The following is a 133,037-nucleotide window of genomic DNA, read 5'->3' as shown; positions in this document are numbered from 1 at the left end:
GGGCCCCGGCCGTGAGCGCCGCGTCCGTCCGCCTTGCCGGCTGCCAGCCCCGGTGGAGCGGCCGGAGCCCGGCGGATGCTGCCGGTCCCCGGGGCTGCGGCCGGCCCGGCCCGTGTGAGCAGAGCGGAGCCGGCGGGAGGCGCGGTGCCGGCCGGTCCCCCCGTCCCCAACCTGCCGGGGCTGCTCGGGTGACCCCTCCCTCCGCCGGCAACAACTTTTCCAGTAAAACCACCGCAGAAATCCCGGCTTCCCGACAGGCCCGCCCCTCGGCCGCCGGGGGGGCGCGGGCCGCCCTTAACCCTTCCCGTCCCGGCCCCGCTGCTCCCGGGGCTCCCCGCGCTGCCCCGGCCGGTGGCTCCGAGCCCGGGGCCGGCCGCCCCGCGGAGCCGCGCAGGGGGCTCTGGCCGCCCGCCCCGGGTCAGCGGTGCCCGCGCTCCCCGGGGGACGGGGGGGGGGACGGGTCCCGGGGGGCGGCAGGGTGGCAGCGCTAGAGCGGCCTGACCCGGTGTGCACGGGGGAAGCGGGTGGGAGAGGGTGACACGGACCCCGGCCCGGGGGGCCTTTGTGCCCGCGTCCTGCCCAGGCGTCATCGTCCGGACCCCTGAGCTCGCCGTGCCAGCGGCACAGCGGGTTTTCCTTCTCGAGGTGCCACTGGCATGGAGGGAGCAGGAGCTCGACCCCACCGTGGGGCAGAAGGAGCATCCCAAGGGCCGAGGAGCTGGAGAACTGTTTGGGAAAAAGGCCCCTCTGCAAGGGGGACCCCAGCACAGCAGTACCCTGAGGGCTGCGTGGCAGAGGGGCAGCTGGGGAGTTGCATCCCCAGGTGGGACGGGGTCCTGCCTGTCCCGGGCCAAGCAGGGGTGATGGGCTGCATGGGGCTGGGTGGTGCTGGGAGCTGGCTCGTGGGACACGCTGAGCCCCGAGCCCCTGCTCACGGCAGGCACCCATGGCTGGGCCTGGCCGCGGCTCGAAGGTGTGACCCTGGGCGGGGGTGTGGAGGGCAGCAGGGCTGCTCGACGATGATTGACGGGGAGAGGAGACCACTGCAGGTGGCTGGCGAGGAGGGAGCAAACCGCTGCCGTGTTCTTGGTGGACGGGACGCAGCAGCTTCAGCTGCACGTGGGCAGATTGGGGTTAGACCCACGGGATGTGCCCTGTGGTAAGGAGAGGTGCAGAGGGCCGGGTAGGTCCCCTCGCTCCTGAGCCCCGGTGCTGGGAGCAGCTCTTGGGGCACCCTGGGAGAGCACTGCTGCCAGTGCTGGCTCTGGGCTGGGTGGCTGTGCCGGCTCAGCAGCCCTTCCCCAGAGCTCTGTGGGGCCGCTTCTGCCAGGTGGGCAGAGCTGGGCCTGGCCAGGCACTGGGAGCTGGGGGTCTGTGCTGGGAGCTGTGCTGGGCCATCCCCGGCCGTGCCCTGCCTGCCGCCAGCCCTGGCCCCACGCTGGCTGCTGCACTGGCCGAGCCAGGGCTGAGGTAAGTGCTGTAATTGTTTTCTCTGTGGCCTGAGATGAATAATTGAGAGGTCTTTGAGGAGAATTAATTAGCCCATTTATTGGCAGTAAATGCTTTTCTCCAGATGATGAAATAGATTCTGAGCCACACGTGGGGCAGGAGGATGCAGGTCGCTGAGGCTGCTCCAGAGCTTGCCGGTGCCAGGTCCGTAGGCCAGCCATGCCGGTGCTCCATGCCCACCACAGGTCAGGCATGTTGCCGCTGGCTCCCACAGCTTCCCGGCAGCCCCACGTGCCCGGAGCTCCCTGCACCCACGGCCAGTGCTTTGTGCAGGGAGTGCAGTGTGGGTGGGAGCAGGGGGCACCGAGGGGCAGGCAGGATCTTGCCCCAGCCCCACACAGAAGCTCCTTCCATGCTGCTGTGCTCAGGGTGGACTGGCAAATCCCTCTGGGCCATCCCTGGCCAACCCTGGCAGAGCTCTGCCCCACGGCACGGCATGTCATGGCACAGGGGGGCTGGCTGGTGGCCCTGGGCAAAGGGGCAGGAGTGAGCCACAAGGCCCCTCGGCTGCCCGAAGCTGTCAGCTGAGCAGTGCTGCCTTTTGGAGCCAGCCCTCGGTCACCCATTGCTGGCACCCCTGTGTCACCATGTCCCCACCAGTTACTAGTGCCACTGTGCTGGTGCAAGGAGGGCAGACTCCAGTGCTGCAGCGTGGGACCCCTCTGCCCCCCCCACCATGCCCCCATGGCTTCCCACTCCCTCCCAGCTCACAGCCCATCCTGGGAGCTCCTTCTCCGTGCAGACCCTGCTGTGTCCCCTTGCATCTCCTTCCTCACAGCTGCCGAGGCAGTGCCAGCTTGGGGCTTGTGGCCTGCACCTCCTCCTCCTCCTCCCCTGGGCATGAGGGGAAGGGCCCTGCATGGCCAGAAATGCTTAAACAAGGATTTCCTTGTTGCTGCACGAGCTGTTTGCCTTGCTCCCAGGCCAGCCGTTAATGAGGTTTGGCAGGAGGCACTGGCAGCCCCAGCCATCGGATTTCTATAAATCAACCTGGTGCTAATGCGTGGGGCTTGCTGCGATGGAGCTGCTCAGCGTCGGGATGCGGGACCACAGCCTGCAGGCTCACCAGCGCTGGGCACAGCGGAGGGGTGGCCGAGTGGGGGCCGGGGTTGCTCTGCGACACCGAGGCATGAATGTCCCCTCAGTTTCGGGGCGGCTGGACGAGCCGCTCCCAGATTCAGGGGTAGGCTGGGCTCAGCAGCCGCAGCCCCGTGGGGGCTATGGGAGCCCCTCGCGGGGGGAGTCACCAGCGGCCCCTGAGTGCAGAGCATCCTGGCAGGGTGAAGAGCGGCGCTGGCCGAGGGGGCCGAGGGGGCCGAGGGAGCCGAGGGGGCTGTGGCTGCTTCCCAGCAGGCAGCTCGGAGAGGCCCCTCCAGCTGTTTGTTTCCAGGAACAGCAGAAAGTGCAAAGCAAAATAAAGCAACTTCCCACAGCTGAGGTCCTGCCATGTCCCGATCCCTCCCCACACCCCCCATCTCCCTTCCCACCGACCCAGAGAGGCTGTCGTTGGGTGCCCAGCGCGGCTTCACTCCGCTGCCTGCCCTGCCTTGGGGTGGGGGCCGTGGCTGTGCCCCCTGCACCGGACATGCTGCACCCCCCGGGCAGCCTCAGGCATGCAAAGCAGGGCAGGCAAATTACCCAGCCCTCCGGGAAGCCTTGCTGCAGCAGTGGCTGGTGGCTACCGCAGGGGCAGGGCGGTGGCCCATGTCGGGAACTTCGCCGTGGTGGCAGGGCCTGCATGTGGGCCTGTTGCACCGACGCTGCCTGCAGCAGATATGCCCGGCGGCCGCGGGCACAGGGAGGCTGTGAGTCCTGCAACCCCCACGTAGCACTGGGCCACCCTGCCTGGAGTGGCCATCCCTTCCCCACTGGGGACAATGGCCGTGCAGGGCTGTGCCCATCTGGGAGCCTCGCTGGGGTGCCCCTGAGCGGGGCACGGAGGAGATTCACGTCGAGAAGGGCCTCCCGGGAACGAGCTCTCATGCGTTTTGCTCCTGGCAGCTCTGTGTCCGGGAAAGGAGGTGCCGGGAAGCGGGACCTGTTATCTCCAGCTTCCTGCAGTGATGCTCTCGCCTCACCAGCACGGGCCGCAGCAGCTGGGCTCTTTGCTCTCCTGACCCGTGGGACGGTTTGTTTGGGGAACCGGCACAGCCCGTCCCCGCCACAGAGCGGCTGCTGCGGCTGCAGCCGGGGCTGGGGCTCACTTTCACTCGCAGGGGCTCCTGCCGGCTTCATCTGCCCGGTGGGTTTGTCTGAGCCCCCTCACCTCTCCCGTGCACAGGCCACCATGTCCCCCTGCTCCAGCCCCCAGAGCTGGCCCCGGCGTGCCGGCAGAGCCCCAGGGTGGTGGGCTGATTGGGCAGCAGAGGCTTTGAGTGATGGAGGGGGCTGCAGGGCTGGGCCCAGCTTTGCCCTGGCTGCAGGGATCGGTGGTGCTGAGGCTCTGGGGGGGCTGTCATGGGGGGACATGGGATGAGCCTGTGCAGGTGGGGGCTGCAGTGGGATGCTGGAGAAAGTGAGGCCACGCTGTGCGCATGGCTGGAGCATATGCCGGGTCCTGGCAGGCTGGTCTGGGTGTGGGGCAGGGGCAGCCCCCATTTCGGCAGCCCCCTTTACTTCAAAGCTGCCGTGCGGCTGGCCTGGGGAAGAGCCGCCGGTCTCAAAGGAGATGTTTCAGTTCCTGCTCTGAGTGTGCTTCCCCCCTTATCAAGAAACCCCTCTGCTCTCACTCTGAAAGAGACTTTCTGCAGCGTGTGGAAACCGAGAGAAACGTCAGCCCCTGCACGGCCTTGCCACCAGCTGGGCTCCTGTGGGGTCACCACTGGCTGCTGGGAAAGCCCTGGCCCCCGGCCCCCTCCCTGCCTCCCCTCCAGCCGTAGCCTGGCCCTGGGGCTGCAGCAGCCCATGCCGGGGCAGCCCCCAGGCCAGTGGTGTCTCCCCAGGCCAGCAGTGTCCCCCTGCAGTTACCCCACAACGGGATGGCACCAGGACGGTGGTGGGGGCAGCGGATGGGTGTCTGCCAGATGGTGCCACTCTGTCCGTGGCCACACACCTCTGCCAGCATCCCCTGCTCTGCTCCCCTTGGCCTGGGGGCTGCCAGCACTAGTAGGGTGGGACGTGCCCGGTCGGGGCAGAGGGCAGACACTGCTGCTGGGACGTGCGCCCGCTGCAGCTGGGACCCACCACTTCCCCTCTGCTGGCACCTGCTCGTGGCTGCGAGCGCAGCTGGGGGCTCGGAACCACAGCCGACTGCCACGGCGACAGCCCGCCAGCAGCCGCGGCACATGGTGCCGAGCATGGGCAGCACTGGCAAGCTCACGGCCTCGCAGGGACCCGCTCACGGCTGGGGCAGCCATGCGGGGCACCGGGGTGATCTGCAGCTCTGTGAGCGGGGGCACCTGCGCCACGCTGGGAAGCCAGGCTCGTCCTGGCCCCCTCGCCAGCTCTGGCGGCTCCCAGGGCCCCGCTCCTCGCCGTGGGCAGGGACGCTCCCCACCGGGGTACCTGCGCCTGCACCCCTTGGCAGCTGCAGCGGCTGCGAGGTGTGATGCCGAGGCTGGGAACGGGAACCCCGGTGGGAGGTTGTGCAAGAAAGAGGGACCTGCACGGCCGGGAGGGCACCAGCCACAGCGATGGCCGTGTCGAAATTCCACGCTCTTACAGAAAAGCCCCTGGGCAGAATTCCTGACAGGGGTGATTCATCCCCCGCTGGAAGCGATGACTTTGCCTCTCCAGTAAACCCTCTTCAGGCCAGCGGATGAGAGGGGCAGCGAGTGCCACTGTGCCCTCGCCACCACCAGCACCCGCCGTGGGGTGACAGGGCTGCCCCAAGCCCGCGGGCAGCACTGGGGGTGCTGGGCGAGCCGAGGAGGGCCAGGGGTGGCGGGGGGCTGACAGCAGTGGAGAGGTGGACACCGAGCGCAGAACTGACCCCCCAGCTCCCATCCTGGCGGGGGCCTCCCCTGCTCCGGCTGCCCCCCAAACCCGGCACAGGCCCGTGCCGCAGCCAGGTGCTTTGGAGGGACCGTCCCCCGCCGGCGGGGGCACGCGGGACGGCCCTTTCCAGGAAGCGCGCGAGGGCAGCCAGGCTGCGGAGTTCCCGACAGCAGCTCTGGTTTTAATAACAGCAAATCAATGGATGCCCGATTCCGGCCAGAGCAAACTCCTGCGCTTCCTTCCCCAGCCTCCCCAGCCGGTGGCTTCCCTGCGGGGCAGAAATGACCGGGATGGGAGCCCCGACCCTGGTGATGGCCCGTGCGCTCCCCGGTGCTGATGGCCCACGCCGGCCTGCTTTGCCTCGCTCCGGCACGCTGCCCGCGCCCGGCCCTGCCCGGCTCGGCTCGGCTGCACCGCATGGGGAGGGGACGGGAGGGGAGGTCGGGGGTCCAGCCCCGCGCTGTGCCCACCCGTGCAGGTGCTGCCTGCGGGGCTGCTCCGTGGCTGGGCATTCCCAGCTGCTCCCGGCCGCTTGCCTCCCCCAGCCCCGCGCCGTGATTCAGCCTCCCTTCCCCGCGGGGCTTGCACAAACCTCCCTGCTCTCTTTGTGCTTGTTTTGAGAACAGATTAGTCATGGCTCTTAGCTGGCTTCCAGCAAACTGCACAACAGCACCATGGAAAAACGAGAACAGCAAAGTGATGACTCAGCAGGGCTCACGCTCTGGTCCCTTGGGTGCCAACTGTCCCCTGCTCCCGCATGGCCCCGGGCACCGGTGGGGACCACCCGGCGGATGCAGCAGCTGGGCCAGGGCGGGCAATGCAGGGAAAGAGATCCGGGGGGCAGTGCCTGCCTGGAAGCAGCGAAGGGCGAGCAGGGGCTGGGGTGGTGCTGGCTGGGTGGGACGCCGGGTCCCCGGGGATCTAAGGGGTGACAAGCCCTCGAGTGCAGCCTCCGCCCTATCCCTGAGCCCCCTCCTGCACCTGGAGAGTGGGGGCTGCCCTCCAGCCTGCCAGCGCCTCGCTGCCCCAAGCCCTTGCCACAGCTCTGGCAGCTGGAGCGTCCTGCTGCTGGCAGCTCCGGCTCAGCACCCTGGCAAGGCTGCCCGGGCGCAGGGGCTGCTGCGGTGCAGGGAGGCTGCTGGGCCCTCGCTGAGCGGCAGCTCTGCTCCCCGGAGCCGCAGGACTGGGGATCCCCGGTCTTTTGGGCTCAGCAGGCATATGCGGGCACCGGGGCCCTCCTGGCCAGCACCTGCACGCCAGGGCTGTGCCGGTGACAGGAACTCCTGGGGTGGGCCCTTACCGTACCTCGCACCTTGCCCTGCAGCCCTTTATCGCCCTGCCTTGGCCGGCTGCCCGGTGGCACGGCGCGCTGCCAAGTCTCTGTGCCAGGTGATCCCATGGCGCTGGACACCAGCCGGCGTCGGCTGCCAAGGACGAACAATGTAATTGCTGGAATTACAGTAAAGTGCCCGCTCCCATTCCCACTCGTTAAATGCTGAGATGGGGCCCTTGGGTCCTTCTAGGGAACATCTGCTCCAGCTGTGCCCTCTGCCGCGCCCCATCCTCGCCCAGCGTGGTGCCGCCTCCGCCCATTGCCCCCAGCCCGGCCAGTGCAAGCTGGAGCTGCTCTCTGCCAATGGACCCCACGAGCCGTGGGACAGGCACAGCCCACCAGGCTCGTGGGGACATTTGGGCTCCCCGGCATCGAGCGCTGGTGGGGAGAGGGCATGGGGGCAGGGCCGGACTGGGAGCAACAGCACCAGCCCCACAGAGGCAGGGTCCCACATCCAGGCGGCCTGTCCCCAGCCGTGTGTGCGGCATTGCCGCCGCCTGCTCCTGCGCTGAAGCCAGGGCTGATGCGAGGCCAAGGGATGCTCCAGGGCTGGGGTTTGGCACTGGGCTGCTCTGCCAGGGTCATCCAAGGACTCTGCACGGTGCTGGGCAAACACACCCAAGGCAGCTGGCAGCCTGCAGCCTGGAGCACCCACGGGGACCTCCCGTGACGTGCCGTCGGAGTGCCTGTGCCCCGTGGTGACCACAGCAGCAGCAGGCGCCTCGCCACTCGCTGCAAATGCAGGTGCAAGAGCAGCGTGGGCCCGGGATGGGGTTGCTGGCTGGGGAGCAGGAGAGGGCAGACCCCGGGAGAGCGCAGTATGAGGTCTGCCTGTGTGCCAGCACCCTCAACCCACCTCGGGCACAGCCCTCCCGAGGACAGTGCAGGCAGCAGTTGGCTGCGGGACCCTCCAGCCCCAGTGCAGGGGCAGGGCTGGGGCTGCAGGATGTGGCCCACCACCGTCCGCCCTCCCAGCTCTGCTGATGCTGGGCTGCTGCTCCCCCCGCCTTGGCCATGTCCCCAGCCCTGGGACGGGGCGGGGGGGCCTGTGGCTGCCATTGCCACAGCAACGTGGCTTTGTTTGAAACCTTCCTCTGAAATGTCAAGACTTTCTTCGGGCTCCAGCTGCCTCTGCCGGGATGAAAACTTCCTCCCGGGCTGTGGAGACGCGCTGGGGGTTTTTCCACTCTGCACGTCCGCCTCTGCCCGGGCAGCCGGAGCTCTGCCCTGTGCCACGGCCAGTGGTCGTAGGGTGCAGGAGCGAGCCCCAGGCAGGCGCTGGCGAGGGCAGGGGCAGGCAGGGGCTGCGGGGCAGTGGGAGAGGCTGCTCCCTTGTAGGGTCCCGTTGGCGTCTCTCCAAGCTCGGGGTGATGCTGGCTGGCAGGGAGAGGTGGTGGATGTGGCTGCCGGGCGGGGGGGCTGAGGCAGCGCTGCCCCGTGGAGCTGCTGATGGAAGGAGTGAGGAATCCGCAGCTGCTGGCTCCCTCGGAGCTGGCTGCGGGTCTGGCTGGAGAAGCAGCAACAGAGAGGGGTTTCCATGGGGATGTACACAGGCCTCTGGGCTCATCTGCATCCCGAAATACAACCTGGCCTGGGCACTGGGCACAAGGGTCCTGCTGCCGCTCCGTGCTCCCCACCTGCTCGCAGCCCTGCCTGGGCTGGGAAGAGCCGGCGTCCAAGCCGGGCACACGATGAAGGGGCTCGGGGCAGCCCCTGCAGCTCCGCCAGCTGCCAAGGCTCTGCCTCCCCTGCACCAGCAACAGGGTGGGTTGTGGCCGGCTGAGCCCCTGCTGGGGCCAGGGACCTTGTGCCACACCACAGGGACAGGCTGTGTGTGCCTGCCCGGGGCAGGGGGGCAAGACCAGGGGATTCCATGGGACCAGAGGGCCCCAGGGACATCGAGCTGCAGGGCTGCGCAGCCCCACTCCTCCTCCAGCGCAGGAGCTGTCACCCGTCCCAAGCCTGCAGCCAGGGCAGCCCCAGGCTGTGCCGCAGAGCCCGAGCTCGCGCTTCCCGGCAGTGTGCCGCGCAGCAGATGTCTCGGTCCCTGTTCCCAGCCGTCCCCGTGGCCCTGGCCCGCAGAGGAATTGCTATGCAAGGGGCAGGTGGTGCCATTTACAGTAAGTCCCCGGCTGCTGCACAGCCCCTTCCTGCATCCTACTGGGAAACGCGGCAGTGGACGTGGGAACGTCCTGGCGCTGCAGAGCCGAGGCAGGAGGAAATGCACGAGGAGTGTGCCGCCAGGTCGGGGTGTTCACGGCAAGCTCCCTGCCTGGCTCTGCCGCTCGCTGCCGCTGTCCTCGGGGTGACCGCCGAGTCCTGGGTGCAAGGACAGGAGAGGCTGATGGGTGACCGGCCCCTTGGGTGACAGCCCAGACAGTCCAGGGGGACACGCGGGCTGTGAATCTTGCCCGGCCTCACGGCTGGCCTGTCCCATGGGGTCTGTCGGCTGGGCTGGCATGGGGCTGGTGCCTGCACCGCAGCCTGCCCTGCCTGCGCATCCCACATGGAGGGAGCTGGTGTGGCCCAGGAGCAGAGACAAGAGCAGAAAGTTCCCCTCCTGGCACGGCCACTGCTCCTTCGAGGGGATGGGGCTGCTGTCCGCACACTCTGCAGGCCGCTGGTCCCAGTGTGGGGCTGGGGTGCCTTCGTGGGTCTGTCCTGCTCCCCAGGGATGGCCTCTGGCTGTGCCCAGCCAGGCTTTGCCGCACACCTGGAGTACCTGCAGCAGAGCCGCGGTGCCCAGCCAAGCCCCCCCGGCTGCCGCGCTGCCTGCCCCACCGGGGGCTGTCTGCCTTCTGCAATCGCAGGCTGCAGTTGTTTCCTGGTTTGGGGTTTGCAGATGCTGGTATGCACCAGAGCAGGTTTCCTGCACCCCCTGACCCCGCAGGGTTCGCCATCCCGGCGGACACTTCCTTCTCATGCCAGTAACAAGCTGGCAGCGTGGTGGGAAGCACCGGTGGCTGCTCGGGGAGGCCAGGCTGGGGCAAGGCTGGGGGTTCCAGGGACAGCCACCTGTCCCTGCCCAACCACCTTCCTGTGCCCCAGCACCATGGTGGGCTCTTGAGTGGCCTTGTTTGCTCCTGCCCTGCTCTGCATGGCCACCGTCGCAGCGTGGAGGTGGTGGTGGCACTGGGGACAGGCTGGGCTTACAGCTGCAGTCAGTTCTGCACATTTTCAGCCCGTGGCTCTCACACTGCCCGGCGAGGTGTGTGAGCCAGAAGCTTCTGCACCCAGGAGGCAGCTGGGAATGGCCGGGACCCACAGCCCAGTGCTACAGGCTGGCCTGGTGGGACGGCTGGTCAGTGCAGGGGGCTGCAGCTGCCTAAAAGCGCCCAGGGCAGGGCAGGGCCAGCGCTGGTTTGCCCAGCCTGGCTGTGCCAGGTTTGGGTTGTTCAGGCAGAGCAGAGCTGCTGACCAGCCTGTCCCGTCCCGTCCTGTCCCTGCTGGTGCTGGCTCAGCCCCAGCACAGAGAAACGCCCGCGGGTGGCTTCAGCCTCCAGCTGTGTGCCACCCATCCTGCGTGGGGAGGACGGCTCCTGGGGCTGCTGCCTGGCAGGGTGCTATGCCGGCACCGGTGCCTGTGCCAGTGCCTGGTCCATCCCAGGGCTGGTGCAGCACAGCAAGGAGACCGAGTGCCCTGCTGGTTTGCCCAGCTTGGCTCACCGTGGCCACCTCCGAACTCGCTGTAGCTGGTCCTCCGGCTGCCCCGAGTCCCTCTCTGGGGATGCCAGCCGGTTGCCAGGGTGCTCCTGGCCAGGCAGAAGGGAGCCAGGGCCTCACGGTGAGCAGGGCTGCGGCATCCCCTGCTCAGCCCCGGCTCGGCGGGCAGCCTTGCTGCACCCGCCTGGTGCACAGCCCTGGGAGACACAGCGTGGGGGGACCTGCAGGACCGTGGTGTCCCAGCCCCGCTCTTGGCCCCCTGCACTTGTGCCCCATTTCCCATCCAGCTCCCGGCGTCACCACGCAGCAACAGGGTCTAATCACGGCCGAGAACGCCTTCCCCATCCAGGAAGCCTCCGCGGGAGTGAGCTCAGCCGGCCCCGGCCCCGGCTGCGGGGCAGAGGGGAACTGGCTGCCCATGACACACTCAATCAGCCCCGCTTACGAAACACGGGTCCAAGTCCGCTCGGCTTTGCTGGAGAAGGCAAGAGGTTTGTGAAACCTTCGGCAGGGATTTGCCCGCCGGCCGCTGCGTCACCGCTGCCGCGAGGTTGGGTTTATTCCAAGAAACCCACAGGGCTGGTGGAGCTTCCCGGACTCTCTACTCAGCGGCGGGTTGCAGCACCGCCACGGCCTCAGCAGGAGGGAAGAGGCCCTCGAACAGCAGCACAGGAGCCCGGGGCCCTTCTGGGAAGCGGCGACGCTAGGGCTGGGGAGCGCTGGGGTCCGGCCGGGGGTATTGGGCAGCAGGGCCCTCCCCGGACGGTGGCTTCCTGGCTCTGCCCTGCTGTGGGGTGCTGCGAACCCCCTCGCTCTGCTGCGGGGGGCTGGGGGTGTTCAGGCCCCTCAGTGCCCCGGTTCCCCATCCCCTGCTGTGCCTTGTCCTGCCCAAGAGCTGCGACACCCCATGTCCCTCCCTGGGTGCTGCAGGTGCCACGGGGCAGAGCAGCCCCCGGCCGGTGGGGAGCGCCGCCCCCGCAGTGCTGCTCCCACCCCGTTCCTTGGTGCGGGGCCGGGAGTCACTGGTGCTGCTGGGAGCCCTGACGTCGGGGATGTGCCTCGGCAGGGCCTGGCGGGCGGCCACCCGGGCGCATGGACATTCCTGACATAGCTCCGGCGGGTGCCCAGGCAGGCTGCACGGCGTTTCCTGGCAGCCCACGTGCCACGGCCCCAAGAGCGGCACCAAAATAGTCGCTGGGACCGTGCCGTGCCCATGGCCCGAGCGGGCACGTTCGCCGCCCCTCTGCTCCGGGGCGATTCCTGAGGGAAGCCTTTCCCCAGCTGCTGGGGTTCCCCGGGCGGGAGCACGGTGCGTGATGCCCGGCACAGTGCTCACGGTGTGGGGCTGGGGGGTGCTGTGAGGGCCATGCGGGTGCTGGGGGGGGCGTGCAGGTGCTGGGGGGGCTGTGAAGCAGAGGGTGCCTGGGCACAGCCTGATCCTCACTGCTGGGGGCTCTGCGGGGGGCTGGCTCCCTCCCAGGAGTTTCCCCCACGTTCCCCCTGGATCGTGCTCCCCTCCAGCCAGCAGAGCCGTGGGTTCATTGCCAGGGCTGGCTCATGCCCTCGCGGGAGGCCCCCGGGGGAAACCCTCTCCCTCCTCCTCCTCCTCCCGTATGCTTCTCCAGGCATCTGCTCTGAGCCAGGCTGGGGTCTGGCGGGTGGGGGTCTGCACAAGACAGCCCCCGTGGGTCGGGGATGGAGGTTTTAACTCCGTGCCGTGCGGGTGAGCAGGACCTCGACCTCCTGCTTAGACCCCCCTCCCCGAGCCCGCTGTGCTCGCAGCACAAGCACCACAAACCCTTTTCTAACCCCGCGCCTCTCTGTGCCCTGTTCCCGCAGCTCTTCACCCCATCACACACCGCCTCCACCTCCCCCTCCCGAAACTGGGCTGGGGGCAGGACGGACTGGGTGCAGGGCGCCACAGAGTGGGACTGTGCCATGGGCCAGCCTTGGCCACCAGCTCGGCTCCTCTGTGCCCAGGGTGATGGGCCATGTCCCACGGTCCGGGGACAGTTTGCGGCCCCACCATGTGCCAGGAGCGAGTCCTGTCCCCACAGAGCCTCGTGGCTCGGCCCGGCCGGTGGAGCAAGGTCGTGGGGCTCCCACAGACCTAAGCGCTGGGGCAGCGCTTGCGTCTGCCGGGCTGTGAGTCACCGCGGTGGGATCACCCCGGCACCGAGAGCGGCTCTGGGAAGCCGGCGCTTACGCGGTGTAAATACCATCCCTGGTGTAAACACCACCCCGGATCGCAGCGGGGGCAGTGGCCGGGGAGGGACATGCGTCATGCTGGGAGGCCTGAGCAGCCTTGGGGGTGCAAGGGAGAAAACAAACCAGATGTGAGGTTTTTCATTAAAAAATAGTGCTCTTTATTATAAATTATGGAAACACTTCCTTTCTGAATATAAATATAAATATGTGCAAAGTTTCATCTGAGTTTTGTTTTGGTTGAATTTTCAAGCATGGTTTTGCTCAGCCCTCGAGGCTGGAGGTGAAGATGGAATCTTTATAAAAGACAGTGATTCACGTTGGCCTGTAAACATCCCTTTGGTTAAAAAAAAAAAAAAAAAAGCCAGAAAAACCCAACCGCTTCTCCGGGAGGATGCAGGAAAGCACTTGCGAGACGACGCGCTCCAGGGGATCCTCCTGCTATGTTCCTGCAGGAATCGGTGCCCCCGTGGAGCAGCGTGGCCAGGGTCTGCAGGCAGCGGCTGGGCAGAGGTGGGGCACAATGCTCAGCAGTAACAGTCCAGCAGCAGCACCGGATCCTGGGGTGCTCCTTGCGGACACAGTCATGCAGGACTCTCAGCGGTGTCAGGACACTCTGTTTCCCCTCCGGCTTTGCAGCACATCTCCGGGACCATTATCACGCGGCGTCGCCAAACCATGTGCAGTAACCCAGACCACGGGGCAGGGAGAATATTAAGGCTTAGTCCCCTGGAAAATGGCAACGAGGGGAAAAAGGCAGCGACCTCCATGTCTGGGGCCTGGTGTGAAAGGAGCTTCCACCCACAAGGAGGCAGCAAGAGGTAAAGTACAGTACGGGCAAAAAACACTTTCCCCTTAAAACCGAGGAAAAGCGATCAGGCACTAGCTGGACTCCAGCACTTTCCGTTCTCTGGTGGCAGAAGGGGGCTCTCGCCAGGACACCCCCAGGTGTGGTCTCGCCGCGGAAGCAGGGATGCAGCTGCCAGGGTGCACGTCCCCCTGTGCCACACGTGCCGTCCTGGCTGCTTGAGCCCCTAGAGGCTTTGCCAGCAGGTTCTCCCCAACCACAACGGGGAGGCCTCCGTGCTGGGCGCACTGTAACATCCACAGTCTGACTGGAGCAGTCTCCTTCCCCATGGAGAGGGGATGTCGCGCTTCCTCGGGGGGTCCCCCCAGCACCAAGGGCACCAGGCTGTGCTGGCCACAGCCCCGAGCCCACGGCAGGTCGCCCCAGTCCCCCTCCTCTCCTTCCCAGAGGGAGAGGCTCGGCGTGCCCTGCGAGTCCCCGCGCCGGTGGGGTGTTGTGCCTGTCCCCTGCTCTTGTGCTTGTAGCATGTAACCTCGCTCCGCCAGCCCCTTAGAGGGGGGCATCGTACTGGTCCAGGAACTCCTTGATGGGAGCCGGCAGCTGAGTCATCTTCTCGTAGGAGTCCAGGTGCCCATTGACGGTCTTGCGGCAGAGGTGCTGCAGGGTGGAGACGCTGGAGGAGAGCGGGCGGCTCAGCACCAGGGGGATCTTCTCGCCACCCGAGTAGATGTAGTAGGTGCGCTTGGGGTGCAGGGCCCCCCCCGGCTGCTCGGGGACGGCGCAGGGCGCGGGCGGCATGTAGTGATGCACCAGTTTGAGCACGCAGTCGAAGCGGGGCACGGGCTGGCTGCTGCGGGGGTCGCTCTGCAGGGAGAAGCTCCCGCCCTCGCACTGGATGCGCAGGTTCTTGGTGCCCGACTCCGTTTTGACGCTGAGGGTGAAGAAGTGCCGCTGGTCCGAGCTGTCCCTGATGAGGAAGGTGCCGGCCGGCTCGGCGCTCAGCAGCAGGTTGGCCTCGCCACCCGTCACCGTGCTCCAGTAGAAGCCGCTCTCCTGCAGCTTGCGCACGGTGTTCACCACCAGCTGGTACTCGCTCTTGGAGCTGAACGTCTTGAGGCGCAGGCTGGTGTCGAGGGGGCGGCTCATCCCGGCGGCGGGGAACTTGCTGTGGGTGACCATGGCGCAGGGAGCCAGCTTTGCGCGCTCGGGGGCTGCTGCCGGGAGCAGCCGCTGCTACACCATCACCTGCGGCACAGACGGCGGTCAGCCCCGGCGTCCCCGGTGCCCGGCTCTCCCTTCCCGGGAGCCCCGGCGCCCCCAGTCCCCGGCCATCGCCCTCCCCCGCGGGGCACCGGCGCCGCCGGTCCCCATCTATCTCGCTCCCCGGCGATCACCGGCATTCCCAGCCCCCGGCTATCGCCCTCCCGGGGCACCGGCATCCCCGGCTATCCCTCTCTCCGGGGAGCACCGGCATCCCCAGTCCCCGGCTATCCTCTCGCCGCGGGGCGCCGGCTCCGCTGGCTCCCCGGCTACCTCCCCACCGGGGGGGCACGGGCATGCCCGGTGCCGGGCTATCCCTCCCCGCGGGACGCGCCGTTCCCCGCCTCCGCCTCCCCCTCCCGGGGTCCCGTCCGGTCCGGTCCCGTCCCGCCGCGGGCAGCGCCGTACCTGGGGCGCGGGTACCGGGGCCGGTCTCGACAGCGGCGGCGGGGCCGGTGCGCAGCGGCGGGCGGCGGCGGAGCTGCCGGGGCCGCCCGGGGAGGCCTCTTATAGCGGGCGCAGAGCCCGCCCTCGGGTTCCTGGAACTGCGCGGCTTCTTGTAACGCTCCCCGGCGCCCTCCCGCCGCCCCGCCCGGCCCGGCCCGCCTCGGCGCGCCGCCAGCCACCGCCGGCCCATTCCGGGCAGCGCGGCCGCCCCCTCCCGCTCCCCTTCACGCTCTTTCCTTCTAAGAAGAGGAGAGTCCCGGCCGGCCCCGGCCGCGGCCCCCCCCCCCCGCCCTCCCCTCCCTCCCCTCCCCGCCGGGAGAGCCGGGGCCGGCCGGGCCGGGCTGCCCCGAGCCGGGCGGCGGGGGCTACGGCAGCCCCGGGACCCCCCCCGGGCAAAGCGGCTGCAGCCCCCCCCCGCCGGGCCGCGGGACCCCCGCACCGGGGTGGGAGTCCTGCCCGCGGGGCGGCTCCCGGGGCGGGCGATAGCTGGGGACCGGGGGTGCCGGTACTCCGGGAGGGCACTGCGAAGCCCCCTCGCTTCTGCTGGGGGCAGGGGGGCCCCGGGCCCCGCGCAGGCAGGGGCGGTTTGGGCCGGGCTGGCGGGGTACACCGGAGAGGGGGCAGCCGCCAGCAGTGGGGCAGCGGATCCAGCATCCCCACGTTGCCGGCCTTTGTTTCGAGTACAACGTGCCAGGCTGCCACCGGCCTCGGCCACGCTTCCCGGGGCTGTGGGGAAGAAAATCCTCCTCGGTCTGCACGTCTGGGGACATTAAGGGGCGAATCCTCTCCCAAGGCCATGCCTGGGGGCTCGCAGGAGTTGGCCGGGTCAGCAGCAGCTCGGCCACCCCCCTTGCAGCCCCGCTCCCCGGCAGCCATGGCCCACGAGGGGCGTGAGGGATGGTGGCGGCGGCGGCTCCGACGGTGCCTGTGGCCGTCGGCTGGGGACAGCGCTGGCTCCAGGAGCCCTGGAATGCTCTGTGTGGTTGGTGCTTTGGCACCCAGCGTGGCAGAGGGCAGGGCCCGCGGCGCCCGTCTGCGGGCTGGTGGGGAGGCCGAGAAACCGGGGCCCTCCTTCCTCTGGCTGGGTGCCCCCTCGGGCGGGCCCGGCGCGGCTCCGTCCCGAAGGGATTTCCTCATCCCTTTGCCCTGGCTGGGATCTGGCAGCCGGTGCCCTGGGAGAGGACGGTGCCCGGCCTGGCAGAGTGGGCGGCGAGCGGAGCCGAGGGAGGACGGGGCCCCCTGTCCCCACCTGATTTCTCTGCATTTTCGTTTGGCCATTGTCAGTTTCGACTTCGAAAACAAACCAGACTTTGTCAGTGGATTTTATTTTAAATAGTTTAATTTGCCCTGGAGGAGCTGCCGCGGCCGCCGCTGCCTCTGCCAGTCAGGAATAAACACCCGAGGAGCAGTTCTGGGAAGTGAGGCTGCGGTGAACCAGCCGAGCTGCAACGCAACCGAGCGCTGGAGCGCTGCCTGCGGCGGGCGGGGCGGAACGCGGGGGGAGGGCCGGGGCGGGGAGGGGGGCGGGCGGCTCCGCCCGGGGGCCGCACCGGGACGGGTTTCCCGCAGCCGGGGCCGGGCCGCAGAAACGCGGCTCTGCCGGGCACCGCGGCGGGTTTCCCCCCCTTTCCCTCCCCGCCCCGCCCGGTGTGGGAAGCCACGGGGACGCAGCGGGAACAGGCGCTCCCCTCCGCGGCCGTACACCCAGCCCGTCCCCGGGGTCGAGGGGGTGCCAGGGCGGGCACGGGGGGCGGCAAACGGCGATTGCGCCGCGGGAAGGAGCCCGGGGCCGGGTTGGGAAGCGAGAAGGGCTCTGGGGGATCGGGGTCCTGAACCTGCCGGGACAGGGAGCAAGTTCCCGGGGCTCGGGCTGCGCCTTCCCGAGCCTAAAGCCGTCCTGCGGGGCCGTGAGCCGGACAGCGAGCCCCTCCCGAGCCCTCCCCCGCCGGCAGCGGCGTTCGCGTTTGGAGCGGCCTCGCCACGCCGCCACCGCGGGGGCCGGCAGCCGCTCCCGGCCGGGCTGAACGGCGGCGAACGGCCGCCGCCGGCGGCCTGTGCGCTGCAGGGTCCGGGCCGGGGTCCCCCGGCAGCAGCGGGCTCGGGCAGGGCTGGCGCGGCGGGGCGGGCCGAGGCCCGGCCTCCTGGGAGGTGCCGGCCCGGAAGCGGAAGCGCGGGGCGGGCGCGTCGCCATGGCAGCGGCCGGAAGCGGAAGGCGCGCGGGGCTGATGGCGGCGGCGGGGGGCGCGGCGCTGTGGCGGCGGCTCTCGGCCTGGCTGCCCCGGGGCCGCCTGGGGCTGGCCGCCCTGCTCGGCCGCCTCTCCGACCGCCTGTCCCGCGGTCGCGACCGCCGCGCCCGCAGGTAAGGAGCCGCGCCGAGGCGGGCCGGCGGCCGGGTCGCCTCCCCCAGGCCGCGGCGGGCGGGAGCCCTTGGCCGCCTCCGGGGACGGTCTGGTGTTGCCCGGGAAGGCCCGGGTGGGAAGCGCGCTGCCCCCTCGCTCACTGCTTCTCGTTTCTGGGCGTGGCGCTGCCCGGGGGGTTTCTGCTCCGTGTGCGCCCGACCGGACCCGTCGGAAACGCTCCCGAGGTGCGGGAAGTGGCGGCCCTGCCGGTAAGGGCCCCCTCGGCCTCCCCCGGGCTGGGCGGTTCCGCAGAAGTGGTTGTTGTTTTCCGCAATGAATCAGCTGTTGAAAAGGCGGGTTAGGGTTGGGCTTAGGTTTAGGCTTAGAGCCGGTTCTGCTGCTTCAGCCTTAGTGTCTCATCTCGAGCCTTAATGTGTTGTTCCTTAATGTCTCGAGTCTTAAAGTCTTGAGATTTAAAGTCTCACGCCTTAAGGTCCAAGCCTTACTGCCTCGAGCCTTAATAGCTCGTTCCTTAATGTCATGAGCCTTGATGTCTCGAGCCTTAGTGTCTCCTCCTGAGTCTTATTGTCTCGTCTCGAGCCTTATTCCCTCAGGCTTTAACATCTTGAGCCTTAATGTGCCACAAGTGCTGGGCAGCCTCTGGAGTGGCACTGGCCAGGGAGGGTGGAGGCGTTTGGCACAACAGGGGTTGGCCGTGGAAGGGGAGATCCCCTCCGCTCCCCGCCAGAACAGTTCTAAGGCCTGTCGGTGCTGGGGCTATATCTGGCACGAAAGCAATGAGTGGGGAAGAGGGCCGCCCTTTCCAGTAGCCGTCACTGTTATGCCGGGGTAGGTGAATGGTTGAACCGCGCGCCAGGAGTGTTTTCACCCTCGATTTAACCAGATCGGAGCAGGCTGGGAAGGAGCGGGCCTTCAGTCCTCGTCCTGACCTCTCCCTTGGGCAGCTGCGCGGCGAGCAGGATCCAGGAGCTGACCCCTGAGAGTCGCCCAGGCTCTCCCTTTTCTCTGTCTCCTTCCCCAGGGAGTGACAGGGATGGGGAAGGCGCGGCTGCGGGAGGCAGAGCTGCCTTTCTCATGCCAGACCAGCTGTGTGCCCTGCTAAAGGAAATGTGCAGCCCCAGACCGTGGCTCCTCCTGTCCGTCTCTCCGAAGCCGCACTCCCCTGAACAGCTTCTCCTCTCCTGATTTGTTCCGCTGTGCCGCTGCCTTCGTTCTGCTGCTGCCTCTGCTTGTGTGGGGCTGTGCTCAGGAGCACAATTCGTGCTTGAAAACAAAACGTTAAAACCGGAGACGATCGTCCTTCTGCAGAGCCATGTCCCGAGCTCAGAGGTGACCAGAGAACTTCCAAGGAGTCCTTAATAAAGGGTCTTTTCCCCCCGCCTTTGGGCATCCCCTTGCACTGTGCTTGGTGAGGGACTGCTGGAAGGTCTGTTTCGGTTTGGTTGGTGCGGTGCCTGACACGATCTTCTGCACGAGCTGAGCTGCTGTTTGTAAGGGTGGCGTCTCGTGTCACGGCATGTCCTCGTCCTCCCTCTTCTTTCCCCCCTGGACAGCAGGTGGGCTGCAGTCCTCCCCGTTGTCTCAGAGCCCTGTGTTAGCCCGTGTTCTGCTCTGTGTTCCTCGTTAAGCCAAGGAAATTCTTCTCAAACTTCTGCTTTGGTTTCATCAGTGCTTTTTAGTGTAGATGAATGATGAGCCTGAGCCCTGGAAGGAGACAGCTGCATTCAAAGATCACTGATTTGTCAGTCCCCCCGTGCGGTGATGTATGTGTGGGTGAAAGGACGGCGCCGCATCCTGCAGTTTCGCTTCACCTCTGGTTCTGCAGATGAGGTTTTACAGTGAATAAGTGTTTCGTCTCCTTCATGAGCTTGTGTACCAAAACCACAATTTTTAAAAATAGAACACACGAAAAAAATCCCTTGTTTCTGTTTAGGGTCAACTTTTTATTCAGAAAAGATTTGAGGTGGTTCCTTTTAGTTCTGTTTTCTCTTTCCGGTTAACTTGATGATCTGGAGTACATGGGAAGGGCTCCCCCCCGCCCCCTTTTCTGTTTCTCTGAAAGCCGGGTTGTCAAAGTATGGAATTTTGGTGATTTCTTCACAATGTTACGCGGTTTCTGACTGTTCTGTGCGCGCAGTTGAGAGGATTACATAGTACTTGGGGTGTCGCTTGAGCTATTTTCGGTCACGGGTGGGTAGAAGCTGCTGTTTCGGTAGGTGGTTGCTGTGCCATTGTTAATGTGGCTGGAGCGAAATATGGATTTTTTTGAGAATTATAAAAGCCTGAGGTTCTCAACACTCAATAAAATCTAAAATTTCAGGATTGAATTAAAAGATCAAACAGTGTAGATACACTAAATGGTGTGGGCAGCAGAAAATCCAGAGCATAGAATTGGTGGGTATCGACACGTGCGGAGAGCTGATCCGAAGGGTCACGCCAAGTTGTGCTGGCGGTGCGGATCGGTTTTACTCCCTGAGCAGCACAGGAGAGGGCTGCCTGAGGAGTGTCCCGGCGATCCCTCGCCCCGCCGCCCGCCCACCTGCAGTTCAACGCGCAGTTTTCATTCTCTTTGCCAGAAAATGGCTTCCTGGAATCCCGTTTCTGGGAAGTGGCTTCTTGGCCACTGTACTGGCTTCTGGAAGTATAGTTGGCCAGGACTGACCAATGGAATAGGAAGGACAATATTTATCTCCTCTTGCTGATTAATTGTTGTCATAAAATGCATAAAATTTGCCACTGTTCCCTCAGTGGGAATAATTCCAGAGAATGTAGTTTGTGATCTGCAGGGCTAGGTTATTGCTAGGTTCTATAAAGACTGAGCAGAATGTGCTTGGAAAACAGTATTTCTTGTATTTCTTTTCTGCTTTGATTTTTTTTTTTTTTTTTTTTCCCCAAACATCTTCTATGGAAAGTTTCTCATGTTTTTAACAGCCCGGTTGGTAGTCTGTCTGACTTCTGGGTGTTAAGTCTGAGCCTGGTCCACATGATCTGTTGGAAACCACCATCCTGGGAATTCTTGCACAAATTGACTCAGATTTCTGGTGCGATGAATAGTCAGTGACAAACTAGTGGATTTTCCAGGAAACACAACTGCAAACTGGTTTCTGCGTAAGGGTGTTCGGAAACCTTGCGAAGATCCAGTGTGTTATCATGAAGCAAAAGGGTGAAATCATCTTCCTGGAATCTGCGGTCATTTGGGCTTTGGATTGTGGTGAAACCTGAAAGTTTCTGGTAACAAATTCTGGTAAAGGTCGTAATCAAATTGTTTCTTGGTCTGTGGTGGTGGCAGAATGCAGCAGGACGGGTCACAAGATGGTGGCTGCCGGCTGGCCCGAGGGACCTGGTGTTCCCCTGGGATGAGACCAGCCTCCGCGGCTCTGTCCTGATGGCCAGCCTGGCTCCCCGAGCGGGGCCTGCGGGCCAGAACGTTTCCTGTCAGGTTCGGGGGTGTAGTTCAGTCCCTTGCTCGTCGATTCCTGGATCTCATGGGAGCTGCTGCTGCTAATTGTGCTGAAATGTGGTTTTGTCATGTGGACAGACTCCTGCCAGGGGTTAGCATATGACTTGATGAATTTGCATGTGTGAAGCCTCCAGAGAAGAAAGGATGCCGTTTGCTTCTTGTCACCCCCCCCAGCATGACTGTTAGCAGTCGTTCAGTTTCTTCCCCAAGTGACTTCAAAGGAATTACATTTGTCTGAAAATTCTTTTTAGAGAACGAGCTTCCTGCTGTTTCCCTTGCAGCTACTTTGAAGTTCGTAAGAGAAGTCCTGATCTTCTTTCAGTGCCTGTGCAGAACACGAGTGGCGTTGTTGGAGAGGGCTGCCTCGTGTCTCTCAGTTGTGGTTCTTGGCTCGTACCTGTCGAAACACCCTCGATCCTTTGGCACGCCGTTCTGATGCTGTGGTGTCATTGCTTTGGCCAGGACTTGCGCTCGGGCACTTTGCGTGTTGTAGGCTTTTTTCTGGATAAGTTTGAGGGGTTCAGGCATTTTTCTGAGCAGGAACTTTTAGGGTGGCATGACTTCTACGGTGTCTTCACCTGAAATAGAAGTGACTGATCTTTAGCCCAGCTGAGGACTAAGCTGGACACGAAAGTGGCTGCTGGCTGTGGCAAAGCCGATGCGTGTGTGATAAAGGCGCTTCAGAAGCGGCTGGTCACCGGTCCAGCTGGTACTGCAGCGGCACTGCCAGACATCTGACCCGTGGGTCTTTGGGAGAGTTCGCATCCTCAGTTTCTTCAGCTTCCAGCCTTTCCTCCCCTGTGTTCCTGTTCTGATGAAAGAGTTGCTTCCCCTCATCTCCCCTGCCAGCTCGGGTCAGGACCTGATGATGTTAAGATCTGTTCTCCCACCTTTTGCCTGTGTTTTTCTGTTTCTAGAGTTGGCTTTGGTGACTCAGCTGGGATTACGGAAGGGGAAAGGTGTTCTTGCTGTTGCGGATCCTCACAGCCTGCTGACCCCGGCTACAGCCCGTTCTTTACCTGCTTGGAGGCCGTTTGGGGGAAGCAAAGGCTCCACCGTAAAGAGCTTCTCTGTCTTTCTTTTCACAGGTCGTCATGGCTTCTTCTAGCCCCGTTGCTCACCCCTCCTGTCCCTGTGGTCACAGCCCCGCCTTGTTCGCTCTGTCCAGAAGGAGCACACAGGTTCCAGTGGATCAGGAATCTGGTGCCAGAGTTTGGGATCTCCAGCTCGCATGTCAAGGTACTTTCGTCCCCAGCTGAATTCTACGAACTGCTGAAGGTGAGTTGTGGCTTCTGAGTTGCGGGAATGGTTTTTGGCAGCTGGGAGCTGCAGCAGTTGTGGAGAATCATAGAGGTTGTTAGGAAGGAGTATCTGCAAGTTACTAGTCCAGCCTTCTACTTGAAACAGGTGGTTGTCAACGCTAGATCAGGTCAGGCAGACTTTGTCTAGCTGAGTCCTGAGGACGGCTGAGTGTGGAGGCTCTGCCTCTGGGTGAGCACTTCCAGTGCTGCACCATCTTAGCACTTTGCAGGTTTTTCCCTGGTGTCAGACCTGAGCTTTGCAGAGCTGTTTGTGGCTGCTGCTCGGCTGTAACTCCCAAGAAGAGTTGGCTCCGTCACCTTTGAAGTGATGAAACAGTCGCAGGCTGCCGTCAGCTCAGCCCTCCAGCCTCCTCCTTGCCCTACGAAGCCGGCGCAGCTCCCTCAGTCCCTGCCAGAGGCCTCTCAGGTCGCTGCAGTGCGAATCCTGCGATACTGCTTTAGCCTCTTGGCTGCGGAGGAGGGCTGGGGCGAGAGTTTCTTTGTTCAGCTCAGTCGCTCGAGTCTTTGCAACGCGTGTCTGAAGCGAGTTCTCCAAGGCGAGGGGGGCAGCGCTGGGGTTTGGCTGAAGTGATTCTCCTCGAGGAAACCACAGCTCTTCTGTGGTCTGGAGCGTTCGCTCCTGGTGATCGCAGAGACTGAGGACGAAACTGAACTTGTTTTCTGCTGCTCCCAGGTGCAGATCAAAACAGCCAAGCAGCGAGTGGTGATGGCTTCACTGTACCTGGGAACGGGGCTCCTGGAACAGGAGCTGGTGAGTGTGGGAAGGGTTTGGGAGGGGGAGGGAGTGAACGCAGAAAGAAAATGGCTGCCTTTGCGCAAAGCGTCCTGATCCTGCAGGTGCAAGAGGTTCCTGTGAGGTGTTTGTCCTTAAAGCTTCCATCCCGGGATTCACTTCACATGTGTGTTCTCTCCCTGAGAGCCTTCTTGTGGTTCCTGGCTGCGTTTGTGTGCTTGTGTGTGGAGGCCAGGGGAGGAATTTGGAAGGGAGGCGCGTGGAGTTTCTGTTCTAGGCCCAGTACAGAGCCTTGGAATTACTGAACTTCTTCACGGGATAATGATCCTGGGCCTTTCAGACTGTCAGGGGTTGCTGGCGTAGTGTTCAAAGGGTTTTTGCAGAACTGTGGGATCATGGGTAATTCTTTTTCTGGCATTTTTCTTGATTAAAACATAGTTAAAGTTGTACGTCTGTAGTGCTGTGTTTTGTCCTCCAGTACGCTACGCAGATGCAGCGTTAGCTCTGCATTTAAGGCAGAGGTCAGTTTGGCTCCGTGTTGTTTACCTCTTCTGTTTCCTGTTCTTCCCTCTGGAAACAAAAGCGTTACCCCCGACCTTTAGGGCGAAGCCTGACCTTGGGCAGTTTCTTCTGTTAGAATGCGAATTCCACAGCAGAGTCAAGGTGGACGAGTCCTGCGCAGGGTTTTCTGCCTGCCTGGGCGTGTAGACAAGGTTTGAGCCTGCGTGTGATAAACAGCCTTGTAGTTAAGGAACGAGACGCCTCTGCGTCCTTTGTGAACTCCCACCGAGTTGTCTCTTTGGTGATGCAAATCTGTGATTTGGGAACGATGTTGGGACTTTTTCTGCTAATATTAATTGCTCTTCAGGGGCTTGAAGAATGTGTGTGTGTAAAATCGGTGCCCTTTCATGTTTTGCTTTAGGCTGACAGAGTGGGATGCCAGTCTGACACGCGGAGTCTAAAGGAGCAGTGTTTTGCATAAGTAGGAAGACTCGTACTAGGGTGTGGAAGCTTTCATGCCCACCAGCCTCCTGGCTGCAGAGCACTTTCCTTGTAAAACTTTATTTGCTTTCTGTAATGAGTAGAGAAACCTCTCTCTGCAGGTGGATTGCTTAGAAGAAACACTGGAGAAATCGCTGCAAGCAAAAGGATCGTCTAACCTCAGAGTTTCCATTCTCCTTGACTACACCAGGGGATCTCGGGGTAGATATCGCGATGCTTTGCTTTCTTCAAAGGCTTATTGTACAGTCAGGCTGGATAAACTGTTTTTTCAGAGCGAGGATGTCTTGATCAATTGGACCTACTTGCTTAAATCATATATACCTTTCAAAACTGGCCTTTTGTATACCAGTAACTACTTATTCCCAGCAAATCTTCAAGCTGAGCACCTTTTCTTCTGAAAATAGGTGGTAGGTGTGGGAAGGGCCCAACTCCGCTCTGCGCAACTCGTGCGTTCTTGCTTAGTTCACTTGTCAGTGCGTTTGCCCTTACCCATCACGCACTCTTGTGTTTTCATTTTTCAAGGAAAGTGGGAATTGTTGGAAGTAGCAGTACACTTCATCAGAAACCTTTGTGGTGGCTCTTTGTAGCATGTGTTACTAGTGCTGGGTGTGGCTTGATTAAGAAGGGTGAAAGGTGTCAGACCTGCCTGGTGACCGTTTCCACAGCCCATTCATTACTAGAACTCGCAGTTCTGCACATTGATTTCAGTACTGACTAGTGACATAAAGAGATTTCAAAAAAATTCCAAAAGAAAAAAAAAAAAAAAGAGGAGAACATGTTCAGTGCCGGCAGAGGAGATGAGTGCTCGTTGGGTGACCAGCTTCGAGCTGCAGAGCTGTGGTGCCGTGCCGCGGTGTATCCCATCTGGTGCCATCCAGTCTGTGAGACGCCCCTTGTCCCCCAGGCAGGAAGAATTCTCGAACAATGCTGATTCCGTTGCTGCAGCGATTTCCCGAGCAAGTCCGCGTGTCCCTCTTCCACACCCCAAACCTGCGTGGGCTTCTCAGGCTCCTGATTCCAGAGCGTTTTAATGAGACCATTGGACTGCAGCACATCAAGGTCTATCTCTTTGATGATAATGTGATCCTGAGCGGGTGAGTCCTTGTGCGGTTCGTTCAGCTGAGGTTTTGAGGTGAGGTGTGCCTGCTGCCAGCGCTGTCTGACTGCTTTGTGTGCATCTGGTCTTGCCGTAGCAGTTGTATCAATGCTGCTCTGAGATGGAAGAGCGACCACAGCTCTTCCACTTGAGATTCTTGTATGAAAGAGTCTTTCTCAAAGGAAAAAAGAAAGCTTTCTCGAGATTCGGAAGGAAATGCCCAATTTGTACTTTAGTGCAGTTGTACACAGAGTGAGATCTGTAACCTGGGCCGTGCTGTTGAGGGTCGTACACCTGTGCTCGGTTCTGGGACTCAACTTTTCCTTTTCTCTCCTAGAGCAAACCTGAGTGATTTGTACTTCACCAATCGTCAGGACCGCTATGTTCTCCTGCAGGACTCCTCTGAGATTGCAGACTTCTTCACGGAGCTAGTGGATGCGATTGGAGATGTGTCTCTGCAATTACAGCAGGATGATACGGTCCAGATGATGGAGGGGATGGTACACCCGTACCAAGGTAGGAGGGAGCTGTCTTGTCTGGTTGGACGGTACGACCCAGCAGAGGGGAGTGACAGCCAGGGTCTGAGAGTGACTTGAACTCCATCCATTTGTGAATTGCTGAGTGTCTGACCGTCGTTGACAGGCTGTGGGGTGTCCCATTTCTGTGCCATCCATTATTAAAATCAAGATTTCTAGAGCTTTGAGGCTGGATCTGTCAGTGTTCCTAGCACAGTGGCTGTCACCAGCTAATTTGGCAGAGTGTGCAAAGGCTGGAGGTTCCTCTGTGACTGTCTCATTGCTTCTTCGTAATTCTGCTGCTTATGACCTCAAGCAAGAACTTAAATTCCTTGAGGTTCTTTCTGGTTTTGATATTAATGTCTATAATTCTAGATGTTCTGTGTGTACATATTCTGAAAGTTTCATGAACATAGTGCTGGTGTTGGTAATTAATATTTTGTAGTCAAGTCTGTTCTGGGAATCAAATGAATATTGGATTAGGAGGACAGAGACCAAGCGTTGAAGTGGGCAGGGGAGGGCATCTATCTGTAAGGCTGATTGCAACATAAGTTTTTGCCCTGGCCATGTGCGCTGCCATGTGATGTATGTGCAGACTCGGGGCGGTAGTTTATTTTATATGTTCCAGTTCATTCTTGGTCACCATTTTAGCTTTGTGCTGTTTTTTTCATTTCTCAGTGGATTTTTCCAGCTGCTTCTAGTCAAGTTTCTTACTCCTTTTAAAGCTGAGTATTTTTCTTCTGTAACGTGGCTTTGCTGACCCCCAGACATCTGCTTTTGAGACTTGGGGAAGAAAGTTGTGGGGTCTTTGCGTTAGCTCCGTTTTGTTCTCATGTTGGTGTCCTGTCAGTAGTTCTTCCTGCGACCTAGTAGGTGGTGTGTAGCCCTGTACGTGCAGGCCTCAGACAGGATCTGTTGTGGTTTTCCTGCAGGAGACAAGATGGCTTACTGTGAGATAGCAAATCGAAGAGTCATGGAGGTGATCAACTCTGCCAGGACACGACAGGAACTCCTTCACGCAAAGACTTTCCACAGCAGCCAGAAAGGCAGCTCCTTGTTACCCCAGCAAGGCTCTCGAGCATCTGGGGGTCTGAAACCAGAACCCGACACCTGGATCTATCCCTTAATCCAAATGAAACCTTTTGGGATTCAGATAGACGAGATGGTCACAGAGACGCTGCTGACAGAGGCTGAACGGGATGCCAGGATATACCTTACCACTGGCTACTTCAACCTGACCCAAGCTTACATGGACCTCATCCTGGGCACCAGGGCTGAGTATCGGATTCTCCTGGCCTCACCGGAAGTGAATGGGTTTTTTGGTGCCAAAGGGGTGGCAGGTGCCATCCCTGCTGCCTATGTTTACATTGAACACCAGTTTTACAGTGAGGTCTGCTACCTTCACCAGCAGGAGAGGGTCCAGCTGCAGGAGTACTCCAGGGCTGGGTGGACTTTCCATGCCAAAGGTAAGACGTCCATTTCCCAGGAGGACTTGTTCAGAAGGCGTTTGAGACTTACCCCAATTTGGGTTGTGCAGCTAGTGAGGGGGTGGCTGGGCGCCAAGTCTCCCAGGTACCCCTCCAAGGTTCAAGCATCTTGCTTGCATAAACCTGGGAGGTTTGGATCCCTCAGGGACAGCTGTGCCAAGCTCTATCTTGCCTCTCGGTTTCTGATATTCCAGTGTAGTCCCAGAGGTTGTACAGCATTGTCCCTGTGGCGACAGTAAGGCACTGTCTTGATGTGAAACTCGATGTGAAAGAAAAGGAAGTGTCTGGACGTGTTTACGACCGCGGCAGCAGTTGTGATGCTGTTTCTCGTGTCCCTTTTGCCAGTTTCGGCAGCGAGAAGCCGTGACTGTCTCAGGGACCCCCGGGTGGGATCCGCAGCAGAAGCGGGAAGGGAGCTCCTGAGGGGTGGCTCCCCAGTGGTCCTGGACGCTGCGTCCTCTTGGCAGCAGGTCTTCGTAGGGATGATGCAGGTGTTGAGGAATTTGTACCAGCTTCTGTTTACGGCAAACAGGAAAGTGCGGCGTAGTGAATAGCTGCACCAGTGTGCCTTCTGGGAGCTGGAGGCAGCTGGAGGGGAAGTTGCTGAGAAACAAATATTGCTTAATAAATGTAGTTAATAACAAACCCAAATAATTAATACTGCCATCATAGTCTTCTGTAGAAGACCCCACATTCTTTCTTGCTTGACAGATTGTGTACAACTTTCACAGGCTCGGTGCCACCTTGACCAAAGCACGAGTGTTTTCCCCTGACTGGTTGTGTCTCTAAATTTTCCTTCCAGAAAGTGCAGTGCTTGACTCTTATGTTCTCCTACTTTATACACACTAGTAAGTATTTGATTGCTCAGTAGCAGATTTTAATCATGCAAATAGCTTAGGAAGTCTACCTAATTGAGGATTTTTTTTTTTTTTTTTGAGAAGTCTAATGCATGGGACACTTCATCGAGGTTCTTACAGCCTTCCCACGTGGAAGTGCACCAGTGGAACACCTCGCAAAATGACTTGGTCTCACGGTCAGGCACGGCCTTTGGTTGAGCTGAAACATCTTTGCCCTGTTCCACAGCATCTTCTGTTCCTCTTATCTTCTGCCAGCAGAGCTCTGTGCCATGTCACTGTGTCACTTCCTGCGATGGCTCACGGTCCCCCAGGACACCTCGCTTACTGTAAGCAGTACCCAGCCTGGCACTGATTAACATGCAGGTTTCCCCAGCGGCTTTGCAGCCTGCTGAGGCGCATTTCCATTGTCAGCAGCACGTGTGTGACTGGAGCGTGGAAGGATGCGGCCCTGCGGCTTGGCCTGGGCCTGTTCTGGAGCGTTCCTGTTGTTTGTTACGGAGAGGAGCTGTTGATGCTGCAGGAATGCCTCTGTCTGCCCTGCTTCCCGTGGGGCTGCACGAAGGGAGGGTCAGAGGTGGTGGGGAGAGAAAGCTGCTGAGTGGGCCTTCTCTTGGCTGAGGAGAACAGACAAGTGTTACTGGGCTGCCTCTGCGTTGAAACTACAAACCTTTCTAAGGAGTGCGGTGCCTCTCCTGCAGTGAGATCAGTAGCTGCAGTGCAGTGAAACGCTCGTCTCTGTCCAGGGCAGCCTGAGGGAGATGCCCGCCTGCCTGCCTGGGAAGCCCTGTGTGGTCTGTCTGCCTGGAAGCACGTGCCCAAGCGAGCTGTGGTTCGCAGGTTCCCCCTCTTGCTGGGCACTGCTGACTCTGAGTGGGATTTTGTGGCTTGGCACAGATTGAGCTGGGAAGGCACGGGCTGCTTTTCCAAGCTGCCAAAGTGCACATGGCAGTTGATCCCTTTCTGGGCCAGCCGTGCCTCCTCAAGGAGGTGCTTTGGGCTCCGTCTGTTGTATGGTGTTCTCTTGGAGAGTCGGGTACTAGACTCAGGAAGTTCAGCAGCTCCTCTGCTTGGCAGGAGTCGGAGATGTTTGCTGCCTTGTTTCCGTTTCCTTTCGGAGTGCTGGAAGGATCAGCTTGTAGCTCCCTTCTCTGGCACGCTCTGCCCTTTGGCACACGTTTGATTCACCCAGCTTCCTTCTGCAGGAGTCACGCAGTGTGTGTGAGAGAGGACAGGGCAGAAAAGGGAAAAGGAGGAAACTGTGGAGATGGATGAAGGGCAGTTGCTCATGGAGTTGGGCTCCTGGAAGAGGACCTGAGGTCCCCAGCAGTAAATCGTGCCCATTAATTCTTCCTTTTTGGGCTGAGATGAAAGACACCCTTTTGTCTCCTGTAGGATCAGCTGATTTACACCAAATGCTGCAACAGCTGTTTTGTAAACCCTTCCAGCTCCTCTTAAAACATTTTGTATCCTTGTGCACAGCTTCCCGCGGCCTGTGTTCCCACCAGGGTTACGGCTGCCCTTCGGTTCGTTCAGCACCAGTGCAGTTGCTGGCGTGCCCTGTGAGTGGGCAGCGCAGACCTTCTCAGCGAGAGAGGCTGCTCCTACCTGCAGCAGCGCACATCTGCCCCGCTTCTCCCGCGTCTGTGCATGCGGGGTGGTGGCAGGGGTACATCTGGTAGGATTGGGGTCCCTTCTGTGCAAGCGTCGGGTGGCAGAGTACTGAGCAGGTGCTGTTTGCTGCGAGATAAACCTGCATTAGGGCTGTCGAGTGGTGGCTGGGAAGCTGCGCTGCCTCTTTCTGGAAAGGTGAGTCACTGTTTGAGCAGCTCCTGCCAGGTGGCCGTAAAGCCAGAGACACCATAAAGGCTTTGGGGCTGCCGTGTGACAGCTTGGAAAGAGTGAGGAAGCGCATTCCTGGTAGCTGCTGCCTGGGCAGAGCTCTGGCCTGCTGTCGGGAGCCTCGTGCCGTGGCACCACCCGCCCCGTGGCAGCCGTCCTGTTTGGTGGCAGAACCTGCTGAATCTCTGCCCCGCTCGGGTACTTTTTGCGGCTCGCGGAGCCCCCTGCGGCGGCGCCCCTGCCCTTTGCAGGTGGGGCGAGCCTGCGGAGGAGCCGGTTGTGCTGCTGGTTTATGGGCAGTGCCAGCCCCGCGCCGGGAGGTGCAGCTGAACGTGGCAGCAAAGCTGCTGAGTGTGTGCGATGCGGGGGCGGGGAGGAGGTTACAGGAACCAGTGGTGAATCGGCAGCTTCTTACTCAAGGCGTTCTTGGAACTGCTCTGGGGTTGAGTTAGGAAACCTGCTTCTATTTTAAGGACTAGGTGGTTTTTATGCTACGATTTCTTTGTTGTAGTCTTTGTGTGACTTGCCGTAGGGATAAGCCATCTGTCAGGGACCTGCCCGGGGCTGTTCTAAGCCCTTTTGCGGTGCTGGGTGGAGAGCAAACACGTCTTGGGTCCATTTAGACACAGAGAATGGCTGTACAGACTCTTCTTGGCAATAGTCCTGGCTCTCCCGTGGCATCCCGAGCTGTTCTTCCCTGCCGTGCTACAGTGGTGTTTGAGAATAGTGCTTTGTTTCCATCTTGCGCTCGAAAACACAGTCCTGGCTTGTATCATCATGCTTGCTCTTGTAGCACTGGCAGAGTTGTGTGTGAGCTGCAGTGGTGATGGTGAGTGGACTTGGGAGTCTCGCATCCTGGCAAGAGTTTGGTTCCGTCCTCGGGTGGCTCCTCAGGAAGTGAGTGGGTGTGATCAGATCTTACGAGTCTTTATTTCATGTGACTTCACCTGTCAGAGCAGGGAGATGCCCCTTCATGTCATGTCACTTGTGTAGCCTCGGGAAAGGGGTTAGTCATTGTGCCAGTGCGCCTCTTCCCGTTCTGACGCTGACTGGTCCAGGCCTGGCTTGTCTGCCTGGTGCTCAGTTGCTTGGTGCACTGTCTTAATTTCAGTGTTTCGGAGATGTGCTGTGGTGCAAAACGACCTCTAACTTAACGAAAGTGACTCATTCTGGTCTATTTTGGGGACCCCCTGTGCAGCGTATTTACATGCTTAAGAACGTGTCCCTTGGGCGGCCCTGAGCGTGCTGCAGCCCCTGTTGGGAGCACACACGTCTGGACGACACGGGCTGCGCAAGGGTGCCCTGAGGCTCGTACCAATCCTTCCAAGATGTGCCAGACCCTCTGCAGGGAAGCTCGCGTCATGTCGTGATCTTTCACAGTTTCTGTGATCAAATGTGTTTAATTCACTCCAAGTGAAGCGATCGTGTGCGGCTGCCCTGGCAATCTCTGCTGTCTGCCACGCTTCCTTCCTTCTCCCGTTTTCCCTGCAGGCCTCTGGCTGTACCTGGCGGGAAGCGACCTGCCCTGCCTGACCCTGATCGGCTCTCCTAATTTCGGATATCGATCCGTTCATCGTGACTTGGAAGCTCAGGTCGCCATCGTGACGGAGAACAAAGCTCTGCAGCAGCAGCTCCACCGGGTAAGTGGCTGACGGCGGGGAGGTGATGGGGATGCTGGGCTGCTCGGTCACACAGGCAATGCTGATGGCGCGGTTGCAATAAAAACCTACAGCGACGCTGGTTCAAAACCTTGAGTGTAGGAAGTCTCAAGGAGCTGTCAGTTAAGTGACTATTGATGAGATGCCTGCTGCGAGCGCCGGCTTCTGGGAAGTGGAGGCCGTAACGGGAAAGAACATGTGTCCCCAGTGAACTCGAGTGTCGGGAGTGCTCAGGCACTGGATGCTGAGAGGCAGCGTTCAGAGAGGATATGCTGGCTCGCCTCTGCTCCCTGGTCACACCGCACACCCAAGGTCTTGGGGCTTACCCCTGATATTGGGGCACTGCCAAGGTCGCACCATGCTCTAGGATAACGAGGTCAGGCCCTTTGAATCGCTGGTCTCGGACTCCTGGAGGATTTTGCTTCTAAGGCTTTTGGGAAATCCCTTGTAGGCACATGAATGGCAATCAGTTTGCTTTGCGGGGGCTGCCTGCGGGCTGTGGAGGTGAGTGAAGGCAGAGGGTCTCTGCAGTTTCTACAGCAAGGGGATTTCTGGGCTGCTTCGCTTGCCTGTGAAGTGACGTGATGTAATGTGATCTTGAATAATGATAGGGCGTTCTATGATCTTGACAGGAATGTCTTTCAGTGGTTCAGTGATCAGTGTCCCAGGGTTTTGGGGTTTTTTTAATTAGGCAGCTTGGACTGCTCAGCACTCTTGCTGTTTCTCTAGATCCTGTCTGGTTCTCCAGCTGTCTTGACTGAACCTTCTGCTGGAACTGACTGTCCTGAGTCATTTCTCATGTAGTGCTCTGCCACAAAGCGAATTGGTTTGGTGCCTCTGTGTGTGACTCGGAGATCTCAATGTTCTGTTAAGTCAAGTCCTGGCACAAGAAGGCACAGTGTCTTCAAGATCAATGGGAATTGCCCTATTGCATCAGGGCTCTTCCACAGGATGAGTCAGAGTATAGCTAATCAAAACCAATTCTATTACTGGAAGAGCTGCTTGAATATTTCAATTCATATCTTGCCTCTACTTGTTTCTAATGGAAGGGGAGGATCAATGAAAATATGACAAAGGAATTTTCTCAAACAGTGCTGCAGTGATGTAATTTAAAGGGTTTTAAACCATTCCCATTTGCTGGAAGCAGATTTGGAGACTGGCTGTTTGTTTACTGTTCCGCGATCTTTGTTTAGAAGACTTAATACATTACTGGTACGCTGCCACGAAATCACTTTGCCTGTGTAGTGTTCAGTGCCATTTAAAAAATGTGTGATGATGTCTGGGAAGAAATTTGAGTGGTCTGGGTGTCTTTGGGTGCTCCACTGAATGGACAACTGTAATTCAGATCACTGGTCTCGCGTCCAGTGGTCAGGCGACCTCGCTGTATCAGATGACCACGGTGCAGAATCTTCATAGCGGGGCTGACTTGGAGCGTTTGGGGCCTCTAAAATGAGACCAATTTGGCACACCAGTGTCTTCCTTCTGTTGTTGGTTCATCTCTTTGAAGTTAATTTCCAGTGCTTGGCTCCTGCTTCCCTGTTCCACCCTGAATTTAGACAGCACAGAGTATTTTCTGTTGTTTGTGACAGCTTAGCTAACGAAGAGAAGATTATGAACAGACTTGCAGGAGATGGTCTGCTCCTTGTTTGCCTGCAGATCTAGAAACCCGGCTGGCTTTGATAAGAAAACCACTCGTACCTTTGTCCAGCAGCTGCTTTCACGTGCAATGCGAGCCTGTATTATCATCATGATGGTTCATTTCCTCCCTCAGCAGTTTTGTGTACGGGCTGGAGAAGCCTGAGTGTTTCTGGTAATTCAGTTGAAATCACGACTGCACATTCATTTGAAAACACAGCGCTTGAGCTGTGTCTAGAAAGAGCTGCGTAAGGCAGTCTCTTGAGATTCTGGTAAGGTTTCCTTTTTCTGGCAATTACAGCGAGGGATTCAGGATTTTTCTGAAACTGAGGCTTAGCTCTCTTGCAACTGTGGGGCACAAAAAGGCAAAACCTTCTACCTTTGCTCCTTGTGGAGATTGAATTGCTAATTCTTGAGGTGGGGTCACGGCGCGCACTGATGGCCATCGAAAGGTGGGGTGCTGTGGCCAGTGGGTGTGGGGGGCAGGTCCTGTGCTAGCTCCTTGGTGGTCTTGTTGCTCTGGGAGTTGTGCTGCATGGAATGAGGCTTATGGTCAGGCTTGTGGGAGGAATGATGCATCCTTTTGGCAGGATCCATGGCCAGTTTGGTGTGAGAACTCGCTTTTCTTAAAGGCCAGTGTGTAATTTAACACGTGGGATTTACTGGGATGATGTTTCTTCCCCTGTGTAGGAGCAGGAGCAGCTTTACCTCTGCTCAAGTGTGGTCTCATCAGCGACGTTTGAGCAGCCAAATCGTTATGTGAAACTGTGGGTGAAGCTGGTAACACCTCTGATCAAGAATTTCTTTTGAAAGAAGAAGAGTTGCTGCTTTGGGTGAGTTTTCTGTCATTTTATGAGGAATTTATGTTGCACCGACTGCAGTTAGTAAGTGCAGTACTCTCTATCGCATGGAAGAAATAGGTAATGGAAACATAGGTGATGTGGATCACACCCAGGCATCTCTTTTCTTCTGATTAGAATAATTGCTCAAGGCCTGTATTGGGTTTCATCTACAGGAATTTCTGGATGGGTCAATGAAAGAGAAACGATACAAGGGTATTTCCCATGCATGGAAATAAAACTTCCATTCCTGAATTGTCCCTTTCAGAGCTCTGTGGAGAGGGACTGTGTTTATTTTATCTTGACCAGCTAATAGAAAACGCTGTGGAATATTTAAAATGTTCTGTCTCCTTTTTATCTGATCAGTGCTTTTCTTTAACCCTGTAGATGTTGGTTAACAGGGGCAGTTGGTTTTGCTTTTCCGCTCTGTAGTCTCCCGGATTTGCCTGGCTGTTTGGCTGCCCAGGAACGGGAGCGCCTCTGAGCTTCACAGGGTTGTGCTCGGATCTCCTCTGAGCTGTGCACATCGGCCATGCAGTCGCACCTGAGTGTGTGCCCTTGGTGCTGGGTGGGCCCACGTCCCTTTTGTTTACACCAAGGCAGCCTCCACCTCTGGCTCCCCCTCGCTCAGGTTTGTTACGAGTGTCTTTGAGTCACAGGGAGGGCGTGAGAGGACTTTTGGTGCCGATGGGATTTTTGGGTGTTACTCGCTGAGAGGCTCAAACCGTGACACGTGTCCCGCAGAGAAGTGGGTTGGGAAGCCAGATGGACACGTGAGCGAGCGCAGGCTTGGGCTGCCCTGTGGGTTTCACTGCTGAGTGTGTGCGGTGCGTTCTGCTCTGGTCTGGCCAGCAAAAGGGGTTTCGGGCGCCCAAAAAGGCCAATCCTAAGTGTAAAGCTTGATGGTAATTTGTTCTAAATGCTGCTGCTTTATAGAGAAACAGGCAGCTCTGCTTGCCTCCGCCCGTGGCTTTTCTTACCACTCGCTGCGAGGGAAGTTTTATGCAACTGTATTTTAGAACTGATTGTTCAGGTATTTCACAGGGTGGGGTTTTGGTGAATTACTCTATGCTAAAGGGACAGGCATGGGCTTCTGTATGGTGGCCAGAGCGGATCTAATCACCTTGGTGGGTGTTTCTGCTGATACAAAGTACTTGCTGGAAAGAAAGGGTAGAGTGGATTCTGTAACCTAGAAATAGAGAGAAACATGCTTCAGAGAGTGATCTGTTTGCAGCTGGGCTTCCTTTGGGTTGTGCAGGTAGACGTCTTGGTGAAGGGGGCCAAATCTGCACCTTTCTTCTTCCGTCCGGTCTAACCAGACACGTGCTTGCACGCAGGAGCAGGTCGTGCACGCAGCTTGGTGAACTCTGCTCGCAGTTAGCCCTGAGCCGAGCAATGGAACAGAGAGCTGGGGAAGGAGAGAGCTCTGAGAAGAAAGGAGTCTGAGTGGTTGTGTGCAGTTGTTCCGTTGGGCTCCCTTCGGTGGTCCGGCTCTCAACCAGCACTTTACCAGAAACCACCGATTGGAACCCAAGCTCTGTCGTGAGAAACTCCACATATTGAGAGCAGCCTCCACACGACAGCAGTTCCAGCACCGTTTTTTATTGATACTTTGCTAAAATAATTCTGGTACAATCAAACTTAGCCTCAGTTACACAACTTTGGTATTTTTTTCCCCACAAGTTAAAGCATTTGCTGTTTTCCATAGTCATTAACGCTCAGACCTGTAGGAGCAGAGCAACAGCGGCCAGAACCCACTTAGCGGCTCTTTCTTTTGTCTTCAGGTTGAAGGTCCAGACGTAGGTGGGACCTCGCATCCGCGTCTTGTAGACGGGACATTCATAGACGTTCTTGGCGTCCAGGCAGTCCGCGGGGATGGCTCTGATGAAGACGACTGGCATCATGGGCGTCAGCTCCTTCATCCGGGCGTCCGCAATCGCGCCAGAGGGGACGTCCCATCGAGCGCCTGCAACACAACGAGACCGTCAGGGCACCGGCGACCCGGGGGCTTTTTCGCTTGGAGGGGGCTGTTTTCTTAACACCGAACGGGGGGAAGGAGTTGCTCTGGCAGCATGGGCGAGGATGGAGCGTGAGGGTTGGGTAGCCGTGGCTTCGTAGGCGTTAGGGCTGACATGTTATCATCTCACTGTGACCCATGAATGCATTTTGCCTTACTGTCTGTGGGATGTCTGAATAAATTCTGTCCCCGCTTGTCCCTTCAGCACGGTCTGTGTGAAGGTTGTGTAGCTGAAGGCGGAGCTTGGCCGTGGTGGGAACCACGAGAAGCTGTGCGAGGTGGTCTGTGCTCTTAGTTTAAGCGGACGGACCCCTGTGGTACTCTGCTGCTGCTGCCATCTCGTTCCCCCTCGGTTTTTAGCAGTATTTAGGTTCTGAGTTCCCTGATCTGTCTTACGCGCACATCAAATAGGAGTTAATGTATTTATTCACTACAACCACGCAGCTTCAGACAGCCCAGTCCTCAGGCTCGTGATAGGCAGCCTGAATTTCCAAAATAGCCCCAGTTGCTGGTTTGTGGAACTCTGCTGGTAACTGGGCAGGTGCTGCCCTCGGCTGGCGTGTCTGATGTGAGCACGGAATGAAGGCTCCGGGCTCGGAGCCTCTGCAAAAGCTCCACGGTCCCGGAGGAGCCAGCGAGTGCCAACACCCGCGCTGTTTGCCAGCGTTTCCAAGGCTGAGCTGGGCTCTCTCCCTGTCTGAAGTACCCTGTAGAAGGTGCAGTCTTCTTACCTTCCATGAACAATCCATGCACATAGGAGCCTTCTCTGGGTGGAGCTGTTATATCCTCGCGGTTTTTCTTGGTCACTTCCACTGAAAGACACATCTCGTCTAGTGGCCACTCGTTCTTTCTGGCCGTGGACTGCATGATAGCAGTGAGGAAGGACTGGGGGTTGAAGAATCCTGCCAGCCACACTGTTGCAGGCAGCACGAAGTCTGTCGTCCAGACTTCCAGCTCCTGGAAAATAAAACCAGCAGAGTACTTCAGAGGGGAGCGTGGCCGTTGAGCAGCAGAGTACTGCTTCGAGGTACGATGTGGCAGAGCTGATGCTTCGCTGCGCCTAACACGAGCTTCACGTTATCTTCCCGAGGGGAGATGAGGATGGAGGTGGTCTGTGAGGAGTAAAGAGCAGATGCCACTGCAGCAATGAAACCTAAACTGTTCGTTTGGATTGCAGTAAATGCTACTATTATTTTTTTTAACAAAGCCACACTTTAAATAGATGGTTTTATTAAGTATTTTTTTTTCTTCTGAGACATACGAAGTTACGATGGGGTTAGCTAATATTCTTTTGAAACAGTGATCTGCTCTAACGGTGAACCCTTCCCAAACTGCTGCTCTCGTTCTTGGGGTAACGGGCCATTTCGGGTACTTCAGGCTGCTTAAATTAACATTGAACAATAAACCAGTTAACCACTGTGCCCTGGTGGAGGTGATTCCTGGTCTTCTGTTGTGTCTGCCTGCTCCCTAAGCTGTAACTTTCACACGGAATCTGCTCACCGAAATCCGAAGGAGCAGGTCTGCGTACCAGGCTCCCAAGCCAAGGAGAGAGGGGTAGGCGTAACGGCTCCAGGACTCAGGAACTTGGCTGTAGAAGAGAGCGTTGGCCAGCTCCTCCATGGCCGGTGTCATCGTCAGCTCTCCCTTGGAAAAAGAGGAAAGTCTGAGCAGTTTGAGCCGAGGAAAGCAAGGCTGAGGGAAGTGTTTGGTCTCTGCCCCCTCCCGAGGCAGGGGCTGGTACCGCCTGGCCATGCCTAGCGGCACCGCCACCACTTTGCACCGGGCAGGGTCGAGCCAGCAGCAGCCACGGGCGGATCGCGGGCAGAGTTTGGCAGGGAGAGGCGCTCGCCAGGCCGCTGCTGGCGCCATACCTTCAGCCCCAGGTCCAGCTCCTGCAGAGAGCGCCTGATCTCCCGGGTCAGGGTGTTCATTCTTTCACATTCCTGGAAGGCAACTACAACATACGGGGTCCTGGCCACCCCTTTCGCCATGATCTCCGCCATGCAGAAGGGCTCCGGTAGCCTCTCGATGATCTCGTCTAGGACCGACTTCACCTGCAGGGAATATGTTCGTGGCGTAAGCTGCTGGGCCGGAGTCAGGTCTCTGCTCTCGTGCACTGATAAAACCAGTTGTTATGACAACTTCTTCTGCCCCGTGTGTGTGAGCCCCACATATCTTCCCCGCCCCGTCCCCTCCTGTTGTGTAGGGCAGAGCTTCACTTGCCTTTTCCTCTCGGGAGCCACCTGAGCCTCCTCCGCCCTCTGATTCTTTGGGCTGCATTTCCAAAACGGTCCGAAGGAGCCTGTCCGAAGTGAGGGTCAGGGAGCTGATCTCCGCGTTGGGGTGGAGGCCGTACAGGTAGGGGCTCTCGGGTGGCAGGTTGTGGTCGATGTACTCGTGGTACCCCTAAGCGCAGGGCAGGCGCTGGTGTTAGTTCAGCGCTCGGTGCTTTGTCTTTGAAAATACGTCATTGCTTTTTGGCGGCAGAGCTTCCCAGCTCGCCGTCCTGGCTTGTTCAAGATGCTTTTTTGCTCACATCTTACCCAAGTTTTTCCCTTACCACCCCAGCCACAGGAATTATTTTGCAGCGATTCTGCACATTGCCATGGGATTGAAAAGGTTGTTTTTTCCCTCTATTCCCCCTTGGTTGGCGCGAGGGAGCTCTGACTAGTGCGCGTTCATCCAGAGCCGTGGTTTTCCGCAGCACATTGCAAAGTCAATCTTTCTTACCTTGTAATCCAGGCTGGGAGGGATCAAAAACCCCGGCGCTAAGTACACCTCTCCCTCCAGCATCTCCGCACAGAGGTACTCGCTCAGGTAGGTCCGACACAGCCGGCGGTCCCAGTTGTCTGTGATGTGCCCCCCGTACATGATTTCGCCGAAGAGGTACCGGAGATCGTCCCATGGTACCTGCAAGGAGAGGCTCACCAGGGGCTTGCCACATGCCCCCTGATGAGTCCCCTGCACCCCACTGAGGGGCCGCTGTCCTGAGGGCGAGACCTCAATCCTCCTGATTGCGCCATCATCCTCAGGCGGGCTCTGCCCTTGAGGTGGAAAGTGATTAAAAAACCAACCCAACAAAGCGCCGAGGCGTGAGCTGGAGCAGGCACTGGTCACAGCCCGGTGCTACGCGGCCCCTCCCTCCCAGTTGTGCCTTCGCCTGCCGGAGCGTGCAGGCAGCTCCCCGGGAGGAGGGGAGGAACTGCTGCCAGTGCTGCGCCGCCTCGAGAGAAGGCGTTTGTGCAGCAAAATGATGAATTCTTTAAAAAAGGTTGATGGTCATAGTGTGCCTTGTGCCGAGGTAGGGTCACCTTGTCAGCCCCTTACCTTGGGGTTGGCCTCCAGGTAGTTGTAGAGGACGTTAATCGATATGGTCAGGTCCCCGCTGTTGAAGGGGTAAGACCTGTTCCAGCCCTGAGCGCCGAACTTGCGCCGCTCGGCCACCGCCGCGTGGAAGTAGCAGAGCGCAAACAAGACGCATTTGAACTCGACTTCCTTGCTGCACATCTCCAGTGTGTCCTGCAGCGGGATGGAAAGGAGACCGGGTTTGGAAGGGAATGAGCGAATATGCCTGTCAGCCGTCCCTCTGGTGAGGAAAACTGACGGATGATGGCAAAGGAGAACTGAAGGTAGGTTGTTTAAAAAAAACCCCACAAAAACCCAAGCATAAAATTATTTTTTAAAGATTTGCTGGTTGGTTAATTTTTGCACTTACTTGTCTATAAAAAAATTAGGAATCCCACCCCCCGCCCCCGACAGTCGAGGCAGCTTGTTCATGGCACCGCACTGCAGCAGCTCAACATTCGCCCTTGGGAAAGGCACCGGTAATTCAGCACCCTCCCTGCCTCGGGAGCCCTCAGGCAGCTCTGGTTACCCCTAACTCATGTCCTGACAAGTGGGGGCTCTGGGCACCCCCAGGAGGACGTGCCTGGGGCTAGGCTGCTCCTGATGCAGCGTCCGTGTCGGCAGTGCCCCCCCCCCAAGATGCTCAGCCTCGGGTGAGCTGGACATGCTGACTCAAAGTGGTGGAAGGGACCCGGCTGGGCACAGCGCGGGGGAGGAGGGGGGTACCTCGGTGAAGAGGGCCAGGGCCTTGTGCAGGTTGGCGTGCATGCCCGTTGGTGGCTCGCTGGTGATCTTGATGGCGTTTTCCAGCAGCCCCTGCGGGATGATGTGTGCCTCGGGGCTGGGGGCTGCCTCGGCACTCATGAACACCCGGTAGTTGGCGTGGCTGCCCACACTGTGCTGCTCCATCATCTTCTCCAGTGTGTCCAGCCACCGGGCCACCAGGTGGATGTTCTGCAACAGGAACCCCTCCTGGGCTGCTCAGGCTGCCCCCTGCCTTCCCCTGTTCCCCTCGTGTCCCCTCCTTGCCCCCTTCCCACTGCCCCTGCTCGAGGTGGCACGGTGCTGTGCTGCTGACCCTGCCGTGGACAAGCCGGAACCCGGCCGCTGCGTGGGCTGAGCACCAAGACCGCTCGTGACTGCGAGTGCACCGGGACGGCAGGGAGCAGAGCAGCCGCCGGCACTCCCCGAGGTTCAGCCAGCCCAGATCCCACCTCGGCGTCGATGGGGACGCTTGAGGCTGGGGGAGCCTGAGGACACTGAGCCGCCTCTGGTGGCTGGCAGAGCTGCGCGCCCTGCCGTGCGCCCCAGTGCCCCCCACCCACCTGCAGGATGACCCAGTGCCCCTGCGCAGCCGCCACCTCCAGGGCCCGCTCGGCCATGGCCTCCTGGCCCTGCCCCAGCAACACGTTGTGGATCCTCCCATTGTCGATGGTGAAGTTCAGCTTTCTGCCTGGGGAGGGGAGGAAACCGCCACGGCGTGAGACGCTTTTTTCATTTGTATTTGTCTGAAGACGCATCCGTGCCGCTCTGGCCCTTTGCTGCTCAAACCAACAGCCACCGGGGGCTGGTGCCAGCCGAGGAGGGGGCAGGGGCTCACCCAGGGCCTCCACGTCTTTCAGCGGGTCGATGCCAGGGGAGAGAATGAAGAACAGGGGCATGGAGGGGCTGCTCTCCTCGTACACCTTGGCGAGCTCAACGCTCTTTCCTTCCACATACTTGCTCCCCATCTTCTCTTCCACAAAGTTCCTACAGAAAAATAAAACCGTAGTGTGAGTTGGGAACAAATGTGGTCACCGGGCGCAGCTGGCGCGATGGCGCCGCCGGGCTCTTGCCGGGAGAGCGCTGTGCCACACACCCCGGGAGGCCACTGGCACACCTGATGGCATAGGTCATCCTGTCGGGCCGCAGGCACCGCAGCATGCACAGCTTCTGCAGGGCTGACTTGTTCTTCCACTCCTTAGGGAAAACCTCCTTCTCCGGCGCCTCGGACTCCACAAACCTCTTCCATCGCTTTGCCGAGCCCTCGATGTCCCTGTCCAAGTTCTTGAACGCTTCCATTTCCGAGAGCACCTTCAGGTCCCACAGAGAAGGGCTAAATCACTCCTGGGCTCTGCTCGCCCTCAGGGACCCCCACGCCGGGGGCTCCCCATGGAGCGGCGCTGTGCCACAGCTGTGCCCTGAGGGGTCCCGCAGCCCTGCTCTGCTGGCCCAGGCAGGCTGCCAGGCCTGCCCTCCGCTGGGCACGGCTGCGCTGGGAGTCCCAGGGGCAGCCCTGGCGTGCCAAGGGTGCCCGGTGAAACGAGGGTGCTGTGTGTCAGCCGGCAGGGCATCGCTCGGACACCCCCGAGCTCACGGGCGAGGAGCCGGGCACAGGGCGGACACTGACAGTCCAAAACTGCCGAGACACAACTGCGCCAGCTGCCCCCTCCTGCCCCCAGGAGCAGGTGGGAGGGGTGGTCTCGGTCAGCGGAACGGCTGACCCCACCGCCTGCTGCAGGGCTGAGTGCGGACCCCTGCGCTGCCGTCCCACAGCACCGCTGGGGGCTGGGATGTGCTGGGTCTCACCAGCCGCAGGGGACAGGGTTTTGTGGACCCTCCTGAGTGCCACAGGTAACCCCGGACCCCCTGCACTGGGGGCCGTGCTGGCATTGCCTCGGCACAGCCGGTGACTGTGCAGACCAACCTTGATGCCACCCCAGCTCTGGGGCTGCAGAAAGTCCACGGGGGACGCGACGATGGCCTTGGAAGGGAAGCGCAGAAGAAAGTCCAGCTCTGCCGGGTTCACTTCTCTCTTGATTGCCAGGACCTGGCAAGTCGAGAGTGCAGTGTCACGACCACTGCGGTGCACAGGGCCTTGGCGCCAGGGGCCGTGCTCCAGGCGAGAAGCTACCGAGCACCCGGCAGCAGCACAGAAGAGCACAACCCAGCCAAACCCATGTAAACTGCCGTTCAGCATTAAACAGAAGACCCACAGACTCGCACGCATTTACCTGAAAGGCAATCTGGGCCAGGAAAATGAGTTTGTCCCTCTCAAAGAGTCCCCGTGCGGTGTACGTATAGACTGAGTAGGTGATCTCATCTGTCAGGTTGATCACTCTTTGCTTGATGTCGTCGTCGGGGGTCGTGCACTGCATGGCTTTCTCGAAGACCCTGTGGAATGCCTGAGGAAGAGCAGGCAGGCAGCTCAGTGCCCAGGCTGCTGGGGGTTTTGTTAGCAGCACAAATGCTGAAACACCGAATCTCCGAGACCCCCCCCCAGAACCTGTCCTGCCCGTGCAAACCAATTCCCTCCTGCTCCACGCCTACCTTGAGAGAGAACTGGTACATGGGGTTGATCTTGCTGAGGTCACTCAGGATGAAGTACAGCAGGGATGCTCGCTCTGCCACTGGCCTGTAGTTTTCTCTAGTGACATTGATTTGGACTTCGGTGGCTTTAGCTTCTTTCACCTTGACACGCACAAGGGTCGGTGTTATCCATCATCCTGGCATGTGCCAAAGCCAGCACGCAGCCTCCTGCTGAGCACCACGTGCCCGGCGTGGTCCGGGAGAGCTCTCCCGCTGCCCGTGGCACTGCAGCACCAGCGCCGGGGCAGCTCGCTTACTTTTTCCTCAATTTCCATGGCCGTGCGCTTTGTCGTTTCCAGGTTCTCCACCAGCGCCGTGTCCTCCGGGAACTGCCCCGTGGCAGCCGACAGCCGGGCCAGCAGGGAGTCCTCCAGCTCCTTCAGCCTGATCTTGAACTCGTTCTGGCTCTTTGTGAGGCTTACCTACAACACCAGCGCCCCGGAGAGACGCGTGTCATTCAAGAGACTCTGGTGACACCCTGGCATCGGTCGCCGTGACTCACACTAGGTGCTCCCTGATGAACTGCATGCAACAGGCTGCAGACCAGCAGCGGTTCTGCTGGCTTTGTCTTCTACTAATTACAAATTCTCCCTTTACAAACGCAGCCCAGGCGACATACTGAGGTCGCTATCGCTACCGGTCTCTGAGGAACCAGCTGTGTTTTTCACGCTGTCACCAAAGGACCGATGCAAGAGGAGGGTAGACGTGGCCCCTCCTGGGATGTGCTGTCACCGCGGGGTGAAGCGGCCAGCATGCCCGTGGCAGTGCCAGGCAATGGGACCCACAATTGCCCACCCAGACGGCAGGCTGTGATCAGGACTCGCTCGGCTCTCAATAAACAACAGCGAGCCCAGGGAGGTGAGATCTCAGTGCTCCCTCCCAGTAAAGTCACCGCAGCTCCCCTGGGCCACTCTCTGCTACCGTCCGGCCGGCAGCCGGGTTCATACCTTCAGGGTCTCCAGGTCCGGACGCTCTTTGGCCACCACAGCAGCCAGAAGCTGGTCCTCCAGTCCCTCCCGGGTCACCAAGAAGTTGATCAGGGTGCACTGAGCCTGCACCTCTGGCTTGTAGTGAGGGTTGGAATACTTGGTGTGCAGAATCAGGCGGAAGCGCGGGTGATATTCCACTTCTTTATCTCCTATCCTGATGTATCTGCTCAGTTAATTAAACAGATTATGTGCGCTTGGCAGGAACTCATCACAGGCAGAAGCCCTCGACCCTTGTGCTGTTCCCGGCCGCTCGAGCTGTGTTTCTGTGGCTGGGGAGAGGAGCAGCAAGGGCAGACGTGCCGAAGGAGCCCCGGCAGCGCAACGGCTGGAGGAGCAGACGGGGCTGGCGGCTGCCCTGCCTGCAGCGCTCGGACGGCTTCTGGGCTGATGCTCCGTGCAGGCGCCGTGCCACGATCCACGGGGAGAGTGGTGCGGCTGCCTCGCCAGCAGCCCCAGAGCCCCATCCCCGCAGTCCCGGAGGACCAGACCTGGGGACATGGCCAGGAAGGTTGGTGGCATCTGGGGAAGGCAGCACTGCCTGCAGCGGGGCTGGCAGCGCCCAGTGGGGTGGGGGAGGTGGGGCAGGGGATTCTCGGCAAAAGCCCCATCATGGAAGAGCTTCTGTGCCCGCCAAAAGGACCCTCCCAGTTTATCACACCTCGCTGCAGGGGGCCAGGGAACACGCTCTTCCTAAATCACTAAGTGAACTGGACTCTGCAGACTGGAATGGTCCAAACCGTCCCATCAACTACAAGTGTCCCCACCAGGAAATACTGGAGAAAACTGGGGGATGTGGCCAGAGGCCAGGGGAAGGATCAGGCCCCAGCTGCTGACATGCAAAGGGGCAGAAATTGGTATTTTAGGGCAGCAGTGGTGGCTCAGAGCAGGTGAAGCTCCTTGGCGCCAGAGAACAGGGTGTGCTGACCTGCCCTTCCTGGTGGTGTTCCTGCCTAGCAGGTGATCCAGCACTGGCTCCATCGTCTCGCCGATGTCCTCGATCAGCAGCGTCTGTCCTTCGGCAACCGCCTGCTCGATGGTGTCCAGGTAGCTGTGGCCGAGAGGGGAGGGAGGTGCAGTGTCGGGCGAGCGTCCGCTGCGGGGGGCTGCGGGGAGCTTGGGCGAATGCCCCAGCCCCTGCAGAGCCCGTGGACATGTCGGGTGCCCTGTCAGCGCTGCTGCCCTCGGGTGTTTGGTGATGGCCACCCACCCTGGGGCATCATGGCCAAGCCCCCCCAACCCCACACAGCGCCGGGAATGAGTTGTCCCGAGTCTGATGGGGGGATGTGGGTGCCCTGGCTCGCAGCGCCCCTCCAGGGGCAGGGGAAGGGGGGCCTGTTCCAGCCCAAGCCCGCGGCTGCCCCACAGCACCTGACCCACCTCTTCTGGCCCAGGCGGATGGCCCGCAGCTCCTCCCCGTATTTGTTCTTGATCCACCTGATGCCCTGGAGCTGGGTGTCCACGACCAGGGGCCACCGCTGGGTGTTGCAGAGGATGGTGGCATTCTCGATGGATGTGCGGTCACTGGGCAGCCCCTGGTTGCTCCAGGCAGCCACGTCAGCGGCGTCGGTGAGGAGGCTGAGGGGGTCCAGCCCTGGGGTGACGGGGATGGGCACCTGCCAGGGAGGGGCTGTTGGGCGCCTGGCTGCAGAGGAGTGGGAGCCCCTGGGTGCCAGCGGGCATGGGAGGAAGGAGTCCCAAGCCCCCCGGGATGGGACCTGTGGCCACTCACCGCCAGCCCGCTCAGGAAGGGGATCCAGTGCTTCTCCAGCAGCTCGGCCCTGTACTTCTTGGTGAAGTAGCCAACGTAGGACACGAAGGCGGAGACCAGCAGCACGTCTCCGCACAGCATCTTCTCCTGCTCTCGGAGCTTCTCCACTGACTCAGCCCAGCGGATGTTTTCGGATGCCAGGCCCCTGATGAGCCTGGGGGGGTCAGAGGAGAGGGTGGCTGCTGTGGTGCTGCCATTCCCGGCACTGTGTGGGGTTGGGGGGCTTGGCCATGATGTCCCAGGGTGGGCAGCTGTCACCAAACACCTTTGGGATTAACCCAGCTCTGCTCAGGCGGTGGCTGCCCTCACCCGAGGTGTGCGGCTCTATGGCTGCATTGCCCCCTTCCCAAATTTCTGTCCCAATTCATACTCAGGATTTTTTAATTTAGGGAGGGTATGGGGGGCTCTGATGCTTCCCTGATCCCCGTGCCATTGTCGCCAGGCCATGGCAGGGAGCAGCAGACAGTCCCAGTGCTTCTGGAGCCAGCGTTCACACGGTACCTGTTTGCCAACGTGATGACTCTGTTGGTTGCATCAGCCTCCTGCTGACATTTGATTTTTTCAACTGTAGCTTTCTCAAATTCTGCAGTGAGAGCTGCCAAGTTGGCGTTCAGGCCCTTGAAAAGACGACACCATGTCTTGTTACCTCCCACACAGAGCGCTGCTGTGATGAGCTGCCAGGCCAGGGGAGAGCTCTGCAGACCCCAAGTGGCTTTGCAGCAGCCCCTGTCATGGTGACGCAGCTCTTGCACCTGGGCTCTGGCTTATGTGAATTATAAGAATCTTTCTTGATTGTTTTTGGCTTCTGGCCGTGACCCTCAGCCGAATTGCCGGTGGCTGGTGGGGTTGTGGCGGGCGCCAGCCAAGGCAAACAGTGGCCTCCTCTGGCCACACACTTACGGCAATTTTCTTCTTAACATGACTGAGTTTTTCTTGTGCCTCCACCAGGTCGGCGTTGGCCTCCTCCAGCGCCTGCCTCTTGGGCTCCACCTCGCAGAACACCTCGTAGAAGCGAACGATGTTTAGGCACCAGGAGCACAGCCCTGCGGCGGCTATTGACTTCGGCATGATGAACTCTGGATCAAAGCTGGGATCTGACTGGTAGGGCCTGGAACGGGAGAACACACCGTGCTATGGCACCGTGCTGCGGCTGCTGGCAGCCCTGTCCCACTCCTCCCGGGACTCGGGCTGATGATGGGCAACAGGGTGGGAGAGCAGAGCAAAAGCCTGGATCCTGCTCCTGCCCCGCCGGGTGAGGGTCTCTCCTGGGTGCCCTGCCCTGGGCAGCCCGGCGGCACGGGGCCAGGAAGGGGGTGGGAACCGGCCACGGACTCACTGAAACTCCTTGAGACAGGCCTCGGGGATGTGCTCCTTGTCAAACCTCTTCAAGTTGTCAAGGAATGTGTCTACTTTTCTCATCATGACTTTTGCTGCCTTCCAGCTCTTGTCCTTCGGTATCTTGCCCCTGGGGGCCGTCAGAACCATCACGGCTGCCATCACGTTCACCACCGCTTGGGGCGGGGACTCGAAGGACTTCAGCTCTGTCAGGTTGTTCTGGGAAGGGACCGCAGGGCTGCTGAGCATCACCAGCACCAGCCGGGGACCGCCTTCCCACCGAGGCGCTGCCCACCTTGTTCAGCGTGTTGAGGGCCTCCTGGGCATGTAGGAGCGCCGGCTCTGCCTTTGCCAGGCCGGTCTCGCAGGCTCGCTGCTTCTCGGCCACGTTCTGGGGAGGTGAGGGGACGGGACAGAGCGATAAGCCAGAGCTGACGGAGCTCGTGCTGCCCCGTCCCATGTTGGGCCCCGGCGTGGTGGGCACCAGCTCAGCGCCACGCACCGTGTTGATGGCCTGGACCTTCAGCTCCTCCTCATCAGCAATGGCTTTCTCCCTGCTGACCTTCTCCATCTCGATGCCCACCACATGGATCAGTTTAGCTGCGTCCCCACGCTTCTGCATCACCTCGGCCTCCTGGACCGCCAGCTTGGCTTTCAGGTCATCCACCTTGACAGGGAGAGAAACGGAAAGGGTCAGAGGGCTGATCCTGCTGAGCCCTGGCAGTGCCTTGGTACGGCTCAGGGACCTTGTGGCCACCACGACCGCCCTGCGGGGACGCGCCTCCTCTCGCCCCCCTGCGTTGGACCCGCAGCGGGTGTGGTGCAGAAGCGATGCTGCGCGCGGGTACCTGGGATGTCGTGCTCTGGAGCTTCGTCAGCCCCTTCTCCAGCTTCTCGATTTTGGCAGTGAGCTCGCTCTGTTTTTTCGACAGTAGGTTTTGGTAGAGCTTTATCTGCTCAAGAAAGGTCTTTGGCGTGGTGTAGTTATAGCGTCTCTCCATGTCCAGGTAGGTCTTGGACATCTCCTTAACGCTTGTGTGGACGTAGGACATGAACTGGCTGATGGAGACCTTGACCTCGGGCTGCACGAGGAGCACAGACAATGAGCCGCGCTGCCAGGAGCATGGTGAGCCGCTGCGCCGCGTGGACGCAGTGGAACGCTGGGGCAGGACAGAGCCCCGCAGCGTTGGTTCCATGTCCAGCCACAGAGGCTGGGAGGCAAAGTGCCAGTTTTTGTTAAACAGTACAAGGTACAATGCGTGGCTGAGAAACGCAGGTGATCACGGCACTAATGACGCTGGTCTTAAGCCCAGCTCTGATTTCCCTGGCTCTAACCCCTCAGGTTAACCTGGGCTGTGCTGGGGAAAAGCTGCTGTTTCCAGGCTGTTACTTGTGGTGGTGTTTTAAGGACAAAGGGGAAATGAGGAAATGTTCGTCACCACCTGCACAGTGTGGGGCTGCAGGCTCTGACCCTGGAGCTGGCTGTGAGCTTACCCCAGACCCCACTGCTGTCTCGCTGCCCCCAGCACCCCTGGGTCACGCCAGACCCCCACCCCATGGCACATTGCAACAAGGAGAGCGGCAGAGGTGCAGGTCGGTCCCCAAAGCAGCCCAGTTTCCCCAGCCCCCCAGGACAGAGGGCAGTGCACAGGTACAGCGTGTATCGAGCCATGCACCAAGCCAGGATCCCGGCTCACCTCGATGTCCCCTGTTTCCTCCAGGAACCTGCTGCTGACGGACACGAGCGCATCCTCCGGCCACTCGTGGAACCAGTCGATGGCCGTGCAGTTGACCACGGCGGGGAACCTCCTTGCCCGCACCCGCAGGGTCGAGCCCACAGGCGAGAAGCAGAGGATGACCTGGGGCAGAGCAGAGGGTGACCTGGGGCAGAGCACCGCTGCTGAGCAGGGTGTCCCTGCTGCCGGGGGCCGAGCTTGCCTGCGGGGTGGCAGGAGCATCGCTGTGGGCTCCACATCGCTGCTGATGTTCTGCTGGAGGTCAGGACTTTGCCTCCTGCTCATTAATTCCCCTTCCCAGTACGTGGGGGATGGTCTGTGATGGTGCAACCCGCACCTCTCAGTGGGGTTGGGGCCAGCACCGGACCCGCTTTGGCGGTTGTGGCCAGCGGCTGAGTGCGCTGCCTGCGGCGGCATCCCTGCGAGTTGCCCAGCACAGCCCGGTGCCGGCTCGTGGCTGGGGAGGCTGCTCACCCCGCTCTGCCCCAAGAGAGGTAAATATGTGGGTGGGAAGAGCCCTGCCCCTGGGGCTGGGGCTGTGCTGTGGGCTGGGGAGCCTTTGAAAACACCTTTCGCCCAAACCCACCACTGTGTGAGGAGACCGTGGGTTTCTGCGTCCTGTCTGCAAACAGGATTCCGATTAGGCAAGTCGAGAGCATGGACAAACACCCCACCTGGGCGAACACCCACCTTTAACTGATGCCTGACTTTCTCTATAAATAATTTCCAGCAGTTTTCCTTTGTGCCTTCCAATCCAAGGAACTTCACTTGGGGCTTCATGGCACGGATAATGTTTTCCAGGTCATCATCCTGAAACAGCCCCGGCACCTCCCCGGACGCCAGGAAATCATTGATCAGGACCAGGAATGATTCTTCAGCAACCTGGGAGTCCGTCATCAGGAACACGGTGGGGATGTTCTTCACGGCCACCTTGATGTACTGGGAGGCGAGGTCCAGCTGGGGCAGGAGGGAGAAACCGTCACCCCCCTTCAAACCCCCACCCCGAGCTGTTCTCCGAAGTGACCGGTTTGGTGCAGCCCGGTGCCCCTTGGCCACCCCGGGAAGCCAGGAGGGTGCCTTTGGGAAGGAGCCTGTGGGAAGGTGCTGGGTGCCAGTGCAGGTGCCAGGGCTGCACCGCCCCTGCCCTCACGAGTGGCTCCTGCCTGTCCCTGGCTGGGGAGATGCTGCAGCCCCTCGGGGTGGACTCGTGGGTGCTCAGAAAGCACCTTTGAATGGATCACGGGGCGCACAGACACAGCGATGGGAGGAGAGCGGAGCCCCACGTGCCCGCCCCAGCACTGGAGCCACCGCGGGGCTCGGCACTGCTCCGTGTCTGCAGGATCTGTCCCACGAGCAGGCGGCGCTGGCCCGGGGCCGGGAGGAAGGCTGCTCTCACCTTCAGGTCCGGGGTGCTGTAGCCTTTCTTCAGCGTGATCTGAAACACCTCCAGATTGCTGATGTAGGCTGCCAGCCGTGCCAGACTCTGCTTCCCGCTGCCTCCTACCCCCACCAGCAGCGCATTGCCCCGGGGAGACTCCAAGATCCGACTAATTCTGCAAACATGAGCCAGCGCGTCTTCGAAGAGCACCTGAAGAAAACAGGAGGGGAAGGTTCGGTACCTTGAACCACAGCAGGAGAAGCAGCGAATGCCCCATAACGTTCAAACCCGAGCAAGGGTGATGCTGCAGCCGTGTCTCGGCGGTGCAAGCGCTGCCTCGCACGGAGATGCCCGCAGCAGGGCACTCACCAGGCTCATCGCCACGTTCACCTCGTTGTAGTTGTCCAAGGCTTCCCCCAGCAGCTTGTTCAGAGCCGGCCAGCTCGGCACCGGCAGGTACTTGGGCTCCCCCATGCCCTGGGCGAAGTGGCAGTAGATGTTGGGCTTGGCAAACACCAGGTCTTCGCCGAGTTCCTGAGAGAGGCAATGCCAGCCGTGGGGCTCAGCCGTGGGGCTCAGCCGTGGGGCACTGGGGGCACCGCTGCCCCTGCCACTGCTGAGCCTGTGCCGGGGAGCTCAGCCTGGCAGCGCAGCCCCACCGGGCTGGGGCACTCCCTCACTTTCAGCCCAACTTACAGCAAAGAACTTTTTGCAGGTGTCCGCCAGCATCTTCCCGAAGCCTTTTTGATCTGTTTCACCGATGAGCTTGTCTCCATACACCCTCTCAGCTTCGTGGAGCCAGAGACGCACCAAGTCCACGGGACTTTTCAGGCATTCAGGGGTGGAGAACAACAGACCCTGACAAACACACGAATCCCTCAGTCCTCGAGGTTTTTTTTACTGCTACTCAGAGCTGAGCTTACAGGCTGGCATTGGGGAGGATGCAAGGATGCACTGCAACGATGCATGATGAAGGAAAGAAGGGAATAAGGATGTTTTAGAGGAGACAGCCTTCCCACTACCTGGAATATGTTGGAGAGGTCCCGGAGGTTGAAGAGGTAATGGAACTTGACGGCTGTTGGCAAGAAGGTGGAGGCAACCTTCTGGTGGAGGGCTGTTGGCAGGAAACAGGGGTGAGCAGGCGGGCAGGTCCCCAGAGACCACCGCAGCCTCCGTTGGGATCCCTGAGCCTGGCTCACTCTCCCCTCTGAGACCTTCAGTAGGTAGGATGAGCCTGAGGTTTTAGTCTGACAGCTTCTAGGGACACGATGCTGCGTTTTGAATGTGAACAGGAGGAACTGAGGTTTCCTTTGAGGGGTGCTGTGATGTGGAGGTGCAGTGAGGGGCTCCCAGGGCACTGGCTGGCTGTGGTGCGGTTGGGTTTCCCGGTGCTGGTGGGCGCGGGTTCATTCCCCAGGGCTGATGCCAGCATGCACCGCCTTCCCACCCCCTGGTGTGGCGAGGGCTCACCCAGTGCTGCTGCTGCCAGCTGGGGCTGCAGGCTCCGGACAGCCAGCGGCATCCCCTGCAGGGCCAGGTGCTGCGCCAGGATGGTGCCGTACACGGTCAGCAGAGCCTCCTGGCCGGGAAAGCTCACGGCGAAGACGGTGAAGTGGCGCTGCAGCAAGGGACAAAAATTCAGGTGGGAGCTTTGCCCCGCAGGGGCTGACGCAGCCAGCTGGCACCGTGAGGTCCCTCACCTCGTCCCACTCCTCTGGGCTGTGGTCCCAGGAGGGCAAACCCGCTGGGACAGACCCCGGGCCCTGCGTACCTGCAGCCGGGGGTCAATGGTGAAGGACCCTGCGGTCGGGTTCATGCAGGCCACGTACTGGCAGTTGCAGATGGCCTTCAGGGTCAGTTTGGTCCTGTCGTACCTGCGCAGGGACCAGCACCGTGACGCTTTCCCCAGGGACAGGTTCCTCCCATCGGGCCATGCCCGGTGGAGCTCTGCTGGGCACAGGGATCCCCATCTCCCCGGTGCTCGGCCAAACCTGGCACCACTCCCAGCAGTGCGGTGTGGGGCCCTTCCCGCACCCCGTGGCCAGACCTGTCCCCAAACGCCCCCATGGCAGCCGTCACTCATCACTTCCTTCCCCTCCCCAAGTGCCCACCCCACCGCCCGTGCCACATGCCGCGCTGCCAGGCACGGGGATCCCCCGCCGGGGCTTCCCCCACCAGCGCTGGCAGCGCGGCTGTTTGCTTTGGACGGGGTCTGGAGCCGCCAGCAGGGAGTTTTCCCACTCCTCTGCCAAAGCCTTCCCCGCAGCCCTGGGAGCGAGCGGGCTGGGGAGGAACGCGAGGTTCAGCTCTGCCGGCAGCGTGGCGCAGGACACGGCATGGGCAGGGCACAGCTGGAGTCCTCCAGTGGGTTGGGAGAGGTGCCACCATGGCACATCTTTGCCAGGCAGGGGGTCACCGAGGCCCCGTGGTGGGAGCTGCCGGCTGGGCACCCACCAGTGCCCGTGGTCCATGTGCTGCCGGATGAGCGTGTGCGGTGCCACGGTGCCGTACTTGTCCACCTCCGGCATGTTCATGTCGTCAATGAAGTAGATAAGCCTCCTGGTCCCGGGCGGGCCGTAGTTCCTCCCCGATTTCTTCTCCAGGGGCTTCTCGAGGAGGGCTGCAGTGAGAGGAGTGGGTGGGCAGTGGGGCAGAGCCGCGGGGCCGTGCGGCACAGCCCGGTGCGGGGCCGGCTGCCGGCTGGGGCCAACCTTACCCTGCAGCATGGCCGAGGTGGTGTAGAAGTTAAAGGGCATGGACTGCATGAGGTATTCCTCTGCACCGAGCGCTTCCAGCTTGTCCCGCATCAGGACCGATTTTCCCGTCCCTGCATTCCCCACCAGCATCACCGGCCTCTGCATCTCCATCAGCAGGTCCATGAAGTAGCGGATGCGAACGGTCTCCGTCGTGTGTACCATGGAGGCCTGGGGACATCGCGCCATCAGTCCCCAGAGCTCGCCTCTTGCTGCTGGAGGCTACGTTTGCAGGCAGAGGCGGGATCTTCCGTCAGAGCAGCGGGCAGCGTGCCGGCTGGTCTGACGGAAGATGCTCTCTCTCCATACAAACCTGGTCCCTCTCTAAAGCAAAAGGTCTCAGGTGCTTGGGTATTCTAAAGACTTTCTGACCAGAAATAGGAGCTGTCAGAAAAACGAGTTATTAAACCAGAACAACACAGCAGAGTTCCTGAAAACGTCCCCAGTGTCTTTGCTCAGCCAATGCATGGGCCACACTCAGCCGCGGCGCCTCTCCCTTTCCCTGACGTCTTTGACACAACCCCCCCTCCCTCAGGACAGCATTTCAAAAGATGTGGAAATAAAGTTTTAAAGTACATTTTTGCATTTAGGCAATGATCATTTCATGAGAATCTATGAAGCCATAGGTTAATCTGCAATCAAAAAAGAGAGTTGCAGCTTGCAGTCCTCACTGAGGTTTCCCCGGGGTAAAGCAGCACCACAGAAAGCTGCGGGGTTTGCCAGGGGCCACCAGCCTGTGTGGCAGCGTGGCAGAGCCAGGAGCCAGCCGGGGTCCCTGCGCCGCTCCAGGCGCGGGGTCTTGCCCACCATTGCTGGGGGGAAGACCTGGAGTAATAAACCAACAAAACACACAAACACAGAGAGCTTGTGGGCAATACCTGTAAAGGGACTTCGGGATCGAGTTTGAATTTTGGCACTTTTTCAGTCCAGGGCATGAATTTCTTTGTTTCCGGGTTGATATAATAGTCAAAAATTGTCCCCTGAGAAGGAAACTTGATGGCTTTAAACTCGTTCACCCACCACTTGCTGAATTCCAGGCGGTAATCCACCAGCTGGGAGGAACCAAACAGAGAAAAACTCAGAAGCTGGCCGATGTTGTGGCTTTTGTATTTCCCGAAGGGATGCGGCCGAGGGAGGACGCTGGGCAGGAGGCTCTGGTGAGCAGGTGGGTGCTGAGCGGTTGGTCCCGCAGCCGTACCTCGTCCTGGAACATGGCCCCGCCGAAGGCCCAGGCACAGGCGAAGACGAAATAGAGCTCATAGAGCTTCCGGGGCGAGTCTGGCGGGGTGGTCTGTGGCGTCAGGAGGCACTCGAGCAGGTACAGCACCGTCTGCACCACTGAGACCTCGGGGACAGGGGTGATCTGCTTGAGGCCAGACTTGAGCTTCTCTAGGCACACTGGCAGGTACTTGTCAAAGAAGATCGTCAGGTAGGCTTTCTCGGAGTGCACCGTCCTGGTGTCAATCCAGCTGGCCACAACGCTGTGGGAGGGATGGGCAGGGCTGCAGGCGAGTGCGCAGGGGGCCAGCGCCTGCCCCACCATGTCCCACCTCACCCCACCCCACCCCATCCCATCCCACCTATTCCATCTTGTCCCATCCCATCCCACTCCACCCATCTCCTTCCCTAGGCTCACGGGTTCCAGCCCAGGTCTGTGGGGTTGATGTAGAGGATTCCTGCCCGGGACACGGTCGCCGGTGTGGCGGTCCGCAGGTGGCTGATCTCAAAGAGGAGCCGCATGGTGGGGTTGAGGGGGATGCGCTCGTTGCTGGCCAAGGTGAGAACCTGGGGGAAGTGGCCCATCATGGGGGGCTGCCCTGACCTTGGGTCTTGGGCATGAACACAAGCTGATCACCTGAGGTAATGAGTGAGCAGAGCTCCTGGGGTGTGATGGCACCGACCTTGTTGTCATCCATGACCGTGTTCAGGGACTCGATCCACATGGGGTCAATATCTCCATCGAGGATGATCCACTTGGGCCCATTATGTGTGATGTTGGCCAGGTCACGCATCACTGAAGAGAACAGACCTATCCCACAGAGAGACACGTGGGTTTGTCCTTTCCGTGCATGGCACGTTATCTGGGGGGCCATGCAGGACTGGGTGCTTCCCTGAAACACGTTCCTCCTCCCTCACACACCAGTAAAAAGCCCCAAGGGAAGGTCTTCCCCTACCGTCACCATAGCACAAGGTGTTTAGAGACCCATTTATGAAGGTATTGCCTGTGCACCAGCCGCTGCTGAAGGATGGTTTGGGCCAGTCCCCACCTGGGGTAAGCGACCGCTCACGAGCATTGGTGTCTCACCGTCCTTCCACTCTCGCGTGGACGGATGAATGACCCCGAACAGCTCATCGCAGGTCACAGCCTTTGGGTCAAGGTCCACGGTGACTGGCTTCCGCTTCATGTTCTGGTACGTCTTACTGAGCGACCTCAGCACCTGCAGCGAGGGGAACCGTGCAGCTGCCGCCGCCGCCCCTACGAGGGCGACTGCAGCCTCTGGCAGCCTCTGCCCGCAGCCAGGGGCACGGAGTCTTGCTCCACCCGCTGCAGAGCCCCCAGGCCTGGACGGCCACTGGGAAGGCTCTGGACATCCGCCTGCAGAGCCAGCTCCTGGCCAGGGTGTTGTGAGAGCCCAGAGACCGGCCAGCTGGCACCGCCCTGCCGGCACCGCGGCACGCAGGGTATCACAGAGCCCCTGCCCACGTGCCCGTACTGCTGTTCCCTACCCAGGTGCTGCTTCTGGTGCAGCCAAGAGGTGGTGGGACGTGCCCAGCTGGGGCAGGAGGGGACCCGTGTCCTTGGGGATGGTTTGGCCGCTACCTGGGACTTGCCGCAGCCGGCGTTGCCGATGACAAAGACAGAGTGTCTCACTTGCAGCAGCTCCTCCAGCTGCACCACCTTCAGCACGATGCTCTCCTCTGCCTGCAGCTTCAGCTCCAGCATGGACTGCTTAATGATCTGGGAAGGAGGGCATATGCTGACCACGGGCAGACATCACGGTCTTGGCAAGACCCCAGGGACGAGCCAGCCACCCCCCAGAAGTGCCAAATGCACCTTCAGCCTCTGGACCCTGCCAGGGCCGGGATGTCTCTGGTGCTGGTGCTGCGATTGGGCTCGCACCTTCTCAAAGTTGAGGTCTCTCTTCCTGGGGACATCCACGGCTGGGAACAGGTCTCCAATCAGCCCCATGAAGATGGGCAAGTCGTCTGTCACGATCCTGGGGATGTTGAAGTCTCGTAAAGCTCTCATCAGAATCTGGTCCTCGGCGTGGCCAGGGTCCCCTCTCTTCAAGGAGCCCGCTACCACCAGCACGGACTTGATAGCCCGCAGACCCCAGTCGTAGTGGTCCTGCCAACAGGCAGCAAAGTGTTACAGTTCCGCTTTGGTGAGAGAGAATTGTGTTAAACAGCACTGCAGAGGAGCACCCTGCCCACCTCCCCACTCCCAGATTGTCCACACGGTGTCCAGCAGACAAGCCCCAGTCAGCCACGAGGTAATGGCAGTCTGGCTGCCTTCCTTTTAAATCACTTCTGCTGGAATGAATAATATCTGGATGCTCTCATTTTAACTGGCTATGATCTATTCTGTTCTATTTTTGGCCTTCTTGATTTCTTCCAGAAGGCAGAAATATGCCATATGATGCACCAGCATGGAAGTGGAATTTGTCCAGCCATTGAACTACACAGAATGCAAGTCAGCACGTTACTGAGAGGTTTTTAAACCATCTGTCAGGTCTGAAATTCAAACTAACCCCTTCATCTTAAAGAACCATTCAATACTGTTAAATTACCTGTTTAGACATTAGCTCTTTGCAGAGTGTGTACAGAGTAATGAACTTTCTTGCTAGAAGTTTAGCATTGACGAAACCTTCTGCAACAAGCATGATTTCACAGATCAGTTCAAAATCGGGGACCACCATGGCACAGGGTCTGGAGGAGAGCAGCAGCACGTTAGCAGGGCTGTGCACGGGCGCCTACACGCCCCTCGTCCTCCCACAGCCAGCAGGAATTTACACCCGAGTTTCCAACATAAATCGTTCCCTGCTGCTGTCAGGCAGGAGTTCTCACTGGCTGGGTCTCTGGAGGGCTCCTGTCCAGCCTCCCAGCAGGGCTCATGTCACAGCTGGATCAGGTCACCCTGGGCCTTCTGCAGGCACAGTCTGAGTTCCTCCAAGGCCAGAGATCCCACAGCACCCCACGCCACCCCTACCAGCACGTGACCACCTTTCTTTTCTTAGTCTCAATTGGATTTTTAGCTGCAGGTGGCAACCGGACACCCCAAGCATCCTCTTCCCCAGGCTGAGCAGCTTAGCTCTCCCGGGGTGCCAAGGTCTCCCTGACACAGGGGCTGCCGGTGCACACAAATATCCTCGTCTGCACTAGCAAAGGCTTAGGTGACGTTGTGGGGGTAGCACACGAGTGTTACCGCAGAGGTAAATGCTGTGACAGCTGCTGGCTGCACCCTGACCTGTCTGCCCACCGGTACCTGAACAGAGCTTTTAGATTTTCAGGCAGTTCTGTCCGTCCTGCATAGCCAGGGTTCATGGTGATGAACAGCCCAACCGACGGGATCAGAGCGATTGTCTCGCCAAGAAAATTGAATGTTTTCTTCTTGGTGCGAATCGCGTCTTGAACACATTTCACCTGGCAGGCGAGCAGAGGAGTCAGTGCTGGCAGCCCCGAGGCTCCCTGCCCTGCGCCCTGGCTCACCCTCGCCGCCCGCCGGCACAAAGTGAGCCTGGAGGTTCAGTTGTGTCATCGGCAATGCTGGAAATAACACCAAGAGCTTGCCAAGGCCGCCGCAGCGCAGCCTCCCTTGGCCCCAGGAGAGCTGGCCTTAAACCAGCCTCTTCCCAGGCACTGCGACACCCTGTCCCTGGGTGATGGCAGAGCCGGCAGGGGGGTGACCCAGCACCGGGGTGGGACACGGATGGGCTGCGTGATCTGAAATGTGCCCAAAGCCCCTGTGCTGCTGTGCTTCCCCTCCACCTGCACCCCAATGCGACACAGTGAAAATAACAGCAGCAAATGGTCCCTTCGACATCCCCCAGGTTTAGCGGAGACAACGTTCAGCAGGTGAACTGGAAATTCTCTTCCAGCCCCATGGACACACGCACCTGCACCGCGATCACGGACAGAACCTCGACTGAAATGCGATTGAATTCGTCAAAACAGCCCCAGGCGCCGGTCTGAGCAAGGCCTTTGTAGATATTGCCGCAGGACTGGAGAGAAAGCACCGGAGACAGGCTTCAGCCACCAGGATTGACACGGAGGCTGCAATGGGGGGTTCTGTTAAGAAAGCTCAAGTGCTGGGAGCTGTTTGTGCTTTTGTGGGTCGTGCTGCTCCCTGGGGAAATGCCCCACAGTGTTACAGCCCCTTGGGCTCCCCCGGGCTTCCAGGGACACGAGCTGGCCAGAGCCGTAGTGGGAGTGAGCGGTGCAGGATGGTGCCAGCGGCTGCTGCCGGACCCACGCATTTCTCGCCGGCTGTCGAGCCGGAGAGTGGAGAGCAGCTTCAGGGCATCGGCGATGGACATGGCAGCCGAACACGGGGGCTGCGCACTGCAGCGGTGCCTCCTGAAAGAGGCCAACACCCCGCAGCTCTCGCCTCAGTGCCATCGTCCTGCTCCTCTGCGCCCTACCTTGTAGTCCATCTGCTCGGAGCAGTTGAAGACGTAGACCATCATGCCCACTGCCCGGCCCAGGTCCTTGGTGGTCTCCGTCTTCCCGGTGCCCGCGGGGCCGGCGGGGGCCCCCCCCATGAAGAGGTGGAGGGACTGCGTCAGGGTGATGTAGCACCTGTGGAGGGGAGGACGTCAGGCCTTGGCGGTGCCGGCAGCGTGGCGCAGCCACGGAGCCGACGCCATCGGTGTGGGTGGTGGTAGGTGCAGGGAGCTGAGCCCCTACCGATCCGTCAGGGGGGTGACGACCAGCCGGGGGGTGTTCCCCAGGTACTCGTAGGAGTACTGGAGCTGAGCGTCGCAGATGTTGGCGTAGCAGTGCCTCCTCCCCTCGTCCCAGCGGTGCCGGAGCTGGGACTGCCAGGTGAACGCCTGGGCGCTCTCCACCTGCGGAGCAGCTGGTTGCAGAGGGCAGGCAGGCACCGATGCCGCCCATCCCGCTCCGCTGGCACAGCGAGCTCCTGCCCACGCCGGACAGTGGGGTGTCAGGGCCATTCGTCACCTCCACACGCGAGGACAGTGTGCAAACAGGTCCAAGCACAATGCTGGGGGGGGGTGAGGACTGTCCCTCCCCGTGGCCCAGCCCACCCCGTGCCTGCCAACCGTGGTGCACAGCCCTGTGCCAAGGCTTGCGGCTCCCACCGAGCGTGGCAGGAACCAGCAAAACTGCTCCTCGATCTGGCTTTGCATGAGACCCAGCCCGGTCTCACTTGGCCCCAACCATGCTGTCACCTCCCCGGGTCCCATGCGCCCCTGACACCCCACATGTGGCTTCCTCCAATTGGGATACTTTGAAATATTGGAAAGCAATAAAATAGCAGGAAATCTGTGCCCAGAAGTGCCAAGACACAAAGCGGTAAAGATATCCTTTTGTAACAAATACCTTCTCCAGGATCATTTTGGCCACCACATCCCTGGCGTGGACATCGATGGTGCAGATTGTCATGATCTTCATCCTGTCCCCGGCAGTCAGGTTTCCAATGAGCAGTGAAATCAGCGCATTTAGCTGAGCAATCTAAGGAAAGAAATGATGAACAGGAAAATGATGTCATCATTTGCCCATTTCCCAGTGAGCCCCCGGACCGGACCTCGCCTCTTTGGAGCAGAGAGGGGCTGCAGGACAACCCCAGGTCAGGTCTGAGGGATTGGCCAACCTGCTTTTTGTTGTAATCCCTCATGGTGTTCTCACAGCCTTTCTCCAGCCTTGAGAAGGCCATACCCACTTCGGTGCTCCACCAGATCTGGCTGCACGTCAGAGCCACCTGCACAGGGACAACACGCAGCCATAAAGGGGAAGATGCCATCCCTGCGAAGGCTCAGGGCAGGTGCCTGCACCTCCCCGGGCTCTCCGCTTGCTCCTCCTCCTGCACCTCGGCTCGTGGAGCCACCAGCCCGCACGGCAGCTCCCACCTGTGCCGGGTAGTCGAACACCCACTGCTCCCGCGGCTTCTCCTCGTAGGTCACCAGGGCCTCGGGGATCAAGTGCCGCAGGGTGGAGCGCATGCTCCCCAGCACCCGGTTCAGCCAGACCTCCACCTAGAGGGTCACATCCAGCAAAGCCTGAGCGAGTGGTTCCCAGCCTGTGCCCACTCCGGCAGCGTGCGGGTGGCTCCCTACGCCCGGTGCAGCCGGCCTCACCCTCCCGTGTTCCCGACAAGCTGAGTGAAAGACCCCAGTACGCGGCCCCGCAGGGCCCGTCCCACGGCCGTTTGCGGAGCCTGGGCTGAGGGGGAAGAGCAGAGAGGGGAGATACGCCCTGCGGCCGCCCGAGGGGGTTTGTGTGACTGATGCGGCCGCAGCGCTGTTCTACCCCTGTAAGGCAGAGCCCGTTTCTAGAGGGTTTTTTTTTTCTTTGGCCGAAAGGCTTCACAAAGGCTTCACTCGAACTGCTGCCAGGCTTTAGGGTGCAACGAGCAAAAGGCTCGTCCCCGTCCCGAACCCCGTCCCTGCAAGCGGAGGCTCGACGGAGCTCGGCTGACCTGGCCAGACAAGTCACAGTCTGCGTCGAAGGGCACATACTCCTCATCCCGACTGACCATCCCCAGGCCAATGTTCAAGGGCTTTTTGTCTGGACTCGTCCTGAACTTCAGCTCAGCCAGATTGTCGAACAGCTTCGGCAGGTGACGGGACACCTGAGAACAGAGGCACGGTGGGGTCAGGGACCGCCGTCCTGCGCAGAGGTGTGATCCCCGCTCGGGTTAATGCCCGCACAGCTCTCGGGGCATCGCATCCCTGAGCAGGGGGGTACCAGGGATGGTGTTCTGTCCACTAGGATGAAAAATGCTTTAAAACTGCTATAAAAAGTTAGCATGCAAGAGGCACAGGACTTGCCTCCATGCATTACACGCAACCCATACCTGAGCTGGCTCATTCCCGTTAGATAAAATATCAAGCAGGTCTGCAGAGGAAACAAAGTAGAATCTGGGAAAAGCCAGTCTTTTGGTCTCGAGGTATTCAGCCAAAGCCTTCTCACAGAGTGCCAATCTAACAGAAGACAAGGAAAAACCTTCATTAAAACCCCCATATTAGTTTTCACTCTCTGCTAAGTCCTTGTCCTGTTGAGACAGACGCCACTTTGGAGAAATCACACTCTTCCTTTGGCCCTAGACAGGCCAGTGGAAGCTCTCCGTGACACTTCACCAGGACAACTCAGACCTCACCTTTTCTGCAGCGCTTCCAGCTTTTTGTAGAGACCAGGCTTGTTTGTAGCTTCAATCACATTGGGAGTTTTTACCGCATCGGCCATTAATTCCTGCAAGAGGAAAAATGCTCCAGCTCTACCCGAACGGGCGGGGAGCTCTCGGGGGCCCAGGGGAGGACAGGCTTCGCACTTTGAAATCTTGATCAAGAGCATCAAAATGCTTCGAGTCCTCCGGCAGTTGACTGCAGATGTCTTTGGAGTCCATGAAAATGCATTCCAGGTGACTCCATGTCCTCTGCACCTCAAACCAGATGCTGATAACGGAGTCAGTGGTCAACAGCTTCTGCTGCCAGCCTGACACCTCCTGGAGGAAGAAGGCTGTGTACTTCGAGGTCATCAGGTTCTGCAGCTGTACTTGGTTGTCCTCCAGTGTCTCGATGAGCTCCTCATCCAACTTGAGCAGCATGATGCCGGTCCTGGCATGGCGCTCGTGTTCAAATTGCGTTGTTGCCCATGTAGCATCCAGGGCATTCAGCACCTGCAGGCAGGGGGTGAGAAACGAGCTGGGCCCTGTGGTGCCGAGTCCCAGACCCTGCGGAAAGGCAAGGCAGCAACAGGAACGCCTCCTCCAGGGCACGAGCTCCTCGGGTGCTGTGTGGCGGGGCACTCCAGCCCCCAGGAACAGGAACACGAGTGCTAACAGCCACAGAGCCATGCTGGAGCAGGGCTCTCAGCAAAGCAGGATGGGAAATGAGCCCCATTTACCTTCTCCATCCCTGATTCTTTCAGGGCTTTGTCCACGATGCCATGAACCTCATCCTTGAACTTGTGCAGGTTCAGCTGCAGCAGATCTGCGAGGGTTGTGTCCTCGGACAGGGTGAAGTTCACCTGGAGCAGAACTGGCACCGTCAGGGCATGGACTCCCCTCCACGAAGAGGCAGCCCAGCAGCTCACCCAAACGAGCTCATTAACACCCACGTTTAAAGACCCTACAGAAGTATTTGCGTCTGGCAGCGTTTCAAATAGCTTGCATGGTTCCCCCCATGGATGCCAATCTCAGCAGTCTCCCTGGCTGGGAGCTGGAGCTGGGGAAGGGCAGGAGGGCTGGGAGCACCTTGGTTGCCTGCATGAGCTTCTGCCAGTGCCGGTCCCTGATGGCCGGGTTCTGCAGCTCGTTCATGGTGTGCAGGGACGTTATCATGTTCTTCACGCTGTTGTCCAGCCCTGTGAATGCATCCCAGCTTCTCATCTCCTTATCCAAGCTCCCAATGTCTTTAGCAAATTTCTTACAATCGATATCCATCTGCTCAACATTGACATCCTTCCACTTGATGGTCTTCCAGTCATCAATGTTTGTGTTAACCTGAGTTCGGGAATACATTTTCGGAGGATGTGTAATTAGCAGAAGCATTCCTGCCCAAGATGAAGAGCAACATGCCCAGCGCCTGCACACCCCGTGCACCCACCATGCCTCCCACATGTACGCACCCAGCACACCCCCCCACCCATTGCACCCGTGCTGGGGTGCACAGCCCCCACTCCGGCAGACCTGCTCAAGCGCTGCGACAGCCTGCCCCGGGTCTCATCCCACCTCTCATGGCAATGAGACTCTCAGAGGAGCTACAGCAACTTTGCACCTTCGGCTGGCAATGCCCAGCTGGCACAGGGTGCCCGCGCCGGGTGCCCACGCCTGCCAAAAGCAATCTGCTGTCAAGCCCTTGCCTGGAGGTAGCGTTGGGCATCGTGCCCTGGTGCAGGGACCAGCACCGAGCCCAGGGCTCCTGGCCACTGCGCTCGACCACAGGTGGCTACCAGCAGCCACTGAAGGTGCCAGGCAGCTTGTCATGGCCTCAGGGATTTCAGAACTGTGAGGAGCAGCTCAGCACACCCCAGGAGCCTGTTCTGCACATCCCCGTGCTCCCGCCTCCTCCCGCCCTCCCCGTCGCGCTGGCTCACAGACTGCGGCATGTACCAGGACTATCATGTCCCAGAGCTCCTTCAGCAAGCGCAGCTCCCTGCGGCACGCTCGGAGCTCCCTGTACTTTGGGACCGACATGTCGAACAGCCCGGCTGACTCGGACAGGGCTGCTATGTCGCTCTCCATGGCAGCGATGCTCTTCTGTTGCTGGCCAGGGGAAAAGAAAAGGTCTCAGATGGGGACTGTGTGCCGGGGACATGTCTCCTACCCAGGTGGTGGTTCTGTCTCTGCTTTGGTGGGAGGGAGACCTGAGAGTTGCTGCCACAGGGCCAGACCCCCTCCGTCGAGCTGGGGACTGGACCCGGAGCTGGAGTGGCTGCCCCTCCCCAGCCCTGCTGTGTAGCAGCACCCGGTGCACAGGGCCGGTAGGGACAGTGGTGGCCCTGGCATCCTCCCCTTCCTTACCTTGTCCAAGGACTTGTAGGGGTCTGGGTCAGCGTATGAAAAAGGGGCTTCTTCCTGGAACCTCTCCCGGAAGGCGTGCTGCTGGACCTGCGCAGGGAGGAGGGGGTCAGGGCCGGCAGCCGGGAGCTGGCAGCTGGGGAGAGCGGTGGGGTCCTCCCGAAGCTGCCGAGGAGCTGCTCGCTCGCCCCCAAGCCCCAGGATAGGCACCTTGAACTGCTGGCACTTTGTGCGGATGACGTTGACCTCGGCTCGCAGGGGCGCTGCGCTCTGCTTGATACGCAGGCAGAGCTCCTTGGTGCTGTCCCAGAGCTCGGGGAGGTCCTGCAGCGAGCACGGCACGGTGTCGGCAGCCTGGCCCCAGGGAGTCTGTAATCCAGCCCCCCCGCACCCCAAGCAGCTCACTTGGAGCTGTAGGTGGATCTCCTCCGGCATCTCCTCTCCGTAAGAGCTAAGCAGGGCAACCGTCTCCTTCAGGGGCTCAAACATGCTGTCGATCGCTGCCTGCCTCTCCTTCACCCTCATCAGGTGCCCCATCACCTCCACCAGCCCATCGCGGTCTCCCTCCTCCAGAGGTCTATTCAAGCCAGCATTCACCTCTTGGATGAAATTCTCCAGCTCCTGGAGACTGGGAGGAAGGTGCCGGCGCTCACCAGGCATCCCCGGCGGGGCTCACAGCCACCCCTGTGCTTGCTCAGGGCTCGCCCTGCAGGGCACAGCCCCCCAGGGACTGACCCCCATGGGGGTGCCCGGCACCTTCACCCACACCTCCATGGCTCCATGCCTGGGGGAGCATCCCTGGCCTGATGCACAGTGGTGCCTTTGCCACAGCCCAGCCAGGCTCCGGACACTGGGAGCGTCCTGTCCCCATACCGGAGCTCACCGGGCCCCTACCTGGTGGTGACGTGGCTGGCGAGGTGCTGCCGGAGCGCGAGGCCCCGGTGCCGAATGGTGCCCAGCAGTGCCTGCTTGAAGGGGCGGCAGTCGCTCTGCAGCCACCCCCCAAACACCTTGGTGTTCGCGAACCCCGACACCTCCTTGCACAGCGCCTCGCACGTGTCAATCTGGGGACGAGATCCAGTCACAGCCCGTGGTGGCACCTCCCTGGGCACCCAGCACCTCCCTGAGCACCCTGTGCCCTCCTGGGCATCGGGTGCATCCCAAGCACCCGGCACCTCCCCAGGCACCTGCCCCATACCTCCTGCTGAAAGAGCTGGAGGGATGGGGTCCCATGAGCTGGGGACTCCTCTGGCTGCAGCTCCAGCTCCTCAGGACTGGGTGCTTTGCCCCAGGCAAGGAAGTGCCGCAGGAACTTCCCGGGGTCCTCCAGCCACAGGTGGGTTTGCTCCTTGAAGCCGGCGCTGTACTCCTCACCTTCCATCATGGCACTGACCACCAGTGACACCACCTCCTCCTGCATTGTGCTGAGATCCTCCTGCTCCTCCAGGGTGGTCTGAAGGGACGGGCAGAGCTCTCAGGGACCAGCTGGTGGGACTGGGTGTCCTCACGCACCTCCATCTGAGCCGGGAGGTGCCGCCTGCTGTGGACCAACCTTGTAGCTCGGCTTCCCCTCCAGCAGCCGGGGCACGCACGCCGCACACGTGTAGGCATCGCTGAGCAGGCTCTCCACCAGCTCCAACAAGCTGTTGTCATCTCCCTGCTCCAGCGAGGGACTGTACCGCACTCTGCCATCGCACAGCTCCATACGCACCTCCAACAACGGGGCCACGTTGGCCTGAAACAGGTCAGCGCCCTGCGTGGTGCTTCGAGTCTGGCACCCCCCCAGCCCCCAGCCCCGTGGTCCCCCCACAGCGGGGACAAGGGGGGACACTGGTGCGTCCAGCGCTCGCTGCCTGGGTGCACCAGGGAGCATTGGGATGGGCACGTTTGGGCACTAAACAAACGCCTGAAGAAACCAGCAGCGAGGGGTGGGATGTCCCACGCACGGGTGACACAGGGGCACCGCGCTGCCGGGCAAACCTGGACCTACGTCAGGGGCCATGTTGGTGAGCAGCAGCTGCAGCGACTTGTGGACGAGCCTGAAGAGTCTGTCCAGCACAATCCCGTCTATGTATCCCACATAGTCCAGCCATATCTGCGATGACTTCTCAGCCTTCAGCAGACCTGCGTTCTCCTGCAAGCAGAAGAAAACCACCAGGATTTGTCAATAAATACCCAGCAAACGTACCAGCTCCTCACACTGCGAGTGCATCCTCTCCCATGGCCCCTGCGGGTGCGTCCTGCCTGGCTGATCCTGAGCCCTTCCCTTTCTCCCAGCCGTACAACACCAGAAGCTGCAGCAAAGATCTCACCCGAGAGGGCAGTGGAGCCCACAGGCAGTGTTCGATGCTCTGTCACTGGAACCTCATCTCAGCGGAGACCACAGGATTGCACCCCAGGTTTGAGTCCGCCACTCACAGGTACAAATGGGGGGACACCCTGGGGCTCAGGGCATCGCAGCATGAGAGCCCCAGACATGCTCCTCGTCAAACCAACTCCAACTGAGGCCTCCTGGGACGTGTCTCACCTCCACCATCTCCTGAATCTTTACGCCTGCCTCCCTAATGGCAGCACAGCGCTTGGTTAAGGTGTTGGCTTTCCTGTCCAGGTCCAAAAGCGCTGCCTCCTTCTTGCCCTTCCTTTCAAACAAGGGAGCAGCTGAGCACTCCTGCAGGGAGAAGATGACAGGGCTGCTGCACTGTGCTGGGGAAAGGTAAATCCCTGCAGGAGGCGTCCCAGGAAAGCCCTTGTAAAGCACCAGAAAAAGCTACCTCCATCAGCTGGGTGATGTTTTCCACGTTTAACTTGGCTTTCTGGACCCGGGTCTGCAGGTCGTACAAGACATCTCTCGTCTCTCGGGTGTACTGCAGGACACCTGGGAGGAAAATGTGCGTCCAAGCTGGACAGGTTATATCGATGCCTCCAAGGCAGCAAGCGCGGCCGGAGCAAGCGGGGCCGGGGCACCTCAGGGCTCTTCACCACCGGGGTGCAGGGGCACGCTGCCACCCTCCTGCCCCCCCTGCTCCCCCACGCCTGCAGGGCAGGGGTCTGCGGGTCGGGTGTGGTGGTTGTGGGGACCCAAGGGCGGCCGCTGGGTGGGAGGCGGGATGGTGCTGGGGGCCGGGGACGCCCCCCCGAAATGCATAAAGGGGATTTCTGGCCTGGGGCGGCCCAGGTTGGGTTTGTACCTTCGTGGTGCCAAAACAGGGTGTGCTCCGCGCTGGCCAGCCGCCTGTCCACAGCCCCCAGCTCCCCCGCCACCAGCCGCAGCTCCTCTGGCAGCAGACTCCGCTTCACCTGCGGAGCCGACGTGTCTGCCGGTGAGCGACCCCGCTCCAGCTGGGACATGCTTACCAGGGCACCGGTTTTACAGGGGAGTGGGGTGCCCACCCCACCGACACGGAGCTTGGGGGGTGGAGGGAGGCCGGTGGGACGGCAGCAAGAGCAGCTTGGCTCAGCCATGGGTCAGGCAGGGACCCGGGGTGCAGTTGATGTCCCTGCTGTACCCCAACCCCTCACAGGCTTCCAGGACCCGTTTCATAAGATCCTCTCCCCTGGGGGGTCCCCAGCCAGCCTCAGCCTGGCTGGCGCTCAGGGCATGGAAAAGCAGCCGAATTATCTCCCCTTTGCAACCTGCCTCGTTGTACCAGCCAACGATAAGACTGAGGTTGTCCACAAACATTTGGAAAGTCTCATTTTGAGCAAAGAGGCTCTCGGCACTGCCCGGGATATCCTTCTGCTGCTGGAAGTGCAAGTACTTCACCTCCTGCAGAACGGTGACAAGCTGCAAGACACAGTAGGCAGAGAAAAGGCTTGTTAGTAAAACCTGAAATCTCTCTCACCAGAGCCTTTGTGAAAGTCAGATTTGCACCCAGGTGGGGGATCGCTGGTGTTCCCCTGTGCCAGGCTGGCTGCCCGCACCAGCACCGACCTCTTTGCTGAAGTTCACGCTGAGGAGGGAAGAGCAAGGGTCCCTCAGGATCAAGGGCTGCTCCAGGCTGAAGAGGCAGTCCTGGCCGGCTCCGCGCACCCACTCCTCGTAGACCTTCTCTCGGTAACCTCGCAGCAGCCCCATCAGTTCTTCATACCTCCCGGACAGCAGTTTGGCTTCAGCACTGACCATCACGCTGTCAAGGTTGTGACAAAGAAGCAGCTGCTGCAGCAGCACAGGGGGGAGACACACACCGGGCCAGATCCTGCCCCGGCTGCTGCCCCGCGTCCCCCTGGGGTGACCTGCACGTACGGGTGGTCGATGGCGAACAAGTCCCTGTGTGGCCCCTCCAGCCGCTGCTCCAGCTCCAGAGCCCACTGCAGCTGCCCGGTCACCGGCGGCATGTTTTTGCTGAGGGCCGGGGCTGCCCCACACGGCGGCGGGGAAGTGGTTTGGGCGTCATACAGAGCCTTCACCTGCTCCAGCTCGGCCTGGAACAGTCCCAGCAGGGCTGAGTAACAGGGGGAAACCTCAGCCTTTATCAGGGGTCGCTCCAGGAAGGCGGCAAACATGTGCACCAACTGCAGGAGAAAGAGGCGTTGCCGTCTGTGCTCCAGAGCGTCGCCGGGGCGGATCCCAGGACACCCCCGCGGTGACTCCCCAGCGCGGTGCAGCGTGCCTGCTGCCAGCCCCGGCGCTCAGGCAAGGACCCTGTGCCCGAGGGAGGGCAGGACCCGTCCAGCCCGGGGAGCACGTGTACCTTCATAGCGGATGCCAAGCAGTTGCAGTCATCAAAGCCTTGGCAGAAGATGGTGGCCAACTGCCTGTCCACATCCTGAATCTTCTTCTGGAACTCTGCAAAGTCTTTGTTCAGTTCCTGCCGGTAGGAGCAAAACCATTTAAGGCGGCGCAGCCTTTGCACTTCCTTCCCAAATCCTTCCTGAAGGATTCGCAGAGCCCGGACAGCCCGGAGCCCCGTGACCTGCCCCAAAGTGAGCACACGTGCGGCCATGGGACAGTTTCACACGCAGCTCTTCCAGCATTTTCTGGCAAGTGATTTTTTTTCACTTAGCAAATGCTCACATGTCCATACCAGCGTTCACTCACCTCTCCCGCGGGATCTAAGGGATCATATTTGCAATCAGCAAAACTTTTGATGAGTTCAGAGACCTCCTCGCGGAGCTGAAACAGCCGGCTCCTGAGGATGTTTCCTCTCGCTCCTCCCAGCTCTGCCTTCTCCAGCTTCAGAAAGTCAATAGCTGTCTGGTACAGCTCCTGGCGAGCACAAACCATCGTCTCACCCGGCTCCTCTCGGTGACAAACCCCGGCTCCCCGAGCCCGGCGCTCTGGGTGCAGGAGCTGCTGCAGGATCATCCTTCCCAGGGCAGCCTGGCTGGGGCTGCCAATCTGGCCCCAGGGCCATGGAGTACTGGTGTTGTACTGGGAACCATGCTGCTGCACTTCCAGCAATGCACCACTGCTGGGCTCCCACCTCCCCTCGGCTCCTCGCCTGCGCTGGTGGCCCCAGCCCACCCCGGGGCTGGAGTAGAGTTTGCCCCTGAGCGGCTCTCAGGGGACAACCCTGGCATCCCCAAGGCAGGGGAGCTTGTGCGCCAAAACGCTATGCTGTCACCTCGATGATCTTGAGCCTGTGCAAGAAGGGGTCCATTCTCCTGAAGATGACGGAGTGGGGGATTTCCCAGACCTGTGACTGCTTCTGGAAGTGGAGAGGGGCTATCAGCAAGTGGAGCTGCCGTGGACAGGGCCAGGTGGACCCTCACTGTCCCCTGCACCCACCGGGAACAACGTGGACGTCAGGTCGCAGCAGTAAGTGCTGTAGGACTGGTAGAGCTTCTCTATGGTGGCAATGCTCAGCCTGATTCCCCCCAAGGTCTCTTTGGTTTCTCCTTGCAGCCCCTTCATCACGTCCTGGGGGCTCAGGAAGTTATGGGTCTAGGGCAGAGAGATGCAGGCAGGGGCTGTCGGCAGAGGGGAGCATGGGAGAGCTCCTCCTGCCCCTGTCCGTCCTCCGGCCCCACGGGCTCTCCAGTCATTGCCTGCACCCCACACCTGCCCCAAACCCTCTCCAGCCCTGCGTGGGGTCTTTGCTGGTCCCTTGACTGGGGTGTCCCTATGTCACCCCAGCCGGGCTCCCCATGCCTGCCCCATGTCACCCCTCCCGCTGATGGTCCCACAGCGGGGCAGCTGGAGGGGGTGGTGGCGGCTCAGTGCCGGAGCTGCCGCCGGCCCCGTGGCCCTACCATCTCAATGAGGAGGTTGCAGATCTCCAGCAGGATGACGATGGCATGGATGGGCGAGCTGTAGTGCTGGCAGTGAGCCCAGAGCAGGCGGACGGTGCACAGCACCCTGTCCACGTAGGGCTGCAGCTGCGGGAGCAGAGACCCGTTAGTGCGGGGCCGGGGCTGCGCTAACGAGGGTCACGGGGCTGTATCCGCACCCGCACGCAGCCTTTGGGGCTCAGCGCCACCACCTCTACCCGGACAAGGAAGCCAGGGAGTGCCTGCTTATTTTGCCACATACAACTTACCTGGGAGTAATCCACTTGCTCCATCTCCTCCAGCAGGATCCGAAGCGGTTGCAGGTGGAGGCTGATGTCGTTGGCTTCCTCCAGCCCTGGCCCAGGGGAGAAACTCTGTGTCAGGGCTGGGGAAGGCTCACCGGAGAGGTGAGAGGCAGCTGCCCACCACGTCGCCCCAGGGCTTACCAGCCCTAACGTCCCTAAACATTCTCTGGAGCCGTGGCCAGTAGCAGCTCTCGGCCTTCTCCAGCATCTTGGCCAGCGCCATCACTCGGGGTGAGAACAGCTGGCAGGGGAGAGAGGTGGTGGGCTCAGCACCGGGGACAAATGGCCACTGGCCACCCGTGGGTGAGGGGGTACCTGGTCGTTGATGCACTGCAGGTTGACCGCCCTGGTGTGCCAGAACTCAAACTCGGTCCTGGGCAGGGGGTGCAGCCCCTCCAGCAGAGGCTGCGCTGAGTCCTTGCTCAGGATGTCTCCGATCTGGTGGGACCACTCCATGACGGTGGTCTCAATGGACCGCAGCACCGAAATGTCCACTGGCCGTGCCAGGCTGAAAGGCAGCTGGGTTTTGCTCCAGCGCTGGGACTGGCCCCGAACCACCCCGGGGGAGCCCTGTGTGCCTGCCTGGGGCCACCTCTGCCAGCACAGCAGCCTGGCACAAGCCTCTCGAAGGCGCTCTGCTTCTGAGGGGTGACTGCGCCCACGGATGCTCAGGGACCAAACTGGTGTCCCAGCTCCTGTCCCTCCCAGAGGGACTCATGGTGCCCCGGGACCCTGGTGGGCTTTGATGGCACAGAGCGGTGCCGGCAGCACCCACCAGTCCAGGACGGTGCTGGAGTCATCCTGGCTGTCCAGGTGCTTTGGCAGCGGGAGCAGCAGCTTCCCCTGGATCTTCCCACGCATCACAAACATCTCATTCCTCAGCTGGTGGACTTGTTGCACGACGTCCTCCACCACAACCCTGGGCCAGCCCGCTGTGTTCTCCTCGCTCAGGAGCAGGGGGGACAGGACCTAGAGGAGAGGGCTTGGTTGGATGCTCAGTTGGACGCTCGGTTGGACGCGCGGTCAGGTGCTTGGTCAGGCTCTCCCATTGCAAGGGGCAGCGCGCAGCCATGCTGGTTCGCACAGCGTCGCCTCTTGCTGCCTGTCTGAGCGTGGCCTCAGCCCAGCCACGGCTCCAGCAGCCACTGATGGGTTTTGCTGGTGTTTTTCTCGTCAGCATGATCAGGAGACCCCTCAGCCCATGGTGGGTTTCCAGCTTTCGTGGGTTGGGAAGCACTGGGAGCTGCACAGTGAGTGCACCCAGCGGGGTCAGGGGCTGGCACACGAGCAAATGCCCCCGGTGTGGGAGCGTAGCTCGCTGAAAACAGGCATGGAATGCTAAAGGGCCTGCACAAGGAAAACTCTGTTGAACAGTTTGTCTAAGCTAACATAGTAGGCCTCAAGGATGCTTCGGCCTTGAGGGTCAGAATAGAAGAATTAGAAGCTAACATCCGTATGAGGCGGAACGCATTAGTATTAATAGTAAAGTGATAGGTAGAAGCAGATGACTGATGTATGTATAGCACAATTGGAGTTTATGAAAAACTGCAAGTCATGATGACTTTGGAAAATTATGCTATATAAGAAAGTACATCTGCACAATAAAAGGAGTTTCCTGATATAACTCATATTGAGTCTTTTGTGGATTCTCCAACTCCCGTCTCTGCAAGTGGCGCCCGAACAGGGACCCAAAGAATGAGCAGGACTCACGTTCGGGGAAATTAAGCTCGCCTCTGCAGCAGAGTTGGAGCTCGGTGGAGAAAAGGAGAAAACAGGCAGCCCGTCAGGGAAAGCCGGAGAAAACAGGCAGCCCATCAGGGAAAGCCGGAGAAAAAGAAAACAGGCGGCCCATCAGGGAAAGCTGGAAAAAAAAGAAACTCGACACTGCGGTAAGATAATGGAAAAAGAAGTAACTTTATCACTATTGGAAAGCTTTCTGGGAAAGCTGGGTGTAAATATTGGAAAAAAGACTTCAATATCTCTTTATACTTCGGGATATGTAAAAGGACATTTCTCGGACTCAAGCACATTGTTTGATGTGTCCGAGGGGCGTAGATGTGGGGACTCGTTATGGGATGCGGTTATTGATAAGGACCGAACGGCAGAAAGGCTGGGGGCGCCGTGGCGGGAAGTAACTAACTGTTTAAAAAAGTATAAAATGGAACTATCGGTGCCGGCTGCCGCCGTGAGACGACTTAATGCGGTCGAGAGTTCGTTGGTATTTACGAAACCCCAGGTGTCTCCCGGGTCTGAGGTCTTCCCGCTTGCGCCGCCGTTTTTCCCCCCCCGCGATGGGCAGTGCCCTGCGGGGGGGCCGAGCGCACCGCCGGAGGAAAAGCGGTGACTCACAGAGTTACCAGGCGGGAGGAGAGAAAAGGAAGGCGCGCGCCTCGCCGTGAAACGACTGCGGAATCTCACCCCGATCAGACCCAGACCGCGAGTTCGGGGGCTGGTGGGGCCTCCGCGGGGACCGCACCCGCGGAGGAGGAGGTGCGCCATCATGGCGCCGACCCGATCGCAGTAACAAGGGACTCGGCGGAGAACGCAGAAAAACTACAAGAGGTCGCGGGCAAAGAAAAGGGACAAGTACGTGAACCAGTAGAATCCCGCCTTTATCCCGACGTCACAACGACCCGCCTACAGGAAGACTCTCTTTCTTCAGGGATCATGTCAAAACAAAAGCAGAAAGAGGAGCTGCTTGATGAAGTCCTACAGCAACTCATAAACAAACTATCGGCACTCAGTACCGCAGCGGACAGCAACAAGAAGAAGCCAGAAAACGTTGCGACTCATAATCCTTTTGCTGCACCGTCATCACTACCAGTGCCTTTGTCGCAAATGCCTGTGCCAACTACTTCATTTTCAAATACACTATTAAATGAACAAGAAGCAGGACGAAGATGGGAAGGAGTTATTCGTGATGCCCTAATTGAAGGAAATTTTCTTCCTTCTGCCTTTCCTATCGTTACAGATCAGGCAGGAGGTAGAAAATGGGAACCGTTTGATTGGAAAATCCTTGAAAAAGCACGTTTAGCAGTATCACAATATGGGCTTCAATCTAGTTATACTCAGCAATTATTACAATCTATTTTTACAGCAGGTGTTTTGTTGCCACTTGATTCACAACAGATTGCTAACATTCTTTTGTCCCCTTCTCAGCAGCTTATGTTCTCCAAGGCCTGGCAACAGCTCTGTGACCAGGAGGCTGCATGACCAAGGCAGCAAGGGGATCCATTGTATGGGGTACAAGCACAAATGCTAACAGGCCAAGGTCCTTTTGCGAGCGCGGCTTTACAACAAGGTTTTATAGGAGAGGTATTATAATTGTCACAGCAGTTAGCTTACCAAGCAATAACTTCAATCAGGGAACCAGGAAAGGTATATTCCTTTGCCAACATTAAGCAGGGTCCACAAGAAAGTTTTCCTTCTTTTATTGATCGTTTATATCAGGTTATTAGAAGTCATCCAGATTTGGATGAGGGAATGAAGGAAAAGGTTTTTAAAATGTTTGCCTTTGAGAATGCTAATGGTACAACAAAAAGAGCTTTAAGTACCCTACCCAGAGATGCACAAGTAGCTGATATGCTTGAAGTTATAGAACGCACCAATGGTACCGCGTCCTTACTTGCTGCTGCTGTATACAGTGCTGTTCAACCCCTCATAGATAGAAAGGAGAGAGGCAAGCAAAAGAGATGTTTCAATTACGGGACAATGGGTCACTTTATGAGCCAAGGTAAACTCATTTCAGTCCCTCTGTAAATCAAACTTCCGCAGTTACACGGCGTACCAAATTCTAATTGCGCTGTAGGTTTGTGCTTGCCAGGCAAGTTTAAAAAGTGCTTAATTTTTCAGTCATTGCAATAGGGTCAAAGCAGGTCCTTGTTTTAAAACTGCCTTATGATCTGTATGTGTCTGGTCAAAAAGAAAGCTTCATAATGCTATTTTTTTCTGGATGTTAGCTGACTGTAAAATATGAGGCATTTTATCTAAAGCAGGCAAAGAAATTCAGGATTCATTTACAGGTTGCCTATAAAGTTGTGTAATTTGAAAAGCAGTATTCATTATGAAAGAGCTCTCAAGTTCCTTGTAAAGATAATCTAAAAAAAAAAAAAAAAACCCAAACAAAAAAGGGGGATCTGCATAAAATATATAAAAGCCTTTGACAGATTTCTTGAAGTGCAATGGAGAATGGAGAATACCTGCTTGATAACACTTAGTTGTTATTGAGTTTTCTCAGATTCAGTTGACAACCCAGATGCGACAATCTCTGTCCGGCTGCAGGAGCCAATGAGGACTGGGACTCCCTAGGCGCGCCCCAGGACCCTTTCTCGGAGGGGCTCCCTGACTCAATTTGGCTCACTGCAGGGGCAGACAAGGTCCATCTACGGAAAAAGGTATTCTTTCTGGTCTGTTTTTTGTAATTTGCTAAATGTTCACACTGTGCACCAATCGGCATTGATGTCAATGTGTATTTTCACCACTCGCACTGATATTTAACTATGTGAATGGGGTTAGTCTGCTTGGTGCGGTGGTTGCTATTGTAGTAATCATGTTTGCAGGTGTCTTCTTGTATGTTTTGTGTGAATGGTGTAAAGAAGCTCCTTGTGTGATAGTGTAAAATTGGTTACCAATATTTGAATGCGTGAGTGAGACGCAGTGTTATTGTTATTATATAGAAGATATGTTGTTAACCGCACTTTGCCTCTTTTCACAAAAAAAAAAAAAAAAAAGGGGGGCAAGCAAATAGAGAAATTAGCTTGCTGGTCAGAAAAGCAGTCGAATGTGACTACGCAAATACTAGAACAGATGCTATTAGATCAAAATAGCTTAAGACATGCGGTCTTGCAGAACCGTGCAGCTATTGATTTCTTGCTTCTAGCACAAGATCATGGGTGTGAAGATGTCCAAGGGATGTGTTGCTTCAACCTGAGCGATCATGGAGAATCGATTCATCAGCAGTTGCGGTGGCTGAAGGAGCACAGCCAAAAGATTCAGAAGGATACGAATTTGTTTGACTCATGGCTGCAAGCATCTTTGGAAATTTCTCCCCTTGGTCACTAGGCTTAATCAAAGAAGGCATATTTGCCAAAGATGGCTTATTATAATTATATTGCTATTGCTAGGGTTAGGCTTTGTATGGAATTTGCTGCAGAAAGGCATATCGAGTCTCGTTCACAGAGTTTTATTTGTGCAAAATGAAAAAGGGGGAATTGTGGGAGCGTAGCTCGCTGAAAACAGGCATGGAATGCTAGAGGGCCTGCACAAGGAAAACTCTGTTGAACAGTTTGTCTAAACTAACATAGTAGGCCTCAAGGACGCTTCGGCCTTGAGGGTCAGAATAGAAGAATTAGAAGCTAACATCCGTATGAGGCAGAACGCATTAGTATTAATAGTAAAGTGATAGGTAGAAGCAGATGACTGATGTATGTATAGCACAATTGGAGTTTATGAAAAACTGCAAGTCATGATGACTTTGGAAAATTATGCTATATAAGAAAGTGCATCTGCACAATAAAAGGAGTTTCCTGATATAACTCATATTGAGTCTTTTGTGGATTCTCCAACTCCCGTCTCCGCACCCCGGCATCGAGCAGGAGGAATCGCGGGGGCTCCTGGGGCCTGACTCAGCTTTCGGGTGCTCTGGGCTGGCAGTTCTCGGAGCGGAACTGGGAAATTTGAGAGAAATCCACTCAGGCATTTCCCAGCTGCGGGGCACAGGGAAGGGGGAATTACGCTGAGTTTTTAAAACCACAGGGAGGAACCGATCCAGCTGGGGCCTGGGAGAAAACCGGGCTTGTGACCTTCACCCAGCTCGGTGTCCTGGTAGGGCTCGGTCAGCCCACCAGCGGGACGGGCGACTGGCAACCACTGCAAGGCCAGGGCCAGGACTGCGGGCAATTATTCCTCTATTAGTTTAATTTAGCTTCTCTTTGAGCTCACCTAAAGTTTTGGCTACAGCACCTGCAGTGGGTGCCCAGGCGGCAGCGGTGTGCGCGGGGAGCTCGGCTCACCCCGCTTGCCCCAAACCCACGCCCAGCGCCCACCCTTGAGGGGCAACTCACCTCCTCCACCACGGTGATGAGCTGCTCCACGGGCGAGGGGCTGATGTCTCCCACCAGCAGCTGGCTCTGGCAGTTCTCCCGCGTGATGTTCTCCCTCTTCTTCTTCACAAAGTAGATGCCCTTGCTCGCGAGGGCGGGAGGGAAGTGGCTGGTCGGCAGGAGCTGCCCGGCGGGGGTCTGCCCCAGCACCAGCTCCTGCACGTCCTGCTGCTCGAAGAACTCATCCAGCACGGCCGCGGCCTCCTTGCTGCCCGCAAACTCGCTCCATTTCTCCGGCTGGACCCGCAGCAGCAGCCTGGCGAAGCTCCCGAGGAAGCTGTGCCGCTCATCTGGCGCCGCCATCCCGCCGGCACTGGGCTTGGCCGCGGCCCCCGGGTGCCTGGGGGGGAGGGGGGGCCGGCAAAGCCCAGCTCAGCCAGGGGCTGTGCAGACCCCCCACCCCAATCCCTCCACCCACCCTTTGCTGCCCCCTACCACTGCCCTCAGCCTTCCCCCCGCAACACTGCAGCCTCACGGGGAGCTGCCGACCCCGCCCCTGCCTGGCCCCATCGCCCCCCTGCCCCGGCTCCACCACCCCCCACCTGCCTCTTCCCACCCTTGGCCCCGTCACCCCTCAAGTCCTTGGTCCCATCACCCCCCCTAGCCTGCCCAAATCCTGCCTGGCCCTACCGCTCCCCAGCCTGTCACACCCCTCAGCCCTCAAACAGCCTCCAGCCACCGTCCACAGCCCAACTGTCACCTGCACCAGCCCCAACCGACACCGGCACCAGCCCCAACCGACACCGGCACCAGCCCCAACCACCTCGGGACTGCAGGGCTGCCTCCCCGGCCCCCTCAGCGTCCTGGCCTGTCACCCACCCTGGCTGCACTCACGACGTGGTGCCAAGGGCTGCCCCCTCCGAGGCACAGGGCAGGCAGGGGCTGCGGCAGGGGCTGCCCCTGGCTCTGCCCGGCTCCCCACCATGGCCCAGGTCTCTTGCTGTGCAGGCTCTGCGGTTCCCAGCTTGCCCTTAGCCCCGACTGGGCTGTAGATCACATTCCCATTTACAGCTGGTACCACCTGGGTACGATCCCCCCCCCCCCCCCCCCCCAGCCTCTGCCACAGGGCAGAGCTGTCAGACGAGGGCTGGGATGTACCCGAGGGGATGTCCCACCCCTCTCCTTGTCCCAGGCCCGTGCACACTGGGTGGGTGGCACGCAGGATGCAGGACCAGGAGCCATCCTGCCCCGGCATGGCCACCCTGCACCCTGCGGCAAGGTCCCCAAGGCACCTTCCTGGTGGCTGGGGGGAAGCTAAGGGAAGCTGGCGGGGACACAAGGCACACAAACACCTCGCACCAAGAGACCAGAGGCTTTGGACGGGAACAGGCAGAGGCTCAGACCAGGATCATGTTGGCTGCGGCACTGCCAGCTTTGCCCAACGTGGCATCGCTGTGGTGCTGGGCACCGAAATCACGGGGCTGGGAGAAGCACAAATCAGGTCACAAAGCCAGGGCACAGGGCAGGGGCTGGTGGGGGGCAGGCCGGGGGCTCCTGCCTGTCCCGAGCCGCACACAAAGCACAGGAGGCTGGGGCTGAGTGCAGTTCAGTGTTTATTTGCTGCAATCCTCAGCACTCGTTTACAAGGCCGTGGCAAAAAAAAAAAAAAAAAAAAAAAAAAAAAAAGTTAGAATAAAAAATTCTGCCACCCCCCACCCTCCGGAGAGGCCTCTGCACAGAACAACCCAACATACAAAATAATCTAAAAGGAGAAAACTATACAGGAGTATTTACACCTCTGATAAATAAACTAATACTGATCCAGGCGCCTCCCTCTAGACCCTGCGAGGGGGCCGGGGTGCGGGACAAGACACGGGCGTTCGCAAGGCAGAGGGGCTGCAGCCCCTGGCCCGGCCAGAGCCCCTCGACAGCTGCCGTCCCTGGCGCGGGCTCCGACCACGTCCCACCACCTGCTCGGGAGGAGACGACGGCCACCCCAGCACGGTCATCCCTGCCCCTCGCTGCAAGGACGTGCCAGGGGCAATGTCACCCCGCGCTGCCAGACCAGGACTCCCATCCGAGCTCCGGCACCCCACAGTTGGCGACACTGTGCACTATGTGGCAGCACCGCACACCGTGACGGTGACACCCCCCCGCCCTCCCCGTGCCCGCTGGGAGCATCCCTGGCGCAGGGGACAGCCGGGAGGGCCCGAGGCAGCAGCGTGGGGAAGCCCAGGGCAGACCCAGGCCCGCTACAACGAGGGTCAGGAGTCGTGTCTCCACGGCCCCCCCAGCCCCCCCGGGGCTGCCACCCTTCGCTCCGGCGCCTGCAGCGCCCCAAAACCACCAGCTGGTAACTGCCAGCCGTGCACCTTCCCGATAGGATGGCCTGAGTGCTCCAGGACACGGGTGCTGGGGGGGACATGGGCGGCTGGAGCTTGCTGGTGGGGACAGGAGCAGGGAGGGTGCCCGTGGTGGCCCGGCTGGCTGAGGTGGGAGGGGAGGACACGCGCGGTGCAATCACCATCCTGCAGCCGAGCCCAGGGCAGGACAGGGCTCCCCACATCGGTGTACCAGCTCCTGCCCGTGAAGATGCTGTCCTGGAGATGAGGCAGTGACGGGGGTCCAGAGCCACCAAGACGCCTGTGCCCCCTCCCTCTCCCCACAGTAAAGAAACGGCGAAGCTGAAGCGGAGTCCTGTGACCAGGCTGCAGCGCGGCCCCAGCCCCGCAGCCCTCCGGGGAGATGGGACGCTCGGGCTGCCGGGGGCACAGCCGCCTCGCAGGGCCAGCGGAGGCTGCTAGTGTCTCTTGGTGGAGGAGACCTTCTTCTTCCTGGCGGCCAGCATCTCGTAAAAAGGGTCCCGGCTGATCGCCGCCCTGGCAGGGGAACGAGGGCTCTGGTTGGCCTCGCGGCCAGGCGAAAGCTGCTGTAGGGTCGGGGCTGACCCTCCTGGCAGGGCCTCGGGCAGGTCCCGTTGTGGCCCCGGCAAAGCTCGCTCCCCCCAGACCTTGCGGAGTGCCCCGGGAAGCTCTGCCCCGGCTCAAGCACAGCAGACAGGTCCCTGCTGCACCCCTGCCCAGCGCTGTGCCCTCCGCTCCTCCCAGCACTCACTTGATGCACTTGATCCACTCCTCCTTCTCCTCGGGCGTGGGGGCGGAGATGCGGTACACGGTGTGGTTCCCCTCCACCACGCGCCCATCCGCCTCCGTCTTGCAGGCCTTGATCACCTGGTCCTTGTTGTCGGGGATGTAGAGCTCAAAGCAGTTCTGGGAGGGAGGAGATGGTTCAGAGGCAGCCCCCACCTCCAAAGGGGACCCCGGGCTGGGAGGGACATGGCAGAGCACCGGGGCTGCAGGTGCTCCCCTGGAACAGCCACCCCAACGCAGCAGAGGGATAGACACGCTGTGACTGTCACCCCACGGTCCCCAGATGTGCCACCCTGGCACCACCCCTGGACGCTGTAGTGACCGGCCCCGGGTCTGCACCCAGGTGGAGGCAGTGACCGCTGTGGGACCCTCCTGCCTCTCCCAGGAACACCCCTTGGGGGGCTGCAGCACACCCCGGCTTTCCCTGCCCCGAGCAAAGTACCAGGGCTGCCCCCTCGCCCCCCGGCCCTGGGGAACCCCGCTGCGGCACTCACGGGCTTCTTTGAGTCCTCCACCTCACGGATGCTCAGGTTCTCCAGGGGGATGATGCCACGGGGCTCTTTATCCTGGTGGCACCAAGCAGAGGCTTTAGCTGGAGGCTGGACGCCGCCAGACCCCCCTGCGTGCCCCAGGCAGGGCTGGATGCCGCAGACACCCCTCTCCCCAACACCCCTCTGCACAGGCTGCCTGGCCCGAGGGCCGCACCCTGCACCCCTGCAGTCACCGGCACCCCTGCGCGGCAGGAGGCAAGCGGCCAGCCCTGCACCCCGGCACTGCGCGCCCTGAGCGAACGTCACTGACCGTCGTGTACTCGAAGTAGTAAAGGCAGTTGTCGGTCAGGATGAACCAGCGCCGCTTCCACGTCTTCACCCTGCCTCCTGGGAGCAGAGAGGGGCACGTTAGGTGCAGCCCCGGTGCAGCGCGGCCGGGGCACGCGCCGGGAGGCTCGCGGCACACGGAGGCGACGGCAGAGCTGGAGCCCACGCGGACACACACAGGCAAGCACCGGGCGCCAGGGCGCAAGCAGAGCCAGGCAGCACACACCACGCCGGGCAGGGCACGAGCAGGAGCGGAAAGCAGATGGATGAGGATGGAGGCGGAGGGCGGCGGGGGCACTGGGCCGGGAGCGCTGCGCCCGTCCCACCCGAAACACGGATTCGGCATGGCCAGAGGACGCTGCAGCCAGGCGGCAATCGGGAGGACGTGGGGACTTTCTGTTTGCACTGACCACAGTCCCGCTCCGTCCCGGCCGGCGCAGCCCAGTGCTGGGGCACGGCACGAGCCCAGGGCCACGGCTCAGAGACTTTTGGTCAGAGGGAGTTTGACCACTGGCCACCACAGAGGGAGAAGCTGCCTCCTGGGCTCAGGGACAGCTCACCCTGGGCCCGGCTCCCCCTCCACCGCCGACGTGCTCTGGCCACCACAGCGGTGCCGGATGTGCTGCCACCGTGGCACGAGCGCCCAGGCCATGCTGCCCGGGTCCGGCATGGACGCGAGGAGGCACCGTGGGCGCTGGAGGCCCTTCTCATCTCCCCCACCCCGCCAGGAAGGCCCCGTGCCTCCCCGCTCCCCCGTGTCAGCCGGCCGCCCACCCCAGTCCCTGCCCCAGGCTGGGGCCAGCATTTCCTAGAAAAAGCCCCTCTGCCTCCCTCCAGCCAAGCCCACCCCAAAACCCGGGGTCTGACCCTCTCCAGCCCCTGACTGTCCCCAGGGCCACCTCCTCTTCCGCGGCTGCGGGTGGGAAGAGGCCCCGTGCCAGGGGTTCAGGGCTCCGCGAGGCCGGGCACAGCCTGCAGAGCCGTACAGGACCGAGGGCCAGCGCAGTCCCGGGGGGAGCACCAACACTCCCCAGCACGCTGGTGCTGCAGGTGGTGGAGCCGGGGCAGTGCCAGCACCCAGCACGGGGACTGCCACGAGCCCCCGGCGTGGCACAGGGCACCGTGCAGCCGGTCCCTGCCTGCTCCCACCCAGCTCCAGGCACTCAGCGCCCCCAGCCCCCCGTTCACGGGCTGGGGCCCTTCCTGAGGACACCCAAACCCGCCCCCATCCCTTGTGGCACCGGAGGCAAAGACCCGCTGCGGCCGGGCCAAGCTGCCTGCGGCCACGGTGAAGCCGGGAGTGGCGGGCAGCCCCTGCCAAGGAGCGGCCACGGCCCCGTCCGTCCTCGGGCCGTGGGGGGCACCAGGGCAGCGGAGGGGGCCGGCAGGCCTTGGGGAGCGTTTGGCATCGGTGGGGCCGGGACCCCGCGTCCCCACCCTGGCAGTGGCGGGAGCGGGGCTGTCCCCTCGGCAGGCGAGGTCCCCGGAGCGGTGCGGGCGGTTAGCAGCAGCAGCAATGAGACTAATCACCAGCAATTAAAAACGAAAAGGAAACGAAGCCCCAGCGGCGTGAGCAGAGCAGGGAGAGGGGTACGTACCTCCTGGAGTTGGGGGCAAGGAAAGGAAGAGCCAAAATCATGGAAACATACAAATGAGGGAGAAAAGAAAATTAAAAAAAAAAGAAGGAAAAAAAATAAAAGAGGAAACCCCAAAGAACCCCCCTCACCCCGCGCGGGTCAGTGGGGCAGGGCTGCAGCAGGGAAGCCGTGAGGGGCCGTGCCGGCGGCACCGCCGCAGGGGCCAACCTGCCCTGGCTCGCTGTGGCTCTGCGGGATGGATCTCCTCGGCCGGGGGGGCGCAGGACCTGGCTCCCCCCGCCCCACGGCTGCTCCACCGCCTCTCCAACCCCCCAGCACCAATGGCCCCAATGGCGGCAGGTGCCGGCGAGGCGCTGGGCTTGTTCAGGGACGGGAGAGGCAGGTCTGGGGCTCTCCCCTGCGTCCCCCCCATCCCAGAGCTGGGGGGCAGATGGCCCTTGCTCAGCCCTAGGGCTGGGCACGGTGCGGGGGTAAGGCCCCTCTCCCGTCCCAAGGGGGTGGCAGTATGGCAGAAACACCCCCCGGTGAGAGGACAGAGTCCCGACCCCAGCGAGAGCCCCAGGGAAAGGCCCCCACCAGACCCCGCTCCTACCAGCGCCCCGTCGTCCCCCCTCGCTTCACCCGGGCAGAGGATTCCCCAGAGCTGCCGAGAGGAGAAGCCACAGGAGCCAGGGCGTGGAGCGGGCTCGCCGGCCTCAAGAGCCGGGCTGTGCAGCGGGGATGCCATGCACGCTGCCTGCATGTGGAGCCGGGATGCGGAGGTGATAATGCTGTGGGAAGGTGAGGCAGGGACTGGTCTGTGGCATGGAGGGGGGGACGCACGCAGCCTGGGGCAGCTCGCCGCTCGCTCCTGGGGGCCTGCTCCGACAGGACCCTGCTGTGACTCGGTGATGAGAAGGGCCTCGTGGTCTCCGTGCTCCAACACTGGACCCTGTACCAGCTCCGCACCCCGGGGCTTGCCAAACCTCGAGGCAGAAGCCCCCGGGACGCTCCCCCAGCCACACCGCAGGGCCTCGTCAGCTCTCGGTCTGTTCCCGCTGACCAGCCCAGGGAAGACAGAGGGCTGCTGGACCTACCGACGCCTTCCCCACAGGGGCTGTGCCCCCATCTCCAGCCTCTCGACTCTCCGAGGAGGAGCCAGGCCAGCAGGCGAGGTGCACGCAGCTCAGGGGCATCGCACCCACGGCCCAGCTCCTCCCCGGGCCACGCCTGCCCGGCTGCCAGCACTCACCTAGCTTCAGGAGCCAGCCCTCCCGGTCGGGGTTGAAGAAGGTGTGGGTGAGGTCGTTGCCATCGTCCTCAGGGATTTTGAAGGGCTCATTCTTGATGCTCTCGTAGAGGTTCTGGTACAATGATACACAGCGTCAGCTCCACTGTGCCCAGCCAGCTCTGCAGCCCAGCCCCAGCCCCTCCACGTCTCATCCCTCACCCGAAGCAGCTCCTCAGGGAGGTCCCCCCCATCGTTGATGCCACGGTTCATGGCGATGAAGCGCTCCGCCGTGGGTTTGTCCTTGACGTTGGGGTTGTGCAGGCTGGTGTTCAGCATGATGATGGCGAAGGAGAGCACATAGCAGGTGTCTACAGGGGCGGAGGGGAAAGTCAGCTGCGAGGCAGGACGGCCGGGGAGAGGGGCCAGGGCAGGCGCTCACCTGTGGACTGGAAGACGCCGGGGTTGCACTGGCAGTACCGCTGGGCGAAAGCCTCCATCATCCGGTCGATCTTCTGCGCCTCCCCGGGCAGTCGGAAGCTCCACAGGAACTGCCTGCGAAGAGTGAGGCACCGCACTGCTTTGGGGGCTCCACACGCCCCCCGGCCACATCGCCGCAGCCCCCTGCCAGCCCATCGCCTGTCGTCGTCGTGTCCCCCCCCCCCGATGGGACATGGCTCAGCTCCTGGCCCCCTTCGCTCACCGCAGGGCCTGCACGAGGTTGAGGTCAGTGAATTCGTGCAGCTCCACGAAGGCATGCAGGACTTGGATGTTGAACTCATCCCTGCAGGAACAAAGCCAGAGCACGAGGGATGAGTGATCAGCAAGTCCTGTGACTGCCCAGCAGCCCCACGTCTCCCTGCCCTGCTCCAGACTCTCCTGGCTTGTGGGGGGAAACCTGCAGCAACCCCCCAACTTGAGTCCTGGGCTGGTTTGCACACACAGCCTCACTCAAGGGCCAGCCGCAGATCGAACAGCCCCCCAGCTTGCCCAGGCACTCAAGGTGCCCAGCCCCCCGCGTACCCCCTGCCCAGCTGCCTTATGAGCTCAAAGAGCTGCCATGTCTCATCTCTCAGGCCGTGAAAGCCCAGGGCACCTGTGGCAGACCCGCCCCGCCCCAGGCCAGCGCACCTCTCGCCCAGGTAGTCGCCAATGGCCGTCTTGTTGAGGCCCTCCCCCTTGTAGAGGAACTGAGCGATATCCTCACACGTGTTCTTCAGCAGGTCGTTTTCGATCAGGAACTGGATGCCCTGGAGCGGTGCACGAGGAGCTGCTCTGGGGCTTGCTGCTGCCCCCGTCAGCCCGCCCGCTGCCCCCCCAGCCCCTGCCCTGGCTGCTGGCTCTGCCCCAGCCCCAGCGGGCAGCCAGGCATCTGTACGTGAGGCGGCAAAGCCCAGCCCAGCCCCAGAGAGGCTGGTGAACTGCCCTGCTCCCCGCCCAGCCCACCCCGCCATACCTTCTTGGGATCCATGTTGAACTTCTTCCTGCCCATGGCCACCTGCTTGTTCCTCTGCATGTTCTTCCTGCAAGGCACAAAGCAGCTCTGAGCACCCAGGAGGGACCCGGCCGCTTCCTGCCACCCCCCTGCCCCTGGGGCAGAGCGCTGCGGGGAGGGGTCAGCCTGGATCGCTTTGACCAGGCCAGGCCCCCTGCATCGAACCCACACTGGATGAAGCTGGAGCGCTGCTCCGTGTCCGCCCCGCTCCGTGGCAGGGTGGCACGGGGCTGCTCTTGGCCTGCCAGGCCCCAGAGCGAAGAGGAGCTGCCGTGCCCCATCCATGGGGGTACAGCATCCCAGCAGGTCATCTCTGCTCGGGGGCAAGCCAGGGCATGCTGGGTGTGGTGGGGCTCTGAGGAGAGCAGCCCCCAGGCCCCAGTGGGGCCGGCGTGAGGGTGACAGCCTTCATGCCCCAGTGCGTGATTGGAAACGACACCAGGAGTCAGCTCCCGGCGGCTGCCGGGACCCCCTAATCCCAGGCTGGCACTGCCTGCGCCAGCTCAGAACAACAAAGTCCGGCAGTCGCTGTGGCCAGACAGAGGGGCTGAGGCTTGGAAAAACAGACCTTGGGAGCAGCAGTAGAGACTGGGATCCTGCTGCCGCTCCAAGGAATTCAGGGTGCCTGGGAAAGCCACCAGCACCAGCACTCACGTGATGGGGCTGCCCATGGCTCCCACGGTGCGAGTGAGCCGGCGGCCGGGGCCGGCCTCACCGCAGGGGAGGGGGCTCTGCGGAGCAGCAGAAGACTCACCTCTCTTCTGTGGACCCCAGGTTCTCGATCTCATTCGTCACTTCGGCTATCTCATCTTTCAGCCGCTGAGGGGAGAGAGCGCGCTGAGACAGGAGGTGCCACCCTCCCCCCCAAGCCTGGCAGCCCCCCAGCCCTGACGGTGGGCTGGGGCCTGGGACTGCCCTTCCCTCCCACTTCCAAGAGCAGGCTGGGCACCCCCACGGACCAGGGCTCCAGGAGCCAGCCCCAGGGCCATTCCCCCAGGAGGCTCCTTCCTCCCTTGCTTCCCACCCCAAGAGCTGTTGGGGCTGAACCAGTGCGGGGGGCACTGGCGGAGGGGGCTGGCTGCTCCCCGCTGCTAATTCCTCTGCGGCATTGCCATGCTCTGAGCGGGCAGGAAGGAAGAGATTCAGAGGTTAACAAAATTACTCCCTAATCCCTTTAGATCATGCCCAGCATATGGCAGTAATTAGCCTCTGCTGCCTTAATCAGGGACACGACTGACGAGTGTCCCAGATGAGCACTGACCTCGCAGCCGCTTGCCAGCGCAGTGCCCTGGCCCAGAGACACAGTCCCTGCCCGTGCCAGGGAGGGGCTGGCACGGAGATGCCGGTGCCACCGGAACGGCACAAGCGCACAGCCCGGAGCTCTCGGGGGGGGGGGGGGGGCAAGGAAAAGCCGTGGGTGCCTCAGTCCCGCAGGGCAGGCCGACTGCCAGCCCAGCCCCGTGTCCCCCGCTGAGACCCTCGCCCCGGCCCTGGGACCCGGCAGGGGCAGCACTACCGGGCAGGGGGGCAGCAGGTCACGGGCTCCCTGCAGCAGCCGCTGGCGTCCACCCCGCGGGCCCACATCATCCTGCCCTGCAGTTCCAGCAGCTTCAAACTTCTGCCCTAGAAGGCCCACGAAAGCCCCCAGGGGCTGCAAGGAGCCAGGAGCTGGCAAGGAAAGGGGACGGGAGCACCAACCCGATCCACGGCCCTGCCTGTGTCTGCTCCTGCCACGGGCTCTGCAGGTCTGGGGCACCGCACCCCGATCCCACGGCCGTTACCAACAGCCCCAGCCAGGACAGCTTCTCCTCCCCACATCACCCGGGCCACCCTCCCTCCCCTTTCCCAGCAGCAGGGTGAGGGACCCTGGAAGGGGCTGCAGTGAGTTCCCAGCGGCACGAGCAGGGAGATTGTCCCCCACCTCCCAGGGGACAGCCCTGAGCAAGAGGCTGCCGTGTCCAGGACAGGGGGGCTGTGTGCGGGTGGTGGCCCTCAGCATCACACCTGTATGTCAGCCAGCAGCTCCTGCTTGCGCCGTCGGATGTTCTCCAGCTCCTGGCACTCCTCCGGGGTCAGGTCACTGGGCACTGAGCAGAGAGACAGTCGGGTCAGCACGCGTGGCCGTGGGAATCATCCCCACCAGGCTCCCGGAGCAGCCCGGGGCCTGTCAGGAGCCGGGATGTGGAGCTGCCGGGTGCCTGGAGGAGCTGGGCTGGCGAGTGGTGTCCCCAGCCCGCGAGTGCCACCGACGGCACGCCAGGAATGCGAGTGCCGGGGCATCGCCCCGCCGGGCAGCGGCTGCCGCGGGGGAGCCGGGCACCGCCGGTTCCTGCTGATTCAGCCCGCGGCTGGACAGCGAGGGCAGCGAGGACCAGCGCGGACCCTGGACCAGCTCCAGCGCTCCTCCTCCTCAGCCCCGCCACCCTGGCAAGCACCGTTTAACTCTGCTCTACCCCAGCCGGGACGAGATCGGTGCCTGCCCCAGTCCCTGCTGCGGCTGGGTGGCTCTGCTGTGCCCCACGGCACTGGGCTCCGCACGGACCCAGAGGTTGCTCTGCTGCACCGGGCCAGCTCCGGAGAAAGCCAGCTCCTGGCCATCCTTGCAGCCCCCACTGCTCTGGATTTGTCCTTCTGAGCCAGGGTCCGGGGCTGGCACACCCCTGGGACAAACCTTGCCTGCACGCCATGACATCTACACCTCCCTGTCACCCCGCAGGAGCCAGGCACCCCCTCGCCAACACCATCCTGGAGGCTCAAGCCCGGGACCGCCGCACGCCCCTCCTTGCTGCCAAGCCCCACAGCTCCCAGGACATTCCTAGTGCTCCCCGGCGCGTGAACTGCTCCACAGTGACACGGCGTCTCATTCCTGCTCCCTCCTGTCCCCAAGGTCACCCATTCCTCCAGCAGCTCCCGGCCCTCGTCTACCACCCGTGCTGCCCCTCTGCCAGGGGGTTCCAGCAGCTCCCTCACACACCACACCAAGGGGATGCCAAAGACCCGTCCCTCCAGCACCATCTCCGAGGGAGGTGGCAGCACCCTCCGGCTCGGCCCTTGTGTCACCTCCCACCTCCTGTCCGGGGGTGCTGGGGACAGGCACCCGGCAGGGCTACCACCCCCTCTCCTTCCCAAAGGTCACCACTCCGCTCTGCCGAGGCCCTGCGTGCCGCCACGGCCGCCGTCTCCAGGCCACCAGTGCCGCCAGCCTGGACTCACCCGGAGCGCCCCCGGCCCGGCCGCCTGCCCCGCACCAGCGCCCAGGGACCCCACGTGCCTTCGGACCGGCACCGTCCTGAACTGCGCATCGCTTCTCCCCCGAGCCGCCGCCGCCGCCCCGTGGGAGTCGCACGTGCCCCTGGGGTGATCGCGACCGCGCAGACCGAATCTCCAAACTCAGCACTTCCCTGGCTCCGCTCAGCCTTTCTGACGAGCTTCCTCCTTCGCAAAAATCCCCCGCTGCCGAGGTTGGAGGCAGTCTCTGCTTGCGACACCATCCCTCCAGACACGACGGCAATGCTTCCCAATATTTTTAGTCTCCAACGCCCGGAAGTATGAATGAGACAACCCGGCTCATGGCACCAGGTTAAAAGTTATTTAAACTTAAAATACCAGAGGCTTTGCTTATCGATATTTGGGCACCCCAGTGCCGTTCCCGCAGGTGCTCGGCCCTTCCTGCCCAGCACCCAGGGCACTAGCAAGCCCAGGCTTGCTGCGGGAGGCCGAGCTGCATCGCACGCCCGTTGCCAGACACCAAAACCTCTAAATCCCCGGGCTGCAGCGTGCGCCACAGGACCCTCCCTGCTGGCCGTGGCTGCAGGGGAGGTGAAATGCGGTGCCAGGGTCGAACCTGCCCTGAGGCAAGCTGGCCGAGGGCTGGAGGCAGCCAAGCGAGCCCCGACAGAAGCAGCTCTGCCTCCCCCTGCCCACCTGCAAGCAGGGGTCTCGGCAGGCCCCGGGGCAGGTGCAGCAGAGGAGGCGATGCTGCAGGGCAGAGGGGACCAGTGCGTTTGTACCCGAGCCCAGGAAGGTCCCTTCCCGCTCAGCTGCTGCTGCAGGGAGCAAGCACTCGTGATACCGGCCCAGCCATGTCAGCAGCAGCCAGAGGAAGAGAAACCCCAGACGCAAGAGCTTTTCTGGGGAAGGAAGAGGGCGTTAACCCTCCCTGGTGCTCTACACCGCACCCGAGCGGAGCCCCAACGGCTCCGAGAGGCCGACGACCCTCGCTGCGGGCAGAGTGTTGCTGCAGGGACGGGAGGCTGGAGCGGGCACTAGCTGCCCTGGCTTCAGCCCGACACGGGAGTTGGGTCGCGTGGGATTGCGGGATCCCAGCATCAGCACCCACTCCCCACCAGCACGAGGTCCTAGCACAGGGGTCCCCGGGGTTCCCGCAGCTCCTGCTGCCCACAGCCAAGGCCCAGGACCCTGCACGCTGGTGGGCAGCAAGGGGCACCGGCAGGATTCGTCCGTCTGTCCCGGGCTCCTGGGTTGCTGGGGCCTGCGGCAGCCGAGAGCAGCAGCAGCAGCATGTCCTCCCTCTCCCCGCATGCTCCCAGCAAAGCCCCCTGTGACATGCAGAGGCCGTGCTCACCCCCTGTGCACCTTCCTGCCCCACTGCCCTGAAACCACCAGGCACTGCTGGTGGCACAGGAGCAGGGCAGATGCAAAGCCACCCACCCGCCTCCCCCTCAGACCGAGCTCACCGCTGCCCTCCGCCCTCAGCACCATCCTGGCAGACTGTCTCCACCAGCTCCGTCGGCTGTGCCCGCGCTGCCCGCAGCTCCGGAGAGGTGCTGCTGTTTCGGGGTGCGGACACCTGCCTGCCCCAGTGCTTCCTGGGGTGAGTCAGGGCCATGCCGGGCCAATGAGCTCCGGGGCCGCCCGGGCGTCATCCTGGCCTCGCCAGGAGCCAGCACCAGCAACACCCTGTTCCTGCCGCAATGAGCCAAGGGCCGCCATCGCCTTAACTCCTCCTCCTCCTCCAGGCCAGGCAGGGAAACGGGGTGGCCAGGGCCCTGCTCCCCCTCCTCGGCCCTGGGGTTGGGAGGATTTGATGTGTTGGGGTCCCAGCCAGGCAGGGACTGGGGGCCAGCCCAGCCCTTCCTTCCTCAGAGGCTGCCAGGACACTCGACCTGACACATCCTAAGCTCACTGCGGCAATACTGGGGTCCCTTCCCCTCCACCACCTGGGGCCCCCCACCCCAGCAGACCCCTGCCCCGCAGCTCCCCGTCCAGCTCTGCCAGACCCCCCCACTGAAGGCCCAGGTCCTGTCCAGGCTGGGAGGACGGAGCCCCAGGCAGGACCAGGAGGGCTGTGGGGACCACCGGTGCCTGCTGCCCTCTGCAGACCCCACGGCAGCTCACACGACTGGATGGGACCAGAAGCGGGACCAGCACCAGGGCCAGGAGCAACGTTGGTCCCTGCAGGAGGTTGCTCCCCACTCTCTTGCCTCCTTGCTCCGGGGTGCCTGCACAGACCCCACTGCTCCGTACGGGACCACCATGCACCTGAGTCCGGGCCCTGTGGGGCTGTGCCTGCAGCAGGAGCGAAGCCCCGGCACGTCCCCACCCCGCCGTCAGCTGCCTGGAGAGGCTGCGTGAGCCTCGGCCACCTTGACTCAGCTAAATCCTGCTCGGCAGTGCGAGATGGAGAAGCAGCACCCGGAGCGCCGGCTGCAGAGCAAGGGGAGGGAGGGCTCCGGAAGCCTTCGTTGGTCCTTCGGCCCACAGCCATGCTGCAGCACCCGCTGGCCCTCCCCGTACCTCTGCTGGGCTGCACCGGACGGGCAAAGGTACCGGGTCTAGGCAGACCACGGGGACGAGCCCAGGGTGCCGCCAGAGCCGCTCGCTGGGCTCTGCTGTGGGGTGCTGTCACTGTGCCCCACGGCTGGGGGACCCGGGGGCCCCCAGAAACTTCCTGCCCGTCTCAGCACACCACATCCTGTTTTCACCGCCCCGGGCGCGCATCCTGGGTTGCGTCAGCCCCATCCTTCCCCACCGACAGCTGAGGTGCGTCAGGAGAAGGGTTTGGGGACAGGCGGCTCCAGGAAAGAGCCTCCCAGGTGGCCAGACCCTGTGCCCGAAGCCAGGCCCTCATCCTGCTTTTGCACAGCCCTGCCCATCACCCCTGCTCCGTGCCCAGAGCTTGGCACGGAACCCACATCCACAGCTGCCGCCTCGCTCCCCGGCAGCTCCACGTTCCTGCGCTCCCCTTGCACTGACCCCCGGCCCACGGTGCAGCCGGGAGAGCAACGGCTCGGCCATGTCCGCACGCACCGAGCACCGTGCGTGTGCCGGCAGTGCAGCCCGGCAGGCGCCTCGCTTGCCCCTGCGCCGTTCACCGTGCTGAGCCTCAGGAGGAGCAGAGGCAGCTGCCAGCAGGGCCAGCCGGAGGCCTCGCAGCCCCACACCCCGCTGCAGAGTGACCCCCGGTCCCATGCTCAGGCAGGAACCCACAGGCAGCAGCAGCTCACGCAGGCAGGCAGCCCTCAGCAGCAGCCCCAGCGCAGGAGGCACCGGGCTGTACTGCACAGATTTCAGTTTGGAGCATGCCACCTCGAGCTGCCCTCGTAGCCACACGCGCTCACAGCGGCGAGGGCGGCTGAGTGCTTGCACAGCACCCAGGGAAGGGCAGGGGGGCGAGGGGCTGGGGCAGGACCTGCTGCAGCTGAACCAGGCTGCGTGCATCCCCCCGGCTGCTGCCACCAGTCCAGTGGGACCCCCTGTCCCAGCGTGGCACCCAACACCGGTGTGGGGCAGTGCCACGCGAGGCAGCCCGGTGCCTGGTTGTCCTGCCGGGGCTCAGCGCTGGCAGAGGCCCGAGCCTGGGGAGGCTGGTGGTGCGCAGGGGAAGGAGGCGGCAAGACGGCGAGGACTCTGTGCCACTGCCAGCAGGAGCCATATGGAGCCGGGGCTGCGGACACCACCACGTCTGCTGGGGGGGACAGGGACCCCACAGTGAGCAGGGGGGAGGGCACGAAGCGCCTACCTGCCTTGGCAGCCACCGAGGGGCAGAGGAAGGCCTGGAAACTGGAGGCACAGAGCTCGCTGACCGTCCCCATGCTGCGGAGGTCCCACGCAGGACGCCGCCAGCTCCACACCAACGGGGCAGGCAGGAGCAGGCAGAGGCCTGGCAGGTGCCGTGTGGCTGAGTCGAGGCTCCCCGGTGCCGGGGCCCACGGACCGGGTGCGGACAGGGGAGCCGGAGGACTCCCCGCTCTGGCTGGAGCCAGGGAAGGCGGCTCTGGCAGGGGAGCTCCAGCTGCAGGAGCCCACGCGCCAGCCCCAGCCAATCCCTGCCGCTGCCTGCCTGCCTGCTGCCTGCCTGCACTCCAGCCTGCTCCGCTCCCGAGGCTCCGGCCGGCGGCTCAAAGCCACTTAGAGGACGAGGAGTTCGGGAACTCCCCGGCAGCCCCCCCGCCCTGGGCCGCCTGCCCCTAGCAGCCCCCTTGCCCCCGCGGGGGGGTATTTTTAGAGCGGTTTTATCCCTCCGTATTAGAGCATTAAGCATCGGGAGCCGGCGGTCGCATAGCAACCAGCGCTGCATAAAGGAAGGTGCACCAAGAGATGCACCAAGAGACAACGCATCGACAGTGAGGCGTGGGGAGCCGGGGGTGCTGCCACGGCCCCCGCTCGTGGGGCGCAAGGCCCGGGCACCGATCCCAGCACAGCCCCGACAGGCTCAGCCTGCCCCACGCGCTGTGCACGGGCAGGCCCGCTGCGCCTTCTGCCAGTCGGCCGGTGACACCGGTCAGACGGCTGAGCTCCGGGCATGTCCCGGTGGCAGCGGAGGTGCCTCCTGCTCTGCTGCCGTCCTGGGGTGCAGGGGGGTCATGCAGCACGAACCATGGGGGGGGCTCCTGCCCTGGGATCCCAACCTCGGGGCCAGCTGTGGAGCCGGGGGGAAGGCGCAGCCCTCCCGCATCCAGGCCCGCTGCCCCTGCGTCCCAGCCCCGCAGGCACTGAGCGAACCCAAACCGGACTGACAGCTCTTTCCCTCAAAGCAGGAGCGATCCCCAAGCGCAGGGCATGGCCATGAGTAACAAACCCCAGAGCCTGTTGGGGCACGAGGCAGCGTCCTGCAGACAGCCCGGCTGCCAGGAGCCAGCCAGCTCCACTCGCCTGCGCCAGCAAGCGCTGGGACACGCTGAGCTAGGAGAAACCAGAGCGGGGCAGGCAGCGGGGGAGGGCACCCTGGGAGGAAGCCACCCTCGCAGGCAGGAGAGTGCGGGGTAGAAGGGGACCCAGGAGCTGTGTGGCTGCAGACGGGAGGAAAGGCGGGGGAGAAGGGCAGCTCTGCGGGCTGCGAGGGCAGCCAGGCACTCACCGCTGACATGACCAATCTGGTTTCGGTACCACTTCCCCTTTCCCAGGGGCCAAAGCCATGGCTGACGCATCACCAGGAGGGCAAAAGGGCAGGCGAGAGGAACCAGGGGAGCCGGGGGGCTGAGCCAGGCACCTGGTGTGGCAAGCGACTGCTGAGGCCTCGACCAGCATCTGGAGAAACCCCCGTGTAGGAAGGGCACCATGGGTGCTGCAGCCAGCCTGAAGCAGGGCCAGGCAGCATCTCCCACGCTGAGCAACGCGGATGCCCGGCTTGATCCTCACACCCTGCCTGGCCGAGGTGAGGCGTTTACAAACACCCCGGGGTTACGTTAACCACAGCTCTGGGCCCTGGAGAGCAGCCTCCCCCGCGAGCCTCCCCCTTCCCTCCAGCCTAGAGCAGAAATGTCTGACCCCAACCACGCTGCAATGGCCCAGGGCACAGACAGGCCGAAACAGCCACTCAGGGACACAGGGGCCCCGCTGCACCCCTGATGTGCGATTGCCAAGTGTCAGCAATGTGGGTTACCGTTCTCTGCTTGCGAATGTCTCGGGAGAGGAGCCAGCTAACTGCCTCTCCCTGACGCTATGCAGCCCAAGTCCTGTGGCCCCCAGCTCTGCCCTCCGAGCCCGGTGCCACCCTTGCACTGTCCCCGTGTCTTCGACCTGGGAGCCCCAGAGCTCTGCAGAAGAGCTGCTCCCCCAGCTGGGCCCAGCCACTTGCCCCGGCTCACCCCTGCACCACGCCAGGGAAGGGGCTGGTGGGTCATCGGCAGCTCCCCCGGCAGTGTCCCCAACAGCCCCAGTTCCCTCAGCGCAGAGGTGCACGCCGCAGTCCTGGGCTGCCTCAGAAACAACCAAACCCACAGCAAGGGGCCCGGAGGGCAACACAGGGCTGTATGGGCTGACAGCGAGCGGTGGGCAGGGAACCCCCCGGGGGTGAACCCCCTAGCCTGCCGGGGGACGCGACATCCCACCCTCCTTTGGGGATCTCTCACACTTCACACAGCCCACCCCGCCTCCTGGCACGGCCATCCTGCCCCAGACAGCGAGGCCCCCCCAGGCACAAGCTGCTTTGCTGGAGGCTGCATCAGCCCCGCTTAGAGAAATCCCTTAATCCTCCAGGCCAGAGCGAGCAGTAATCCCTCAGGTGCAGCAGGATTACCAGCGCTGCCCACTCCCCCTTGCTCCACAGCCGGGACCCAGCTCAGGACACAGTGCTGGGACGGGATCGTGCTCCCTGCGGCTGCTCACCGGGGCAGGAGCAGCCGGGCTGTTCCCCGCTGTGACACCACCGCCCAGAGGCGTCTGCCCCTGCACCGCCGTGCTCGCTCAGCTCCGGCCTAGAGACAAGCTCTCTCCCACCCCCGTCCCTGCAGGGAGATGCTGCGAAGCGGGTGGGAGCGCAGCCCCCTGCCCTGGCAGGAGGGGGGGGGAGCCTGCATCTGTGCCGCCAGCTGCTCATCCCGGGATTTGCTCTCCGTTGAGGCAGATGGCTGCAGAGGGGCCGCGTGTCGTGGGGCAGACACTGGCGTCAGCACAATCCCACCAGCGAGAGCCTCCCCGTTGGGCTCCCACCCCATCAAGGCCTCGGCAGACTGTCCTCTGCAAAACCAACAGAGCTCAAGGGCTTCAGGACAGCTGCAGATGGTGATGCCCCCGCACCAGGGACAGCGGTGGGTACCTGGAGGCGGCTGTGCCACCCGTCCTGCATGCTGCCCTGCGGCACGGAGAGCAGTGGGGCAATTTCTGATGCTGACAGATGACCCGGGACGTCTTCCAGGCGATTACAGGCAGCAGCAAGACGCTGCTCACAGAATCACTCCCTGCAGCGCCCTCCTGCTAATGGGCGGCATTGACACCACCCACGCCAGGCTGCGCACCAGTGGGGCTGGGCACTTGCCCCTTATCTCGCACAGTGAACTCCTCACTGCCGAACGCAGTCACTTCTGGGGTGGAAGAGCAGCCGCCTAACGGGCTGTAGGCAGGCGGCCTGTGAACTGGCACTGCTGGCAGCAGCGTCTCTTCACCGGCACTGGCAGCGCCCGGGTGACCTCAGCTCCCAGAACGGTCACCAGCATGGCTCACATCATCGGGACCTCGGTTTCAGATCTCACCCAGAGAGGCTTCAGCCTCCCTGCCCAGCAAACTCCTCGCTCAAGGAAAAACGCACCTGCTGACCCATAGGAACCTGCCTCAGAAGGTCAAGGCACAGGCAGCACCTTCCTGCCCAGTCCTGCTCCTCGGCACCGAGAGGGAATGCTCTGCAGACATGGAGGGTGGAGGAAAGTGGGGAAGCAATCTGCACTTGCATGAGAGGGGATCTGCAGCCCCTGAGCCGCCCCGTCCCGCTCAGCTCACCCTGGGAGCAGACCCTGGGTGCTCCCGTGCCAGGCAGACGCGCTCCCAAGCCGAGGCAGTTTGGGAGACATTCAGCGGACACCAACACGAGCCTGCCCACAGATCCGCAGAGCCTGAACTCAAGACAGCGCTCAGAGGCAGCAGATGAATACAAAGTGCGAGCGGTAGAGGGAAGGCGTGCAGGCAGCAGGTCCGGGGCCTGGCATCGCTGACAGCGCAGGCAGCAGGTCCGGGGCCTGGCATCGCTGACAGCGCAGGCAGCGCGGTGCCGGCTGTGCGGGGCGGCTGTGGCTGAGCCCCGGGGCAGGACGCGGCCGTGCCGCCAGGGAAGCGCTGGGACTCCGTGGGGATCCAGCCCCCGGCAACTCGCCCCGCTGGCCCCGCTCCGGCTGTGGGCACCGGGTGCCCGTTTCCTCCCTGCGCTTCCTCCACCGCCCCCTCGGCCCCGCCCGGCCGACGCCGCCAAGGCCGCGGCCGTGTGTGGGCGAGCAGCCGCTCCGCCACCTGCGGGCGTGGGTCCCGCGCGCCACCACCCCCACCCCACCCCAGCCCGACCCGGAGCCGCCGACCCCGGCCCTGTACCTGGGAGCGGCCCGGCAGAGCCGACCCCGGACCCTCCCCACCCGGGGACACCCCCCGGCTCCGTGCCCGGCCCGGCGGGACCCGCCCCGGCCCTTCGCCCCGCCGCGGCCCGGCCTAAACGAGAGATCCCAAAGCCCCCCCCCCTCCCCCCCCCCAGGGTGCTGGGCGCTCCCCCCGGGCCGGTCCCACCCCTCCAGGACCCCCCCGCGGCCCCCCGGCCCCCCACTGACCGTAGCCGCCCTCCTCCTCCATCCCGCCGCCGCCGCCACCGCTCCGGCCCCGCCCGCGTGACGAGGCCGCCCAGGCCGCCACGGGCCGCTGCACGTGACACAGGAGCGGGCGGTGCCACGCAGACCCCGCCCCCTCCCTGTGCCCCACCCCCCCGCGCCGAGCCGAGCCGAGCCGGGTCACGGTCACCGCGAGTTTATTGCCCGCGGTCCCGGCGGCAGCGCCCCGTCCTGCGGGGACCCGCCGCCGCCTCCCGCGACCAGCGCGGGGCCGGGCCCGGGGAAGAGGCGACGGTTTCGCTGCGACTTGCCCGAGCGGCGCGGGGGGGGGGGGGGGGGGCGGGGGGGTCGAGGAAGGGGGCGGCGGGGCCGGGGTCCAGCAGCAGGGCAAGAGGGGACGGAGCAGCCCCGAGCCGAGCCCCCAATGCCAGCCCTGGTGCGCCCGGCTCTCCCCCGGGGCCGGTGGTTGGCACAGGAACCCGGCGCAGGAGGGACGAGCTGTAGGCACTTTCCAGGAGTTCTCCTCCCCCCAGCCTTAAACTCCAGGCTGGGGGGGAGAAGGGGCTGCCCCAGCCCCAGGCAGAGGCACAGAGGAGCTGGCAGAGAGCCCTGGACAAGGCAGCTCAGCCAGAGAGCAGAGGGAAGAGGCCCCAGCCCACAGGGACACCAGGGCCCGCAGGGACAGTGGCTCCAAGAAGGGGAGGGCAGAGGACACCAAGCACAACCTGACCCCCAGGACCAGGGCCCCGGAGATGCACGGGATCAGTGTCCCCTCTGCTCCCCTCAGCAGCAGGGTCCCCCAGGACAGTGCTCCCCCACCGGTCCCAGACCCAGGCCTGCTCCGTGCGCCGGCTGGGGGATGCAGATCTCGACCTGGGAGAAAAGGAGCGGCATTAGCACCCACCGGGCAGCTGCCCCTCTCGCTGCCCCCCCACCCCGGGGCTCGTTCACCTCAGAGCCGGTGGCTCAGGCCGGCCACCTTGGCAGGATGCGTCACGGACCAGAAGTTGCGCTTGTTCTGCAGCTGCTGGAAGGGATTGAAGTGTCTCCTCCGCTCCCGCTTCAGCTTAATCTTCTTTACCTGTGCAGGCAGGAAGGCTCTGGGGGTCAGAATGCAGAGCCCCCTGCCTCCTCCCACCTGCCCCAGCCCAGGACACGACCAGCACCCACCTTCCCTCTGTCAAACTCCTCGTCCCACTCGTCAACGACGGTCTTGCTCCGCGCCCACGCTGTGTCCCGAATGGCATCCTGGCTGACGGCCGAGATCTCGCCCTCCCAGGTCAAGACTGCGGAGCAGCGTGGTCAGCCAGGAGCACCGCACCGTGCTCCGCTGCACCCGCCTGTGCCTGGAGACCCTCACTCCAGCCCCCCTCTGTGCCCCCCCTCCCCAACAGCCCCTCAGCCGGGTGCATCTGCCCAGCTCCAGGAACCCCCACAGGCGCTGGGGGGAGCTCAGGCCCTGGCAGGGCACAGAGGGCTCTGCCCGCATCCAGGGCTCAAAGGCAGGGGAGGGATTACCTTGTTTGCCATAAGCCTTGTCCAAGGAGTTCCTCAGCAGCTCCTCCACCACGCTGGACTCCTCCTGGCTCCCAGGTGCTGTGCCAGCCCCCCAGTTGGGCTCAGGGCTCGAGGCAGCTGGGCAGCGCCCTTCCCCATCTCCAGCCTGGTGGTCCCAGCCACATGCTGCCACTGCAGAGACAGAGGGGGTGAGGACAAGCCAGAGGCAGCAAAGGGAGCTCCTGCATCGCTCCAGCTCCAAGGCAGATCTCACCCCAGGAGACACCATGGGGACTAACAAGGTCTTGATGGGCACACTGGGGCCCATGCTGGGCAGGGAGGAGCTGGGGGTAAATCTTCACCCCCTCGAGGGGCCTGTCCCCACGAGTCTGGAGAGGAGCAGACCCTCATCCAGGCACAACCGGGCAGCTCTCCTGCACAAGCAGCGCTCAGGCCTGCGGGCAGGTCAGCCAAGGACGGGGGCTGGGGGAGACGGGCACCCCCAGGCAGTTGTGGGGACCAGCAAGCGCCAGGGCCTGCACACCAGTGCTCTGAGGGGCTGCGCAGGCAGGCGAGCAGCCGGCTCTGCCCCACCAGGCACCAGGCAGGGCAGAGGCACACGGTCCTACCTGGGGCGCCATCGCCGTTGGCCGCCGGCCGCGCCGAGGCTGGGCTGCCGAGGCTCCCCCTTTGCTTGCGCTTGCGGTGCTCCTGCTCTCCAGCTCCAGGCTCCACACTCCGCCGCCGCTTCGGCATCCAGGGCTCTGGCTCAGCCCTCCTAGAGCTGGGGAAGGCAGCGGGGTCAGCCTGCTCTGGCCAAAGCGGGGGCGGGGGGGAAGTCTGAGCTCCCTGCAGGGCAATGGAGCGCAGGGACACCCACAGTGCGGCACTCGGGGAGGGGTGAAACCACCCCCGGCAAGCCGGCGCTTCATCTGGCTCCACGGCCCGGCTCGTCCCACCCGCAGAACGCCAAGAGGCACCCGACTGCAGCCCAGGGAGCCCGCCTTCAGGCAGAGCGGAGGTGCACAGGGCTCTCGTGGGACCCCAGCCCCTCACCTGCCCGAGGACAGCGTCCCAGAGCAGCGCTCTTCTATCTCCTCCATTCTCCTCTTTTTCTTCTTCTTCTTCTTGAGGGGGGAGATGGGCTCCTTGTCCAGAGAAATACTGGGGCTGCTGCTGGGACCCTTGCCTGCCACCTCCTCCACGAGGGAGACTGAGCCCTCCTGAGCAAGTTTCTTCTTCCTGGGGTGGTTGGAGACTTCATCCTTGCCCTTCGAAGCCGCAGCACGAGGGCTGCTGTCTGCTCCATGATGCCTCTTTCGCCGCTTCTTTTTGGAGGAACCAGGGGTGACCTGGCTGGGCCCCTTCTCCCTGCTGCAGGAAGGAAGGTGGTGTGAAGGGTGGGCAGTGGAACCATTGGTCAGGGGGGAGGCTGGGAGCCGAGGGCCTGAGTTGAGGATGGAGCTGAAGACAGGCTTTTGAGGATTTGGGAGTTTGAGAGCAGATGAGGACAGCCTGAAGGACAGGAAAAGAGGCTGATACGATCTGAAAGCCAGGTCAGGAGCAGGAGCCCCTCTCTTCCTCCCCACCCCGAGGGGTACGAGCACAGCACCCAACTGCTACCATCTCAGCCACAAAACCTGAATCAGACCCTGCTCTGAGCAGCAGCTGCAAGTGCTGCAAGTGCACACAGTGATCCTGCAGCTGCCCAGTGCCAGCCACACACTGGCCACACGCTGTCCCACGGGGGATTAGTAAAGAGCGAGCGTTGCTGCAGCACATGACGACGGCAAAGGTTACAAGGGAGCCCCACAGCAAGATCTAGAGCAGCCGGTTGCCTCCTGAGCCCACGGGACACCGGTACACGGCCAGAGCCTGCAAAGCTCCCTCCCAAACTGTGCTGATAGTCAGAGAAACTGCCCTGCTTCTAGGATCCCGAGCAAGCCCTGCCAGCCCAGCAGAACAAGAGAGCTGGTTGCCAAAATTGCCCTGAGCCAGCTGCCGTGCCAGGCGGTTGCCTCATGGAGTTGCCCAGGGCTGCTACTGGCCCCACTGCCCTGCAGGAGCCCAGGAGCAACTGGCGCTGCTTACCTCGACCTGCTGGAGCTGGGGTGGGTGGTGTGGTCAGCAAATTGTGGGTGAGGTTGTGCGTGGCAGTCACTTCCGCTCGCTTTCCCCGGGGTGCTGCCCTGCAGTTATTGACATAAATAAAAACTTGGTGGTGCAAAGAAAAGAGGTTTCCGTGAGCCAAGAGGAGAAAATAAAAAGGGGAGCCCAGAGAAAGGGGAGGGGAACAGACACAGACGGGGGGAGGGAAGCAGGGGGTGGTAGAAGAAGAATCAGAAGTATTTTCAGTTAGAAGCACAAAGGAAAAAAGGAAGGAAGGAAATTTAAAGAACAGAAACCCCAGAACACCATCCTGAGCCCCGGCTGCACAGTAGTGCCCAGAGGGCTGGTCCCTCGCCGCCCAGGGAGGAGGCAACGCCACCGCCCTCCAGCTGTGACGCCGCTGGCTCCCACTCGCCCTGGGGGATGCGCTGCCCCGCTGCAGGGAGGGGCACAGCCGCCCCTCCGGCCCAAGCATGGAGCCACTTCTCCTGCGTCACTCAGGGATGCGAACAGCAACAGGGGCTGGGCCCCGCACACCCACCCAGAAGGGGGGCAGGGCAACTGCCACAGCCCTGGGGCTGAGGGCTCTTCCCACCCACCACTGGCTCACCAGGACACCCAGCATTAGTTCTACACTTGTCCCCAGCACAAGCCCCAGTTCAGAAAGCACAAGGCACCCCCTGAAGACCCCGGGCAGAAACTCAGACTCACCTTTTTGGCAGAGAGCACCAGTTTCTTGGCCGGTGGCGGGGACATGGTGCTGCTCAGCTCCAGAGCGGTGCTGGCCAACAAGGAGGATTTCAGTTTTGCCGGCTTGGAGTCTTTGGGGGCAGCCAGCTCACCGCCGGGGCGAGCAGTGAGGGCCGTGCCAGAGTCCGTTTCCTGAGAGGTGCAGAAGCTGCTGGTTCCACTCTTGGCCTTCTGGGACGCCTTGGCCAGCTTCCCCGCTGTGCCGTGCGCAGGGCTGGCAGCGGTGCTGCCGCAGGAGTCCCTCTCCAGGGTCCCAGTGTTCTCCCCACTGCCCAGCAGCAGCTTGGATGAGGTAGGTGGCTGCTTGCTCTCCCAGGAACTCTGCTGGGGCAGCTCTGCTTTGTCCCTGCTTGCATTGCTGGTGTCACAGAAGCCCTGAACTGCTCTAGGCACAGGAGGCCGCTGTGGGAAGAAGAGCAACTTCTTCGGCCTCCGGGTTGTGTCATCGGGCAGCGCTGTCGCCGTGTGGGTGGCTTTGAGGGGTAGTTTGGGTGATGGGGACCCAGCAGGCAGCTTTGCCGGAGCGGTTCCGTTCGGCAGCTTTGGCCCTGTCCCGAACGTGCTGCGGGCCACAGGGACTCCGACCTCCTCCGTCCCTGGCAGCTTCTTCCCCAGCAGCATGTCTGGTTTCTAGACAAAGAGAAAGAGAAGTTCAGCAAGGAGAGAATTCAAGGAGCCAAGGACACAGAGCGATACGTCCCTCCTCGTCCCTCCTCAGGAACCCTTGGCTCAGCAGGATCCCTCCAACCAGCCAACCATCCTCCCTCACGCCTGCCCGTCCGGAGCAGCGCGCCCGCCACCCTGCAAAGCTGCAGCCCACCCGCCCTCGCAGAGCGGACAGAGGGGCAGCAGCTCCCAGCTCCCAGGAGCGCTGGCCGAGAGCAGCCTTCAGGACTCACCCGGCCCATCAGCGGGGAAGACAGGGACCAGCTGGTCACGGTTTTCTTGACCTGACTGGAGACACTGCTGGTGCGGCTGGGCAGGCTGGAGGCAGCTTTGGCCACGGGCCCCTCCGAGCTCTTCCTGGGGCTGGGGATTCTGGTGAAGACAGAGAAGTGCAGGCGTTAACTGTGAGGGTTCGAGTGACTGGAACGCTCTCCTCAGAGACGCCCACAAGAGACAGGAGCCAGAAGCTCTGAGGAGATGAACCGCTCTTGATCCACAGCAAAACCACAACATGGGGCTGGACCTCTCCCTGCCACCCTGCTCCAAGCCAGCGCATGCACACGGGCATTGGGGCTGCTCGGGCCAAGCTCATTCCCACACCCAGGCACGTCCCAAATGCTGAGAGCAGGGGGCAGAGGGGCCGGGAGACACAGGGCACCCACCTCAGGTAGAAGAGCACGTAGGCCTGCTGGTTGAGGACCACTTTGACGTTGCTGGAGCGGACCAGGTCATCGTTCATTTGGTACCACTGCCCGTTGCTGGCCTGCAGAAGGAGAAGAGGGTCAGGCCATGCCCAGGGACCCTCCTGGCCTGAAGAGCAGCAGGAACAGCGCCCGCCGGCAGAGCTCCTCTCCCCAAAACCCACAGGCAGCCCAGGGCAGGCAAGGGGACTCTGCGAGAGCAGACCTCCACATGTCCTGTGGTGGAGCACAGCCCGTGCCCCCCCTCCAAGTGCTCTACACCACGCACCTCTGCTCAGCACCCTCCTTCCTGCGCGCTACAGGGACCCATAAGCACTCACCATCCCCCAGCCCAGAGGGGGTGCCAAGAGAGCGCCCCAGGCTCACCTTCACATAGCAGTAGTAGTGCCCGGCGTGGCAGCTGAACCCAGAGTGCACCAGCACTGCGTAGAGCCCGTACATGACAGGGTCCCCATTCTTCTGAGACATGTAAGGGCGGAGGTTCAAGAACTCGGGGTACCCCACGTCCTGCAGAGAGAGGATATCTCAGGAGCCTGCACAGCAGACGGCTTTCTTGCTAGAGCAAGAGCAGCTCAGCCGTCCTACGAGTCCCGGCTCTCGAGGGAGGGGGACCCGCTCTCCCCGGGCAGAGGGCACGGTGAGAAAGGTGCCAGGACGAGCCAAACTCTCACCGCACAGCTGGGGAAGGGCTGCAGGGCTGCAGCAGAGCTGGCACTGCACACGGTACCACCTCCCACCCTGCTCTGGGCAGCAGGGCCTTCAGACCAGAAGACACCCCCCGCTCTGGATTACCCAGCACTCACCTTTGTGATTTTGCGTCTACCGAAGTCGGCAAAGCGCTTCAGCGAGAGCGTGAGAACGTTGGAGGCTCGGTGGATGGTGAAGCGTTTGCTGGCCGACACCTTCTTCTTGCATCTGCACAGGAAGAGCTTGAGCTATTCAAGCTGTTCCACCCAGCCAGATGATTGCCAGCCCGTGCCGAACAGCACACCCCACGGCAATGACCCTGCTGACAGGGGGCACCGCTCCAGGGCACCTGCTCACGGCCACATCTGCTGGCCCCGGTCCTCCTCAGGAGAGAAGGGAGCTGAGGAGCGGCAGCCTTCACCACAGGCTTCCACGGCCACATGCCTCACAGTTTAGCCGCGGAGCAAGTAGAGAAGCCCTCCCGTCCTGGGGCAGGCTTTCCACCCCCTTCCCACCAGCACACCCACACTCACTTGGCACACATGTAGGCGTTCTCCCCGCCCAGCACGTCTGGCCTCACGAACAGCTCCAGCGCCCGCACGATGTTTGCGACTTGCTGCGAGGACAGAGGAGAGCTCAGGGCACGGGTGGCCTGTCCAGGAGCACAGGGCCACAGACCGCACCACACCCACGTGCCTGCCACCAGCTGGGCACCGGCCAGCACGCCCCGGGGGACGGCGGCACTGCCCCCCACACCACAGAGCCTCAACAGAGGAGTCATGGCTCATGCTCAGGCAACAGGCACTGCTCTGCCAGAGAGAGAAGGCAGTGCCACAACAGAAGCTGCTTCCCTCTCGTCTGCACTGTGTCTTGACACTGGCCGGTTACGGAGCCTTGAGAGCAGCAACGGCGCAGCTGCAGGAACGTCCCCCCGAGCGCAGAGCTCCTCCCCATCCCCCACCCTGCCCCCGTACCCCGATCTCCAGCGCCAGGTCCAGGTAAGGGTCGTACGTGTCCGAGACACTCTTGCACACCGAGCACTTCACTGCAAAAGAACGAGCAATGAGCCCAGCCTGGCACAGCACCTGCACCCGCCACCACCCCGGCACAGCACCAGCACCTGCAGTGTCCCCCCTCTCTGGGTTTGGGCACTGGGAGGTGAGCACCAGGACCCACAGCCTGGCAACTCCGCAGTGTGCTGGGACAGCATGTGTTGCCCAACAGCTGGCAACAGGGGTTCCTGTGCTGGTGGCAACGGGCTGGGGACCCAGGGCCACCAGCTTTTTCCATCACCACAATTGGGGGCAAGGCCCACAGGTCCCACCAGGCTGACCAGCTGCAGCTCTGCACAGTTTACACCTGCTCAGCAACTTTCCCAAAGGGTTTTTACTGCAATGTTCTCGGGGCAACAGCAGCCCTGAGAGTCACAGGCCCAGGACCTGGCAGCCAGCACTCACCACGCGACCGCAAGTAACCGCCAAAGATCTGGTGAACCAGCGTCGTGGCCTGGGTCTGGCGATCCAACCTGGGGACAGTAGCACCAGCTCTCACACTGCCCCTCCGCCACGGCCACCCCCGTGTCCTCGGGACAGCTCCCCTGTGTGCTCTGGCCAGTGGACGGGCCGCAGAGCTCCAAGGGCAGAGGTAGCTGCAGCCTCTGCCAGCCTGCTCTGCCAGTGCTGCAGCTCGAGGGGTGGCAGCAGGCTCCCATGCACACCTTCCTCAAGAAGGAGCAGAGTCCTGGCTGGAGCCCAGAGCTGGGCACAGCAGACAGAGGCAACACAGGCCTCCCGGGACGGAGGGCCCATGGGAAAGCGGCTCAGCCCCAGCCACAGCGCTGGGGCTGAACTAGCCGGCACGTCTATTCCTCAGCAACAGGATCCAAACGCATAGCAGCCTTGGGATTCGGGGACAGGACCACAGCTACACTGGGGCAGAGGAGCCAGGAGAAGGCAGACAACAGCCCAGAGCTGTGCCACAGAGCGGCAGGGAGTCAGGCCGTCCACCCAAGACCCCCAAGTCAGTACCTCCCTCCATGAGTCCAACCTGGGGGACACGTTGACCCCACAGTCCCCTCCCACAGGCGCAGGGGACCAGCAAGGGGACCGCAGAGGAGAGCGGCGACAGGCTACCAGAGGCCCCACATACTTGGTGCAGCCGTTGAGGCAGGCCCTCTGCATGGCGTCGATGGTGTAACGCAGGAACTCGTGCGCGTCCTCCTGATTCCCGAAGCGGATGTGCCGGGCGATCTCTGCAGGAGGAGGAAAAAACAGCTCCAGCATGTGCTGCACGATGCAGGCCTTCCCTCCCTCCCTCGGGGCAGGGACTCCGGGGTCTGAGCCCCCTCAACCCAAACCAGACGTTGGACTCGTGCCGGCCACGGAGGAAGCCCCACGCAGCCCATGAAGTCACCAGCCCCCCGCAGGCTCAGTGAGTCATCTCAGAAGAGCCGCCTGCCAAGACCTGCCCCGATCTCAAAGGTTCTGCTCCCGCATTAGTCACTGCTCTCCTGCACGGCTACGGCAGGGGAGGGCAGCATCCTTACTTTTAAGGTCTCGGATGAAGGGTACTGGCTTTATTGCGTTCCCACTGTTGGCAAAAGCCTGGATCGTGTGGTTCTGCATAATGCACATCATGCAAAAGCCTCCCTGGTCACCTGGAGCAGGAGAGGACAAGACAGGACGTCAGAGACAAATCCAGGAGAGATCTAGGCACTACTGGGGATGGGGGATCTCTGGTCTGACACAGCTCAGCCGTGCTCAGTTTCCCCTATGAGCTCTGTGCGACAGGCCAGCTCTGGGACATCTCGGGTCCACAGGGACCAGCACAAGCCACACCGGCTGGGGCAGCCCCGGTCACAGTACCAGCCACCACAACCCCCCAGACAAGACAACATCCACCTGGATGGAAAACAGGTCACAGGTACCTGCTGGAGGAGCCCACAGGTCAGCCCTGAGGGGCAGATCCCACCAGAACCCTAGGGACGGGGCTGCGAGCCCTCTGTGCTCACCTTGGTCACAGCTCGGAGCAGTGCCCGCCAGGCTTCCTTCCAAAGCCACCCCTAAACAGCACCTGCTGCCTGTAGGCAGCCTTCTGCCCTGCCCTCACGCAGTCCCCACAGGCAGGGGCTGTTTGGGACCCCCAGCTCAGCCCCCAGGAAGCCAGCAGACCCCACTGGGCCCATCTTAGTCCTGGCCACACCCAGCAGAGACAAAGCCTCCCCAGACACAAGGAAGCAGAGCTCGGGAACGCTGCCACAGCCAGGAACAGCGAGCTGTACGCCAGAACGACCCCTCGATGGAGAAAGGGGCAGGAGGCAGCAGGACAGGCAGGCGCTCCTCCTCCCGCCGGCACAGCCGCCCCAGCACTCACAGCTCCGGCTGTGCTCCTTGGAGAGCAGGTAGTTGGCGAGCGGCGGTGTGTAGGTCAGGCACTGCACCGTGGAGTTGAGGAAGCAGGTGTTGCCCAGGTTCTGCAGCCCGGCGCCGATCCGGTAGATCCGCTCCCACTTCATGGAGAGGCGCTCCACAGGGAAGAGCACCTTCTGGGGTGCGGGGACCCCGTCCCCTCGTCCTCCCGGGCCATGGTCGCTGTCTGCGGGGAGTGGGGTGGTGAGCCGCGGGGGTGCAGAGTGTGGAGAGGGCCCCCCCTTCGCCCCCTCTACCTACCCTGCTTGCCGGGCGGCTCCTCCTCGGGGCCGCGGTGGCGGCCGGTGGCCCCGGCCCGGGGGTTGAGCAGCACGTACTTGCCCCGCAGCAGCTCCAGCTCGCAGGAGAAGCCGCGGCTGGCGGGCTCGAACTCCATCTTCTGCAGCAGCACCTTCTTGGCCGAGGCGGCCAGCAGCCGGCCCAGCTCCCCATCCTCGCCCGCCTCCGCCCGGCCCACCGGCTTCAGCGCCTCCTTCAGCTTCTCCACGATCGGCATGGCGGAGGCCGGCGGCCCCGGCTGCGGGAAAGGGGCGGCCGGTTGAGCGGGGGGGGGGGGTGGAGCCTCTAGCCCGCTCCGTTCCGCGCCGCTCCCGCCGCAGGGCCGTGTTACCAGGGCAACAGGCCGCGGCCTAGGCCCCGCCGCAGGCCCCGACCCGCCGCCGCGCACCCCGAAGGCCTCAGCGGGTTCCCCGCCCGCCGCCGCCGCCGCCGCCGCCGCCACGGGCACCGCGTCCTCCCGCCCGCCGCCACCCGCGACCTTGAGCGGCGCAGCGGCCGCCGCGCTGCCCCGGCCCACCCGCTGCCACGTGCGGCCCGCCTGGTACCGGCGCTCCCGCCACGCCCGCCCCACTACCAGGAGAGGGCAAAGGAGGGCCGGGCGGGGCACAGGCCCCGGCGCCGCCTGTCCCGTCCGGTCCGGTCCGGTCCCGCCGGGCCCGTCCGCACTCACCATCCAGGCCCCCGCCGCCGCGCGCACGTGCAGCCGCCCGAGGGAGGAGGTACCGCCCCCAACCGCGGCACGAGCCGCTTCCGCGCCGGTCCCTTTAGGGGGCGGGGCCAGCGCCGCTCCCGCCCCCTGCCGCAGGCGCGTTCCCTCGTCTCGCCTCGCCCCGCCCCCTGACCGCGCTCCGCCCCCTGACTGCGCCCCGCCCCTCCGCATCCCTCCTCCGCTGAGGGCGGAGCCGCGCTTGCGCGTTGACTGGAAAGGCGAGGGGGCGGTGCCTGCCTGGGCGGGGGACCGTGACGGTCACTGTGCGCAGGCGCGCCCGCCGCGGCCATGGCGGCCGCCGCCATCCATCCCCGGGGGCCGCGGCGGGGCGCGGGGCGCCCGGCGGGATCCGTCCGCTGCTGGGCGCCGGGGCGGGGGGGCAGCGGGTGGGCGGCCGCAGGGCCGAGCCGGAGGAGCGGATCCCCTGGCCGGGAGCTCCCTCCCGGTGCAGCCGCCCCCCGCCCGGCACCGGAGCGGCTGCGGCGTCGGGCGAGGAGAGACCGAAATTAGAGCACAGGGACGATAGAGCCGGTGGCAAAACAAGTGGCACTATTACACGGAAGGCAGACAGGCAGCAGGCAGGAGTAAATGGCACATAGGCTATAACCATACAGAAAGCGCATGGGCCTCGCTGGGGGATGGAGCAGAGGTTGGGGGGTTTTGTCTTTTTAATGTTTCTCTTTTAATATGTTGAAATTGCCCAGACTGGTCCAGTACGACATCTCAAACCTGACAGGGATGCACAGCATGAAAACGCCCCCCCCCATCCTGGAGCGGGCCTGCGGGGGGTTATACCCGGTGCGCTGCCAAAACGGCGGGCCGCGGGCTCGCGGTGCCGCCAGCATCACGGACGGGCAGCCCCACGGCACGCGGTGCTGCCGCAGCGGGGGAACGGCTCAGAGAAAGCGGGGCCTGAGGTGTGCAGGAGGGTTCACCGGAGGGGACGGGGGTTTTCCTGCGGCTGCATGGCCGCCTGTGCCCAGCCGGGTGCGGGGCACCGTCCCCACCGCCGCGGAGGAGGGAGCTCGACCAGCTGCCGTGGCGTGGCACTGCCGAAGGCCGTGGCGTGGCTCGGCCGACGGCTGCATGAGGCCACGGGCAACACCATGTGCCCGCGCAGCCGGAGCTCTGGCCTCTGGTGCCCTGCCGAGGGGGGGACTCCCTGCCGAGCGTCGGCTGCAGAAGGGCCCAGCCACAGCTCTGCCCGTGCAGGGGGTCGCAGTGGGTACGGACCCCCCCACGGCGCTGGGGAAGGCCCTGAACCCCGCACTCACCTCGTGTCCCCGTGGGGAGAGGGGCAGCAGTGCCCTGGTGCACGCGGGGGTCCCTCCAGCCCTGCTAACATGCCCCTCAGGCTTTTCGGGACAGGGCACCCGCGCAGGAGCTGTCCAGCCCCGCGAAAGGCCCGTAGCCCCTCGCACACAGCCGGGGGCTCCACCACATGGCGAAGCCCCCCCCGGAGCCCCTGCCTGGAGAGCTATACCCTCCATGCACCCCGAAGGGAGGGACGGGTGGTGGGTGGGGAGGGGGACAGTGGGGTCCTCGGTGCTGGAGGGCATCTGGGGACGCTGCGGTGGGGAGGGCTGCCTGGCAGGAGCTGCTGGGGGGGCTCCCCCGCGGCGGGGGCACTGGTAGACCTGCTACGCAGACGGGGCAGCTCCTGCCACTCACGAGGGTTTGATTCCTTCACAGCTGCCAGGGCTGAGCGTGGCCAGGCAGGGGGGTGACCCCAGCACGGGGGTGCCCCTGCGCCCCCACTCAGCCCTGCAGCGCCCAGCATGGCTGCAGGACGCCGGGTTGCCTGTGACAGAGCAGGTCCCCATCCCTGCCCCCCCACACACGTGTGGCAGCCCGGGGACCCACACGGCCGAGCGGATTTTCATGCTGTCTCCAGGAATTGATATCAGCGTGGACCAGTCTAACATCTCGCAGGTTTTTTTTTCTTCTACTGGCTACTGGAATGCGCTCGTTTGGCTTAGGGGTCCTCGATGTCGAGAAACTCTTGCTTGGGGGGGGCCATGCCGCGGTACCAGGCGCATGAGCCGTCGCTCCTCTTGATGCAAGCGTAGTGCTTTGCCTGCCGCCCATCCACGTTGTTCTTCTCCATCGCCCAGTCTGTCCAGAGACACTCATCCGAGGAGGAGACGAAGCAGGGGATGGAGAGGCAGCGTGAGATCTGCGCACAATGGAGACCATTACCGACCGCCCCGAGGGGGGGACATGGGGACAGGAGGGGGGGCGGGAGGAAGCACCGTGGGGCAGAGCTGGGGCTGGTGGTCCTCCGCAGCTCTGCCTCACCCACCCCCCCAGCTCTGGACCAGGGATGCCAGGCTTCCTCTTCCCTGCGGGGCACGGTGGGGACACCACTCCAGTGCAGGGGGGCTGAGGGAACCGCTGGGTGCGGGTCCCAGGGCTGGCCTCGGCTCCCAGACCGAGAGAGCCGGAGGCTCGGCCGCCCTTCCCATACCCCCGGCCGCGTGCTGTGCCCCCTGCCCAGCGTCAGCCTCGAGGGATGGGGAAGAGCATCTCGCCGCGGAGCCCACGCCTGCCTTGAGGCCACAGACCCCCCCCAGCACGGGGAGCGGGGCGCAGCCCGGGCTCGGGGGCAGCCCGGCCGCTCACCTTGCACTCGCAGCCCATCTGGTACCGCTGGTTTAGGCTTTTCTTCTGGGTCGGGCTCAGCGAGTCCCAGGTGGAGACCAAGTCGCAGAGCGTGATGTGCATCTTGCCGTTGCCCTCTGACTTGCCTGGGGAGGGGCCAGACAGACGACAGACACTCAGAGGGTCCCCCCAGCCATCCCAGGACCCGACATTGACTTGGGGTACCTGGGGCTCAGCGCGGCCACCGCTACCCAGCCCCTCCCGCCATGCACTGTCCCCACTGAACCCCGGGGAGCAGAGGCTCGTCCCCCAGCTGCCCCTGCCACAGCCCAGGGCTGCCGAGCATGGCCAGGACAGAGCTGGGGGGTCCATCGAGGGCTGGTGGGAGCAGGGCACGGGGTGCTGTGCCTGGGGAGCAGGCACAGACGTCACGGGCATTTTGGGAGGGCCAGCACTGCCACCAACGTCCCCCGACAGCCCTCGCCCATGGCCACCCACCTGCAATGAGATACTCCTTCTTCCCGCCGGTGTCCAGCAGCCGGCCGCACACGGCGGTGGATGGAGCCGTGTAGATGAACTCAATGTCCTTGTCGGGGCCCTTAAACATCTGGGGAGAAGGAGCAGGAGTGAGCGCCCAGCACAGAGGCTGCCCTGTCCCCCACAGTGCCCCGTCCCCCGTCCCCCCCCAAGTCTCCCGCCCCAACGTGCCATTACCTTGATCTGCTTGATTTCATACTGGATTCGTTTGATCGGATTCCCGTATATATCGTTCCCTGAATCCACCTCTTTCGCAGAGACGGCCTTTGCCCGGATCACTGCAATGGAGGGGTGTCGAGGTCAGCAGGGGTGTCCAGGGACCGGAGGTCATGCTCAGCCCCCCCATCCCACGGGGGCTCCCACCCTCACATGGGGCCGGCTGCCCACATTGAGCCCCGCTGCCCTCCCTGCGGCTGCCTGGCTGCCCGTGGAGCTGGCTGTCACACGCTGTTCCCAAAGGGACGGGGCTCTGGTACATGTGGGACAGTGACAGGCAGTGTTACAGCAGCACCCTCGCCATGGGTGATAAAGAAAGGTCACCCTGGGATCACCCTGGCCCCACCGCCACCAGCCATGCCGGACCGGTCGCCCTTGGCCAGTGCTGGCTCGATCTCTGCCCAGCCCCTGCTGGATCCGTGGGCACAGGCTGGCCCTGCCCAGGCTCGTGCCTGTCACCCAGATGGCACCAGGACAGCCAAAACCTGCCAGCAGCCTCCTGGGAGCACCGTGGTATTTGTCCCACTGTGATTAATTAAACCAGTCTCTGATGAGGGCCCCAGCCAAATGCCTGCGTGGCCTGGCCAGGCTGGAGGAGAAAAGGGCAGAGGGAGCCATTTGGAGGGTCACCTCTGGGTGCAGAGGGAGGTGGGACCCACGTGCCCGCGTCCCCATCGCGGCCACCTGCCATGGCCAGCACGAGCACCAGCGCTGCCCACCAAGTGCCTGCACAGGAGCTCATGCAGGGGGTCCCTGCCAGCCCCTCTGCACCCCCACGCCACGGGAGTGGGGGTCCCAGGACCAGGCTGCCTTCACACCCCGCAGCTGGAGCATGGGCTCCCCGTCCACCACGGAGGGGTCCCAGCTGCCACGGGGCGATGCTCCGGCTGCCGGCTCCCTGCCAGATCTCAGCTACCGCCGCGCGGAGCCTCACGCCGTGCAGGTGCCGAAACCGCATCCTCTCGGGGCTGGGGGCTGTGGGGTGTCTCTTCCTGCCCTCGCTGCCTGCAAAAATAACTTGGGGATGCCGAGAGCTGGGGCAGTGGAAAAACACAGCCTGGTGAGGGGAGGCAGCGAGCTCCCCAGCCGCCTGGCCAAAGCCAACAGCCCTCGCAGTGCCGCGCGGCCCTGGAGCGGTCCCAGTGCTCAATGTCGAAGGACAAGGTCTGGTGCCCCAGGGCTGTCGAGGCTGCGGCACCCTGGAGCCTGGGGACAGTGACACAGGGACCGCTCTGCTGTGGAAGGGTCCCTGCGGTCATGCTGCCAGCGCAGCCCGGGGATACACGAACCGGCATGTGAGCGCTCGGCACGTGGCGGTGACCTGCGGGGTAGCCGGGGCAGCCAGGGCGGGCAGGGCAGCGGGCAGGGCAGCCAGCTCACCCTTACTCACTGGCTCGGGACACGGCGGCTGGTTTGGCGCCGCGGGGCGCAGAGTCGCAGCCACGTGCGGTGAACGCAGGCACTCAGGGCCTGGATCCCTGCACCGCGACCTGAGTCTCCCCACCCTGCCTGGCTCCCTCACCGGTGCGGGGATGGAGCTCCCGGCCGGCCCCAGGCAGCCCCGGGGATGCTGATGGCGCAGCGGCAGCCCCAAAGCCGCAGCTCCTGCTTGGCACCCTCACAGCCAGGGAGGGGGCCTGGCTGCAGGGCAGGGGCTCGCAGGGCTCACCACTCTGCCAGGGGTGCTGCCATCCCCCGGGGAGGCAGCTCCCCATCCCTCAGGGGCACCCCAGTGCCCTGCCAGCCCCACTCCATGTGCACGCTGCGGGGTAGGGAACGGGGAGCTGCGCTTGGGCCGGTTGGCAGGAGGGCAAGTGCCAGCCAAGCCAGGGACACAGCTCGTGTCCCCCATCTGAAGGTGCTGGGGTGGGGGAGCAGCCGGGGACATGCAGGCACAGATGAGCTTCCCTTCCTTTGCCGGGCATGGCAAGGAGAGGGAATCTGACCGCGCTCTATAAATACCGTGGGGCACAGGGGCACGCGGATGGGCTATTTAAGCTGAAGGTCAGGGGGGCACAGCCCCACATGGGTACCGGCAAGTGCCAACAGGGTTTACTCAGCAAAGGAGGAGGTGGCCACCAGCATGACTTCCCAAAAGAGCCATCCCTGGTCAATGCGGGGACTCCCTCGGTGCAGGGCGGGCGGACGCAACACCACTGGGGCTGCACTGGGGGCTTTCCCCCGTTCTGCTGGGGAGTGGCCGGGCTGCCCGGGCACGCACGTCTTGGCGGTGCAGGAAGCTCTGGCCTCCTGGTCCGCAGGAGGGCCCGTCCCTCGGCACAGGCCCCCGCCCGGGTCCCTGCCAGGGCTCGGCACACACGGCCTCGGTCCCTGCCCGCTGCCAGCGCCCGCTCCTCTGCCAGCGGCATGGCAGGGTCACCGCAGGCACGGGCCACCCCTCGCCCCCCGACCCAGTGGCCGCCGCATCCTCCCGCGCGCCAGGCCCTTCGCTGCTCCGCACATGTCCGCTGCGTAACTTGGGTGCACCCGAGCAGGAGAGCCGCGCGCCGACGCTGGCCCCATGGCTCCAGGCGCGGGGAACGGTTCCTGGTTCAGTGGGCTCCAGCCTTTTCCACTCACGTGCTGATGAATCACTTGACAAAAATGCAGCCCAATTCTAGGCGGATTTGTTCTGAACAGTGCGGCTTTGTGGAGGGGACGGCTGTGCTGCGCTTTCCCCGCCAAGACCCCAGCGCCGCAGCCAAGCTGCTCCGCGCCAGCCAGGAACCGGTGCAGTGAGGAGGGCGAGCCGCAGGGATCGTGGAGGGGAGCCCCGGAGGAGAGCCCGGCTGCGACCCTTGGGACGAGGAGGCAGGGCTGAGGGACGGAGGAAACCCCCAGGTGCTCAGAGACCGGCAGTCGGACCTCCCCAAACACCAATGCCCCCATTGGCCGCATCGCCCAGCACTCCTGCCGCCGGCCGGGACAGCCACCAGCCGCGGGAGCCCGGACCCTCCATGGAGCTGAGCCGAGGCTCCACCGGGACACACGGCAGGCGCAGCATGGCACCGGCACCAGACAACCGAGTCCGACCAGACCAATGCCGGAAACGCTCCTTCCCCACGTGGGACAAGCCTCAGCAAGGAGACTTACCGCAGGGCGACTGGTGGGACCCCCACCGGTGACAACCCCTGTGCTGGTCCCCAGAGCTGCAAGCCATGGCCACCCCGTAACGAGGACCCTGGAGCCCTCCTGGGGCAGACCCCCATGAGGCAGCAGGTCCCCTTGCTGCCCTCTGCCACCAGGGTCGGTCCCACCGCCCCAGCAGAGCAGGGGAATTCACCGCCACAGCCACCGGCCGCCTCCCAACACCGCTCCTCGCTGCCCCATCCTCCTGCCCATGGCGGGATGCAGGAATGGGCACAAGGGCAGGCAGGGAGGTGGTGACTTCCCACCCTGATGAGCCATGGCAGAGGGGACAAGGAGCCCAGGGCACCCCGCAGCAGAATGGTCCCCACTCCCTGCTGGGCAGTGGTGCCGCAAGGAAGGGCCCCACGCTGGGGCCCAGTGACCCTGCACCGCTCCCCATGGTTGGGCGATGAGCGCTCGACCAGGTGGGACAGACTGGAGCTGCGGTGCAGCTCCAGGAGCGAAGCTGGGGGCTAACAGAGTCACCCAGTGCCACAAACCCATCAGATAGACTCTGGGTTTGCCAGCCGGTGCGATGCTGTCCTCCCTGGCCCCTGCCATGCAGCTGCCCCAGCTTGGGGCTGCACCCCATGTTTCTGGCTGCTGAGTTCCTGCTGAGGACAGTTGCTGCCGCAGCAGGAGCCGCTGTGGGCAGCTGGTGGGGAGATGCTGCAAGACCCCACGGGGAAATGCGGCACCCCCAGGTTCTCCCTGGGAAAGGGGGAAATGGGGTTTGGAAGTGGTGACCTGCCCAGGTGAGACCTGCCAAGAAGGGAAGCTGTGTGGTGGTGCTGCTCTGCAGCCGGGGCAGATCCTGCCATCGCCCACCCCAGCTCGGGGGGGCTGCTGAAAAGCGCCTGCGTGTGCCCCACTGGCAGAGGGGCAGCACAAGGAGCCTCAGCCCCAGGACTCCTGGCCAGAGATGTGCCGAATGGCTGCCCCTTCCTCCACCATCCCACCCCGGACCCCACCACGCGGCCCCACCGACACCCACCCATGGCTGCCTGGGCAGTGCCGGTGCCTGCAGACCGCGGGGGCCGCTGCTGGGCTGAATGGCCGGGGAACAAAGCTCCCTTCTCCGGGGCTGCTGGCAGCCGGTGGAGCGGAGGGGCCAGCTGCCAGTGCCAGCACTGCCCGCTGCCCGCCCGTCCCTGCCAGCCCGGGTGCTCAGCCCTGCAGCGGGGGCAGCCCCAGGGTCACTCCATCCCTGCTTGAGGCCGGCAGAGCCGAGGAGCCGCCAAACCACCCTTGGGAGGGACTCCCACACCTCAGCCCTGCCTGGCACGCAGGCAGCGACCAGGCCCTGGCAGCCGCGGGGGCAGCGACGTGGGGCACCCACCGCAGTGACAGGGCGGTTTGGGGCTGCGGAGGCTGAAGGGATGTGGAGCCGAGCTGGGCAGCCCTGCAGCGGAGGCCACGGGGGCTCTCCTGGTGCACGGCAGCGCCTGTGGCGAGGCGGGATGCAGCGCCCGGGCACCAGGCCCCGCTCGCCCGCCGGCCTGCGCAGGAGCCAGGGGTTCCGCTGCCATGGCCGCCTGCGTCATCCCGGCCCTCTGACGGGAGCGGGATGGGGCCCAATCAGCGGCGGCCCCGGCCGTCAGCCCACGGCCCCTCCGCACGGGAAGGGCTATGGCCGCCGGAGCTCAGTGGGGCGGCACCGGGGACCCGCAGCTCCTCTGCCCCACTGGGGCTCGGCGGGGCCCACCGGGCAGCCCTCGGCGGGGCCTGCGCCCACCTCTCTCCCCAAACATTCTCCTCTGCCTGGTCCCTGCCAACCACCAGCAGCCCCCACTGTTTCTCCCCTGCCTCCCATCCCGAGGAACCAAGCGCTGGGACAACTGGGATCGGCGCAATGCTGCCGGTGGTTGCATCCAAGGTGCCCCCCCCACGTCTCAGGCTGGGCACCGAGCCCCTGCTCTCCACCGCCCCATCGACCCCTCCTGCAGCCGACCCTGCCGCCCAAAGCCAAAGCCACGGCCATGCCCAGAAGGGCTGAGCATCACCCCCCTCACACCGCTCCCATCCCCACGCTGCTCCAGAGGAGACCAAGCAGAAGCTGGGTCTCCTGCTGCAGATCCCGGCCTGGCCACGTCCCCACCTGGCAGCCGAGCGGCCCCGGCAGAGCAACCCCCCGGGTGGGCAGGGAGAAGCTGCCAGCCTCAGCCACCCGGGTCCAGCCCGGTGAGGAATGGCAGACGGGGCAGCCCTGAGCCCTCCAGCCCTGCGGAAAACCGCTGCCCGGCTCATGGGCCAGGAAGCACAAGTGCAGGCAGGCCAGGTCACTTGTTCCAAGTCACCAGCTCTGGTGACACGACTCCCAGCCCCTCTGGCACCCCATGCCCAAGGCAGAGTTGTATCTGCCTCCCACTGCACCGCCTGGAAATGCAGCCGTGGGCTCCGGCTGCTCCAGAGAAGAGCTGGCTGAAGGGTGTGAGCGAGGGCAGAGGGGCCGTGGGGAGGCACAGACGGATGCGGCAGGTACTCCCCACGCCACAGAGCAGGGATCTGAGCCCCACAGGGCCAGGACCCCGCACTGTGCTCACCCAGCTCCCCCTTCCCGAGGGCTGAGCACAAGCCTTGGGGCTCATTGGCCGCCCTGGGTACAGCGAGCACCGCAGGGCATCAGCCATCGCCACACCACCATGTCTGCACCGAGGGGCCAGCCTGGCCACGGGCTGCTCCATCCGCAGCAGCCAGGGAAGGTCCTGGCAGCACCCGGGATCCCAGGCTCTCCCTGGGCTCCACGCACTCACAAGGAGTGAGCTGGCTTAGGAGCCTCCCAGCTCCAGAGAGTATCCAGGGGAAGGAGAAGAAGCAGCAAGAAGGCCAGGGATCACAGGCTGCAGGAGGGGGATCTGTGTCGCATGGGAAGAGAAGGCTGGGGAGCTCATCCCGGGATGAACCCTGCGCCCCTGAGCCCAGCACTGTCCCCACCTGGGCTCACACAAGGCAAGACTGATCCAGGGCCGCACAAGGGACTCAGGCTGAGTGCCAGAAGGCGCCAGCGCTGCAGGTGGCACAGCCCGGGAGGAGGCTGCCTCGGCAGGACAGGCTCTGGGCGTCCGCAGGACAGGCGCCTGCCGAGGGCAGCGGGGCAACCCGACCCGCAGGAGACCACTGCCCCGCCACGCTGCGCCCACCCGGGGGCCAGCTGAGACAGACAGGGCTGCCGAGACAGATGGTGACTCAGCAGCTGAGTCACGGCTGAGCCAGCACCCCGGGACGGGCAGTGAGTCACGAGTGCCCCGAAAAGCTGATGGGAGCGTGACAGGAAACTGCAGCCCCGCTCCCGGAGCGAGCATGGGGGGATCCCACCGTCCAGGGACACCGGTTCGACCAGCAGCTCCCAAAACCCAGCGCTCCATTTTGTCTAGAAGCCTTCCTGTCCCCAACATGCTCCGCGGCACGCTGTGCCGAGCAGCCGGGCCGGGCAGAGCCGGGGCACACGGGGCAGCAACCGGGCGCTGTGGGAGCTGCCCTCGTGGAGGAGAAGCGCCGGGAGCGGGGCCTGAAAGGGGCGAGGGGAGCCTGGGAATCCGTCAGAAGCATCCTGGCTCAGGAGCAGGGGACAGGGCAGGGCCATCCAGAGGCTGGGGCTGCCTGAGTGTTCGGGAATGTTACCTCTCCAGCTGAGCCTGGGAACGGCCCCGCAAAGGAGAGCGTCAGGAGCTGGGGCTGGTCTGTTTGTCTAATATGTTAAAATTTAATAAGGGCATTATTCATAGAAAGAGGAATCCAGACCCCGGCGCTGCCAAGCCCTCCCTTTCAGCAGCATCCAAGCCGAACAAAGTGGGACGGGGGAGAGGAAATGCCTGGAAATAAGGAACAGACGGGAGGTGACCGAGCCCGACGCGCTGGCTCTGCCGGGCTGTGTGCCGGTGCCGTGCGAGCGGCGGCCGCGCTCGGAGGGCCCCGGCCTCCCCCGGGGCCGTTGGTTCCCCGCGCTGCCACGTCCCACCGCGCTTTAATCCAAGTTGGGAGAGGCCGGGCTCGCCCGTGGCACCGGGGCTGCGCAGCGGGGAGCTCGGCCCCGGCCCCGGCCCCGGCGGCTCCTCGCATCTCCCGGGGAGCGACGCCGGGCGCGGCCGCGACGGTTTCCCCCGGGACGCGCGGGGAGGGACGGACGGATCCCGGACGGACGGACCGACCGCGCCCGGCCGCGCCTCTGCTCCCGCCGACACACCCCCGGGCCGGCCGGGGCTGGCGGAGCCCGCACCCTCCCGGGGCTGCGGGCAGGTGCCGGGGACCGGGGAGGCTCTGCCCGCTCCCCGCCTGCCCCCCCCCGCGCCGGGCCGGGCGGGGCCGCTCCGCGCCAACTTTCCGCCCCTTCCCCCCGCCGGGAAGTTCGCGCTGGGCCGGGCCGGGGCTGGCGGAGCTGCGGGGGCTGCGGGGACAAAGCGCGGGGGGCGGCGGGCGGCGCTCACCTACGTCGGCGTTGCAGAAGGCCTGTTGCGGGTGGATGGGCGAGCAGCTGCAGGCGTCGGCCGGGCGGGCCCTGCCGAGCAGCAGCACCGCCAGCCAGGCCAGCAGGCTGGGCAGCGCGGCGGGCATCTTGCGGCGGGGGCGGGGGGGGGAGGGCTGCAGCCTCAGCGACCCGCCCGAAAAAGCCGCATCCACCGCCGGGCCCCGGCCGAGCCGCCGCCGCAAAGTTTGGGACCGGCAGCCGCGGCCCCTGCGCGGCGTTTGCGGGCGCTGCTGCTGCTGCTGCTGCTGCTGCTGCGGCCGCCGCTCCGCTGCCTTCTAGGGAGGTGTTTTTCTTCCTTCCCCGGCTGCCGCTCAGCCTCGCTTTTTAACGTGCTCCGGGGATTTGCTGCTCCTCCTCTGCGTGGCACGGGGCCAGCCCGGCTGCTCCCGCCCCTCCGCAGGATGCGGCTCCGCGCCGCCATCGCCTCCCCGGGCCCGGCCCGACCCGGCCCGGCCCCCGCCGCGGCCACCGGCCGCCCCCGCCCCCGGCCGAGCCCCCCGCATCCCGCCCGCCCCCGGGATCCCGCCGCTCCACCGGCCGGGCGGGGCCGGGCAGCGGGAGGGGAAGGCGCCGGGGGCCGACCCGGGAGCCCGGCCCCGGCTCGCAGACCTGGCGCCGGGCCTGAGCCGAGCGGAGCAGCAAATTGCAGGGGAGGGCTGCGATTATGTCTGTGCCCAAGCATTTCCTCTCCCGCCGCCTCCTCCGGCTCATCCCGTCCCCGTGCCCCTTCGCCTGCTCCCGCCTCTGCGCCCACGGCACGGCCGGGCGACGGCCGCCTTCACTCGGGGGTCCTGCGCCGCGGTGGCGTGCCCGCAGACCTCGGGCTTCACCCCCTCGGAGAGGGGTCCTGCCCTGGACCACCTCGTCAAAACTCCTGCCTTGGTCCTGAGCTGGCTGTGTTGCCGCGGAGGGTGTCGGGGTGCTGCCAGCCTCACCGTACCTGCACCCCCGCGCCCAGCCGGCTGCACGAACGTGCTCCATCTCAACAGCGGTGCCTTCGGCCGGTGAAGCGGGCCGGGAGCCCAGCGCTGCCTCTGGGCAGGGACACGGCTGCTGAGCACAGCTGAGCCAGGTGCTGTGGGCACGCGTTGGTGGGGACAGCCAGCGCTGCGGCCACAAAACCTGCCCCGAAGTGTCCTGAGCCAGCCCTTTGCCACAGAGCTACTGCCACCCTGCTGCCCTGCCACAGCCGCTCACGTCTGAGGCGGTGTCAGAGCTGCTTGTGCTCTGGAATGAGAAGAAGCAGCGGAAATGTGGGCGGACGAACTGGGTCCGAGCCCTGCTTGAGCCTGGGGGAGGTGGCTGCACGCACAGTGCTGGGATGCGGGATGAAACCTGGAGATGGGGCTCCAGGTCCCCAACTCTGCTGCGAGGCACATGGCTTGTGAACACCTTGGCAGCAGTCACCGAAGTCCTGCTGGCCTGGCTGCCCGAGGCGCCGGGCGCTGCCGCACGCCCCGCTGCTGCCGGGCACTTGCGCTGCTCCGAGGGCACCGCGGGCTGAGAGTCTGGGGGCCCAGGGGCGCTGCAGCCCGATCCTGTTTGTGCCGAGGCAGGGGCTGATGGCCCTGCTGCCCACATTGCTCCGCTGCCCGGGGCCCCGGCTGCCTACCCTGCCTGCACCGGGAGGGGTGGGATGGGGTTCAGCCAGATCGCCAGGAAAAAGGCCAGCATGCGCAGGCAGGGCAGCCGGTGGGATGGCCTGGGGGCGCAGGGGGACGCGGTAGAGGCAGGCCCCGCTCCCCAGCAGGATGCAGAGCTCCCAGCCTGGCTGAGCCTCGGGGACAAGACGGGCCCATGCAATAGGGACAGCCAGCGGGACGGCCCTGGGGCCAAGGCAGGTGCTGCGGAGCCACCGGCCCCAGGCCAGGAGGGCAAGCAAGGCCAGGAGAGGCTGTGCCAAACGAAGTGCAGGTGAAGGCAGAGTGGCCAATGCAGCCCGTGGCCAGCTGGCACCCAGCGTGGGCTGGGGATGCACCCTGGGTGCCCCGGACTGGGCACTGCACGGTCCTGGAGGCCACGTGCACAGGCCGAGGCCAGCTCTGCCCGCAGGGCCGGGGCCTGGCTGGTGCCCGACCTGCCCCACAGAGACCAGTGGCTGCTCGCAGCCCGGCACTGGCATGAGTCATTGTCCGGGCTGAACGAAAACACGTGTCTTTGCTCATCCACGCTCCTTGCTCAGCATGTGGAGGTGCTGGACACTGTAAACAGGGGCAGGGGGGGCAGCCTGGCTGGGCTCTCGGGAGGGTCCCCATCCCCCCCAGCACTGCGCTCTGGGTGCCCTCCCACCCAACTACAGCTCAGCCGCCACATCGACAGGCCCCTCTGTCCCCCGAGCACGGCCAGTCCCCACGGCAGGGCAGTGTCGGGGCAGGCGAGGGCAGCACGGGGGGGTCCAAGGACCCCCCTGAACCGCAGTAGCCGGTCCCAGCTCTCTGAAGCCCGGCCTGCTGGCAGAGCTGCCCGAGAGGCCGGGGTGGTAACCGGGACCCCCGGCCACAGGGAGACACCCTGACAGCCCAAACGCATGTTGGTGTCGGCCGGGGGCTTGTGCCGCTTCTCACGCTGCACCTCTGCCCACTCCCACCCGTGCTGGGTCACCCCGACAGCAGCTCCGCCAGCAGCGTCCCCACTGGCACCCGGGGCTCCCGCAAGGTCACCCCGACATCGCATTGGACCCGTCCCCAGGGAACCCTGGACCACAGCCCAGCTCTGGGGTGGAGAGAGGTCCTGCTCCTGCAGGCAGGGTTGGGGAGGGTCGTGGCACTGCTGTCACCCTGTCCCCCTACCCTGTGCCTGCAGCTCTCCCCTGCCAAACCGGGGAGGCACCGTGGCGCCCAACACGGACTTCAGCCCCTCACTGCGCTGCCCTGCGAACCAGGGCAGGGGCTCAGCTGAGCTGGGGAAGCGCAGGCCAGGCTAGGAGCTGCAGCCCTTGTGTCAGCGGGGTGGGAAGGAAGCCCCGGGGACCTACAGATGCCCACGTTTCGCACTTTTGGCTTCCGAGACACATGTAAGTTCCTCCTGGGGGGCCGCAGGCTGCTGCCGCGATTTCACAACACCACTGGCGAGCTTGGGAAGGGCTCCCTGGCCAGCAAAGCCCAGGGCTGCTGCGAATGCTTCCCAGCTGCTGCTGGCCCGGGGAAGCCAAGCTGGTGTTTCTAGCTCTCCCTCCCGCGCCGAGCACGGCAGCCCCTGGAGCAGGCACGGCTGCACCGCCTGCCAGCTCCTGCCAGCTCCCAGCTCTTCCTGGAGCTGATGGCTCTGGGTCCAGAGGCACCTCTGGGGCCTGAGCCGTGCACAGCCAGGGCTGGGAGAAAACACCCGGCCAGCAAACCACGTACCTCCTTGGGGTGCGGGCTGGGAAGGGCGCGGGGCTGGGTGCAGGGATGTGCCCAGTTACACCTGGACGCGGCCGTTGGCCCCGTCAGTCGCTTGGGGCCACACTCGCTTCTCCCAGCACCACGGGCAGAGCTGCTGGGCCAGTACAGTAGCGCCAGGAGTGGCCCTGGCCGCCAGTATTTGAGGCTGCTAAAAGCCCCTTCCCCAGTGCGACCGGCAGCGCAGACACTGCTACGTCCCCCTCAGTGACAGGGGCCAGGAAACAGCGCCCAGGGCTGCCTGTCACACCGGCCGTCACCTCACGCAGCTTACAGGAAAAGGGAAGGAAAAGCAGCTTCTGGGGAAAAAGCCTGATGAAATCCCCCACACCTACATCGTAGACGGCCTGCCCTGGTGATGACACCCTGCCGTGGCCCTGTCCCCCTGAGTCACCCCGACCCCGGGAGCGTCAGGATGGGGTGGGATCCGGCCAGTTGTGCCCTCAAGGGTGCTCCTCCCCATAGGGATGCTTGTCCCCACATCTCCGGTACATTCCCAGTCGGGTGCTGGGGACATGGATCAGAGGTTCTCCTGCAGGGTGGCCCCAGGACAGGCTGCAAGTACAGCTGGGCTCCAGGGTTCGGGTCAGACCCACCTCCCCAGGTACCGGGATGGGCCTGGTGCTCCACTGGACACTCCCTCCTCCACCCGGGGAGCACCGCAGCATGGTGGGGCACAAGGCAGAGCCAAGGCTCAGGCTCCTCCTCAGCGGCAAACCCACAGCCTGGTTGTCACCACCGGCTCACCGCAGAGGGTTTCTGTGGCAATGAGGGGCTGGGCGCTAATGGCTGCGGTGCGGGGCCTGCCCGGGGAACGGGCACACGGGTACTTCACCATCTGCCTCCCGGGCTGGGGCTCGCAGCACCCTGTGGTGGCAGTCCCTTGCCACCAGGTGCCACTGCCGAAACACTCGCACCACGCCTGCTGCAGCGGAGCCAACGCTTTACAAGAGACGCCAAGGCCAACTACAGAGCTGGGAGCGCTGCCCGGCATCCCTTGGCCGAGCCCGGGGCATGCGCCAGGCTAGAGGCACGCTGGCAGGGCCTGCCCCAGCGCCCCTCGGCCCCCCTCGCCCCTCCGGTCCAGTGCAAAAGTCCATTAAATAAACTCAATGCCCTCGTACTTCACGCTCCCGATCCTGGTCTCGGGCAGGAGGAAGCGCCCATCCAGCGTGAAGGCCATGATGTAGCTAGCGATCTTGCCATTGTCCTCTTCCGACTTCAGCGCGACGATGATCTGGTCGTCCGTGTCCGGGATGAACTTGAAAGAGGAGAAGCCATGGGTGGGGACCACCTCGCCCACGCGCCCCACCGTCACGTCCCCGAAGTCCTGGGTGGAGCTCAGCAGCAGGTTGGTGCCCCGCCGCTCGTCCGCCTTCTCGTTGTACCGCTCGTGGCTGGCACGGCGCGGCAGGAAGAACCAGCGCTGCAGGGTGTCGCTCCAGGAGGCCGACTCGTGGATCAGGTAACCTGCGGCAGGGAGCAGTGTCTGAGAGCACGGGGCAAACCGGGCACCTGCTCCGAAAGGCACCACAGCCAGTGAGGTCGCAGCCCCAAGCAGGCAACCACTGCGAACGTTTCCACTTCCTCCTGCCCCACTGCCTGTGCAGCAGCTCCCCCCATCCCTCCCAGAGCCGGGCAGGGGCACCCCAGCACGGTCTCCTCTGTCCAGGGGCCTGGCTGCCAGGCACAGCGCTGGCTGAACCACCCTCCAGCCGCTCGTGGCACAGACAGGGGAGGCAACTGGCCAGGGCAGGCTCCAGCCTCTCCGCCAGGGGAGGTCTCTGGCCTCCAGCACCCTTTAAATCTCACACCAGTCCCAGTATCTATGGGGAGAGCTCAGCCCCAGAGCCCGCCAAAGGAGTGGGACACAGGGTGAGAGGAGGGAGCCTCGCTCCGTACCTGGGGGTCGGATCCCCGCCGCAGCCCTCAGCACGTTGTAGTTCGCCACCCAGTTCTCATGGCCCACGTCACCCTTGTAGCCGATGACCTTCACCCACTCAGGGTTCTCGTTCACCACCTCCCCCGTCGTCGTGGTCCACTCCTTGCCCAGTCCCCCCACGTACAGGTGCTCGTCCTTCACCGCCAGCCACTCTGCCTTGAAGCCTGCAGAGAAGAGAAGGGCGTGAGCTGGGGCTCAGCCAGCACACAGACTGGGCCCTGCTCCCCCGAACGCCACACCACACGGCTTGGCGTCGGGCACAGCCTCCCCTCACGCAGCCAGGAACTGCCTCTGTCCTGGCCAGGTTTACAGGGGCACCCTACCCTGGCAAGCAGCGAAGAGCCAAGGGCTTCACTGCTCTGCATCTACAGGGTAGGACAGGGGAACTCACCTTTCCCCACCGTGCCATCCCCGTCCGGGAGGATCACCCAGGGCACCACCTTGTTGCCCTCGATCTGGTACACCACTCCCGTCCGGTCGTCCACGGCATACAGCTTCCCGTTGAAGACGACCAGCTCTGAGAGCTCCATGCCCCTGCCCTTCTCAGCCAGGTGGGACTGCAGGATGCTCTCGTCTGTGTCCCACTCCACTGTCACGCTGTCCCCGCTGTCCGACAGCACCAGGTAGCCCTTCTTCAGGTAACTGAACCAGGTGTGCTCCTCAGAGCCCCGGGACTGCGTGTCCAGGTCCGCGATGACTCCGATGCGGTAGCGCACGCCCTCGGGGTTTCTCTGGGGTGGGGACAGCGGGTAGGTGTCATTGTAGCGGTCCCCTGCCTGCAGGCTGAGCTGCCAGTTGTGAGGATTGGGCAGGACAGGCCGGGCCGGGGAGGATCGGTGCAGGCAGAAAAGCAGCAGCACAAACCCCACGCAAGCCGACGACAGCACGATGGCCTTCCAGCGCAGTCGGAAGCGGGGGTCAGCACCCTTGGTCATGGACGCAAGGACGGGCAGGCCACCCACGCTGATCCGGAGGGGGCTCATAGACTCATGGCAGGGCGGGACGGGCATCAGAGTGGGGGCGAGGAGAACCTGATGGGAAGGGGAGAGGAAGCAGGTCAGATCGCTGGAGAGCCTGGCGCCACACCGAGCTCGGGGAAGGGAGGCAGGGCACAGCCACGAGGGAGAAGCGAGGGGCCCCTTCCCTTCTCCTGCAGCAGGAGAAGTTGCTGCCGCTTTGCACAGGGAAGAGCCATCACGCCGAGGAGCCCGCTTTGCCGCTGGAGCCAGTCTCAGCTCCTTTTCACCCCCGCTCTGCACTCCCCGATGAGAAGGAGCCCCAGCAGGCACACACGACCCGCTCAGCACCTCCACCTGCCCCAGGGTCTGCAGCAGCCCAGGCAGGGAGCTGAGGCACCCTGGCCTGGGGCAAGCCCCTGCAACCTGCGCTGGGGTGTCCTGCTGAGCAGCGTCCTTGCACACCCCCAGGAGGAAGGAGGACACCCCCCAGCAGCGAGGGTGACCCTTGCTGCCTCCAGAGTGTCCAGCCAGCCTGGCCCAGCTCCCACAGCCCCCAGGAACTGGTCCCACTGGTGAGCATGTCCCCAGGCCCCATGGGGACACTGGGAGCCACGTGGCAGCTCCGCCCGAGCAGGATGCCAACACCTGAGCAGGAAGCGCAGCGCCCAGGTCCAAGGGACAAACACCCCGACCTCCCCAGCGCTGAAGTCTCAGCAGCCCCCGTCACCCCCGCCAGGCCTGCCCCCGGGACTGGAAGCTGCCCCAGCATCACCAGCTCTCACCCCGTGCCGTGCAGCACCAGGCAAGGACCCCCAGCCCAGGGCAGGGGGGTTGCCAGCTGCCGGCCCAGGGCGGTCCCCAAAGGGTCTGTCCTCAGCCGCGGTGGGGCCTCGGACCCGGCGCTGGGCACGGGCGGTGCTCCCCGCCGGCGGCCGGGCCGCGGGGCTCTCAATGCGCCTTTCAGCAGCCCGAGGGGCGAACAGAGGCTGCATTGAGTGTGGGGGGCCGAGCCCTGGGCCGGCGGGTGTGCTCCCGGCCGCGGCTGGGACACGGGGGAGCCCAGGAGGGACGACGGCTGCTCGTCCTGGGGACCCGCTGCAGCGGGGGACAGACCCCCGTGGGGAGGCATCCCCCTCCGTCCTGCCGGGACCCCAGAGTATTGCCCTCGGCAGGGCCCCGGGGACCCTGCTCGGTGCACTGCTCCCCGCCACGGCTATAGGGACCCCGGCACCTGCCCTGAGCGCGGCAGCGGGACCTCCGCCCCCCCCCGGGCACGGGCCCAGTGACACCCCGAGCATGATCACGGGCCCCCCCCGACCGTGGTCATGGCCCCCCGGGCACGGAACACGGGGCCCCCCCAGCTCCACCGGGCGCACCCTTGGGGACCCCCGAGCCCCTTCCCCGAGCGGGCTGCCGGGAAGGCATCGCACCGCTCGGCCTGAGCGGGGCCTTAAAGGCCTCCGCGCCCCCGGGACCCTCCGCTCCGGGGCACAGCCTCGGGGACCCCGATGCTCCCACCCGAGCAAGGTGCTCGGTGTCCGCGGTACTCCCGCCCCGGCGGGGACCCCCATGCTGCAGGCCCAGCCCGGCCCGGCCCGGCCTTAGGCCCCGCGGCGCCACCCGGGCCCCCCGCCCCGCCGCCCCGGTGTCCCCGCTCACCGCGGCGCCGCCCGAACGCAGCCGCCCGCCTCCCCGCGCAGCCGCCGCCACCGCCGCCGCCGCCTACAGCTCCCGGCGGGTCCTGCGCGCCGCCACGGCGGCCGACAGCGGCCAAACCCCGGCGGCCGCAGAGAGAACTACAGGTCCCAGCAGCCCCCGCGCCTACAGATAGCAAACTGCTCCTCCTGCCGCGCCGCGGGGGCTGCTGGGAGCTGTAGTCCGTCCCGCGGCCTGCTCCCACCCCGAACCGGGCCGGGCCCGGTGGGAAGGGCCCCGGCCAGCCCCGACCCCCTCCTTTCCCGCTCCATCCCGCCGCACACGGGTGGTTGGAGCCCAGCGACGAGGGGGCCGCAGCGCGGGGGCCGAGCTGGCCCTGCGGGGTGGTCTCCTGCGGCTCTGCCCCTGATGGGCCCATTCTGGTTGCCCAGCGGGCACGACCCCGGTGCAGCCCCCGGTGCCGGCTGGCCACAGCCCGCAGCTCCTTCTGCCACGCCAGCGCTGGCCCGGACACTCCCTGTGTGTGTATGTGCGTGTGTGTGTGTCCCACCGACACTTGGGGTGCGGGGAGCAGGGACGGATCCTGCCCAGCGCTGCGGGATGCTGTGCATGCCTGGCTGCCAGCGGCCACCCCACAAGGCCGGTCCCGGTCCCGGCTGGGCAGGCTCCGGTGCCCCCAGGGCTGGGGAACGGCCAGCAGCTGTCCCGGCGTGGGGCAGGGTCCTGCCCGCAGCGCAGCTGCACCCGCCGGGGTCCCAGCCCCCCTGTGCCGACTCCAGCGAAGCCCCTGGCATGCGCCGACCCCATTCCCTGACCTCGGGCTAGCGCCGGCCGTGGCTACGGGCCCGGTGCTGGCAGGCGCTGGGAGCACACATGGTTAACGGCGGCCGCCCGCGCCGCTGGGCTCACATCTGGCAGTGGGAGGGCTGCGTGCCTCGTCCCGCTCCTCTGCTGCTGCCTTGGCTTTCTAGAAAGTGCATTTCCGCCCGGGCCGGAGGAGAGGAGGCTCCTGGAGCCGGAGGCCCCGATCCGCTGTGGGCAGGCTCTGCCCCGTGCCCGGGGGTCTGGCCCCGGGGGGATGCTCTAGGGAAGGAAAAGCAGCGCCAGGAGGGAGCAGCCCTGCCCCAGAGGTAGGTGGGGGGGTGGGTTTGGGAGGCCCCCGCGGGCCTGGGGACCAGCGCCCCAGAGCTGCACCTCGTCGGCGCCCGCCTGCGGGTGCAATGGGCCCTGCGGCGTTGGCACAGACTCACCCAGGAGGCAGCTTGGCCTCGCTGGGCACATGGGTGCCCTGGGGCACGTTCAGTGAGGGGGACAAGTGTCCCCCCACCCCAGTCTGGCCAGTCAAGTGAGGATCATGCCCTGCCTGTGTTGGGAGCGGCAGGGACCACAGGGCTGAGCCCCACCGTTCTCTTGAGGGTACAGCCCAGCCCGGGAGGACAAGACGCTGGGAGAGGGCTCCTGCTGGAGCCTGCAGCCCAGGCTCGACCCTGCACCGATCCACCGCGGCTCCCCCAGCCCTGCCTCAGCTGTGTGCCCAAAAAGCTGGTCCCCACAAGTGCCTCAAACCCCAGGCTGGGTCACCCTCAGGCTTGTCTGTGGGGGCCAGGGTGTCTGCTGGGGTCCCCAGCTGGTGCTGCGGGAGCTTGGAGGGCTGTGACCACCTTGCTGGTCCTTCACCACAGCTGCAGCTCCCACCCTGCTGCCCACCGGGTCTGTGCCCCTCTGAGGGTGCAAACAGCTCTGCAACAAAAGGCTGGGGGGGGGGGGGGGAGCCATCCCACCAGCACGACCCCGGAGGCATCCCAGCTCAGTCTGCTGCTCCGGGAGGGCTGTATCCACCGCCCTGAGCAGGGAGGGTGAGGCAGACTTGCGGGTCCTGCTGCCTCCACACCAACCCGCTGCTCTGAGCCCCCTCATCCCTCCCTCAGTTTGCTCTTGTTTCATCCTGGTGTTTATTGCCACCTGCAACCTATTTCGGGATGTTGTGATTTGCAGTCCCAAGGCTTTAGCAGCCACTGAATTAAAATCTCCAAACTGCTCCTGGAGAGCATCCAACCCTGCCAGGATAACCAGCATCCCTTCAGCAGGACTGTATATGCCCCTGCAGACAGGGGCACCTCCCGCCTGGGGAGCCTGCAGGGTGCGGGGAGAGACGCACGTTCGGGGACCCAGTGAGCCCTGCACGCTGCTGGCAGGTGCACCGCGCCGCTGACGGTGCTGTGCATGCACAGCATGCTCGCCCCCATTCCCAGCCCTGCGCCAGCCCGGGAAGCACGTTTGCCTTTCTTGGTGGGAATTTCCTGGTGAAGGATTTCTCCTCCTTGTGGAGCAGTTGCCTGCGAAGCTGCGTTTTCCCCAGGGTTGAGCCTGCTGCAGGTCCCAGGGGAATGTCTGGTTTGATGGCCCCAGAGCTGAGGCAAAGTCATAGACTTCCCAAAACCCCAGCGGGCTGCATGCCATGCTTACTGAAACGTGGCTGGCACAGCCGGAGGCCAAGCAGGATGAAGTGAGCCAGGGCCAAGGCTCCCCTGGATAATATCTGCTCACAAGCCCCTTGCTGGCCTCCTCCATGCTTCTATCTGTAGATCTGCTCCTCCCCTGCCCGCGGAGCTGAGCACAGGCAGGCGCCAGGCCAGGGCGCAGGCAGGGAGGATGCGGTGCCAGGCTGCCCGCGCGTGGTGCCCACAGCCCTGCCTCTGCCCACAGCCGGCAGCACCAGTGGGACGGGGGCAGAGATAACGAGGAGGAAGGGGGACAGAGGCGGGGGGGGACACACAGGCACCCCAGGAAACGTGTGAGAGGACAGGACAGGCCCTTTGCAGAGGGTGCGAGCGGCGGGAAAGCACTTTGAAGCCTTTCCCTATCCCTCTGCCCTTTGCAGCCCCAGCGAAGGTGACTCACCCGCCAGGCATCCAGTCTGGCCTCGAACACCCTTCGCACCCGCCGCCGGAGCACGCCCACCCGGTCCTCACTGCCCCACATGCTCTGGGGACAATGGTGACAGCCTGCCCAGAGGCTGGCCCAGCCTGGCGCTCAGAGACCAAAACAACAGGATTCTGCCCCAATGTCTTTCCCCATGGTGCTGTGTGGGGGCCCTTTGCTACTCGGGGATCCCAGCAGAGCCCATGGAGCACGGACAGACGGTGCAGGGGGAGGCAAGAAGGGCAAAGGCCGTACCCCTTTGGGAGGCAAATGGCCCAGACAGGAGCCTGGCGAGCAGCCTTCCCCATCCCAGCGCAGCTGCGGCACAGCAGGGTGCGGGACCAGGCAGCCCATGGCTGCAGCCCTGTGCCCATCCGGCACCACCTCGGACCCTGCTGCCGCAGGATGCCGGGCAGCGCCGCATGCGTGTTTGACCATGGCTGCCTTGGCGTCTCCAGGGCTGTGGGGTGAGGTGCCGCGTGCCCGGCCCCACACCTTGAGCAGATACGGCTGTGATAAGGCAGGGAAGGGCAGCGGAGCTCCTGGGTTGGGCCGTGGTGCCACTGGCTACTGCAAATATTAGCTCTGGCCCCACACAGGGTGTGAGCACCCAGGAAGGTTTCTCCCCTTGGTGGCCAGCTCCCAGCCGGGGCTGCCAGCCCCCATCCATGTCTCCAGAGACGTGGGTCTTGTCTCCTTGCAAACCCTCAGACCGAGGGCCCCGGCGCAGGGCCCAAGGGCTGGCAACTCCTGGGACACGGGAGCCCCCTTCAGCCTGTGCCGCAGTCATCCTCGTATGCTGGGGGGCAGGAGGAGGGATGCAGGCACCCTCCCGAGGCAGGGCTGGTTCCCGACATTTGCCCCATAGCATCTGGAGCTGCCTGTAGTTTTTTCAGGTGCTGACACCCCAAGTTGACGCTCTCGGGCGTCCATCTGAAGCCAGGCTGAGCAGAGGCAGCTGCCCTTGGTGCAGGGCTCGGGCAGTCAGAGGCTGCCGCTCTGCTGCACCCTTGGCTCCCCAGGTAATTCTCTCTTCCATGTGTGCCAGGGCTCTGGGGGCTGCAGTGCCCCAGCCCCTGGGTTGTTGGTGAGTCCAGAGCCCCTGTGCTGCCCCAAAGTGGGGGTCTCCCCAGGCACTCTGGAGCATCACTGAGGCACACGGCCCAGCTAAAAGCAGCTATTTAGGGACAGCTGGTCCCTGCAGCTGCAAGAGACTCACGTGCCCACTCTGCGGGCTCTGCTGGCCAAGGGCTGCTGCAAGAGCAGCCTTTTGGGGCTGCGTGGGGCACTGGGTCCTGTCCTGAGGATGGCACAGGGCACGGCCAGGCTGGCACAGCACAGCAGGGTATCTCTGCAGCTCCTGGCTCTGCCGGGCCTTGCTGTCCCCCTCAGCCACCGCTGGCACCTCACAGGGCACTGCTGCACCATGGAAGGGCTTTGGGCGCTCGGTGTCCTGCTGCTTTCCTGCCTGCTGCCACCCTCCCCTGCGGGGAGCCAGACCAGCCCCAGCCCTGACCAACGTTTGCAGATGGACCCTGAGGAGGCACCATCCCACCACCACGCTGCCAGGTGAGGGGATCCCAGGGCCAGGGCGTTTCGCAGTGGGGGCCGGGGCAGCCCTGGCTCTGCAAAGGGCCTCGGCCCTCACCTGTAGCTCCCTGTTGCACTTTGCTTTCTGCCCTCCCCAGGGCCATGTGGGAGCAGAAGGCCGGCGGTGCCCAGGAGGGGCTGCCCCCACGGCCCCGCTGCGTCCGCTGCTGTGAGCCGCCCGACCAGCGCTTCTACCCCCGGTACCAGCCCCTGCCCCAGATCAACATGACCATCCTGAAAGGTGAGGGCTGGCGCGACCCTGCGCTGTGGCACTGCCTGCGGCCAAACCAGCAGCCCGGGCACCCCATGCCACTGGGCACCATCAGCCCACCTGGTCTGCCAGCTTCGCCCCAGGGCCAGCGCAGAGCTGGGCTCCCAGTCTTGCACAAACCAGGAGCCAGAAGCTGGAGCCTGTGGTCCAGGGTGCTGCACAGGCAGAGGGGCAGGGGGCAGGAGATGCTGCGGGGGCAGCTTTGGAGGCAGCACCAGCACCCAGGGAGCGGGCAGGGGCTGGGGGGGTGGCCCTGCTGTCTCCATCCCTTCCTGTCAGGCAAAGGGGCTTCCAGGGCATGGGGTTTAGAGATGGCACCTGCCTCTGACAGCACAACCGTCGCTCCTGCTTTGCCCAGGTGAGAAGGGAGACCGCGGCGAGCGAGGCGTGCAGGGCAAGTTCGGCAAGACAGGGGTGGCCGGCAGCAGGGGCCATGCGGGCCCCAAGGGACAGAAGGGCAGCGTGGGTGCCCCGGGGGAGCGCTGCAAGAGTCACTACGCTGCCTTCTCTGTGGGCCGCAAGAAACCCCTGCACAGCAATGACTACTACCAGACCCTCATCTTCGACACAGAGTTTGTCAACCTCTACGACCACTTCAACATGTTCACGGGCAAGTTTTACTGCTACGTCCCCGGGATCTACTACTTCAGCCTCAACGTGCACACCTGGAACCAGAAGGAGACGTACCTGCACATCATGCGCAATGGGGCGGAGGTGGTGATCCTCTACGCCCAGGTGAGCGACCGCAGCATCATGCAGAGCCAAAGCGTCATGCTGGAGCTGCGGGACCAGGACGAGGTCTGGGTGCGGCTCTACAAGGGCGAGCGCGAGAACGCTGTCTTCAGCGACGAGTACGACACTTACATCACCTTCAGCGGCCACCTCATCAAGTACAGCGGGGACCCCTGAGCGCCTGGTCCCCCCTGCTCCTCCTCCCCTGGGGCGGGTGCCTGAGGAGACCCTGCTGCCCTCTCGCCCACCATTGAGCTCTTAGCCCCGCTACCTGCCACTACCCCCAGCAGCTGCGCGAAGGAGATCCCCCCACCCCAGCTCCTCGAGGTGGATCAGATGCACCTGGAGGAGTCGGAGCCATTTCCAGCCTCTGCTGCATTGGTAACCCAGGTGGCAGCCACTCGCCTGGGGCTGGCAGGGAGCTCATCCCCACCTGTGCCTGGGTTTGCCGGGGCACGGGAGCTCATGGCACTGGCTGCGGGCTGGCACCAGCTGAACGGGTTTGACAGCCAGTGCCCTGGTGCGAGGCAGTGCAGACACATGCACCGTGTTCCTCCCTTGCGCCGCTCGACCATGCCACGCTCTGCAGGCTCCTTCTCTTGGAAAAGGGCAAAGGGTGCTCAACATCCAGCAGGAAAGGCAATAAAACCACTACAGACCCCTCTCTCCTTCCCCAGAGCTGGGTCTCAACAGCATGGGTGGTGCAGCACGGTGCTGGGGACATGCTGGGCTGACGCTTCCCCCAAGCACTCCCACGGGGGAGCAGATTGTATCAGTTCCCTCTGCAAGGTCACACCTCCCCCGGCGCAGCCTCTGCTCGGTGCCACCGCTGCCGAGGACGGGCTGGCTCCCCGCCGGCAGCCCTGGGTGTGGGGCCTTTGGCCTCAGCCGCTTCCTCTTCAGTTAGATTATCTGCTGGCCAGGCTTTGTATTTTGGTAGATGCAACAGCAGAGCGGGGCCCGGGGCAGCACGCTTCCCCTCGCTCTCTGTACAGCTTGGGACCTCATTAAACACCCCACGATTTTGAGTCTTACTCACACTTTCGGTGCATCCTCTTGTTTTGTGTGTGCGGGGGCTCCAAGGGGCCCAGGGCAGGATCCTGCTCCCAGAGCGCAGAGGGTCCCCGAGAGCCGTGGGCCGGCACGGTGCTGCCGAGCTGGTGGTGGCAAGAGAAAGGCAGAGTGAACCTGGAGAGCCAGGGAGACCTGAGCTGGGCTTCACAAGGGCCAGCTGCTCCCTCAGGGCCAGGGAGCTGAGCACGGCCACAGACCCATCACCCTGTGGGCAGGGCAGGCTGAGGAGGGGTGGCAAGGCTTACTAAGAGTCCAGATCACCTGGCAAGTCCACGGTGAGTGGGTGGGTCTGAGGTCAAACTGGGAAGCCAGTAACTGGGACCTGGATCAGTGGGTCTGTGGTTGTGCAGAGCAGGCCTACAGCTGGAGACCAGCATTCCCCCAGCACAGGATAGTGGGGTCAGGGCTGAGTTTAAATAGAGCCCCGGCCCCACAGGTGGGGGCCCAGGTGAGGCTGGTTGGGCATCTAGGGCTGGTAGTGCCTCCAGGGCCCCGGCACTGCTGTCCCCAGGGACCCTGCAGGAGGGCTGGAGGCAGCTGCCCTACTCATGGCCGGCCCTATGGTGGGGGCAGAGCCCCACGGCGGCACCCGTCCTCTGGGGCAGCAGGGCCGGGCGGGGGCTGCCAGTGCTGCTGGCCCATGGCAGGAGGGGAAGGCTGCCCACTGCGGGGCGGCTGCCGGGCCAGGTGCCGGCTCTGTCCCAGTCTGCACAGCAGGGCCTGCTCCGGGACACACATCGCATCCTAGTACACATGTCCCATCTTGGGACAGACAGTCTGTCCCCGGACACGTGTCCCAGCCCAGCACACATGTCCCATCCTGGGACACATGTCCATCCCCATTCAGGGTCATGCAGCCTATCTCAGGACACCCATCCCATCCTGGGACACACAGTCCATCCCGGGACACATGTCCTATCCCGGGACACATGTCCTATCCCAGCACACATATCCCACACCAGCACACACAGTCCATCCCGGGACTCATGTCCCATCCCGGGATACGTGGGCCCATCCCAGGACATGCAGCCCATCCCGGGACACATGTTCCACCCTAGGACACAGAGTCCATCCCAGCACACATGTCCCATCC

The 133,037-nt window shown here is 62.9% G+C and overlaps 8 protein-coding genes and 1 long non-coding RNA gene across 12 annotated transcripts; 3 read left to right on the top strand and 6 right to left on the bottom strand.

The window, feature by feature from the left end:
• Positions 1-13,896: 13,896 nt before the first annotated feature.
• SOCS3 (suppressor of cytokine signaling 3) lies at positions 13,897-14,633 on the bottom strand. The gene has a single exon (XM_009946551.2). The coding sequence runs from the start codon at positions 14,631-14,633 to the stop codon at positions 14,004-14,006; it is 630 nt and encodes a 209-aa protein (XP_009944853.2). The 3' UTR covers positions 13,897-14,003.
• A 2,753-nt stretch (positions 14,634-17,386) lies between these two features.
• Positions 17,387-35,786, top strand: PGS1 (phosphatidylglycerophosphate synthase 1). Its single transcript, XM_086473815.1, has 10 exons — positions 17,387-17,520; positions 22,070-22,259; positions 22,977-23,054; positions 24,140-24,239; positions 24,943-25,132; positions 25,472-25,650; positions 26,582-27,115; positions 31,324-31,472; positions 33,816-33,958; positions 35,749-35,786. The coding sequence occupies exons 1-9, from the start codon at positions 17,387-17,389 to the stop codon at positions 33,933-33,935; spliced, it is 1,674 nt and encodes a 557-aa protein (XP_086329941.1). The 3' UTR covers positions 33,936-33,958; positions 35,749-35,786.
• Positions 35,569-76,254, bottom strand: DNAH17 (dynein axonemal heavy chain 17). The gene is made up of 80 exons (XM_086473845.1): positions 75,913-76,254; positions 70,626-70,819; positions 70,166-70,358; positions 69,992-70,091; positions 69,815-69,900; positions 69,528-69,653; positions 69,064-69,219; positions 68,900-68,983; positions 68,374-68,541; positions 68,027-68,143; positions 67,579-67,847; positions 67,267-67,462; positions 66,973-67,119; positions 66,524-66,632; positions 66,107-66,210; positions 65,863-66,003; positions 65,326-65,469; positions 64,888-65,070; positions 64,534-64,788; positions 64,230-64,399; positions 63,741-63,963; positions 63,546-63,659; positions 63,339-63,425; positions 62,928-63,080; positions 62,070-62,318; positions 61,721-61,843; positions 61,146-61,493; positions 60,975-61,066; positions 60,672-60,798; positions 60,294-60,446; positions 59,725-59,850; positions 59,469-59,576; positions 59,198-59,329; positions 58,541-58,701; positions 58,276-58,432; positions 57,751-57,855; positions 57,120-57,277; positions 56,425-56,563; positions 55,755-55,982; positions 55,455-55,592; positions 54,939-55,071; positions 54,535-54,662; positions 54,270-54,418; positions 53,832-54,114; positions 53,512-53,685; positions 52,597-52,804; positions 52,335-52,500; positions 51,652-51,754; positions 51,351-51,498; positions 50,903-50,994; positions 50,577-50,738; positions 50,250-50,414; positions 49,899-50,090; positions 49,193-49,459; positions 48,464-48,625; positions 47,615-47,848; positions 47,269-47,433; positions 47,062-47,157; positions 46,768-46,985; positions 46,332-46,539; positions 45,933-46,048; positions 45,393-45,585; positions 45,041-45,276; positions 44,589-44,711; positions 43,622-43,826; positions 42,932-43,096; positions 42,636-42,776; positions 42,320-42,490; positions 42,013-42,135; positions 41,206-41,399; positions 40,927-41,075; positions 40,652-40,779; positions 40,053-40,280; positions 39,309-39,500; positions 38,712-38,891; positions 38,205-38,387; positions 37,853-38,035; positions 37,482-37,625; positions 36,713-36,938; positions 35,569-35,930 (listed from the first exon to the last, which is right to left on the bottom strand). The coding sequence occupies exons 1-80, from the start codon at positions 76,252-76,254 to the stop codon at positions 35,683-35,685; spliced, it is 13,386 nt and encodes a 4,461-aa protein (XP_086329971.1). The 3' UTR covers positions 35,569-35,682.
• Positions 71,202-75,388, top strand: LOC147414376 (uncharacterized). Its single transcript, XR_015183899.1, has 2 exons — positions 71,202-73,165; positions 74,088-75,388. It is a non-coding gene; the product is annotated as an uncharacterized LOC147414376 (long non-coding RNA).
• Positions 76,255-78,123: 1,869 nt separating the features above from the next.
• CYTH1 (cytohesin 1) lies at positions 78,124-95,676 on the bottom strand. 4 transcript variants are annotated; one of them, XM_086473807.1, is made up of 15 exons: positions 91,154-91,213; positions 86,472-86,490; positions 86,163-86,245; positions 84,913-84,977; positions 84,120-84,186; positions 83,795-83,913; positions 83,367-83,447; positions 83,106-83,218; positions 82,886-83,034; positions 82,688-82,799; positions 81,753-81,755; positions 79,842-79,918; positions 79,535-79,606; positions 79,006-79,160; positions 78,124-78,770 (listed from the first exon to the last, which is right to left on the bottom strand). In XM_086473807.1, the coding sequence occupies exons 1-15, from the start codon at positions 91,211-91,213 to the stop codon at positions 78,692-78,694; spliced, it is 1,254 nt and encodes a 417-aa protein (XP_086329933.1). In that variant the 3' UTR covers positions 78,124-78,691. The 4 variants fall into 4 exon arrangements, with proteins under 4 accessions (XP_086329933.1, XP_086329934.1, XP_086329932.1 ...); XM_086473808.1 differs by lacking the exons at positions 86,472-86,490; positions 91,154-91,213 and adding an exon at positions 95,648-95,676; XM_086473806.1 differs by lacking the exons at positions 81,753-81,755; positions 86,472-86,490; positions 91,154-91,213 and adding an exon at positions 95,648-95,676.
• Positions 95,677-96,485: 809 nt separating this feature from the next.
• Positions 96,486-104,705, bottom strand: USP36 (ubiquitin specific peptidase 36). Its single transcript, XM_086473558.1, has 17 exons — positions 104,600-104,705; positions 104,203-104,305; positions 103,512-103,579; positions 103,029-103,099; positions 102,588-102,670; positions 102,171-102,282; positions 101,734-101,874; positions 101,329-101,429; positions 100,900-101,038; positions 99,962-100,630; positions 99,233-99,330; positions 98,198-98,656; positions 97,771-97,925; positions 97,163-97,333; positions 96,815-96,930; positions 96,596-96,725; positions 96,486-96,517 (listed from the first exon to the last, which is right to left on the bottom strand). The coding sequence occupies exons 1-16, from the start codon at positions 104,688-104,690 to the stop codon at positions 96,597-96,599; spliced, it is 2,706 nt and encodes a 901-aa protein (XP_086329684.1). The 5' UTR covers positions 104,691-104,705; the 3' UTR covers positions 96,486-96,517; position 96,596.
• Positions 104,706-108,267: 3,562 nt separating this feature from the next.
• Positions 108,268-117,504, bottom strand: TIMP2 (TIMP metallopeptidase inhibitor 2). Its single transcript, XM_086473487.1, has 5 exons — positions 117,378-117,504; positions 109,786-109,886; positions 109,570-109,678; positions 109,093-109,217; positions 108,268-108,646 (listed from the first exon to the last, which is right to left on the bottom strand). The coding sequence occupies exons 1-5, from the start codon at positions 117,502-117,504 to the stop codon at positions 108,446-108,448; spliced, it is 663 nt and encodes a 220-aa protein (XP_086329613.1). The 3' UTR covers positions 108,268-108,445.
• Positions 117,505-121,858: 4,354 nt separating this feature from the next.
• On the bottom strand, positions 121,859-123,766 carry CANT1 (calcium activated nucleotidase 1). Its single transcript, XM_009952048.2, has 3 exons — positions 123,132-123,766; positions 122,701-122,904; positions 121,859-122,268 (listed from the first exon to the last, which is right to left on the bottom strand). The coding sequence occupies exons 1-3, from the start codon at positions 123,748-123,750 to the stop codon at positions 121,898-121,900; spliced, it is 1,194 nt and encodes a 397-aa protein (XP_009950350.2). The 5' UTR covers positions 123,751-123,766; the 3' UTR covers positions 121,859-121,897.
• Positions 123,767-129,703: 5,937 nt separating this feature from the next.
• On the top strand, positions 129,704-131,047 carry C1QTNF1 (C1q and TNF related 1). Its single transcript, XM_086473584.1, has 3 exons — positions 129,704-129,846; positions 129,966-130,108; positions 130,497-131,047. The coding sequence occupies exons 1-3, from the start codon at positions 129,704-129,706 to the stop codon at positions 131,045-131,047; spliced, it is 837 nt and encodes a 278-aa protein (XP_086329710.1).
• The last annotated feature ends 1,990 nt before the right edge of the window (positions 131,048-133,037 follow it).

The sequence above is a fragment of the Leptosomus discolor genome, chromosome 15 (genome assembly GCF_034619465.1).
Source record: "Leptosomus discolor isolate bLepDis1 chromosome 15, bLepDis1.hap2, whole genome shotgun sequence".
Lineage (NCBI taxonomy): Eukaryota > Metazoa > Chordata > Aves > Leptosomiformes > Leptosomidae > Leptosomus > Leptosomus discolor.
This window is presented reverse-complemented; position numbering and strand designations above follow the sequence as displayed.

Bases quoted from the DNA above. Each gene is read 5' to 3' on its own strand.
- SOCS3 (XM_009946551.2), bottom strand. From the start codon at position 14,633: ATGGTCACCCACAGCAAGTTCCCCGCCGCCGGGATGAGCCGCCCCCTC.
- PGS1 (XM_086473815.1), top strand. From the start codon at position 17,387: ATGGCGGCGGCGGGGGGCGCGGCGCTGTGGCGGCGGCTCTCGGCCTGG. The intron at 22,260-22,976 runs GTGAGTTGTGGC...TGCTGCTCCCAG, and splicing joins AATTCTACGAACTGCTGAAG to GTGCAGATCAAAACAGCCAA. The intron at 25,651-26,581 runs GTAGGAGGGAGC...GTTTTCCTGCAG, and splicing joins GATGGTACACCCGTACCAAG to GAGACAAGATGGCTTACTGT.
- DNAH17 (XM_086473845.1), bottom strand. From the start codon at position 76,254: ATGGCGGCGCCAGATGAGCGGCACAGCTTCCTCGGGAGCTTCGCCAGG. The intron at 65,470-65,862 runs GTGAGACACGTC...TTCTGCTTGCAG, and splicing joins AGATTCAGGAGATGGTGGAG to GAGAACGCAGGTCTGCTGAA. The intron at 52,805-53,511 runs GTATTGCCCACA...CGATGTCCCCAG, and splicing joins ATCCCGAAGTCCCTTTACAG to GCCTCCATGGTACACACGAC.
- CYTH1 (XM_086473807.1), bottom strand. From the start codon at position 91,213: ATGGGGACGGTCAGCGAGCTCTGTGCCTCCAGTTTCCAGGCCTTCCTC. The intron at 84,978-86,162 runs GTGTGATGCTGA...CTCTCCCCTCAG, and splicing joins AGCTGCTGGCTGACATACAG to CGGCTGAAAGATGAGATAGC. The intron at 83,219-83,366 runs GTGAGCGAAGGG...CACTCTTCGCAG, and splicing joins AACCTCGTGCAGGCCCTGCG to GCAGTTCCTGTGGAGCTTCC.
- USP36 (XM_086473558.1), bottom strand. From the start codon at position 104,690: ATGATGTGCATTATGCAGAACCACACGATCCAGGCTTTTGCCAACAGT. The intron at 98,657-99,232 runs GTAAGCAGCGCC...CCTGTCCTTCAG, and splicing joins CCCAGCTCCAGCAGGTCGAG to GCTGTCCTCATCTGCTCTCA. The intron at 97,334-97,770 runs GTAGGACCGTGT...CTGTCTCTGCAG, and splicing joins CAACGGCGATGGCGCCCCAG to TGGCAGCATGTGGCTGGGAC.
- TIMP2 (XM_086473487.1), bottom strand. From the start codon at position 117,504: ATGCCCGCCGCGCTGCCCAGCCTGCTGGCCTGGCTGGCGGTGCTGCTG. The intron at 109,679-109,785 runs GTAATGGCACGT...CCTTCTCCCCAG, and splicing joins ATGAAATCAAGCAGATCAAG to ATGTTTAAGGGCCCCGACAA. The intron at 108,647-109,092 runs GTGAGCGGCCGG...CATTGTGCGCAG, and splicing joins AGATGGGCTGCGAGTGCAAG to ATCTCACGCTGCCTCTCCAT.
- CANT1 (XM_009952048.2), bottom strand. From the start codon at position 123,750: ATGCCCGTCCCGCCCTGCCATGAGTCTATGAGCCCCCTCCGGATCAGC. The intron at 122,905-123,131 runs GTGAGTTCCCCT...TCTTCTCTGCAG, and splicing joins GGATGGCACGGTGGGGAAAG to GCTTCAAGGCAGAGTGGCTG. The intron at 122,269-122,700 runs GTACGGAGCGAG...TCCCTGCCGCAG, and splicing joins GGCGGGGATCCGACCCCCAG to GTTACCTGATCCACGAGTCG.
- C1QTNF1 (XM_086473584.1), top strand. From the start codon at position 129,704: ATGGAAGGGCTTTGGGCGCTCGGTGTCCTGCTGCTTTCCTGCCTGCTG. The intron at 129,847-129,965 runs GTGAGGGGATCC...TGCCCTCCCCAG, and splicing joins TCCCACCACCACGCTGCCAG to GGCCATGTGGGAGCAGAAGG. The intron at 130,109-130,496 runs GTGAGGGCTGGC...TGCTTTGCCCAG, and splicing joins CAACATGACCATCCTGAAAG to GTGAGAAGGGAGACCGCGGC.